We start from the raw sequence: 121,738 nt of genomic DNA on the forward strand, positions 1-121,738 counted from the left end.
GCTGAGTCTAGTGGGGTAATTTTAGGGAGGCCATTTTTGCGTACGGCTAAGACCATTATCGATGTGTTTGATGGAACAATTTGCTTGGACTATAATGGGGAAAAATATACCTTTAGCATAGATGAGGGGATGAAAAGACCTTTAGATGTTGAGAATCTCTACGCTATTGATGTTATTAACCCTTTAGTCCAAGAATATCTTGAGACAGAATTGATACAGGAACAAATCGACAACTTGGAGTTGAGCCATTCGATTGACAAAGAAGTTGTGGGATGGTGTGCAGCAGTGAACACAGAAGAATTGACAGATGAAGAGCTCACAGAGGCCATTATGGAATTCTGCAGAAGCCCGGAATCAGCTAGGTCCAAGGGATCAGCTTATGTGGCCAGCTTGGAAAAATCTCCTGGGTCGGGGAAAGAGACTTTACCGGAAATTTCAGACAAAAATCCCTTGCCCCAGGAGACGAATGGAGCGAAAAAAGAGCTGAAAACACTTCCACCAGGCCTTAAGTACGCTTACTTGGAGGAGGACGAGACATTTCCAGTAATAGTCAACAGCAACTTGACCAAGGAACAAGAGAAGGAGTTGTTGGAGGTCATCAAAAGGAACAAAAAGGCAATAGGATGGACTCTCTCAGATTTGGTGGGAATAAGTCCGGATCTTTGCATGCACCACATCCATTTAGAAGAAAGTGCAAAGGCTCATCGAGATGCACAACGGAAGCTGAACCCGAACATGCGAGAGGAGGTCCTAAAGGAGGTATTGAAGTTGCTTGCTTTAGGAATAATTTACTCCATTCCTGACAGTGAGTGGGTCAGCCCTGTCCATATGGTGCCAAAGAAGTCTGGGATACAAGTTGTCAAAAATGAGAAGAATGAATTGGTACCCACCAGATTAGTGACAGGATGGAGGATGTGCATCGACTACAGGAAGTTGAACGAAGCCACAAAGAAGGATCATTTTCCTTTACCTTTCATTGATCAGATGCTGGAGAGATTGGCAGGCAAACAGTATTTTTGTTGGAAGAGAAGACCACATTCACGTGCCCTTTTGGTACATATGCATACCGAAGAATGCCATTTGGATTGTGTAATGCACCGGGGACTTTTCAACGATGTATGATGAGCATTTTTTCGGATCTGTTGGAAGTATGCATTGAGATATTCATGGACGATTTCACCGTTTATGGGAACTCATTTGATACTTGTTTAGCCAGCCTTGATCTAGTGTTGCAGAGATGCCAGGAAAAGCATTTAGTGTTGAACTTCGAGAAGTGCCACTTCATGGTGACTGAAGGCATTGTCCTGGGTCACGTGGTTTCTGAGAGGGGTATCCAGGTAGACAAGGCAAAGGTGGATGTGATATCAAAATTACCATACCCCACGAACCAAAAAGAGGTAAGAGGATTCCTAGGCCATGCAGGGTTCTATAGGAGGTTCATAAAGGATTTTGCAAAAAACGCTCAACCACTCACTCGGTTGTTACAAAATGATGTGGAATTCGTCTTTGACGAAGGATGCGAGAGGGCGTTCCAGCTGCTTAAGGACAGGTTAGTATCAGCACCAATAATCAGGGCACCAGACTGGAACCATCCTTTCGAGATAATGTGTGATGCAAGCGATTTCGCTGTGGGAGCCGTCTTAGGACAAAAAATTGATGGAAAAAGCTATGTGATTTTCTATGCTTCCAAAACACTAAATCAAGCTCAGAAGAATTATGACACCACGGAGAAGGAAATGTTAGCCATCGTGTATTCCTTTGAAAAATTCCGACCCTACCTTCTTGGGTCAAGGGTTATAGTCTTCACAGATCACGCAGTGATAAAGTACTTACTGGCTAAGAAGGAGTCGAAGCCAAGGTTAATCCGTTGGGTGTTACTTTTACAGGAGTTTGATTGGGAAGTACGAGATAAAAGAGGAACGGAGAATAGGGTAGCAGATCATTTGAGCAGAATCTTCCAAGGAGAAACAAAAGAGGCCATACTCGATGCCTTTCCCGAGGAACATTTGTACCTTTTGGAGAAATTTCCTAGACCACCTGACTGGGAAGCAGTTTTGGCCTTGACCGGTCTAGGGGAATCGGATAAGGGGAAGCGCACGCTGAATGCAGAACCGTGGTTTGCTGATCTAGCCAACTACTTGGTCACGGGAGAGATGCCAATTTCAGAAGAAGTTTCCCGGGCCCAGAGGATGAAGATTAGAAGCGAATCCAAATTTTATTTTTGGGATGATCCTTACCTGTGGAAAATGTGCTCAGATCAAGTGATTAGGCGCTGCATTCCCGAATGGGAACAAAGAGATGTGTTAAATCATTGCCACACGTTAGCATGTGGAGGCCACTTTGGGCCAAGGAAAACAGCGAGGAAGGTTCTCGACAGCGGATTTTATTGGCCAACATTGAATAAGGATGCTTTTGAGTTCTGCCAGTGTTGTGAGAGATGCCAGCAGACGGGGGGGATTTCAAGGAGAGATGAGATGCCTCTGATCCCAGTGATCGTGTGCGAAATTTTTGATGTGTGGGGAATGGACTTTATGGGACCGTTTCCGTCATCCTGTGGGAATACTTACATATTGGTTGCAGTGGATTATGTATCTAAGTGGATAGAAGCTAAGGCCACCACAACTTGCGAATCGAAGGAGGTGGCGAAATTTTTCAAGGATAATATTTTCAATAGATACGGAGTTCCTAGAGCCATCATCTCAGACCAAGGAACACATTTCTGTAATCGCACCATCGAGGCTTTGATGAAGAAATATGATGTACACCATCGAGTGTCAACTCCTTATCATCCTCAGTCTAATGGCCAGGCAAAGATTTCTAATCGCGAGATCAAGGCGATATTGGAGAAAACAGTTAATCCGTCAAGGAAGGACTGGAGCAAAAGACTCGGGGACGCATTGTGGGCCTACAGAACTGCTTTTAAAACGCCTATTGGAATGTCACCTTACAGACTTGTGTTTGGTAAGATGTGTCACTTACCTTTGGGTATTGAACACAAGGCGTACTGGGCAGTGAAAGAAATGAACATGAAGCCGATAGCTTGCGAAGAAGAGAGGAAGTTACAATTGCAAGAGTTGGAGGAACTTCGGCTGGAGTCGTTTGAGTCTGCCATGTGGTACAAAGAAAGAACGAAGTTATGGCATGATAAAAACCTCCGGGTCAAGGAACTTCATGTGGGACAGAAGGTGCTCCTTTTTCAGTCTCGGCTTAAGCTAATGCCAGGGAAACTGAAGTCTAAGTGGATCGGCCCATACACCATCGTTGGCATCCGAGCAAATGGAGCAATGGAGATCCAGGGAAGTACTCCAAACTCTGTTCCTTTCCTTGTAAACGGTCATAGAGTGAAAGTCTATAGGGATAATTCCGAGTTGTGTGTTGTGGACGAGATTCCACTACACACACTCCCTATTATTGCCTAAAGGGACGGGGGTAATTTCCGATGAATTCCTGGGTCAAGGAGTAAGTTAATGATTTTGAAAATTCAAAACTGAACCAGGGAATCTCGGAAATACAACACGGATGTAAATAGTTTAATTGTTTTCCTTTAAATATATATATATATATATATATTTTCGAAGCACCAGACTCCACGGGGAACCGTTATTTTATGCCCTAACCTCGACCTAGGGGTCTGGAACCTTCATTTTCTTTATTGTGTAGGGCATAGTCGAGGGAATTAGCCCGGAGGAGAATCTGAAGTAAGGAGTCAAGGAGGGAAAAGATATTTCGAATTTCAAATTCTGGCCGATAATTATGGGAGACGTACGGTTGGTTACATCACGCCTGCAACCGCACCATCTTTTCACCAGAAAAGCAACCGTCGTCCTTCTCTCTCCAGTCATTCCTAATTAGACGAAATTTTTTGTTTGCTCTTCCTTCTCTCTTAATTCATTTTCTCTCTCTAAAAACGGACGAAACCCTAACTAAAAATTGCCCAGTTCTTTTCATTTTTTTTCAGATCTACACTGATGGACTCTACCAAGGGCACTGAGTATGACCCAACCTTGTTGGCCGAACTGACGCAGAAGGTGGGAAGTATAGAGAAAGCAAAGGAGGTGTATGCCCTATTCGCCGCCAGTCTAATGCCGTCTGCGCCGACTGCACCGTCACTGACAATTCCGGCAGATTCGGCTGCGAAATCGGCGAATCTCTCTGAAGAAGGATCGCGAGTCGCTACACCACTGCATACAGAAACCGCTTCGCAAGAGGCGGAAGAAGAGGATGCATTACACAAACAGTCGGAGGATGGTGAACCGACTCATGACGATACCTTGGTGGAGACAGAAGGGAAAGAAACTGAGAGCCCTAATCTTGAGGGTAGGGACATGTGTGAGGGGGAAACCCCTATTTCTGTTGAAGTTCGTGAGGGGGAAATCCCTGTGTTAGATGAAGTTGCGGAGGGGGTAACCCCTATGGTGGAGAAAGTGGCTGAGGGGGAAACCCCTGTGTTTGAAAAGACTACTGAGGGGGAAACCCCTACTTTGGAGAGAATCGCTGAGGGGGAAACCCCTATTCTGGAGACGGAGGATGGGACCCCGGTTGATTTCAGGGGTGCAACCCCTGAGTTCGTGGAGGAGGGGGCAACCCCAGGAGATGTCAGTGGGGAGAACCCCATTTATATCGAGGGGGGGCAACCCCAATGTTGGTTGAAGAGGGGGAAACCCCAGAAAAGCTTTTGGCGGAGTCAGATCTACATTCAACTGAAGTACCGGAGCCCGATGAAGGGCTGAAACTGATCATGGACCTGGTTGATGACCAGGAAGAAAGTGAGCCCAAGGTTGATGAGAGGGCAGAAAGGAGGCGCACCAGGAGAAGCCTCCTTGATGAAGTCGATGACTTAGTGCCTGACGCAATAGAGGCAGAGGCGCGCTTGGCCAAGGAAAAGGCAAGAAAAGGGAAGGCGCCGGCGACTACATCCACCCGGTCCAGGAAAGCTCCCTCCGTCCAGGAGGTCGAGGAGACCCTTTCCCCTGTGACCGAGGAAACCTCTGTCGAGGAGCACGACGAGCCCATCCCTGAGACCATCTATAACTCTGAGGAGGCTGAAGAAGAGCCGATTCTAGGACGCCCGGTAATTTGGCTGACTAAAAGTTTGCTAGAGGAGATGAGGCAGTTCGACGATCAAAAGAGGATCGCGGTATACAAGGAGAGGTGTAGCGCCGGGAAGATGGCTAAGTCAGGAAAGCAGTACAGCTCAAGGGAGCTCAAAATGATCGCATGTGACAAAGAATTCCGCGCCTGTATCCGAGCGATAGGGTTCGAGTGGCTGTTGTAGCACAGCCAGGAGAGGGTACCAGTGGATTTAGCAAGGGAGTTCTTCTCCACTTTTCGGTTGAAGAATACCACTGACCTGGACGCGGATTCTATCACATTCAGACTTTTTAATCAGGAGTACGAGTTGAGCATTAGGGAGTGGTCTTTGCGGATGGGGTTGTTCACCCAGGCAGAAGATGAAGAGGGGGCGTGGAATGACAGGATGGTCGGGATGCCAAAGAACACGCCTGGTTTCAAAGTACAGACAGCATGGGAACTGGTCACGCACCCTAAATCAGGGGCGTTTAAATCCAGCTACTCCAAAGCCTCCCACATCGAAGACCGGGTCCTCCGTTTTGCTCAAACATTTGTCAACTATAATTTGATAGGCAGTGCGAATTCAGCTCTCACTACTACCGATCTCTACTTCACATGGTGCATGGCGAAGGGTGTTAAGGTACACCTCGGATACTGGTTGGCGCAGGCGTGCCACCAAATGACGAGCAACCCGGGGCGTCATATGTACACCTGCCACCTCATCGGCGCTTACCTCCAGAGAAATATAGACATGAGAATTGCCAAGGCCGCTCCGCTAGTAGTCATGTGCGAACCCCCAGAGGTGTTTAGTGTTGATTATTTCTTCAACAAGGGGTTGCTGCAGACTCAAGGCACCAGGACTCTCTTCTATTCGTTGGGAGACAAGGTGAAGGCAGAGCCGGAGGAAGCCGAGGAAGCCATGCCGAGTGAAGAGGTTGAAGAGATGCGCAAGGAATTCCAGGATGTGAAAAAGGAGATGCAGATGATGAGGAGAGAAATGATAAAGGAGCTCGGTGGGATAAGGAAGGAATTGATGGGAAATCGGGAGGAAGTACAGACCCTGAGGGGAAATATTGCTAATTTGGCGGAGAAGTGTGCCAAACAGAATGATAGGATGACGGAAGCGGTGGAGCTTTCAATGAAAATGTTGAAGTGGATGCAGCAGACGCTCCCCTTGATCCAGTCGAGGACAACTCCTGGGTCCAGCAGTGAAGTCAGGCAGCCCACTCAGAGCAGTCCCTCCGTCAAGCGACCACAGCAGTCGCTCCAGTTGATCTCCCTGACCATTCCCGTGCAAGTTCCAGCCCCACCAAAATCAAAGTCTATCGTGAGAAAGCCAGTACCTAAACAAACAACACAGGAGGAAGAAGAGCTGGAGCAGCCAGCCAAGAAGAAAGTGAAAGTGACCCGACCCGGAATCCCACCCCAGTCTGGCTCTCGAGGGAGCCAGCCCCAGAAGTGACCAATCATCTCTTGACCAAGTAACTTTTAATATGCCGTTCTTTTCGTTTTTTTTTTCATTTACCTGTTATATATGTGTTTAATATTTGTTATATCTTCTCCCACTTAGCCCACTGCGTGGTCTAAGTGTGAGAAGTTTGTGTTTTCTGTTGTTGTGTTTGTTTTCCTATGTTTCCTGTGTTTCTTCTCCCACTTAGCCCATTGCTTGGTCTAAGTGTGAGAAGTTTTATTATTTTGTTTTCTTATTTTGCATTGATCTCTTTGTTCCCCCCTTCACGACGATGGCTTAGGGACAAGCTTGAGTGAAGTGGGAGGGGGAGAGGAGTCAATGCATTACCCGTATTGCATATTAAGAGTCTGTTAGTCTTAAGTGTTGTCATATGAGCCAGTGGATATAATACGGCATGATCCCCTTAGTGAAAGTAATTGAAGATAGGAGGCATTTCAACTTAGAAGCTTTTTCCTTAAATAAGCCTAGTTAATTTGAGTGAAGCAAGAACGACGGAGAATGCCTCTATTTACTTAGTTGTGAAGCCCTACTATATAGTGAGTTATAGACCTCGGATAACTTTGAGCTAACACATGTTTAAGGGCCACCACTGAATGCTTAGGGAGAAGAGCTATGAAGGAGAAAAAATTGAAAATTGGGTTATGAAGGTATAAGCTGGACGAAGTCCAGGGAAAGGCGTTATAAGTTGGACGAAGTTCAGAAGAAAGGAGAAATGGAGGAATAAGCTGGACAAAGTCCAGAGGAAAATTTTAAAAAAAAGAGAAGAAAAAAAAAATAAAATAAAAAATAATAGAAAAGAGGAGGAATAAGCTGGACGAAGTCCGCGGGGGAGGGAAATGGTCTAAAAACAGGAATGATAATAGCCTGACCCAGGAAGGAGAAACTCTCATAACCCAACGCTTCAGTGGTGTAGCATTAATTTAAGAGAGAATCGATCCTAACATCCCTGGTGAGGAATGAATGATCGAGTGAACCCAACAATTGGGTAAGTAGAAAACTATCTTGACAAGCTGACAGATTGGCTAGGTAAAGGAAGGGAGAGGGCCTATTTGGAGGAGTGCAAACTATTGGATTGACCTTAATCTTGTGGGGACAGATGCCTAAAATTGAAACTAGCTCATGTATATGTGTTTTACGTGTTTGTATGATTTTCATATATTTTTTTAGTTTTTTTTGTGTCTAGGTCTAGGAGTCGGTCAAGAGATAACCTTGCTTGAAATTTGCCTTATTCTTTTTCTTTTCTTGTCTTTATACTTGAGGACAAGTATGGTTCAAGTGTGAGCAGTTTGATAAGGCTAATTTCATGCATCGGTAATGTGCGAAAAATGTTATAATTTGCTGGGTCTAACATGTTTCCTAAGCCAGGTGTGTGAAGAAAATCGCTAGATCAAGGAAGTAATGAAGGAGATGGTCTAGCGAGGGAAAGGAACGAAGTGAGCAGGATTTACAAGGAAAATTGGCGTGACAGAGGAGTCTACAGCTGAGGGCAACAAAGTCTTATCTATACCTCGCTGGGCCCACTCAAACGCCTATATATATAGAAGAGCATGCAACGCAGGAGGGAGTTTTTTTGAGTTTTTTTTTACTCTTCTTAGCTCACACACTTTACACACACTTGGGAATGGATCTGGGGTGGTCGTGATCGGCAGGGTATTTCCTAGAAAATCTCGTGTTTGGCAACACCGTCCGAGTGAGGGCGAAGATACAATTACCTTTAATTTCAGTTGTTTTGCTTGTTTTCACCGTCGAACTTCACTTTTGGGAGTCGACCTTGATGTTGATGATGCTTAATTGTTTTACCGTTCGTGGATCTGCGTTTAGTGGTTAAATTTCAAGTCATTTTGCATAGATCTCTCTGCTGTTAGCTTATTTCTTCAATTGTTATGTCGATCTCTGTTTATTTTGATGTTGAGGTGTTTGATGTGGAATTTGGTGACAGATCTGTGGTTGTTTGAGTATTCGGCGCTCTTTTTTTAAAAATCTGACGTGATGGAGAGTTTCTGCTGTTTGGAGTTCATGTCGGACGCTTGGATCCGGAGTGGATTTAGCGTCTGAGGTTGTATTCGACGTGTGGAAAGATAGTAGTTCGATAGATCTTGTGTTTTTCTTCTTGGTTTCTATTTTACTTCGTCTAGGGTATGCAGATCTGTTAAGTTCTTCGTTATTATGCATAAATTTGATTTCAAGTCAGTAGCTCTGTTTTTATTTTGCTCATGCTGCTTTTCTTAAGAAGTTTTACGCAATTTTGGTTGTAGAAGACGATGTCACTGTCAGTCGGTACAAGAGTTAGTTATTCTGCCAACTTTTCAGTCGTACCTTGCTTTTTCAGACATGGTCCCCACAGTAGGTTTATTTCCTAGGTCTAGCTGTTAGTTTAAGAATTTTTTTTAAAAAAGTTCCCAAGTCAAGTTAATTTTTGATTTTCCTCAACCCAAGAAAATGGGTGGCAGCAGCCAACACCAAAAACACTCCCAAATCCTTGAACATGAGTATTACGCATCCTTCTCTGTGGGATCGATCCCTACTTCCCTATACTAGGTTTAGTAAAGTGGTTAAGGGTTTTTTTTTTGAAAGAAAAAGTGCTCTGTGTGTTCGACGACCGGGATTCCTCGCGACCCACGAGTTCCTAGACCGAGTGATCTGGTGGACTTGCTGGATCTAGGGAACCTGCTATTTCCTATTTGAACACGCGTAGAGCCAGAAAAACCTTTCAGCCGCTGCTCTCGACCATGGGCGCCGCCCATCTCGGCGTTGATCTCCGTCGATCGCTCCCACTATTCCAGCCATCGTCGCACGTTGACGCGCGGCGATCTCTGCCAGATTCTGGTGGACGTCGGACCTCCCGCCAAGGGTTAGGGTTCGGCGGCTCAGCATCTCGGTGGTTCTCGGTCGAACCACCACACCAGGCCTACCAGCGCCGATTCTCGTGTCGGGCCGCCGCCTAGGGTTTGCGGTTTTGGCCGGCGGCGCGCACAAGCCCACGCTCGTCGGCGCGTCGCCCCATCACCATCGACCCTCGGCTCCCACTGCTTCGACTACCATAATCTCGATCACGCGTAGCGCGATCCGTCTCGGCGCTAGCGCCGACGGATCGCACATCTCGTATGATCGAATAATTCAAGTTCTTTGATTCGAATTTTCTAAAGTTCATCATGCATAAAATTTAAACAATAAAATAAGAACATGCTTCAAAATCAAATAACACATGCACACATGAATTTCGCGAAATTTAAATCCAAATAATCAGAGCCAAAGACTGGCTCTGATACCAATTGAAGGAACTGGCAGCGGAAGCGTTGCGTTCGGATTATCATAATTTAACAATTATTAATCGAGCAAATAAATCACATAATAATAAGATCTATTTAGCAGATTATTTAGACAAAATCTATTAGCGTAATTCTCACATGTATCATGCTCATAACTTGAATTAATCATGCTTTAAGAATATTGAAACCTAAAACATGTTTTTCTACGGAGCAGGAATAATACCTAATTAATTCTCCAAGAATTGATGATGGCTAGCGACTTCTCCACGTGACGCTTTGAATACTAGATCACGGATCTTCTCTTTGGTTCCCGAACTGTACTCCGATATCAGTGTGGGTTGATCTCACCGGAATACTAGGACTTAAATAAAGAAGACAAAAATTCTACTCCTCAGAGGAGAGGAAAAATTCGCCCAACTCTATGGGGGGGGGGCGAAAATTTTGAGAAATAATAATAATGATTTTTGTTATATTTTTCTGTCTCATTTGTTCTCCTATTTATATTAAGTTCTTTTTGGGCCTAGACAGGGATTTATGGAAGGTTTTGGATATGGGCTCATCCAATTCACTTTTTACTAATTAAATTGAACCCACAATTTAATATAAGTTTTAATTGGAATATTACGAGCAGCCACTACAGAAGTAATATTGAACTCTCCCCATCCAAATCCGAAATTATAAGTAATTCGGGTTTCCGTTTTAACTTTCATTTCCCGCGCTTAAGATAAAAATGTCCATTAATTAATTAATGTCTGCAATGGACTTAATTAATTAACTTCTTATTAATTACAAGAGTAGACTAAGCATGAAACGCTTATTTATTATTCATAGAGTAATCAAACTCCAACTAGCTAGGTTCCGAATAATAAAACCTCGTTTCGCGCTCCTCTTGAGGACATTATCAAACGAGACTCACCTCACGCACGATTCTATATAATAGCAATCCTAGCACCACTAGATATTAATCACCACTACCCAATATATCAGGATTATTGGGTTACGAAAAACCCGCACCATTTGATAAGTCAAAGTAATGCATAATCAATACCGTATGCTCAATACTAACCTACATTGATTAAGAAACAAATATTTATCAATACCTCGCCTTTCAATAGATAGCCCAAGGACAAGTCTTGCTGTTAGATCCGTTCAGTGCTATACCACACCAATGTCATCTTATTTCAGTAAGGCTTAGATATATGCGGACTGACATTGCAACCTTCCACGATGGATAGTCTAATTCCATCTAGGTTGTGAAATTCTTCTTTTTCTTTGTTTAGGACTGACCGTGTTACCTTAAAGTGGACGCCGACCACAACCGGTCTACTAAAACAAAGAGTTAGACTTTGTTAAGTTAACTTATACATTTAAACATGCAATTAACATCCATTAAATGTAAAACATAACAACATTATGACAAAAATAATTTGTTTTATTACTTGGAAAATAAAATAAGAGTTTTACAGTATTCAATCACTCGAAACGTGATTTCTAGTATACAAACTCTAACAGACATATCCAATTATCTGAAGGCTAAATGTGTTATGTTATTAATAAGAAATTTCAGAATATGTGTCTCAATTCGCTGACTTAGAATTTGGGGTTAAATTTGATAATTTTTTTTATAATATGAGGCATGCGAACTTTTTAAGATAAGAGTTTTTATTGTCTTTTTCTTAACTTATTTTTGAGAAAATTCTTTTTTTTTCTAGGGAATTTTAATCATTTCATAAATGGGATAGTTTTTTTTTTTTTTTTAATTCCCACAAAGGGAGTGACGCATGTCTGTCATGCGTCTTTATAAGACGCGTGTGACTTATGCGTCGCTTAAAAAAACATGTTTTTTTTAAAGACGCATGAGTCTCATGCGTTTTTATAACACATGCGTCTCTTAACGAAATAAATCACCCCAATTATAACACATGCGTCTCTTAACGAAATAAATCACCCCAATACAGAACATAACAGAATGTGAGAGAGAGAGAGACGCATGAGCTACATGCGTCTCTCATAAAAACGCATGAGCTACATGCATCTTTCAAAAAACGTGTTTTTTTAAGCGTTGCATAAATCACATGCGTCTTATAGAGACGCATCACAGACATGCGTGTCAATAACAAAGACGCATGACGGACATGCGTCACTCCCTTTGTGGGAATTAAAAAAAAAAACACATCTTTTATGGAATAATTAAAGTTCCCTAGAACAAAAAAAAAGAATTTTCTCCTTATTTTCTCCGTTCCCCATTACGTGTTTCGATTTTTCATTTTGGTGAGTCTCTTATTAATCGTTTTATTTCACTTGTATTATTTTTAGTAATGAATCTCACATTCCATTATCTCATTCCACTTGATATTATATTGTAAAACTAATATATAAAAAAATAAGACTCACGTACCAAACTTTCAAACTCACCTTCCTTCACATTTCTTAAACTCAAATTTTTGCAGCTTGATTTCATTAATTGTTATCCTTTGGTTTGAGTCTGCCTGAGTTTTGTCGGAACGGTTAGTCTAATCAGATTTCAGTGTTGGCTGCTTACTGAATTGCAACAAATCCAGTGGCTAATGTTCTTAGATAACTATGAAGAAGAGAGAGAAATGTAAAATTAAGTCAATGAAATATTCATTTTGGTGCTTTAACTTGTAAGTCAAATGTGGTTAGATTTACGATCTATGTAGAACCCAAGAGTTAAATGGAAACTTTAAACTCCTCTTCAAAATTATGTATGTGGATTATTATATTTAACTATCCCATCCTTACCAAAAAGTACATGTTTATTCTCACCAAAATATACGCTCTAGCTTATATAATTAGATTTCACATAGCTTATTTTAATCATAATTCCTTTGATCCTTTGTATCTTGGTCTCATCTCAAATACAAAAGAGGTATTAGAAATTATTGAATTCGCGATGATCTAATTTCTATAATAGTGATAAGTATTTAAGTGTTACAACGCCGATAAGTTATGTTTATTAGTAGTACTCCCTCTGTTTCATAGTAATAGAGTCATTTTGCCATTTTGGTACATTCCATAGTAATAGAGTCATTTCCTTTTCTAGTAAAAGTCAACATATTTTTCCACACCTACTTTACTCTCTCTTACTTTTTTTCTCTCTTCATCTCTCTACCTTTTTTATTTTCCACTTTATTCTTCATTTACTTAACTCACCTAAAACAATTTTTCTTAATCTTCGTGCCGAAAAGAAACGCCTCCATTACTATAGAACGGAGGGAGTAATTGTTATGCTCTGAATAAAAGAATCTTGATACACGACTTCTTATAACTCAGCCAGCAAGTTGTGAGCGCACTGCGTTGGATGCACAAACAAAAACCCTTAATAAAAGGAAAGAAATTAAGTAAGAGTAGTGATGCACAATTACTAACGTTGTTTTATGGAGTAAATAACAAGGGCATTTCACTTTTAAAGAAACGTCAAGATATGAGTTTATTTATAGCATTTTATAGTGTTTGCTTTCCAATAAATCATTTGAGCAGAGCCCTTGAAATCAGGGAGAAAATTGGTCGCAAGCTGCATTGAAATATTTGCCCAGATTTGATGTGACTTTACATTTCTATCCTTACCTTTTTTGATGATGTAGCCAATTTGAGATAGAATCTTTTTGACCTTTTATCAATACCATGAATTTCTTGACCCAGAAAAATAGATCAAAACTTCAAACCTGAACACATTAGTCAATTTTCATTTCTGTGGGCCACATCACAACAATTCGGTTCTTATTTCATTTCTCAAGTTTTTTCTCAATTGAAAAAGTGAACATGTCCGAAGAATAAGTTTTGGATCAAGAGAAATAGTCGATTATTAAGCATGAATCTTACGAAAATTTGTACAAGTAAATGTACAGTAGACAAAAACCACAAGTTTATTTAATATATATATACTGACATCCAAAGAATGTCGAAATACACAGTTTCAACTCAATAGCTCACACCCAAGAAAAAATGAAGCAGAAAATGAGATTCGATATAGGGTCAATAGCCCAATGACATAAAACATACAAATTGCTTCGTGGAATTAATGGTGTTCCTTTATTCATCAAACTCCACCATCTTTACTCAACAGCCCTTGGAACAGCCTCAGCCTAAAAAACACAAACACAAACACAAACACAAACACGAACGCACGGTATCAACACAACGTCAACATTTTGTTCAGTCAAAAAATAAATTTGATTGGTTTGCATTTTCCTACTTACCAACTTGCGATACTTGAGAGCATAGAACATCTCAAGGTAACGCCTGATCTCCTGCCTATCCAGCTTCGACACGTATTTCCAGAACCCGTAGACCCCGGCCAACGTCAGCAGCCTGCTTGAATATATCTGCCACGTGTACCTGCATCACACCCAACCCCAAATCCAATCATCATCAAATTCATAAAAAACTAAAACACAAACTAAAAAAACAGTCCCTACTTCTCCTCTATTCTCTTTAGGCCCCCTTCAGATATGGCATCCCAGTGCCCCGGCTCCTTCGTGCACTTGTCGAAGAAGGCCACGAGCGTCTCTCCCACCTGCTCCCCGTTGTACGGGTCAATGTGGAACCCTGACTTCCCGTGCACGATGATCTCAGCCGGACCTCCGTGCAGGGTTGCAAAGGTCGGGAGGCCACACGTCATGGCCTCCACCACTGTCAGCCCAAAGGCCTCGTAGAAGGCGGGCTGCACAAACACACCCCTCGTGTCTGCAATGTAGCGGTACAGCTCCCCGTTCCTCACCCTGTTCATCTGGGACGAGATCCACCGGAACTGCCCATTGAGCTCGTAGGTCTCAATCAGATCATACATCTTCTTCATCTCCGCCTGCTCCTCCAAATCCTTCGATTCCTTCCTCCTGTCACCACCAACCACAACGAGATTCGCCAACTCCCTCAGCTTCGGGTTCTTGGCATACAACTCGACCAGACCGGTCAAGTTCTTCACCCGGTCCAATCTCGCCATGGTAAAGATGATTGGCTTCTTCTTGTCTTTCAACACACATCTGCAAAAAACACACAAACACGAGGTCTAGATCATTTTCAACATAGAGATAATCAAAGAGAGGTAGCGCTTCGTCTTCTCACAGATGCTCTTCGTTTTCAACTTGGCTGAAGAGAAGCTCCTCAATCTCCGGGTGGAAGGCGGTGAGCCTCCTTTTCTTGTCCGTGTACGGGAAGTAGACGCTGGTGTCAGCTCCAGGTGACACAATGTTGAACTTGGGGTCGAACACGTCAATCCCATGGACGACACGGTACAGCCCGGGCATGGTGAAGGCCATGTGACTCTCGTACTGACCAACCGTGTCCTTGCTGCAGCAGATCATCATTAAAACACACAAACTCAGCCTCATCATTCATGAAAAGGGATTATTTATCAAAAACAAACTTACTTTCCAGCAATCTCTTGGAAGGTGCTGGTGATGATGAAGTCAGTATGGTTCATTGCATAGAGATCAGCAGTGAACTGGCATGAGAAGTGGTACTTGTCATCGAAATTCTTAAGGTAGATGTCGGAATCAGGGTATTTGGTTTTCTCCAAAGCATGAGCAATTGTACACTTCACAAACACAAAAAATGTTACTACAACAAAATTGCTGATTGATTTGGCTTAGAAAATAATACTTATTGTATACTACTATATACCTGTGTGACTCCTAATTTGTGAGCCAGCAAGGACGCGGCGAGGTTGCCCTCGCTGTAGTTTCCGATGATGAGATCAGGCTTGCCTTGCAATTCGACAGCCATTTCTTTCGCGACATCCTACAAAAGCACAGATGAGCATTCCGAAAGCTTGCAAGTTGCAAAGGCGAAGCAGTTAGTCAAGTGAGTCGAACCAACCTCGGTGAAGGTCTCCATGTAGGGCCAGACCTCGAAACGAGAGATCCATTTGCGAACAATGCCCTTCTCTGTTCTGAAGGGCACTCGCAAAATATGCGAGTGCTCTGCTCCAAACACCTTCTCCAGGCGCTGTCCACATGTCGTCCCTACTGCATCCGGTAGCAGTCGAGTCACCTACAACAACAACAACAACATATGAGTGCATCCACTTCATCATCATCATAAACAACAAATGAATGATTAAAATGATAATTACAATGAGGATTCGCGGGGTGATGTCGAGGCCTTGCTCCTTGATCCTCTTCATCATCTCGCGCTCCAGGGCGGGAACTTGATCCAAGATGTAGACGACCTGGCCACCGGTGTCCGGGTAGCCTAACACGTTCTCCTGAGCAAAGTATCCGTGAGGCGAGAGAATGACAACATTGAAGACCATCGGAATCCGCCCTAGAAACTTCTCCAGAGTGCACGAATCCGGGGCCTCGAGGAGGTCCAAGAGCATGGAGATCATCTCCGAGACACGCTCTGCGGTGTCCCCCCACCCTCTCTCCAGACCGATCTCCTGAAACTTGTGCTCAAAGTCATCGAAAACGGTCTCCGGAGGAAGAGTGGAGAGATACTCCTCAGCCTTCCTCAGAACCCTTTGCAGAGCATCCAGATTCCTAATCCTATCATTCAGCATGATAGTCCTCCCCTTGTAGTTATGCATACGGAGGAAGTCAAGGAGAGGCGTCATGCTCTCCTTGTCATGGAACATCTTCGCCGACAGATGCCGGTTCAGAAACTCAACCCCGTTCCCGATCGACTTCGTCAGCGTCGGCTTCGGGAACGAGGCTGTAAACGGAGCGAAATCCAGCTCCAACACAAAGTTTCCATTAGCACTGATCACCAAAACACAATTCTAATTAATAATCTGTCAACTGCACATTAGTCTGATATTGTGTGCTTTGAGTCAAAAAAACAAAAAAACATACGTTCCGTTAACGAGCTCCTCCTTGAAGTGGAGATACTCAGGGACGGAGAGCTCCTCGACGACGAGAGCGTTGACATTGACGCGGACGTACTCCCAGACGCCCGGCCGCAGCCGGATGGCAAGAGCGACCCACGGAGGCAGCACGATGGCCTCCTGGGTGCTCTTGAGGAGCTCCTTGAAGGCGTGATCCTGCAGCTTAGCCTTGTCAGCAGGGCAGATCGCTTCGAACTCTGCCAGAAGCTGATGAGGCTTCAGAATCCCCTTCCCGTGGCCTTCGATCCTGCAACGTATAACCAATGAATAATCGGTTTGTTTCTTCCAGAATGATCATTACTATTACAGTACCTTGACAGGAACAGCAGAATCTCGTTGCGGTGAGCAGCGAGAGTGGCGTCCAAGCGCTCGCGGAGGCTGTGGACGCGAGTGAGAACACGTTCCGCCATTGCAGATTGGAAATTTCAACTGTGAGAAAAAAATGAGGAGATTAGAAACAGAGCAAAGCTTATCCGAATAGAAAAATGGATTATTAGCGCATTAAATAGGAAAGACTAAACAAGCCAACTCAGGCACTCCACCTATTAGGCTTGTAGACGAATCTAGAAGATCAACTTGTATTATTTTCTTCACCTAACACTACACAATCATCATCATCATTACACATATTGCAACTCTTAACTAGTTATATTCTTATTGGAAATAAATCACTATCCATTTTGGAAGATCATAACATAAGCAAGCTAAGTTAGAGCAGCGATGCAGTAAAAGGAAAAATGGGGAGACTTTTGTTCCTTTGTTTATTACCTAACGAAACAGAGCAAAAGGAGCCAATGAGAGGGCGTAATGGATGAACCAATGGGGTGAAAAAGGGGAAAACTATTTGGGAGAGAAAAACAAAACAACGCGAAGAAATGGGACAAGCAAATGAAAGTGTTTTAGGTGTGATGGTGGAGAATGGAAAGCCAATAAGGCTCCTTTATATATGCAAAAATTCCCAAAGGCCAAAACCACTATCAAGAAAACTGCACACGGAAATTGATGGTTTTGGAGAAGAGTGGTAAAGTCGGTGGCACTTCGCACTTGGGGAAGGAGAGAAAATTCTCCCTCACCTTCTTCTAGTTGGCTTCAACAAATTATAAAAACTAATCTTTTTTCAGCTAAAACCACTGATGATTATCGTCACCAAACCACTGCTGCTCGGAGATTTTCATTGTTTAATCATGTTTTTATCCACTTTGTTTCGGATTAATGTATTTAATTCGTCAATATGGAATTATTTATTTATATCCTTTTGTGACTCACTGCAGTCTTAATTTATTAATCACTATACAGATTACTAATATATACGATGGGCTTTGATAAAAATTCAAAGTTTTAGGTAGTGTTTGACTGCAAATGCGATCTGGTTTTGCCATCTCTATGCACGTGTATCTTAGCGCGTATTTTCGTAGACGATGAGGGTATGCCTGTAATTAACATATCTCGTTTCTATTTTTCCAGTTTCTTGCTTAAATGATGGCAAGTATAATTTTATTTTCGAAGGAACTTTCTATCTTTTCAAATAATTATTCCCAATTCACAAAAGTAGTCTTATGATATGACTCTCGATATGTAATTATTTTCTCGTTCCCACTTCAAGGAGAATATTACCCCCTCCGCGAAAAAATAGTTACAATTAAGTATAAATGACATAGTTTTATTGTGCAATTAAAATAATATATAAGGCTAGTAATTTTTCATATTAGAATTAGTGTAATTGAATTAGTGTAATTTTTATAGACGCCCAGAATCACAAAATTAATCTACTTTTTGTGTATGGAGGTAGTATTTCTAATTTGGCATGATAATTTATGTGATTATGTTTGAATTATTTGAAAAAACAAAGAAAAAATTGTGTAACATTCCAAAAAGAAAAATGTGTTACCATGTAACAAAAAGAGTATTCGATGAAAGAGAAAAAAAGTAGGCAAAATTAGAAAAAGAAAAAAAATTGATAAAATATAAAAGTGGAAACATTGTGAAAATGTTTGATTTGATTTTTACTGTACTTATTTCTAAAATTTACCAAAAAATCATGAATTTTACTATATCCGTCCCCCAAAATTTGTCTCACTTTGACTTGGCACGGATTTTAATAAATGTAATGGAAAGTGAATTGAAAAAGTTAATGAATTGTGGGTCCTACTTTTATATTAGTTTTATAATAAAATGTGAGTGGGAATGAGTTAGTGGAATATGGGATCCATTACCAAAAATAGTGAAAGTGAAATGGTGATGTCGTGCGTGGGAACCCTCCGCCATCGCGGCGGCCTCCGGTTGGCACGCGACCGCCAAACCTGTTCGTGGGGTAGGTGTCATGTCGCCCCCCCCCCCCCCCCCACGTCGATTTCCCTTTGTCGATGTTGTAACGCTTCATGATTTCTCAATGAAAGCACCAGTTGTTAGGGACCAATTCTCTAACGATGATCGGCGGTAGCTTGCTCGGTGATCAAACGATTTTCCGGCGTCCTGGTCTAGGATCGTCGGAGGTTCTAGTTTTGGCTGTGCGCGGAACTCCTCTGTCGAGCAGGGTAGAGAGAGTAATTCACGATTTTGTGGGCAAAAATAATATTTCATTCATAATTGTGAAGTATGAACAAACGCCCTATTTATAGACTAAAGACTCTAGGGTTGATTCGACCTAATCCTATTCATTTTGGGAAAGAATCAACAAAGAAAACCCAAGACGGAGGAGCTTATAGATATGCTCGACTCGTACTGCAAAAATAATTAAAAAGAATAAAAACAAATATCCAAAAATAACCTAATAACCAAAATAAAATAAAATAAAAATAGGTAACTTCCTACGGACTATTTGGGAACGAAGTCGCCCAACTTCTTGGGCGGGCGCACGTTCCTCTTGGGCTTGGTCGTCGCAATAGAAGGTTGCTGCTGACGCTCGCGGCTGGTCCGTCCTACTTCGTGCGATGCCTCCCCGGCTAAATGGGTTTCCGGCGTGGGCTGGTCTGGGTCTGTATCATTTTGGAGAACGGACGGAAATGGAAAAATGAGATAAATTTTCAGGGAAGGAGGTAGTAATAAACTTATGGCTAGTTTCGCAAGATTAAAGATTGATTGTTAATATATTACTCCCTCCGGCCCATAAAAGATGTCACACTTGTGGGACGGCACTGGATTTTAGGAGGTTTTGTTTTGTGTGTTAAATGGAGAGAAAAAAATATATTTTTTATATTTATGTGAGAGGGAACTTTTTCCAAAAATAGAAATATGACATTTTTTATGGGATAAACTAAAAACAGAGAACGTGACATCTACGAAGTGAGTGCTACTTTGACATATTATGCGATTGTCGATGAAGCTTAATTGGACGGAATTCGGTTTCAACGCAGTCAACTAAAAATATTTCGTTGAAAAAATAATCAGAAACACAAACTAACATCGTAAGTGGAATTATAAAACCACATTCGGTTTGATAAATTAATAATAGTAGAGTGTAACGTGAGGGAATTGGACCGTCAGATGTGATGCAAACGCACTGGTTTGATATGATTAATATTCCCCGACGGGTATCTTATCCTCTTTTTTTGTCTTTCTATTTTCGTTTCTGGTATACCGGATTTTCAGACACACATCCAATCATCTTTCTCTTTATTAGTTCCACGTCTTATACATATCATGGTTGTTCCATTAACACGAAATGAATTGTAGATTTAGATTTATTTTTTAAGTACTAATATAAAATACTAATAATTATTATAGACATTAATTGATACAAATACTCCCTCCGTACCATTACATATGCAACATTTGAGAATTAGCACGAGATTTTATGTACTATTGTTAGCAAAGTAAGAGAAGTCAAAAGGAGATAGAGTTGTTTTTATTCTAGGAAACGTTTCAATTTTAATAGGATAATCCAAAAATAAAACGTTCAATTTTTAATGGGATAAAGGGAGTACAATTTTAGATAGTCATAATATAAATGATCTCATATTGGTTTTTTTTAGTCGTAAAAGTATCAATTAAATAATTATTGGGAATTATTTGCAAGAATTTGATCTAATAAATAATGTTGTATAGTGGCTATCCTTTATCGATATTCTAGTGGTGTTTAATTTGAGGAAAGGAAATTAAGTCGTATACTCAATATATGTTTCGATGTTTTCAACTTACTATCGATCGTCTCTACTTTATGAATGCTGATTTCATGCAAATGGAAAACTGATTCATAAAGTCAATTGTTTGAATGTACGCAGTAGTAAATACTATAGAGTGGTTGAAATATACAACTCCTTATTCATTCTTCTTTTTATTAGAGATGCATCATTTACTAAAAAATTGTTTTTTTTGTGAATCAATTTTCTCTCAAATTGTTATTGCCTGTTTTTTATTTCATGCGACTAATTAGTAATTAGAACCCTAATTACTTTGTTTAGAAGATTATAACTATCAAAATTAATCAAATTAGTAATATCAACCTATTATATCAAGCGACGATGCATTGATATTATGTTATATGCTTTCTATAAACATGCTAAAGTTGGTTAAAGAAAAAACACCCACACTCATCCTTTTACACAATTTTACGAAATATGAACTCTTTATTTGATACATTAGATTAATTAATAATTAAAAGTATCTGCATATATAGATCTATTTTACTTAGCTAATCTTTTCGTCACACTTAATCTTTTCGTCACACTTAAGATGACACGTTTTCCTTTTTAGTTTATTCCAAATAAGATGACACATTACTTAACTAATCCTTTCGTCACACTTAAGATGATACGTTTTCCTTTTTAGTTTATCCAAAATAAGATGACGCATTTCCTTTTTTGAAAACTTTCTCTCTCCAATTAATACATCCAACCATTTTTTGTCATTCGTATTAAAATATTCATCTTTCTGTATCTCTCTAGTTTAATACTTACACTCTCACCTTCTCTCTCCAATTAAACACATTAATCAATAACTCCTAAAATCACGTGCTGGCAAATGTGTCATCTTAGCCGGGACAGAGAGAGTAATTATTTAAAGACACAATATTGACACACAATTACTTGCATAGAAAATATTTAAAAACAAAACGCAAAAGAAAAAATTAACTTAAGTAATTTTTTTAGGATGTTTCTTGGGGCTGACAAATCGTGCAGATTGGATCGTTATCAGGTCAATCTGATAACGACCCAACCCAATAAGGCCTAACCCGAACGGCCGAACCCAACCTGTTAAGGAAACTGTAAATCCGAACACGAACCCGACCTGCAACCTTCAAATCTGAACACGACCTGCATCCGATACGAACCTGTTATCGACACGATATAATATGGGTTGACACGACACGATAACGACCTGAACCTAATATTACACGATTAAACCTTATTTTCAACCTAATTTACACGATTAAAATTCGTTTTATACTAATCAAACCTAATTTACAAGAAATTAAAAAAATTAAAGTAATATTATTTTTAAAATAATAATAAAAATAATAAGATTATTTCTTAATGGTTTATCCGTATCCAACCGGAACCCAACCCAAACCCAACCCGAATTATCGGGTTCTTAATGGGTCAACCCAATAAGAGCATCCCCATCTGTGCTCTTAGCTAAGAGCACGGAGGTGGGCCCGGACCCACTTTTACTCCTTGTCCATAATATCCGAAATAATATTACAAATTATAAAATAATTAAAAATTACAAATTAAAATCCTAAAAATTAAAAATTACATAATTAAAATACTAAAAATTTAAAATTACATAATTAAAATCCGTAAATTTAAAATTACATAATTAAAATCCATAAAATTAAAAAGACCCACTACTCGCTGCCGAATTTCGCCCAAATGTGATTGATTAGATCTTTTTGTAGCTCAGTGTGGGCACTTGTATCTCGCATTGTGTGTCTTCTTTCGATCCTCTCGTTCACCGTCGTATGCACACCTCGGCGTGAGGGAGACCTCGCGGTTGAGCTTCCAGCTTCATCCTCGTCGTAAAAGTTAGCCGCCCTCGGTCCTTCGTCAGCTATAATCATGTTGTGCAAGATAATGCACGTGTACATGATGTCGGCGATATTCTTAACGTACCAAAGCCGAGAAGGGGACTTCACAATGTTGAATCGGCCTTGAAGGACCCCAAAAGCTCTTTCGACGTCTTTCCGAGCAGACTCTTGACGCTGCGCAAAAAGAATCCGTCTCGGCTCTTGTGGATTGCTGAACGACTTCACGAAAGTCGACCACCTTGGGTAGATACCATCGGCGAGATAGTAACCCATGTGGTATGCATTTCCGTTGACTGTGAAGTCGATCACCGGTGCTACACCATTCAAAACATCATCGAAGAGTGGTGAAGAATATAGCACGTTCAAGTCATTGTTGGATCCGGCAACACCGAAATATGCATGCCAAATCCATAGGCGATAGTCGGCGACCGCTTCAAGGATAAGCGTTGAGCCACCGCCTTTGTGGCCGCTTAAGAATTGCCCCCTCCAAGCAGTCGTACAATTCTTCCACTTCCAATGCATGCAGTCAATGCCGGGAAAATCGTGGATTGTTTCGTGAAGACGAAGCAACCGTTGACAATCATCGATGGTGGGTGCCCGAAGGAATTCCGCGCCGAAAGCAGAACGAACGTCGTCGCAAAAATTCTTGAGGCATAGGATTCCAGTTGACTCACCGACATGCAAATACTCGTCGAAGAGGTCAACCGTTTGCCCAGTAGCAAGTTGTCGGCACAAGTACACATTTGCAACACCGAGAGACTTTGCCGACTGGTTGCGTCTATACCTGATTGAAAGTAATCGACATGGGTGGACAATGTGTTGACAATACGCATAAACAACCGTTTTGACATGCGAAAACGGCGCCGAAAGTAATCTTCTGGATACCGCGACTGGTCGGAAAAATAGTCGGCAACGAGCCTTTCGTGGGCTCCCTCTCGATCACGAGGGATGTAGCGATGTTTTGATCTAGTTGGTTGAGGGGCGGGGGTATTGGCGGCGACATAGGCTTCGTAGGCGGCACAATATTGTTCATAATATGCTTGTTCTTCGCGTTTCGCTTCCGCAATGAGATTGGTGAAATCCATTTTTGAATTTTTTAGAGAGGGTTTGAGTGAGAGAGGAAGATGTATTTGATTTAGTTTGAATGGGAGATAATTTGATGTGAAAAGTGGATGATGAATGTGTGTATTTATAGATGATTTTGGGTTTTAAAAAAAAATCACAAAAATCCAAAAAAAGTCCAAAAACGACTCTATTTTTTTTGGAATCCAAAAATATATATTTTTTAACCAATCAGGACGTGCCACGTAGGGCTGCTCAGCGGCACGGACGTGCTCTTAGCTAAGAGCAGCGCCATGCCGCTGACACGGACGGACAGCTCGCAGCGGCGGACGGACGAGCTCGTGCTCAGCGGCACGGACGGACGGATAGATTTGCTCCACCGCTGCGGATGCTCTAAGGACACGCACCCAATAAGACTTAACCTCAACCCAATAATTTCATGCAGATTCGTGTCGGATTATCGTGTCATGTCGAAAATTGCCAACTCTATGTTTCCATTTGTGTTATTTAATTTTAGCTGAGACACCAATAATAAAGACATTTTTTGAAATATTGATGATATATTAAAAAACACAAATAAGCATCATTAGTTGCAATTAAAAACGTTCTTAACAATGGTTTTATTTTAGTGCTTGTTTTATCGTACTAACTCTTTTTTTAAGTTGTTGCGTATCAAAGAAACATACAAATAAGCAGGTTTACAGTTTGATGACAATGGTGGGAGGTGATTGATTGTGTTATTTGACTCTGATGCTCTTAATTATATTCAATTAGGTAAATTCTATAATTACCGACATTAATTATGGCTATCATAACTTAGGTGAGGGTAACGTTAATTACAATGCTGCGTGACACACTAGGTATGTTTTTAGACAGCCACAGACTCATGCTAATCTCTCTAGTGATTCCATATGTCAATATCTAGAATGCTTTACTATATACTCCTACTCCAAAAGTCAATATCTTAGTTAGAGAAAGAATGCTGAGCCAAGTGTATCGCGGGAGGAGCTTAAGCATTCAATGAATTTTTTTAAAAATTTTATTCTATTAATTGTTTATAAAAATATTTAAATTTAGTATAAATTATAATGTAAAGTCTCTGCTAATTACTTAAATTACTCAAAAATATACTTTAAAATAAAATTTAAAAAATTCAGTCCCTAATGATAAATACTTTTACATCCGTCCCTTAATATACTCCGTATTATTTCTCTGTCTCAGACTACTTGCATAGCATTCTACTCTGGACTATGTCAAGCTATTTACATTATTTTAATTTTTAACAAAAACTTCATTTTCTATTATACTCCCTACTTATGTCCCACTGAAGATGACCCACTTTTCTTTTTGGATTGTCTCAACTAAAATGACTCATTACTAAAAATATAAACACTTTTATCTCTACTTTATTTCATCCATTTAACATACAAAATAAAGTTGCATAATTCTCGTGTCGTCTAAGAAAGGGATTATCTTCCTTGAATAGGAAGAGTATTTTATTTTTTCTTTCTCTTTCCTACTTTAACGGCATGGTGTTTAAAGACCAAAATTTCATTTAGCAACATAACGAATTCATTGTCATTCTTCACAATTTAATTTCAAAAAATTTATAGATTATATTTGAAAATATACTTTAACTCAACATGATTCATTGATTATATTTTAAAATATAATATTCCCTTTCGTGTTCATTAAATGTTATTTTCTTATTTGATGAACTCCAATAAATTTTTTATTTCATTTTCAGTGGGTCTTACATAACAATAACTTATTCCACTTTTAATTATTAATATATAAAAATAGGATATACACTTCACTAAATTTTTTAATCCTTTTTTTTTACGAGAATCACTTAAATATGAGACATCTACTGAAAATATGGTCGATGCACTTTTAACAATCTTAATACTAAAAATAACTCATAGATTATATTCTAAGACAATTTTTTATTTATCGAGTTTCTTTTTCTTTATACTTGTTGGTCCTAATTTAATATATTCATAGTCACTGGTCCACATCACAAACTAATTTAGTAATGTCTATGGGACTATGTTGCATATGAATAAATGTTTAGCGTAATATTTTTACATAGTTCCTACTCTTAATTATAAATTGCGTATGTAGGATGAATTCACGTAAAGACATATCAATCAAATCACTTTATTGCGAATTTGCGATTATGTTGGGCATAGATAATTGAAAAAATAACGTAACATATGGAATCCCCTGTGCAAAGACATATCAATCAAATCACTTTATTGCGAATTTGCGATTATTCTGGGCATAGATAATTGAAAAATTAACGTAACATATGGAATCCCCTATGCAAATTGACACGTCAGAGCATATTGTGCAGATCCACGTCTTCTATTAATTTCACATACTTGTATTAATTTTTTTTTCCATTTCAGAAATAGATGGTTTGAATTTGCACAACATCCCTGGTGTGACATTTTGCACAACAAGGGATCCCATCGCAACATATGTCATAGAAAAAGCCGACAGGCTACGGAAAACATATGCCAAAAAGAACGCATACTATAGATTTAGTGATGACATAATTGAATTGAATTCATTGCAGCTAAAAAGGCAATTCCGTTGCCTTGGCGGCCCCACACTCTTGTCCGACATCATGTGAGGGGGTTCAATCAAGGTACACGGTAGCCCGTTAAGAGGGAGGCCTTAACCCACTGGCTGCCAGAAGCCCATCTCCCGAGGCCTCACACTTGTGCCTGAGAGATAAAACAACTACACGACAATAGTGGGATTTGAACCCAGACTCATTGCAGTAAGATCTGCCCCTCTGTTTCCAACTGCACTGCTCCTACTATCATAATTGAATTGAATTCATGATTTGAATAGAAGTTACTCAATATCAAAGTAATTTTCCTTTAATACATCTATGTACACTTGAATAAGAAAAATGATGAATTAATAGTATGTAGTGAAATTCATGTTTCCTCTTGTACTTAGTACATGTCTTTCATATTTGACCGGCGTGAGTTTTAATAAATTGTCTCACTTTGTAAAAAAATGAGTGAAAAAAATTAATGAAATGTGAGACCTACTTTTATATATTAATTTTATAATAATTGTGAGTATTTTGAGTTAGTGGAATGCGTAGTTTGCATACTAAAAATAGTAAAAGCGAAATGTAACATTTATAAGATACTTTCTAAATTAGAAAATACGATATATCTAATTAATTTGGCTTGGAGGAAGTATATTGTTAAACATATCAAATAGAAAAATAGTACTATGCTTTATGCTAATAGAAAATTAATGTATATGCATAAAATAGATGTTCAAGAATATAAAAATTGTAGATAATAGAGGATATGCTTTATGCTATTGGTATTTCAAAGCCATAAAGCATGGAGTACATAAACAAGTGGCACACTATATAAGAATATAGAGCGCTTACAATTAGGTACAAAATTGGCCACAATCAAACTACAGATTCTATCATCCTCAAAATAAACAAGGAAACTAGTACAACGAATAACATCTGGGTTTTATTCAAAGCATGCGATATTCCTCTTTTAGGTTTTTCTTTTCGTAAATAAAGTGTAAGAATTAATTAGTTAATTCCATTCATTTAGCGTACGAATTAATTAGTTAATTCCAATCATTTAGCGTAATCCACAAACCATAATCATATGATAATCTCGTACTCGAGAAATAACTATCACAACCTTATCCTTTAACTCTTATACTTTATCCGTACATTATCTCTTAGACCATATATCTTACTTGGTCGGTCATTATATATTTTTAGTTCGATTAAAGTCATATATGAATCTATATTTAATTAAAATTTGGAATTAGAATCTTAAATATCACAAGCCATTAATAAAGCGCCTGAAACAATTAGTGGAATGTACATATTTTATCTTTATATTTTAATTTTATAATAAAATATGAATGAAATGTGTAGTACATATTTGTGTAATAAGTATTAGTAGATGAATCATACAAAATGCTAGTAACAAATAATGAAAGACAGGAATATACGTCACTACAAAAACTTATCTTTTATGAACACAAAATTTGTGACGCAATTATTTGCATTGGAGGATTTTTAAAAATAACAATAGTTTAGGACGAAAAAGAAAGCGTCTCGATAAATTAACTTAATCTTTTGATTTTTTTAGGACGCTCATTTGTGTCCTCTAATTTTTGTTGGAACACCAACAATAATAACATTTTTGAAGTGTTGATGGTATATTTAGAAACATAAACTAGCATTCTTAATTGTAGTATTAAAAAATATCCTTGATGATTTTTTTTTAATTTAGTGTGTTTATTAAGCTCATTTGCATTCTTATTAAAAATCCCCAATTGGTTCTGGGCCCTATCTCTGCTATAAGAGGCAAATTCTATGTGGTTAACAATTTAACACTATAAAAATGATAAATTCCTCAGCATATGACTAAGTAAGGCCATGAGGGAGAAAACCAATTTATCATCAACTCATGGCTTCCACTCAAATTTTCCAGAAAGCATAAAAATTGGTATATATAAAGATATTTTGTTATTTTGCTTGTAGAGAATATTCCTCTGCGATAGGGTTTTTGTTTTTGTTAGTTTTGTCAATGGTGAATCTCGAATATAGTAGTAGTACCATTTTGGAATCAACACGAACGTTTTCTAACTTAACATTTTTCTAAAATAAAGCTTAGCTATGTCTCAAAAACAAATTTTTGAAAGGTTAATAGCTACCATCGTTTATTCATTCCACGTCATCCGATACACAATTAATATTGCATTAGTATTAGTATAATATTATCTACTTGAGATCAATTTTTTTGTGTTTATTTTTAGATAACTTCCAAAATATTTCATTCTAGTAAAGTTTTGGTGGAACACATTCTTTCTCCGCCTATGTAAATGTGAAAGATTTTCTTTTTTTGGATTGTCCCATTTAAAATTAAACATTTTCTAAAGGAACTTTGGTTGTTAAAACTATTAACTCTCTTAAATATACTAAAATTTTCCATGAACTATAAAAATGTTAAGAAAAACCACAGACGTTGGCGTTGGTTACTTTTTCCCATGACGAGTCAAAAGGCAGATCCGACTATATTAGGTGGCATTTTTAATCCTAGTTGTCACTACTCTTCACATGGCGTGATGTGTAAAGCCCTAGGACTAAAGGTAAAATATTTTAAAAATGAAATAGTAAATCATTCATTTTCTCAAATACGCAGATTGTTTTCCCCAAATACGCAGACCATTTTCATTTTCCCAATTTAAAGTATTATAATCTATAAAATTTTAAATTGTGATTTGTCAGTTAAATACTTAGATTTATAGAAAAAGTCAGGAAATGAATCGACGTCGTAAGATTTTAAAAGTTAGGAAAAGAAACAATGTTTGTGGTTTTTCGTGCTACATTAAATCCCATAGCGAAAAACAAATACTCCCTCCGTCCCATTGAAGATGATCCACTTTCCTTTTTAGTTTGTCCCAATCAAGATGACCCATTGCTTAAAATGGAAACCCTTTTATCTCTACTTTATTCCCTCTCTTACTTTACTCTCTCCACTTAATACATAAAATAAAATTGCATAAAATCTCGTGCCGTCCAAGAAAAGGGTGATCTTCCTTGGGACGGAGGGAGTACTTCATAACTAGTGGGACAGTATGATTTGCAACAACTTTTGGATTATTAGAAATTAGACACATTTATTTTGTAAATACACAAACTTTTGATATGTTTTCTTAATATTTCTTTTTTCTAATTTAAATTCATGAACTATGAGATTTTCTGATATTTTTTCCAATGATCAATTTCAGTCAAAATAAAATTATTTGTTCAATTGCTTTAGTTCTGATTTTTTTCTAAATTGTATTTTTTGGTTATTTTAGACAATAATATTTTTAATTATATTGAACTATGTCTAATGTCTTGAAAAATTAACAAATTTTAGGAGATGTAGTGAATTGAACCTTATCTTGAATTACTTTGTCTTGCCATGAAACATTTTCACTGGATTTTGTGAAACAATAATGGCTGCTTGGTTGTCCACATGTAGTATTGTTGAATTGTTCTCCTTCATGCCCAGAGTACACAGTAATTTCCTTAGCCAATTAACATGTTTAACATCTGTCGTGTTTGGATTGTGCAACTATTTCTTGCTTCTTTGTGCTCCTTGATAAGCGTCATGATTCCAAAGAGAAACAAAAATTGTTGTACTCTTCACGTCCTCTGCTGAACCACCCCAATCACTGTCCACATAGCTAACCAGGCTTATCTCTTGAACTTCAATAAATCTCATCCTCCTAAGTTCCTTTTAAGTACCTAATGGAGAAATCGACATAGGAATATGATAAGGCAAATTTCATGCATCGGTTATGTGGTGAGAAAACACTTTATTTTGCTGGGTCTAACGCAGTTTTTAAGCCAGGTGTGTGAAGGAGACGCTAGATCCAGGAACAGCTGGAGGCGATGGACTAGCAAAGGAAAATGAAGGAAAGTGAGCAGAATTGAAGAGAAAAGAATGGCTAGAAGAAGGAAGTCAATAGCTGAGGGCAACAAAGACTATTCATACCTCGCTGGACCCACTTCAACGCCTATAAATAAAGGAGCATGCAGCACACACGATAGGATTTTTTTTGCTCTTAGCTCACACACTCACACGCACACTTGGTAAATGGGAATTCTGGGATAGTTTAGGGTTTCTAAGGGGTTCATCTTCGACGAAAGTCAGTGGTAACACCGTCCTCTCGGAGGGCGAAGAAACAATCTGCTTTTCATTCAGTTTTTCGCACTTTTATTCCGTCGAACTTCATTGTTTTGGAAGTCGATTTGGTTGTTGCTACTTATCGGTTATCTATGCATTTAGTTTTTGTCATGTTGGTGTTATCTTGTGTTGATTTACGATTCTGGGTTTTTGTTTGAAGTTTTATTTCGGCAGTTGAATGTTAATCTCTGTTTTGGATGATTCTGTGCTTGATCTGAGAAAGAGGTTGTGGGTCTGAATTGTTATTGTTGATCGGTGGTTGTTTGTTGAACCTGAAGCTATGGATATACTTTTGGTCGGAGTTTGTGTCGGATGCTTGGATCCGGAGTGGATTTAGCATCCAAGGTTGGATCTGAACAGGGGAATCAAGTTGTGCATGGATTTCGAACTCTTTTGCTCTCTTTTCAATTTACTCCGTCTAGTAGCCGTAGATCTGCTTAGTTTTTAATTGTTCTTCGTTAAATTGCTTTAAATCCAGTCTGCTTTGTTTCCGATTCACGTTCCATCTCTATTTTTACTGATTTTTTTTATGCAAATTGATTGGAGAAGATGATGTCGCTGTTAGTTAGTACTTTAGTTAGTTGTTTTCCAGCTTTTCATCCGTACTTTACCTTTTCAGCAAATGTCCCCCACCGTCAGTTTATTTCCCAGATCTAGGTAATTTAGAAATAGTTTCTTAGATCTAGTGATTGTCTCGTTTTCCGATTTTCATGCATGATTTCTGTTCTGCCTAGATCTAGTTGTTAGCGTAGCAGATTTCACTCCAAGTTAGTTTAACTTCCTCAACCCAAAAATGCGTGGCAGCAGCCAACCCAAAAATAGTCCCGAATCCTTGAGCATGTTTAATTACGCATTCATCTCTGTGGGATCGATCCCTACTTCCTTGTGCTAATTTTAGTATACGTGGTTGAGGGTTTTTGAAGCGATATTCTGTGTGTCCGACGACCAAGATCTTCCAACGATCCGTGAGTTCCTAGACCTTGTGATCTAGTGGATTCACTGGACCTAGGAGACTTGTTATTCCTTTTTGTGCACACAGTTTTTAACACACATACACTCGCGTGGGCTTCAGAATACTCACAACATGTTAAATATCTGGTCTGGTAGGTGATAGGTACATCAAGCATCCCACCATTTTCCTATATTCACTTTCAAGTTCTGACTCTTGCTCGGCTAAACCATGTAAAGCTTTGTTGAGTTTGCATTCTTTGTTCTCTTGCCCTTCAACAATAAAGCCATCAGGTTGGTTTACATATATTTTCTACTTAGATCACCACTAAAGAAACATGATTTTACATCTAACAGGTAGACCGTAGGCATTCAATCGTTTCTGAGTAGCCTGATAGTATCCATTCTAGCAACTTAAAAGGAGTGAATGCAAGTCACTTTCAAGTTCTGACTCTTGCTCGGTTTTCCTGCTCAACTTGTCCTTTTGATTTGCAAGAGTTGAAACTGACTTGCATGCACTCATATTGAAACACTTCATAACTTCCTCGGTATACTTGTTTTGACATGGAAAAATGTTAATGAACTTCAATGCCTAAGAAATATACTTCCAAGATCGGTCATTTTAAAATCCTTCATTAACCCATCATTTAACTTTTGAATTTCAATCTCTTCATCTCCTATAATCAACAGATCATCCACATAAATGGACACCACAAATAGACCACTCTTATTTTGTTTAAAATATATAGTCACTTGACTTTACTCAAGCTTTTCTGAATTTCGAGATGTTGAAGATGAGTGTCAGTCTTGTTGCACCATGCTTTAGGAGCTTGCTTTAAACCATGTAAAGCTTTGTTGAGTTTGTATTCTTTGTTCTCTTGTCCTTCAACAATAAAGCCATCATGTTAACCTTGATTTGGGCTATTATTGGATTGGCTCCCAATGGAGGTACTTCGTAGTCATCCTCCATAGCCTCCCACAAGTCTGCCCCTTCCAAAAAGCATGCATCTTTATTTTCCATGAACCTTGATTTGGCTATTATTGGACTGGCTCCCAATGGAGGTACTTCGTAGTTATCCTCCACAGCCTCCCACAAGTCTGCCCCTTCTTAAAAGGTATGCATCTTTATTTGTCAGATCTTGTAGTTGCTCCCATTAAGAATGGGAGAAGATGCTCAAGGCTCTAGAAACTATTTTGTTGTTTTAAACTCACCAATCTCCCATTCTCTTCTATAATATATATGATAATATATATGCTTGAAAAAGCAGAGATTATATAATTCTAATTTGCTTTGAATAATGGAAAATAAAATGAGAAAAGATGAAGTTAGAGAGATGACAAAATGTAGAGCTTGGATTATATGATTTGTGATAATCACTCAATCTCAATCTTAAATAGACAGAAAAAATACTAACTATCCAATAAACACGTTCTACATGTAACTAATCGTCTAACACACTAACTAAACTACTAATAACACTCCTAAAAAATTGCAACTGTCTTGACTCTAGAAAGATACTCTAAAGAACAAGTCAAAGACTTACTTTTACAGATTATTTGAATAACTTGAAACAAAAAATACTAAATTTGAAATACTAAACTTGAAATTCAAAATTAAGGTATAATATACTTCACCACAATCATTAGCAAATGGAAGAACAACCCAAGACTCTCATTGTTCCGTCACACTACTTGGAGGTCTCTCTTCTTTATTGTCATGAAACATGCTCCTCGTCGGTTCTGTCTTGTACCAGGTACATGGAATTGGCGCCATGATCGTTTCTTTGGTTGCTACTGTTTCAGTATAATTGTTGGCTTAATCAGGTTTTGAGCAAGCAATTCAGGCGTAGAAATAACAATTGTATACACATCTTCTTTGTGGTCGTAGAATATTGAACAGTTTCCATCAACCAGAAAAGGGAGTCATGGTTGAGGAACTTATTTGCGACGTCAATTGTTTCGATAAAAGTGGAATCCACAAATAAATGAAAAGAATCAATAATAGCCTAGTGCTAAGAAGGTGGAGCTCCGACCATTCGTTTATGATATATATACACATATACAGAACTAAATATTAAAGCACATAAACACGAACAAAGGAAAGGAGCTCCAAAAGAATCTTGAAAACTGTAGTCTATTTACTCTTTCAAGCTAAGTTATCAAGGTACGACCCAGCTTTCCAGGTCACGTGCTGCCCATCACCATTCAACCAAACCCGTGCCGCTACACTTGTCTTTCTCCTCATTCGCCTTCACTCGAAAATAAACGCCCCCTCGACCTGGTAGCTATCTGCACCGGAGACAATACTATTACATTCAGTGGCAGATTGCTTCCCCGTAGGTCACCCAACGCACAAAACTTTCAGAGAATTCTTCGAGCACTTCATAGTTATGGACTTCACCATAGCCAAGCTCAGTACCAGCCTCGTCTCTACCCTACATTCATAAAATGCAGTACCAAGAATGTATCAAGTGTCAATGTCAGGTAATATGTACAGATAAGCAAGTAATCTGGAACCGAAAAATGCAGAGCAAGCTCTTTCATCATCAACAACGCCGTTAAGAGCTACCTAAGTTAAGGCATAACTAATATGATGCAGAAACTTTGGACTATGGGCTCGATGGACTTCAGAAAATACTACAGATTTGAGCTAAACGAAAGGTAACAAAGCACCACTAACGCCTATTTAACTATGGAATTTCCAAAATTTGTATTGAATTTCTCAGTTTGTGAAACAATATTTCAGTGCTTTCGAAAGTAATAACCTAAGGTGACCTCTTAATATCATACTCCCTCCGTCCCTTAATTTAGGGATTTAGAGACAACACGAGTTTTAATGCAAAATTGGTAAATTAGGAATAAATGATTGGAGTATTGTTAATGGAAAATGGGGCACACCTCATAATAGAGAAAATTTTGCCAAAATTAGAAGTGGAATAATTTTGTGGGATGAACCAAAACGGAAAAAGAAGACTATTGAGTAGAGATGAACGGAGTATATACTCCCTACACATTCCTCACACATGCTGCAACTTGATTTTTAAGCAAATAGATAGGCGGGTAGATGTACATTACCTTTCTGCTAGATCCACATTCACTTGTGGAAGGTGCAATTTCACTAATTTTTCCATTCATTACATTTTCTGACGATAGCACAGCTGTTGGAGATACTATCAGCATTGACCTGAGTATAAAAAAGAAAGGTATTAGCTCCTTGAAATAACATAAATTTCAGAAGGGTTGGCAGTTGATTCCTGAGACATAAATTTGACTGATCTGTCACTAATTAAAATTAACTTAGAATTTCATAAAGTTTGTTAGGAAGTCAAATATGAATAGTCCAAATAAAATGTGACTTCAAATGAAGGGAATAGAACCATTTAGATTAGAGTGGATTGATATAAATGTATACAATCTGTAGAAGAGTTACCTTTCCAATAGCTCTTCCTCACATGAATTTCCAGAGGAAGAGAGCCAATCTAAGTCAACAAAGTTTGAGCAGTCGATTGCATCCCCATTTTCATGTTCAAGGTACCTTACTCTTTGCATTTCAGCAAAAAGCTCCCTAGTAGGCATCGGAGAAGTATCACTAAAGAGCGGAGAAGATGATAAATTTTCAATAATAGAAACAAAAGGAATAGAAATTTTCTAATAGCAGAAGGAATATATTTTAAACAACCAAACCAAAATAAAAATATGGCATTTCCAAATGTAGTGAGAATACATAATAAGTCTACACATGTCCAGGGAAATGCAAAGGAACCTTAGGATGGTATTCGGGATTTAAATAACCAATAATCATATGATCTACATCACCTTTACTAAGAAATTGGGTTAAATCCCTAAATTACATCAAAGCATATTCATTCCCCACATATATTGACAAGAGCTAGACACGATATCCAAGTAAATTTGAGCATATGGCTATCACAAGAGAATTAAAAAAACTACTGCAGGGCCACACAAAGAGCTAGACAAGATTTACAAGTAAATTTGAGCCTATGGCTACCACAAGAGAATACAACAAAACTACTGGAGCGCCATGCAAAGAAAACTGCAACACCACTTTTCATCAGAGTTCCAAACAGCAGAACATATTTTTTATGAGAACCCTAGGACCTAGGTCATGTTTACAAAGCCCCTTATACTCTTAACTGAAGCCTCCTACTGGAGGGCCATGCAAAGATACAAAGGTTTGCAGCACTACTGCGTCACTTACACGAAATTACATGCTCCCCCTGTCCCATGTTACTTGCACTTTTCTATTTCGGCACATCCCAAACTACTTACACTATTTATATATTAAGTAAGAAATAGGGTATTTAATTAATATATTAGAGTTAATTAAGTATTCCATTATTAAGTGATCTCTCGTTACACTTAAAATACTAATTTAATTACACTAAAATGAAACATGCGAGTAATATGGAACGGAGGAGGTATTATACTTGATTCAAGCAATCTTGCCTGCATAAGAAACTAAATAAAGCATCAAATCACAAGGAGAGTAAAGCACCTTGAATATGCTAACTCGCTTTCTGATGTATACATATTTGGTGTAGACTCAGAAGGAATCATGCTTCTTCTATTCGATTTACCAGGGAAACCAGAGGTAGACATAACCTTATTCATGTTTGATGTAGATGAGGGTGAATGACTTTCACGAAGGATGTTCCCATCTGACCATGATCTTATGAAAAGTGACCTAGAAATGCAAAACAAGAGCAAATGTCAGCATGAACATTACTACCAGCACATCATGCATGATATAGTTACGTAAAGTACATCTTGAACGTTTCATAAGTTGTTCACATATACCATTTTGAGTGAATACGGCTCCTGACTTGGGTTCATGAAGCTGCTCGTGACTCAAACTATACCTTTCCCTACTGATTTCAATTTCAACGATTAACACACCACACCAAATGAATGGCGTGTCACACTTGAAGATCAACAAGCACACATCATATTCCCTCTTGTTACACTAAGAAACTAATTCAAATATAAATGAAAGCAGACAAAAAATTTTGATATTCACCAGCATATTGAACTAATCTAACTCTGGTCAGCAGCCTGCGGTTAATACATCTAATTGTCATGAAGAGAATATATCAGTGGACAAAAATATTAGTAAACATTCGCATACCGAACACTTGTAAGAGTTGTATTGTACAAGAACAAAATAACCACCCACATATCCATGTTTAACTTCATCTGTTTCACTGTGAAATACTACATCTTTTGGATGAAGAAACTTCAGTGTTAAACTCTGAACTGCTTAGTGAAATATCATGTGAAACAGAACTGAGTGATTTCGACAACTAATAATGTCTGGGCTCCTGATTATGTTGTTCTAAGAAGGGTAGCTTCCATTAATCATTTTTCATTCTTGGCAAAGCTCCAGCATTACTATCAGTTTGAATTCATAAAAGTGAACATACATCTGGCAATATTGCTTAGTAATTATATCCAACCTGAGTACCATGTCTAGAAGGTATAGAAGAATTTTTACCACTTGAATTGAAGAATTTTTCTAGCATATATGTAGCTAGAACTATTGATTATACCTTTCATGATTATCTGAATTTGATTGTCCATTTCTTCCCACATTGTAATGCTGATCTGAATCAAGCTCCCACAGATCCGGTTTATCTGGTTGAGGTTGAAAATGCCCCAAAAATCTGCACAGGTATCATGGGCAATCAGTTAAATAAAGTGAAATTTTGATTGAAAACTTGAAAAGCTCACAACAGATGCAAGAACACAATATTGTAAGATGAAGTTAACTCTTCACTTTTTATGGGGTATGCCAAAAACAAGAGAACTATCTCCAAGTTACTCCACCATCTCATTTCTTATATAATCTCTAAACATACATAAATATCTTGAAAGTGCATAAAAATATGACATCTGTTAACTCACACATTAATTGCATTTTGTTTCTCTGCATCCATGTATGCATTGTTATAATATCTCTGCAATGTACGGAAAAACTCCTGTGACTGTGTTGCTGCTTTCCATTGGCCTCTTCTCTGAGAGAAAATCTATGACAAAACAAAACTTAGACCTGTTAATAGGTAAATCATTGACTTCCTAACTGAAAGCAAATTCTGGCTAGAAGAAAAGAGTCGTAAGTGTTCTATTTTATCATCTTGCCCTCGCGGTGCTACCAAAATCACAGAATAATTTGTTGCATTGAACGAATAGCATGGCGACGAGGAACCCTAATTCAGTTAAGTGTGCAAGTACAGTGATAGAGCACTGTCCGGGGGCGGTTTATTGATCCAGGATGAGAACTGTTGCAGATTATCAATTACTGCATTATGTTATTTAGTATTTTATTTATTTCAGTAAATTTAGTTTCGAGTCAGTAACAAGTGTGCATGGGCTTTCAGCTTAGGTATTATTTATAGCTTCCTTACACAGTTAGGGATCTGCGTTTTATTTAGATTGGGATTTTGGGATGGTAATTCTACCATAAGCCTTGGCTTGAGGAGTTCTCTTCTCAATACAATTTATGTTTTCCAGCATCGATCACCTTTACTCTATCATACACGAATTCACAATTGGATATTCCTTTTACGAATCCAAAGTCGTATACCTAATATCAGTACTCAACCTTTTAACTGGGGTATAGGCCGATACAGAAGGTACTTTCTATAAACTATAAAGATATAGTAGTACTTAAAACATTATGACTTATATTAAATACATAGGCTTCTATCATTGAAAAACAGTAAATGAACCCTAAAATATGAAAAAATTAAATAAAACACTAACTTACCTTGTTGTGAGCAGCAGATCCACCATACTGGTGTGCTAGAGTATCACCCATTCTCTCATACCATCCCATCAATTCTTCAGCCAATGGATCATCAAGGTCCATCTTGGTCGAGGTTGTAACTCCTAAGGCACGCAGCTGATGCCCTAAAGCAGCCAAGCCATATGCATACTGTGCAACATTTGTGCGATCCAAACAATCTATGCAATTAGTTCGAAGAACTCCCTTTTGGATCATTGCTGGACTGACCGAAGGATTACTGTTTGTACTACTATTGCCCCCACTAGATTTTCTATCTGAGTTATCAGAATCCTCAGTCTCCTCATCATTATGCTTTCCATTCTCAGCATAAGCTGAGGTTGCCATGCCAGGCGCAAAAAGGTTCCTGTATAAAATGCAAGAAAGACTCCAGTTTAGCATCTATGCTAAGTTATAGTGCCAGTGATAGCTGTAAGAGTGGTCAGACTATTCTGTTAACTATCTTGGGACTTCATGTATCTTAGCATACTCTATTTTCATATATGGGTTAACCTTTAATTGCATGAAAATCTTGTTACTGGAACAAGACCATGTCGTACTGGAAAAATACCGAAACCCCTGAAATTTCGGTATGATGTGATCCTTACCGAAAGATTTCGGTAAAGTAACATATGCTTTATATACCGCGGTATGCCAAAATTTATGGTATATACCGAAAATATGTTATATATCACATACACGGTATATACCGAATTTGCGATATATACTGTACAAGAGGTGCTTTATTTTTAATTTTACTTTATTCTCTCATTTCTCCCTTGCTTTATTCTCTCTCTACTTTATTTTACTATATTTAACTCACTAAATACAACTTTCTTAAATCTCATGCCGAAAAGAAACGCCTCAAGTAACATGGAACGGAGGGAGGATAAAACTATATTCCCTCCGTTTTTTAAAAATAGCAGCTCTTTCCATTTTAGTCCGTTCTTTAAAAATAGAACTCTTTCCATTTTAGTCCATTCTTTAAAAATAGCAACTTTCAAACTTTCTATTTTAGGAAATCTTTACACCCCTATACATCATTTATTTACCACTTATACCACTACAATCAACAACTTAAAGTCAACCCCATGATCCACTAACATTAAAACCCGTGCCATTTCAAACCTCCCTATTTTTAAAAAACGGAGGGAATATAAAAGTAGGACCAACATCCCACTACTTTTTCAACTCACTTTCCATTACATTTCTTAAGCCCGTGCTCGGTCAAAATGTTACAAAATTTATGGGACGGAGGGAGTATAAAATATCAATACTCCCTCCATATCGATATTGAAATTCGCCATAGTATACTGAAAATTTTGGTAAGATAAAGGTATAGTTTTTTCTTAGAATTTTCGATGAGGTATACCGTATGATAGTTTCGGTAAGGTATACCATACAGATCCACCCTAATTGGAACTAGCTGATAGCAAATGAAACATTAACACATTACTTTCATAGTATAAGTGTTGTGTGAATATAAGAATTATATGTACTGATTATTACGTTAGGTCAAAGTAATGGCCATTATACTAATATACAACAAGCTGATAAAATAATGATATCTAAGAATAACATTGTTATAAAATTTCTTTAATAATGTACTAACTTGGTAAGTAGGAAATTAAAATGTCAAAGAGAACATATTAATTTGGTTCCATGTGGAATGTGCGACTTACTCATAGCTAGGACATTTAAGCTGCCCCTCTGATAGCATCTCTGGTGTGGCTTGACAATAGAAAAAACCAGTTAACGTCAAAGCATATGTAGCCACCTTTCCCAACAGTAGCAATACATTTGTAGCTTTGCTGGTGACAAACAGTAATAGAAACATCAAATCAGATCTCTACAAACATAAGTACATAAGCAACAGCAATATTTAAAAGAACATTAGATACCTTCGGGAATGTTTATGCAGATCCAAGTGGAGAAATTTAAGACGCCTCTCCTCAGAAAGATCTCTATTGATGACATCTATGGCATTAGCGAACTCTGTGCGAAGAATGGATTCTCGTGGTTTCTTTTCATTCGTCTGTTACCAAAAATTTGAAAATCAGGGTCATATACACACATAACTATTCCGTTTAAAGAAAGGTTTCAGCTAATACATTTCATAAGCAGTTATTAAAACTTTGGCTCCTTGCATTTTCAAAAAAAATATGTCAATCTTGTTTCTGAAAAAACCACTTGAATGCCAAAGCCGAACATATCTTGCCTTAATCAAATTCAAAATAATGATGGGATTCCCATATCGCTTAACAAGATTTTCAAAGTGAAGCTTTGTAGCCTTATATGTTTGGTCCCTCTTTGACACTGCAAAAGAGAAGTCACAGCTCAGAGGTTATATACATCTTGTATATATGAAAAATGAACAAATATAAATTAAGTAATTGTTCAAACATACATATAATATCTGGTTTGATATTTAGGCGGGAAGTCTCCTGTGACCAGAAGAGTGGTATCGACCCACGAATTTGGACCACGGAACTAATTTGCAAAGGCAGACCTTCAGGGACATCCTCAAATAAAATTTGCTCAGTCTCAACATCATTTGCCACTCTGCCCCTCTCGTTCACACCTCGCTTCAAATATCTGCATTAATAAGTTTTAGCTTCAGAAGGATGGCTGAAAAGGACAGAAATCTGACAAAAACTATACTCTGAGAAATTTAGAGGTGAAAAGGGTTAAGGGCGAAAATTTCAAAGAGAATAACAAGTAGGAACTGGAACAATCATTTAATGGGACCTACCTAAAAGGGAGAACTATACGTTGATAAACCCAAGTTATGCAACAAAACATTTGTTTGATCGGGCTTCCAGACTCAGGTCATTCATTGTATCCCACTAGTACGTCATAGTAAGTCATATAGACCTCCACAGTTAATGAGATTCTAATAACCACCAATGAGAAAATAATAATTTTGTTTTAGAATACTCTTTAGACCAGATAACCAGTTTATCAGTGTCAAACTACTAAGAATCCAAAGCTCCTTTGTCTTTGAGAGAATATGTAACTTGGACTCGACTTAAGTACTCCAAATTTTGTCACGTTTATAGGGGTAAACTTACCTAGTACCCGCATAATGTCGTGAACGCCTGGCGATTAGAGTCAGCTTGAGATCCCTCCCTGATATAGAAAGTGTATCCTGCGTTGGGTTCATCAAGATCATGCAATCAGTATCAGATCATTGCTTACTTGGAAAAGCGATGGCAAGATACAAATCATTAAATGATCAATTGTGACTAAACAGAGGTGAAAAAGTATCACCAAATTAATATATGATCTATGAAATCTGGAATTACATATATTTTAAGTCAGGTCATTGACTCGTGGAGATTATGCGACCTCACCTGCTTAAAAAAACCATAGACCAAGGCAACAGTCCAATAAGTGTTCTGAAGAATATTTCGTATTCCACGAGTCAGAAATTCATTCCACACAAACATAGTTTCATACAAGACTTGCCCTGTCTCATTATCACACATGTTCCTCTGCAGACTTCTCATCACATGGTAGGAGTAACTAAAGTAGAAATCCTTGGTAAGATCCACCATGCACAAGAGCTTCTTGTATCTAGGTAACCAATAAACTAAAAATAGTCAATAAACAATTAAGTAAAATCTAATGCAATGCATATTAGATATTCAAAGTGGGTAAGAGCAATATGTAGAACCAAGAACGACCATATTTTTTCATTTGCAACACAAGGAAGATACTGATTATAGAAAGTATATACCCAAAAACAAATTAAAGAAGGCATTAGTTTTTATTAACTGCTTGTAAGAATTTCCGTCACACATCAGGTAACAGTTCAGGCGCCACAAGTATAAGAGTGACTTCTTTTTGGATAAGAATCTTAAACAGAAATCAAGCAAACGGATTACTAATCATTTAATAGGAGTTGAACTGAGAAGTAGAAGTAGGTCACTGCTTGAGCTTGACAATTATTACACGGTAAGAAATAACATTTGAAAAATTGGGAGCAGAAATATTACGAAATATTATACTCCACATTTAAATGAGTGATCTGTTAATAAAATAAAAGTGACAAAATGGCTGTCAGATTCCCCTTAAATTAGAAAAAAAAAAAGTTTTACGAGCACATTACAAATGCAGAGAGGCTATAACCTGTTCTCATTATTATAATTGACCATGTTGGCTCTAACTGCTGAAGATGGCAAGGGAATTATCTCACTTTTTGATATAGCATACACATAGTGACCACATATTACACCGATCTGCCTCCTTTTTGTTATGAGCACCATGTAATATGGCCCGAGAAATTTAATGAATCCTGAAAATGAAAAAAAGAGAATCTAATTATCAGAATTATCGACCATAATCTGAATAGGACACTATTAGCACTAGAACGCACCAACGATGCCATAACAAGTAGTGACAAAATTAAGTCCTCCTGTAGCTCTGTTTCCTTCATGTATTCTTCTTAAGAGATCAGAGCACTGCCGCTCAGTATATGTGGCAGAGTCTTCATGAATGTTAAGCTCTGATGGTTCCGACCTATCAATTTTCAAAATTTTCCAGAAGGTTCTAGTTTTGTCCCTTCCTACCATATAAAAATTCTGCAACCGAAGTTAAAAACAATTAGATGATAAGTATTAAAAAACAATGGTTAGAAAGTTGGGTAAAGAGATCTTTCAGTATGGGAATGCTGGCGTACATCAAATTGTAGAAACTACCTGGTACAATATTTATTATGAGAAGAAGATGCACGTATCATATTTAACACAGTGTTCCAAGGGGATAAGAAATCAGCTGTATGTAACAATAATAGCATATTTCAACATCGGCACATAAATTTCGTGTTATCCAACAATGTAATCTAACAGTTTTAAACTTTTAAATATGAGCAGAGTAGGAGAAGCTAAATGTGTATGTGATAACAAAGTGCACTTCTAGTAGCCCTTTCTATTTCAACACACCTGAAGAATCGAGCAATAAGCTTGTGAATGGCAAAAAAACCAGATAGTTCAAAATGGCATCAATTGGTACTACAAATAGTGACAAAGTATGGCAAATTCCTTATATAACATGCATGCAGATAACATCTTTTAATTTATATTAAATCAAGCTCTCTACGGGGAATTTAAGCAAGAAAAAATTTGCAAGTTAAGTCATGTCAAAACCACATCCAGAAATTCAATCAATTAACATCTAGCTAGACATTTTTGATATGGCAAGCAAGCACAAGAAACAATAACAAACAAAAAGTTTCAGAGACATCTCCGATTCATTTCGAGAAATCTCACGCATAACATATATCAGTTCGGGATCAATAAAACAAAGGACAAAGTTTTTACTGGATGCCACCAAGAATCATCAACTGAAAACACAATAACTGTACCGATTGAGTCTCATATAGTCTGAATTTCTGCATAAATCCATCAGGAGGCAGCACTGGAGGTGGAGAATCAGGCTGGATTTGATGCTGTTGTAGCTGCACAATTTCCGAAACATCTTCCATTCCTTTCCAAATATTCTTCGCGATTCCCGAGCCTCGGGCTCGGGAATCAATCACTCTGGCATTCAATTGCAACCTAGAGGTCTGTCTCTACCTTCTCTCCCGGCCTCTAAACTCCATCACCACCGCCACCGTAGGTTGCTTCAGGTATAGCATTCCCCGATAAAATCAAAATCAAAATTAAGCCAGCGTTTGACTTTCTTCCCCGGATTTTCCACTATCCAAGCCCTAAATTCAGCACTGTAGATACGTGAATTACAAAAAAAAAAAACAGTAGCGAAGTTATCTATGACTGAAACTCGAAGACTTGGAAAACGTTCACGCATCATTTTGCCCAAAAAACAACTAATCTTTGCAAAACTAAAATAGTTGAATTCAAACGTGCCTGTGATAGTTGGAGCTCACAGCACCGAGGTTTCCTGAAGAAGGCTGGGACGGAGAGAGGGAAATTGGTGGACGAGATGCGAGAAGAAAATATCTGTTTGATGCAAATGATTAAGATGATGATGATACACAGATAGAGTGGTTAGAGTTTTTGATTGATTCCAAATAAGAATTGAGAGAGAGAGAGAGAGAGATGAACAGCTTGGATCTGCAGAGGCAAAATGAAATCAATCCACACAACTTATTTAGTTGATGAATAAAATAATATGCTTCTTCTTAGAACTTTTCTTACTGCAGAGTAAGTACAATTTTTTCGGAGAGAATTCGGAATAAGGGATCAATTCCGCTGACCTTTCAAAATGAAGGATTAATTTCGCTGGCCTTTCGTAATTTGGGATCTTGACATGCGTATTTTTCAGAATAAGGAATTTCTAAGTTTTTCTCTTTTTTCTATTCTATTTTAATATTATTTCCCTCCAATCATTTATCAATGACCTAAATCACCCCTCTCAAATATTTTACTCCTAATTTCTACAAAATCACCGACCTTAATCACCCCCCTCTCCGTCCGCTCCATCTCCCTTATCACGTCCTCATCTGGCAGTTGACGGCCCAGATGGTGCAGGTGTAGGTGGCGGCGCCAAGGTGGGTGGTGTTATAAGCAAAAGTAGTATTTTGAGCAACTACTTACTCCAATTGCTGAGCACCGTAATAATCAAAGTTTGGAAGAAAGCTAAAGGAAAGGAATATGCACTTGATTGGAAAGTTTTCTGATGTCCTCTATTAAAGTTACATAAACTAATTTATAGAAACGTACTGGGAAACTACCAACTACTACTAAACAAGAGAACTACCCACTAATATGCATAATTGACAGAAACTACTTCAAACATAATCCTTCAAGTATGATGGTGTGCGAGTGGAGCGGTTGGAGCGATGAGTGGTAGTCTGGTTTTGGGTGGTTACATCAGTCGTGGGTGGAGTTGTATCAGGTGGCGTCGGCAGGGGAGCCGCGGCGGTCGAGGGCGGAGGGGGAGGGGATGGAGATGGGGAGGGTGAAGAGGATGAGGAAGGTGATCCAGCCAAGGATTCGTTTCCAGCTGAGCATTTATTTTGCTGGCCGTGTTTGTACATGGCAGGAAACTGTGTCGGTGATTTTGTAGAAATTAGGAGTAAAATATTTGAGAGGGGTGATTTAGGCAATTGATAAATGATTGGAGGGAAATAATATTAAAATAGAATAGAAAAAATTGAAAAAATTAGAAATCCCTTATTCTGAAAAATACGCATGCCACGATCCCAAATTACAAAAGGCCAGCGAAATTAATCCCTCATTTCGAAAGGTCAGCGGAATTGATCCCTTATTCCGAATTCTCTCATTTTTTCATATCTATCTTCCTCATGTATTTTGGAAAATATATATAGGTTTCCACCCACTAAAATACATAAATTTATATTGGTAACATTTTTTTTAGAGCGGACTGCACTAGAGGGCCCTAACTTTTCGGCTTGTTGCACCGGAGAACTCTAACTTTAAAAAATCCCATCACAGGTATCTAACAAAATATATAATCACAAACCTTGTGTTTTTTGCCATTTTTCGGACGAAAATGTCCAAATGGGTCGAAGGGCAATTTATTCTCTTTGCCATTATTCTGTATACCTATTCTGCACACCTACTCTGCTGTGTAAGAGATGTCAAACATCCTATAGTCTATTTTTCCATTATCCTATTTTCTTTAGTATTTCTTTTTCATCTTTCTTTTATAAAGTAGTATATTATCTCTCATCTTTGTTATAAACTAGTATATTATCTCTCCCTCTCTATGGATTTCTTTACTTTCATCCCTTACTTCTTCGTTCGTCGGCTTGTGAACCCCAAGCATCACCATACCTAACTCGACCTTTTTACTTACTTCTTGTGTTAGTTTTTTTTTAAGTTGTAACGTAACGTATGCGATTTCCCCTTTCACTTGGCGCCAGCGAGTTAGGAGTTTATTTTGGGGCAAGGGTTTACGGATTCAGTGGTATCCACATTTTAGGGGATTTCATTTGAGAGAGAAATAGTGATTTATTTGTTTTTTTTTAGAATATCATTCATATTAATTTGCAATTCTTGGTTGAATTTTATTTAGGGTAGTCAAGTCAGGTTTTCTAGGGTTACAGTCGGGCATCTGAATTTTTATTTTTTCCAATTCAATTCCTAGTTGAATTTTATGGTTGTAGGGTTATAGTTGGGCACCTGGAATTATGATTTTAGGTTTTGTGCTATTTTTCGGCGAAATTGCAATGCTGATTTGAATTTTGTAATGTTGAATTGAATGTAGGTCGTGTTGCAATGTCTTCTTCTTCTCAATCTTTCGGGTCAAGCTTCAATTGGGATTGGCCTCGGCCCGAAATTGTGAATTGTAATCACGATCTTGAGGCTGAGCTTGTGACATCTAGGATGGCTGCTAACCCGGGTAGACGTTACTATCGCTGCCCAATATGGAAGGTTAAAATGATGTATTTTGTTCGTTTTTCCATTAGTTTTGTTGGATGAAAATTTAACAACAAAGTATTCTGCAGGAAGATGATTGCAAGTTTTTTCGATGGGTTGATGTGGGCCTATCCCCCAAGCCAAGACAGTTACTTTCAGAGAGTGAAACTTGAACGAGACCAATTCGAATCTGAGCTTAGAGCCAAATCGCTACTTGAAGGTGTTATTCAAGAGAAACTGCGCATGAAATGTGATGAGTTTGAAGCCTTGAAGTTACAACTGGCCATGAAAACTGCAGAGTGTGAAGATTTAACGCTAAAAATTGCTAAAACAGCAACAACTTCCCGAAAGTTAAAAATCACAATCTTGGTGCTATGCATTGTAATTTTTCTGCTTTTATAACAAAACTATGTTGTGTTGACTACTTCGTTATGTAATAATGTTGATTACGTTTTCTTTTCATACGAATGAAGTATTCAATAACTTAAATCGTGAAAGAAGTATACAACTATCACTGAAATCACATGAAGTTATTCAACAAATGAATTATATTTTACTTAAATCACGAAAGAAGTAGTCAACTATGATTTAAATCACATAAAGTTATTCAACACTATAACTTAAATCACGAATGAAGCCTAACCCTAATTGACTCTATGACTGAAATCACGAATGAAGTATTTAAACTATGACCGAAATCACGAACTATGTACACAAATGAAGAAAAAAGCAGACTTAGTTCTATATCACATTGCACCACCAAAATATATCATCATATTTGTAACATCTATATCATGCCACCAAAATATATCATATGTCATCATTGCCATCCAAATACAAAATACAAAACAGAGTAGTTTGTAACTTCACCAGGCTTAACATACAAAGCAATATCATCGCACTGCCACAAAATATTAAGCAAAAACAAGTATTTTTGTAACATACGAACACTGAACCCATTCCAAACAAACACCATGTTTTTATAGTACGTAAGGCAGTCAATCTTGATCACCGCGGCGACCACATCGCTGAGGGTGAGTCCTGGCTCTGGTCCGAGTGCTAGGTCCCGGATCAGAAACATTAGGCTGCAATAAATAGTATAGTATATATGAGAAATCACTGAGTACGAGTAGAGAATATAGTTTCAGATGCTTAATGAATACTACCTCTTGGCGTTGGCGATTGTTTGACGATTCAGGAAAAGTACTCTCACCACGCTCACGCGACCCGGTGTGTTGCGAACTCTCCCCAACCGCCGCACGAGCATCTGTCCGAGGATCATTGCTGCATGTCCTCCTATTATGACCTTCTTGACCGCACCGGCGACATCGCATCACGAACGTTCATCGCAGTGACTCACCTCCGTCCGCATGAAGGCGAATCTGGGGCTCCTCACGCCTCAATTTCTTCGGCCTACCACGCTGTCGCTTTGACCTCGGGGGTGCCAGTTCCAATGCACCATAAGAACTCTTGGGCCAATTGTCAACCCCATTGATTGGGTAAAAGACATTTTCGTACAACATGCTCATTGTTGACTTCAAATAATAGCGGGAGACGTATCTTGTCACATCCTCGCCATTCTTGTTGATTGTTGCGATAGCATGAGTGCACGGGATTCCTGTTAGCTGCCACAATCTACAGGAGCATGTAAAAAATCGCGCATGTTGACAACATATTGCCCAGACGGCCCTGTTACTTGGTACGAAGACTCTCCGTTCCAAGTAGCCCTCCACGATGAAGCCTGCGAGTACCACTTATCCACAAGCTCCTTGATAACAGGAGGGACTGCGTGATCGTAGATTTTGATCCACTGGCCCTCTGATCTGAATTCTTTCCATCTGACTGGAGCGAATGTCCTCCAACATGCTGATAATTGCTTTCTCTCGAGCCAATGCAACCTTCGAATTGAATGTCTCACATATGTTGTTGAGGAGCACATCACAACAAGTATGTGGAGAGAAAAATGCCTTGACCCACTTTTCTTTGGGAGCAACTCCAGTCAGCCACTGATGTGCCTGGGGATACTCGATCTGCAAAGCAGCCATCTTGTCCATATAATGTTCGAGGGTGGTACTCGAAGTAATTTCCCACAACCATTCTTTGAAATTTTCCCCGACGATCTCTTCTTGAAATTGTTGTATATGTGCTGAACACAGAAGCGATGCTCACTCTGTGGGAATTCCTCAACAATCACCTTAGCAAGACCCTGACCACCGAGTGGAGCACGACAAAACAAAAATTACCACAATTTCACAGTGACAGTACATACTGTATTGATATAATAACAGATAAAACTAAATCACGTCCGAAGTATATTATGTAATAGTGAATTCACATTGGCCATACCTTTTGTTGGTCAGACATAAACACATATCGTGGGTCATTTGCATGCAACTCAAGGACGTCAGACAAGTATTCCACGAACCACTTCCACTGAACATAGCTCTCGGTCTCAGTCACAGCCCAAGCAATCGGCCACCAGCCATTGTTGGGATCAATTCCCATTGTTGTCATGAGCTGTCCTTTGTACATTCCTCGCAAGAAACAAGCGTCGAAGAATATAATTGGCCGACAGAACTGCTTCCATCCCCTTTTCAATGGACCTAGACAGCAATAGAACCTCAGGAATCTCGGACCCACGGTTCCAGAATCCCTCGAATTCTCATAATGTATATGTACGCTGGAATCAGGGTGCGTCCGCTCCAGTTCGACTTTGTAGTAGAACAAGTTCTTGTATTGGGTAGCCGCAGAGCCGAATATGTCGTCCAGTGCATGCTCTCTGGCCCGATATGCCTTCATCCTACCTATCTTCAACCCAAAATCTTCATCGACACACTGCCGTATAGCTGCCAGTGGAATGTGAGGGTTGGCTTTGATCTTCTCCATGTAACGCTCACCTAGCCACTTTGCCGTCGGCCACTTCTGATCCAACACTTGGGAGCATGTGTGCGCGTGATCGCGTTGCATATTCATCACCACATAATCCCGCTCGTTGTGTGATTCGAGCTTCCTCAAGTAAACATACCATTCACAGCCTTGCCCTCTACAATCGCACAAAGTTTGTCGCCGTCATTTCTTTTCACGTGCACCCGCCTTCTGGACATTATTGCGTACTGCCTCAACACCTCATAAAAGAAATCTCTATGCTTAAAAACATGATCAGGCTTCCACAACGGTAACTCATTAGGCAGGAGCTTGAACGGAGTGTACTTTATGCCTCTCTTCTTCAAGCCCTCCAAATCTTCAAGATCATCAATATCTTGTAGCTCATCCACAAGTTTTTCCTCGAAAAGTGGGTTATCTGTCACGTTCCTCTTTTCCACATAAGGCGAATACTTCCTCCGTCTTTTCTCCCCTGACCCCCATGACCCCGGCTGGTCTTCACGTTCACCCGTCTGGTCTACAGTCTCTGCCTCCTGATTCACATGTTGTTGCTGGAAAATGGATTCGTAAAATGATGTAAACAGTTGATCATCTCGGCACATGTGTGCCAACGAGATAAAATGGTCAACCTCTTCATCTTCATCATCAGTCAGCGGTGCCTCGTTATGGAGATGGCAGCCGTCCGGAACGTAATCAAACGATGGAATGTATACGTCCTCTGGAGGTTCTACTTCCGGTTCATCACGTACTTCCGGTCCAACCTGTACTTCCGGGAACTTCTGATCCAGCTTGTACTCCTAGTCCATCATGTATTTCATGGCCAGCATGTTCCACATCACGTCCAAATCCGGACATTAGCAATTCATCCGAAATCTCCTCTATAATGGGAACTTCCGACTACGGTTGACATAGCTTCGTCTGAAAAATCCAGGGTCGGCTCGTACACAGGGTCGTCAACAGCTATGCATTCTGGTACGTCAATGGCTTCAACATGTTGCACATCTTGGCTATGAATTGATTGTCCCATCTGATTTAAACATTAAAATCACAAATTAACACCATATATACAAAGATAAATCACATATGAAAACCAAACATAAATCAAAAATCACAAACATAATTCAAACATAGTTCAAAGCTGTGTACTAACCTCTGAAATGCTCTATGGTCCAACATCTCTAACTTGTTCAACATCTTCTTCTACCACAGGTTGTATATCTGCTACGGAGGTGTGAATTGGAGGAGGCAACGATTGGCCAGTAGGAGGACCTGACATGGAATTAGCTGACGGTCTTGGGGTTGGGACATCCTGCAATATCAACATAAAACATAAATCTCAAAAAGACACAATATTTTCAATCACGATCACAAACAATACCTCAACTACGTCCTCCTGCACGCATGCATGGACTTCTCCTTGTCCAACAACTCCATCTACTGCATCATTCTCTGAAACCTCCACCACAACAGCTTCGGCTTGTACTCCTTCTACACTACATGATGCAAATGCATCCATCAAATTCTTACTTGCTGCCTCATCTTCCCTCTTCCATTCCTGACGTTTGTCTTCTAAACTTTTGGTCAAAAACTCTTCAAACTCAACATCCCTAGGGTACCACTCAAGCATCAATAATGGTGCCGATGGTTTCCTCTGTTCGTCGTGCTGATGTTTCCTCCTTTTTGGCTGTCGCTTCGGCACAATTGGTTCTTATTCGTCAATCTCTTCAATGACCACCGTGGATTTTTTACAAGCTTTGACAAATGTTAGTAACTCCTCCGCTTCTTCCTTTCGCTTCTTGAGTAAGGCGGCCGCCGCAGTCATCTCCACGACATAAATGTTAACTAGCTTTGTGCTAGTAGCCGCGACTTCGAGAAAAGAGGCCATATGCGGATCGTCAATAATGGTAAGCAATGGACCTCCTATGTCAACTCCCATACAGTCCTCACTGTACCTTGGATGAACATAATAGAACTCACAAACGGTTTTCCTATCATACCTCAACCACAACACCATGCTGGACAGATCTAACAGCTCGAATTGGTTAATATTGCAAAAATCAAAGAATGTCAAATGCCCCCCAACATACTTTTTCTGTTCATTTATTTCGAACATTGACCCTCCATGATGAAAAGCAACAGAAAACATCCACGGACGCTCCCCTGTTAGGGTTTTGTATAGAGTTAGAAAAAATCCAAAATTAAACCAAGAAATATCACAAATAGAACTACAAAATTTCCAAATTAAAACCCTCAAACAATTTCACAAACAAACAATTGTAGGATCCCTAAATCACAGTCAAAATCATTTTGTGTTTAACATAGGTGAACGATTTGTGCAATTTCAAATCTGAACTTACTATATTCCTCCTCGGGGACAAAGAATTCCAACCGAGGGTCGCGGAGGGTCCATGTTTCTGGGTCTACGTCGACTACCCTGGGTGATGTCGGAGGTGATGGTGAAGACGGTGGCGTTGGCGGCTTCTTTTTACGCCGTGACGAACGGGATGAGGACGCTCCAGCGGAACTTCGATTCCTTTTTGGAGGCATTGATGATTGATAACAATGGCGAGTCGAAATTGGCAGTCGAAAAATGTGGTGAGATGAGAGTTGTGCGAGAAAATGATGAAGTCAAATTTAGAAGTGGAGGAAAATAGGAGAGAGAAATAAAAACCAATTGTTTCAATATTGTCAAAATATCAATGCAGGTTTGATAGAGGTGGCGTCCGTCTGCATTCTGATGGAACAGAGAGGACAAACGACTTGATGTTTCTGTCAAATCAATACCATTCGCGTCAGCCACAGTACATGCAGCAGGAGATGCAGGGACAACATCGTAAAAGGTCCAGTTTTCCCTTTCAAGCCCTAAGGGTGTTATGGTCCGAGAAAACAAGGTTTGTGATTATATATTTTGTTAGATACATGTGATGGGATTTTTTAAAGTTAGGGGTCTCCGGTGCAACAAGCCGAAAAGTTAGGGTCCTCTGGTGCAGTTCGCTCTTTTTTTTATGACTACGGATCACACAATCCTTCAACTTAAAAGTTCACAAATTGGAATGCATCGAGATAAATTATCACCAATTACGAGTTAATCTGGCTATTTGCAAAAATTTGCCCCCGCGGATATAAATGAGTCGGAGAATTTGTCGATACATTGAGTGGTATATTTTGGAGCATCCGCCACGGTGCGTATTGGCACATTCTGGCGGGACGGGTTGTCGATGCGCTGTTGCGACCAGCCCGCCGTAGAGGGACGCTCGCCACGGAGATCACCCCCTTCTGGCTAGCCGACGCGCCAACACCACGTGACACGTTATGGAGGACATCGTTTTCGACCGTTTGGAGGGTAGGAAATATGTGGAAGAAAGTCCAAATGAAAATCGGTAATATTAAAAGAAAAATCTCACTTCTCCAAGTATAACGGTTTATTACTAATTATTTCTATTTTCTATTTTTCCATGTGTCATTGTGATGGTAGGAACTTTTGAATAACGATTTACATAAAATAGCAAAAAAAAAAAATTATGATGTTATACAAATAAAATAATGAGTTATGAAGTTTGTTTTGGTAAGGCTATATATTTTAAATTTTGAGATAATAATCTATTTAGATATCATTATCATTATGATAATTAAAAGACACACTGTGTATAACAATTCATGCAAATATATAAAATTATTTTGTCATTTATACATATGGCTTATATTGTCTTACTGAGCTGAAAAACTCATTAAACTATTTCCTCTCTGTTCATCAATAATTGACATCAGTTAATTTGACACGAATTTTAAGAAATATAATAGAAAGTGGGTGAAAACAATTAGTGGAATGTAGATCCGACTTTTATATATTAATTTTATACTCCCTCCATCGCATAATAGATGACATACTTGAGAAATGACACGGGATTTTAGGAGATTTTGTTTTGTGTGTTAAATGAAGAGAAAGTAATATATTTATTATATTAATGTGAGAGATAACTTCTTCTAAAAAAAGGAAATGTGACATCTTTTATGAGACAAACTAAAAAGAAAAATGTGACATCTATTATGAGACGGAAGGAGTAATAAAATGTAAGTGAATTGAGTTAGTGGAATGTGAGGTTCATTACCAAAAATAGTAAAAAAAATAAGGATGTCAATTAATTGATGACACGAAAAAGAAAATCGTGCCAATTAAGGGGGGGAGGGGGGGTGCACAGAGGGAGTATTATTTAGAGCGATGCTAAATGATCATAATATGACCGGCCATAAAATTAAAATATTAATAAAAATATGTACATCACTTAAATCAGTTCATCTTAAAAGTATAAATTTTTTAACATACCCTTATGCATAAATAGGAGTAGAGTACAATAATAAATAATTTTTGAGAATATTGAATTTTGTTCGTGTATGTTTCTTTGTGTCATATTTCTTTTCAATATTTCTTTTGAGTGAGGCTAAATAGCCATAATGTGGCCAGCTATAAAATAAAATATTAATAAAAATCTGTACATTATTTGAAATCAGTTCATCTTAAAAGTATAAATTTTTTATGACTAATATACCCTTTTGCATAAATAGGAAGTAGAGTACAATTAATAATAAATAATTTTGGAAATATTGAATTGTGTATGTGTAAGTTTTTTTTGCGCTTTTGTTTATGTTTTTTATATTATACTAGTAGGGGCATGTTAGGGTGCCACTACCCCTTAAAATAACATCATACCACCATTCCTAGCCAATCATTTGTACACGTGCCAATCATTGGTCTTTATACAACAATTTTTCTTGTCCAGCAATATCCCACACATTATACAACAATCTATAGATTGTTGTGTAGTGTTTGTAATATCGTTGTGTAACGTTTATAATATTGCTGTATAAGTGGTGTCACGGTGTCACTTTAAGAGTGATTGTCATTTTAACACAAACCTATACTAGTATATTAATCCATTAAGATACTATATTTATATATCTCTAAAACAATTGATAATGATAAAATATGGAATTACCTTAATATTATAACTTAGTATAAACGTTATTTTTTTATTTTAAACAGTACAATTGAAGTGCCTAAATAGAAATAAATTAAGTTAGAGTTAAAGTTAAAGTTAAAGTTAAAGATTAAACTCTATGACGAGATGCGATCAATGTTTAACTAATTTTAAAGAAATAACTAGAGAATAAATCTCAGCCACACAATATGTCAATCCAAAGGCTAAAAATAAAGGAAACAAATCTTTCCTATTTAATTAACAAAAATAGAATAATGGCATTATTGGAAACCAAATTTTATGGTAGAACCACACAATCTCACGCAAAAGTGCTCACACAAAATCAAACTCGGCGATGCCCTCTTCTGCTCCGCCACCGCTCGCAGCACCGGCAGACCTCCATGCCCGCGCCCTTGCCTTCTCTTGCTCCTCTTCCGCCTCCTACAACTTCTTATCCCTCACATCCATCACCGCCAGCCACTAAGAGGTCTCCGACGCCGTCGACGTGGCGCTGCGTTGCAACAACAATATAACCCCCTCTTCCTCAACTAATTTCAATGCCTCAACAAGATATAGCAAGACAGATGCTAATTTGTTGCAATCTTCATCGTTTATGCTCACGCTCAACAATCTCCATTGTCAATTGCGAAATCTTCACTACAAGAGCTGATTTCTTCATCTAACTTGTTGATTTCACGATCTACTATATCTGTATATCATTGCAAAAGATGGTTTCTCCATTGTCAATTGTTGACTTCATGATTTCCTAATTCAATATTTCATCACAAGAGTTGATTTCACCATCTCATGAATTGAATTATGTGATGATCGAAGATGGTGTACTTTAAGAAAAAATTAGTTCACTTTATTTCACTAAAATATCAAACATCATATTTACTTCACTACAAGCAATATTTACTTCACTATAAACATCATAGCATCACTATATGATCAATATGCTTCACTGAAATGAAAAAAAAATAGTACTATAAGGCATGCAGAATATACTTCACTATGTGCACAATATACATCACTATATACTTAATATACGTCACTGAAATGATAAAACAGTGCACTATAAAAAATATTCTTCACTCAAATATCAAACATCATATTTACTTCACTATATGCACTATATACATCACTATACTTTCATTATACTTCACTGGAATGAAAATCGGTACAGTATAAACAATATTATTCACTGAAATATCAAGCATCACATTTACTTCACTATAAACAACATGTTAAGTGAGTTTATTTTGTTGCAAACTTGTTTTTAGTTCACTTCTTACATACGTGTAGTTCACTGCATACTTGTTTTAGTTCACTACTATAGTTGTTCCCTTCATACCAAAACTTATTAGATCACAATTTTAAGTTGTGAACTATATTTTGTTTAATAATTAACAAGTATTCATATGTGAACTAAATAGATTGAACATAAAGTGAAGTATATTGTGCATATAGTGAAGTATATTGAGTATAAAGTGAAGTATATTGTGCATGTCTTATAGTATACTGTTTTTTTAATTTTTAGTGAAGTATATTGTGCATATAGTGAAGTAAATTGAACATGCCTTAGTTTACTATTTTTTCACTACAGTGAAGTATATTGTGCATATAGTGAACTATTATATGCTTATAGTGAAGTATAATAACTTTACAGTGAATTACAGTGAAGTAAATATGTTCTATAGTGAAACAAATATGCTCTGCAGTGAAGTAAATAGTCTAACATAATATTGAATTTTATTGAAACGGGTGAGCTTTATATTGAACTAAATGACACATATTATGAACCATATCAGTTTCATACAAATGGTGATGAACGCTTGTAGTTTACAATCATTTTTCCACATCTATATTCATGTTGTTGCTACATTCTTGATAATGTTTTGATGTTGTCGCCAAGTTATTCAATGACTAATGGTTTGCTTCCAACAACATTAATGCGCTGCAATTCTTTGCTCTTAGCCTTTGGAGTATTCCCTTGCTGCTTCTTTTAGGAAATACATTTCCAATCTTGTTCCCGCTCACCATAGAAACAATCATCATATACTTCACTCTAAGGTATATACACTTCACTGAAATCAGAAAACACAAAATACTATAAGACATATATCGTATACTTCACTCTAAGCATAAACTGGTTCACTGCAAAGGTAAAACACTTCACTCTTAACATTTATTAGTTCACTTTAACCTCTATACACTCTAACCATTGAATACTTCACTCTAACCATGTTTTACTTCACTGAGATGAAAAAATAAATCACTAAAAGCATGCATCACAAACACTTCACTCTAATTATGAAATACTTCACTCTATGCATATTTTAGTTCACTGAGATGAAAAAATAGAACACTATAAGCATGGATCACAAACACTTCACTCTAACCATGAAATACTTAACTCTAAGCACGTTTTACTTCACTGAAATGAACAAATAGTGCACTATAAGCAAGGAACACAAACACTTCACTCTAAGCATGCAATACTTCACTCTAAGCACGTTTTACTTCACTGAGATGAAAAAAACATATCACTATAAGCATGCATCACAAACACTTCACTCTAACCATGAAATACTTCATAATATGCACATTTTAGTTCACTGAGATTAAAAAGTAGAGCACTATAAACACTGATCACAAACACTTCACTCTAACCATGAAATACTTAACTCTAAACACGTTTTACTTCACTGAAATGAACAAATAGTGTACCATAAGCAAGGAACACAAACACTTCACTCTAAGCATGGAATACTTCACTCTAAGCACGTTTTACTTCACTGAAATGAAAAAATATATCACTATAAGCATGCATCACAAATACTTCACTATAACCATTGAATACTTCACTATGTGCACATTTTACTTCACTGAGATGAAAAAAAACATATCTCTATAAGCATGCATCACAAACACTTCACTCTAATTATGGAATACTTCACTCTATGCACATTTTACTTCAATGAGATGAAAAAATAGTGCACCATAAGTACGGAATACTTCACTTTAACCACAATATACTTCATTGTATGCTCAATATACTTCATCGAAATGTAAAAACAGAACACTATAAGGCATGCATCAAATACTTCACTATAACCATAATTTGGTTCACTATAAAGGTAAAATATTTCACCGTAAACATTCACTATATGCACAATATATTACTAGTTCACCATAAACAAAATATACTACTAGATCACCTCACATACTTCACTATAAATAAAATATACATTACTATAATCATATAAGCACTTCACTGTAATCATGTTATCACAATATAGGTAAAATATACTTCACTATAAACAAAATATACTTCACTATAAACAAAGAATAGGTACATCAATTACACAAAATATACTTCAGTTTCTACAGTTAAACAAAATATACATCACTATAAATAACTATGCATTTAGAATCACATTTTCTACACAGAAATATCGTAAATTAAAATTTAAAATAAAAAATAGGAATGACTCATGATCGAAGCCTTGGAGTATTCCGTCGAGACCTCCGGTTGCATTTTCTTCTAACGTTTAAAACCTACAAAAAATGAAATCTGAATCAGTTGAAGAAATAATAAAAAATGAATTCAAAATTGGTAGGACAACTTGCATTTTGAAAAAAAATTCTGATTTGAATCCGTTATTCGATGACGGAATGAGAGAATTGGATGTTGAGGAAAACGGAATGAGGCGACGACGACGACGGAGTGAATCGGCGTTCTGTGAGAATTTGAGGTTTAGACAAGAGGAGAAGAGCGATGGAGGGCAAAAGGAGAATTTGGAATTGAGAGAGGAATTCAAGTTTAACCCCAATTTCATTTGTTAAATGACTATTTTACCCCCACCTTCTTATAGTGAACCAATTCATTCTTATAGTGAAGTAAAATCTGGATCAAATACATGACTAAGTATCAGCCCTTGATTTCTTGATCTTGTGGCTGAGATTCGTTCTCTAGTTATATACTTAAGGGGTACTTGCCCTATATCACTACTCCATTAAAATATCCTATTATTGCCGGTCATAATGCCGCTATATAGCTTTACGCCTTTACCCTATTACCCTTTAATAAGTAGGCTCAATTTCCACACCCGATTATTTAAGATGCCCTCGAGTTTAATGTCATTGCCAATATACGTTAAATGGATTACCAAAAATTATAATGTTCACATTTTTTTTACTACTACTATATTAAAGGAATATTGGCATCTAATATCACGAAACTTTCAAAAAGTTGGGTTTTTCCCATGAACTTTAAAATTGGCAAATAATATCACGAACTTTACCTTGGGTTTGTTTTTTCCCACGAATGAAAATATTCATGTTATTTTAATAGATTGAAGAACAATTTTTGAGGGTGTGCTTCAAGAAAAACTATCTTCAAATATTGAAAAACTTGAAACTTTCAAAATTGTTGTCGAGTAATTACGAAAAAAATCGGTATCATAGTGTTATTTGTGGGAATTTTTTCATTCGTGGGAAAAAACAAACACGTGGTAAAGTTCATGATATTATTTGCCAATTTTAAAGTTCGTGGAAAAAACTAAACTTTTTGAAAGTTTCATGAGATTAGATGCCAATATCCCTATATTAAAAGTGTTGGATAACCAATGCCATCGATTAATTTGGTATAAAGTTAAATCTCATCCAAACATTATTTATGCCTATTTCATATATTCAACAACTTCTATACGTCTTCGCACATTATTTTTTCTTGGATAACCATGTCTGGACCTGCATTGTCTTTAGATGCATGATTGATGTTGATCAAAATGTAGGGTGATCAGCATCAACTACATCAGCAATGGTGGTGGGACCGAAGAAGAGATCGCGGAGACTATAGGGCCCGAGAGTTGCAGTTGTCTGTGGACCGTCCCAAAGAGCTTGAGCAAAGTGTTGATGAATCCTTTGAGTTGGATGAAAAGAATCCCACCAGACATAGTCGTCGGCTTCCTCGCACAGATCATAAGCCGTCGTCTCCTTCATCCCTCCGCAACTGAATATTCCCCCAAATGGGCCTGATCCGCAGCATGCATTTTTACCTTCTTTGAAACCTATCACAAAGTATATACAATTATTTAATTTTAATTTTAATTCAGATAGGTAGCTAGATTCATATAGATCAAATAAGAACTCAGTCCAAAAGACTAGTCTGATAGGAGAGAGTGTCAATTTAGTCTATATATCCTACACCAGTTATTCTCATAACTGATGTTGGAACATAGATGGTATGTTTGAATTACCGTAGGTGGATGGATCGTTGATCCGTTGAAGAAGCCAAGTGTAGAAATCGGAGTTGCTATACTTGAAATCTTTGAGAAGGTATTCGAGATTATTGAGAAGAGTTGTTAAGGCATTGTTATGTGCTAATGCAAGTGAATTAGCTTGCTCAAAACATCCTTCTTGAGCAATTGATCTCATAACTGGCAAACATCCTAGCGGGGACAGCCCCAAAAACCCGAATTTCCTTGCACCTTTCTTGTACAATTCCTGCAAATTATTTAATAATTAGTCATAGCCAACCTCGTCCAATTAAAATAATCTCACAACTTAATCCTAGATTATATCTTAGTACTATTTTATCTAGGAAAATATAAGTAGCTAGAAAGGACTTACTTGTATTGAGGATGTCAAATTTCCTAACACCATCCCGACATATTGTTCGGGATGATAGAGTTGTTGCATGTTAGGGTTCGCAAGATAACCCCCTAAATAGTCGTTGCTTCCGATGCTAAAATAGTAAACTGCATTCGATATGATTTGTTCTGCTTCCGACGCTCCCATTTTCGTCGTCAAACTCTCCGCCACTTGTTCAAAATATTTCAGTTGCGTGTTTAGATCGATCGCCTATGTATATCAATATCATCACACTTAATTTACACACACATGACATGATCAATATTATGAATATCCAATCTGTGTGTATGTTACCTGTCCCTCATTTGTAGTAGACAGAATTCCACTCCCACCGGATGCAAAGTTAGCACCATGGCTAAGATCATCAGATGTAGATGGATCCAAGAATGGTGGAATCATAGGCAGCTTAGCATATTCAGCTGCATATAATAGTAATTGTATGAAAATCAAATTAAATCAAATAAAACAACCTACTCCTCCATTGGGGCCGCGTTAAAATGCTAACTAATTTTCAATCTAGAATCTCAATTTTGTATGTTAAAATTATCAACACATAAGAATGTTGATATACTTATGTCTTTTTATTGATATTTAAATTTACATTTTGTATTGATAAAGTTACGTATGTGTTGATAATATTAATATACATAATTGAAGTTCGAAGTTCTAAATTGGCAATTAGTTAACATTCTATCACATCAATCCCCTACTCTCCATAATATAGTCTATATATATGTAATATGATGAAGGTGTATACTTACCTAAGTAATCAACGACGATGAGACCGTCGGAGAAGCGGCCTGTGGGGCCCTGAAAAGGGGCGTTCCGACCGTACGGGTCGTAGTTAGCTTTGTTTTCCGGTATGGTTTGGATGAAATTATTGTTGCCGGCATCGACAGTTGAGTCTCCGAATATGAAAAACGCAGACTGTTTCTCTGCTACTGTATAATCCGTAAATAAGACGGGCAGCAGAAGCCACACAAGAATCGCCATCTTTGAGCTGCTTTACTTTAATCAAAGTGCAACATAGTAAATACTTAAAAGGGCGAGGGCGTTTCCACCAATGGACTACTTCTTTTTTTATTCTTTCATACTTTGAAATTTTCATCACCGCGGCACTATCTTATTTGTCTATTTCTTTCTTATTACGGCTTGTTTTCCTGCTCATGCACTTTCCTAAATGTTAATACACTACTCTTGTAAATGGAATTTAACCGGCATTTATTGGACTCATGAATAGTGTGCATTGGCCTGGTGTGTTAGTGTCGGAGGCCACAGCTCTTAGGTTTAAGTCCACAATAACCTTTAAAAATTATGCTTATTGGATAAAAAGAATAAAAAAGAAACTATATTATCGGTTTGCTTTATGAATTCAGATAAGCCTCCTAGTACATTATATGCTGGCTAGATCTCATCAAGCTTGACCCCTTCTTCTCATATTTTAGGCAGTGAGATAATTTCACTATATTGTTAATGTACATGATTTTGGTAAATGCTACTCCTACTACATATTTCAATGAACTCTACTAGAATACACTAAGAAAATACCTAAACCCTTCAACTTAAGAAAATGGAAATGTTTGGATTATTGATTAGTCTTTTTGTACTACGCATTTTTGCTAATTTATTTAGTACTATCATTTTGTAAAACTAGAAAGGAAGTGTCCATCTAATTCTCTAGAACGACTTGTTGTCTTCGATGCAGTTTAAGGAGGATGATTGCATGTTTCCGGTATGTCCATTCCGTCTTCCACCATCAATGCTTTTGAGTTCAACTATTACATGGAGGAGTGGATACAAAAAGATTTTTTAGGAGTTAGGATTATAAGAAAAGTCTGCTTATTCTTTATCTGGTTTCTGTGATTTAGAGTTTCATAGGTCAGTAGCAGCCAGCAGGGCATGTCTTTTTCATTGAGGTTCAGGCAAAAAACGCAGATGAATGTAGAAAACTGATTGCTGAACTGGAGTTGATGGTTCAGAAGATACACTGTGAGTCTGTGACATAGTATGTCATATGGTTAGACTGATGGTGAATTCATTTCTAGTAACTGCTAAAAATTGAATTTATTTACTTCAAATTGCTTATAAAAGCCCGAGTGGGGCTAATTCATTGCCAAAAAAATGATCATTTTAAGGATTTGGACGTGAATAAAGGCAGTGAGTTCTTGTTTGTTTGAGATACAGAGATATGCACTAATCCTTAACATCTGTTACTCCATCTGTACTAATCTGAAATCTGGCTTCAGCCTCCGCGAGACACGGCGAGCTCACTACTTTGCATATACGCTCCTCTCCCCTTCCTTTCCTCAAAGCTAGTCTGTCACCACAAAGTCACTTATTCACTAATTAAACATTCAAATGACATAAATCCTTGACAAAAAAGACTCAAAAACTCAACCTTGTTGTTGTAGCATGTGCCATGATGTTGCCACCTATGGGTTTGCTTTGAGGACCAGCAAAAACTGCTGTGCCATCCACTTGTGCCACAACTTGGTTAGTTATAACAACAGCAATCCCAAACTGCAACAACAAAATCAAGAATTTACTAAGTATGCCTATACACGAGCTCAGTATCAGGCATATATATACAACCTCATCGGCTAGCTTCTGAAGGCTCCTCAAGAACTTTGCAAGATGCATTTGCCTAGCTGACAATTCCCCTCTTCCGGAGAAATCTGTCCTATAAAGAGCAGTAGCACTATCTACAATCATGAGGGCAAACCTGCATTATCAAAAACATTTATTTCAATATATCTCATTAAAAAAAAGATGGTTCTAACAAACACAACACATTCATTTTGAGATATGTCTGCTGCTTAGTAATCAAGGAATACTTGGAATTTGTATAAAAACGTCCAATATAGAAGTAATCACTAGGGATCAGGCTTGTATAGGGATCAGGCTTGTACGCAAGCACAGTAAGCAAATACCTTGTTTCTACCATCATTGATGCAGCTTCAAGCAGAAGCCTCGACTGATGGTCAGTGTTATAAGCTCGGGCATAGGCCACATTCTCTAAAACATCAGCACCATTCAGCCCGAACCTACATATTTGAGCACTTCAGGTGATTCAAAGCATGTATAAATAAGAGATAGCAAAGTGTTGTTCTACAGAAAGCAATACTAACCTCTCAGCTATTTGAAGTAATCTCTGTGGTCTGAATGTCCCTTCAGCGTCAATGTACATAGCTTTCCCCTCACCGCCACCTTGATCTAATGGAAGCTGAAAAACAGTTGCAGTCACAAATTAGTACGTTGTCAATCCAAAAAAATGATAGAATGGGCAAGAAGGAATCCTATAAGACACCGACAAAGGTACTTAACAAACTAGCTTCATTAATCTTATTCAAATATTTAGTTGACCATCACTTTTGACAAGTCGTAATCAATATTGCTCAAGTTGAACAATTGGCGCATGTTATCTTATAGTACTACTACAATTCAGTTCACAACTTCACATGATCTTACTTGGCAAGTCACACAGAGTGTATGACATAGTTGAGTCTTTCCAGAGCGGAACTCCCCATATAATTCAGTTATAGAACCTGTTTCAACACCACCTGTGAAAAGAATCAACATGAGGATGCGCAGTTGCAAGACAATACATTTATTTTTATGGTCAATGAAAGCTCACCTTCTAAAACTCGGTCCAGTTCTTTAGATCCAGATGTTATTTGAATTATTTCAAGCCTTTGGGCGTGTAGTTGGGTGGCACTTGTGAAGCCCAACGGAACCAATTTCGAAGCTGTTAAAATATTAACCAAACAGTGTAAATTAAAGGTGCTGATTTAGAAAGAAATTGAGACCCATCAAAGAATATCACATTATGTGCAAGAAAACGTGCCTGCCTCAATGATCTTATCAACTTTTGCATCACTAATTCCTTTTATTTGCAGAAGCTCTTTCCTTGGAGCGTATGCCACTGATTCTACAGTGCACAACCCTGCATCTTTAAGCTTTTTGATGTCGATAGCAGCAATTCCGGACGCCTAGAGAAAACAATAAAGCAACATAAAGATTCCTTGCAAGAAATGAGGAATGCTATCAATGTTCAGCCTTTGGGAGACATCACATACAAAGAAGGCCATCCTCTCTTTGTGCCTCTTAAATGTTTGATATTTTACAAGTATTTCACAAACAGATAACCTACCAATTCAATACCAAAATCCAAGATAACAATAATAATACTATGAAAATACAAGAGCCGGTCCCGGTAATTAGCATATGAACCATCATTAATTATGAAATCCCAGAAATCTCCCTTCTCCCAAATCCAATACCGGCACAAAATTAACCCATTACCAAGAAATTGCAAGAACCCCTTTGTTGATTTCAGTAAAATCTACGAATGCCGAGTTCTCGAAACTCAATTAAAAAAAAATTGGCGCCGAGGAAATGATAGGGATAAATTCTAAAAACAAAATTGAAGAGGATTAAAAGGTGGGAACTTCAAAATTATACTTGCATTTCAGTGAATTGAAGAAAGCCCACGAAAAACCCAGAAAAAGGAAAGCGGGAAAATTGGGGAAAAATGGATGACCTGAAGTTGTTCAACATGGTAAGGGCCGTTCTGAATATCTTCCGATTCCTCTGGCTGTTCTAGCTCTAAAGCCCTCTTCCTTCCTTGCTGATCCATCAATGGCGTCGGCTTCTCAAAACGAGCGAGTGAGAGAGAGGTATTTGAAAAGATTTGGGAAGGCGCGAAAAGAAGATGAAATTGGAATTGAAATGCGATGAAGAAGCTTCTCCCGTAAGCAGCCTACACTTTCCTGGGCCTTTGGATTTGGGCTTCACTAATGGGCTAAAAATTATTAGTACATGTAAACAGATTTATGGAGGCCCCAATACATGGGACAAAATTAGAAAAAATACCAAATCGAGGAGCCTAATCTAAGCTTCTTCTTTTTTATATAAAGAAAGAAGAAAAATGTGAAAGGAGTTTAACTTGTGCGTACAACGGTACAAGCATCTCATTTCTGTTAGGGTCTGTTCGGTACGGTGGAATTCGGGTCTTGAAATTGGAATTGGAACCTAGAATTTTAATTCCGTTGTTAGGTTCCACTAAAATACATAGATTTTTTATTTTAAGTTACCAAACAAAGAATTAGGAATTATAATATAATTTCATATCAATTCTTTAATTCCATCAAACAAAAAATTTGGAATTGAGTTAGAATTAGAAATAGAATTATAATTCAATTCCTTCCATAGAGTTCTAATTTCAATTCCAATTCTAATTCCGTGAACCGAACGGGTGCTCTAAGTGGAAATCGATTTAGTGTCACATGTACGCGTACGACTTAAAATTAGATACAGATTGTCGTGACATTTATGATACAACATAATTTATGTTAGTGCCGCCAAAGCTCAAACTAAAGCTCTTGCTACATAACTAGCTCTTCTAATAATAATTTGAAAGGTTCATTGAAAAGGGCACAACCCTAGGATATAGTACTTTCTCCGTTCCATAGTAGTACTAGTAGATAGGAGTGCTTAAACGGTTCTCCGGTTCTCGGTTAACCGGAACCGGAACCGGAATTGACCGGTTAATTGAGGAACCGGAACCGGAATCCGGTTCCGATTCCGGTACCGGTTCCAACTTTTTAAATAACACCGATTCCGGTTCATAACCGGAACCGACCGGTTCCTAACCGGGAACCGGATTATAATTCAATTTTATTTTTTTATAATTTAATATACTAAAAAATCTAATTTATTGAATTAAGTTTGAATTAAAGTAAAATAGTTTGAAAGATTGAGTGATTTTTAGATTTAAATGTTTAATCTGTGATACTTTGAATCTATAATTATTTCTCTAATCCATTTTTTATGAACTAACTACAATGAGTAGAACATCATAAGTTTGTTTTTAGTTTTCAAAAGAACTTATACAAATACAATATCATTTCATATGATATATTTATTACAAATTTATGTAACAATTCATTTAACATACGATTTTAACATATTTGTGAATAATTTATTAAGTGTTCCGGTATAAACCAAATAGTCACAACAATATCAATTAGTATTGGAAATTCCAATGAATACTATGTTTAGCCAAAAAAGGAAAAATGAAATTCAATTTTAAAACTCATTTTTTTAAAAAAAATTGCTAAAGTTTAGAACTCCTATTTTTGTATTAGTAAAAAATTGCTAACATAAACTAGTCCGACTCGACCTACTACACTTGGCATCACTCTTATCCATATATGAATATTATTGTATTGTTGGTTTGTATTTTGTGTTTATATTTTAATTTTTAGGTATTATTTGTTATGATTCTAGATGTTGGATTATTATTTTTTTAGTATTGAACTATTTAAAATTATAAATAAATTCGGATTAAAATTACACATCGGTTCCGGTTCGGAACCAGAATCGACCGGTTTCAAACCAGAACCGATCAGTTCCGGTTCCGGTTCTTGAATTTATGAAAATTTAAAACCGATTAACCGGTCAACCGGTCCGGTTAGAACCGGAACCGGCCGAATAAGCAGGCCTACTAGTAGAGTCATTTTTAATTTAAGTATTTCATAGTAATAGAGTTATTTCTTTTTTTGGTAAAGAATAACATTTTCTCACTCTTACTTTTCTTACTTTATTCTTTCTGTTTTTTTCTCTTTCCTATTTTATTACCTTTTTTGTTTAATTACATACATTTTTCTTATGTCCGTGTAAAAGAAAATGTTCTACTACCATGGGATGGAAGGAGTAGAATGAAAAGTCGAAAGAGGATCTCAAAGCATCTGCAGTGGTCGTCCTTGCCGACGGACGACGTCCGTGCCGCTGCTCGCCGCTGCACGTTGTCCGTCTGTGCCAATGGCAGGGCGGTGCTTTTAAATAAGAGCATGTCTGTGCCGCTGAGCAGGCTGACATGGTGGGCTGCGATTGGCCATCGGCTTAGCTCTTAGCATTTTCGTTTTTTTTTTAAATGCGAAATTTAATACTATAAAAATTTGTTTTTAAATAAAAAAAAATATTTTCCAACTTCCCAATAAATTATATCCTTTTTCTACACACTTTTAATTTGTTTTTATATTTTTTTTTCCAAAAATTCACATTTTTATCTATAAATACCCCCACTTCAACACAAAAAAATTCCCACCACACTACACAATTCTCACATCTATATTCTCTCATCAATTCTCAATCTTTCACTCTTAAAAAAGCAATGTCCGGCTCCGGCGATCACCCATTCGACTCCCGCGGTTGGAAGCACGAATGGTTCAGCTCACAACCATTCTCTATGTATTTTTATTTTTTAGGATTTTAGTTATGTAATTTTTATTTTTTAGGATTTAATTATGTAGTTTTTATATTTTAATGTAATTTTATATTGTAGAAATGTTTTTAATAATTGAAGAATTTAAATTGAATGATAGAATGGTGAGACCCTTGAGCTTGTCCTTGCATAAAAGCATGTATGTTGATGTTGTGCTCTTGACTAAGGATAGGGAGTAAAATTGAGCCTCGGCCCACCTTCATACTCTTATTTATGTGCTCTTAAATAAGAGCACGGATGAGGATGCTCTCAAATCAAGCTCGGAGTCTCAACGAAACAAGTGATTGACAAATAAGTCATCTATTTTTTTTTTTTTATGTATAGGCAATCACTATAACCACCAATGTGATTATGACAAATTGACAATTACACTAAAACCTATAGTTATTAACATGCTAGCACTTAATTTGTCCTTTTCAGATTCTTCAATGATCAAATCATCAAATGTAGGTAGCTTTCAATCAAGCTTTATCCAAGTTTATGCCTAGAGTTTGTTCACTGAAATAAAACCAGATTACACTTATATACACACTACAACCATTTCGACGAGTAACAAATCCTACAAAGGCCAAATTAAGTATTCAGCTTTTTCATCCCAAATTCAATTCAAAACCAAGTAAATAGTAATTAAGATAGGTTTTGGTGGTGGTGATGAAGCAGCTGCATCATCTCAAATTTGTGGTAAAATTTTTGGGAATCTATTATGGCTAATAAAATGCCACACCTATGCTACATTATATGGAGGTGGAATTTATGGATATTATTTGATATCTTCTCAATTAAGCAAATGAAATCACATATCCAATAATGATGATGAATAGGATATGTAGTATTCCCTCTGTCCAATTAAAAATGAAACGTATTTCTTTTTTGGTTATCCCATTAAAAATGAAACGTTTTCTAAAATATAAATAATTCTATCTCTACTTTTCATCTTTCTTATTTTACTCTCTCTTCATTAACTCACAAAACAACACTACATAAAATCTCGTGCCGATTCCCAAATGTTGCATTTTAAGTGGGACGGAGGTAGTATATGTGTAATTTAGCTAGCACTTTATTTCCCTATAAATAGCCTATTTGTGTTCACTGTGTTGCATATCAAAAAATTAGATATGAGAGTGTGCGTAAGAGAAAGAGCCGTAAGCTCATAAATAGAGAGATAAAATTTGTAGTGCTGAAGTACCTCCTTTTTTTTGTGTATTTTGTATAAACTCTTTGTGAGAAGTTTATTTCAATTATCCTCAATATTACATCCCTGAGTGTTTCTATATTTTGTGTTAAATATCCAACAAATTTGATATTATGGGGTAACGTTGAACATGGTTCAACCTCAAATTCCCAAATTAGAGAAACACAACTATGGGAATTGGGGTATTCAAATGCGAGTCGTATTGCAATCACGAGGCACGTGGGATATTGTTCAAGATGGTTATGTTGAACCCGTCTCCTCAGACAGAAGAAGCACTGACGAACAACCAGAAGAAGTGAAGAACAACCTCAAAGACGCGAGGAAATGAGACAAGAAGGCGTTGTTCAATACCTATCAAGGTCTTGATGAAACCACGTTCGAGAAAGTAAGCACATCCACTACGTCAAAACAAGCTTGGGAGATTTTGAAGAATGCTTTCACCGACGTTGATAAAGCAATATGAGTCTGACTGCAAATCCTACGTGATGAGTTCGAACGTTTGACCATGTCTGAAACAAAAGGTATTTCAGACTATTTCACAAGAACTTTGGTTATTGTGAAACAAATTAAAGGTAATGGGAGAATATTGAAGATTTTCATGTTATTGTTAAAATTCTTTGTTCATTGACATCTAAATTTGAGCACGTCATTGTGATTATTGAAGAATCCAAAGATCTCAGTACCATGTCTATTGATCAGTTGCAGACCAGCTTGCAAGTTCATGAGCAACATATGAAGAAAAAAGCTATTGCTTCTCTCGAGCATATGTTACAAGAGAAGATATCAAATACATCCAAATATTCCACCTCCATATGATGTAGTGTAGGTGTGGCATTTTCTAGCCATGATAGATTCACAAAATTTTTCCCACATATTTGAGATGATGCAGCTGCTTCATCCCCTCCAAAAGCTATCCTAATTATGAAGTATTTGACTTTGATAAAATCAACATCCTCCCTTAAACTCAAATCTCTAAAGTCTTCATTCCGAGCATGAACTTCAATCTTCTAAAAACGTCATGCTTCAATGGCTTCGTAAATATATCCGAAGTTGCTAGTCACAAGATCAAGTTGCGGGTATATTTACGAAGCCATTGAAACACGACATCTTTAAAAGATTGAAGTTCATGCTCAGAATGAAAACTTTGGAGATTTGAGTTCAAGGGGGGATGTTGATTTTATTAAACTCAAATACTTCATATTAGGATAGGTTTGGTGGAAGTGATAAAGCAACTACATCATCTCAAATTTGTGGTGAAAATTTTGTGAATCTATAGTTGCTAAGAAAATGCCAAACCTAGATTAAATCATTTGTAGGTGGAAGTCATGGATGTTATTTGATATCTTCTCTTGAATCATATGCTCAAGAGAAGCAGTAGCTTTTTTTCTTCATATGATGCTCATGAACTTGCATGATGCTATGCAACTGATCAATAGACATGGTATTGAGATTTTTGGATTCTTCAATAGTCGCAATGACGTGCTCAAATTTAGACGTCAAAGAACGAAGAATTTTATCAATAACACGAAAATCTTCAATATTCTATCATTGTCTTTCATTTGATTCACAATAACCAAAGTTCTTGTGAAATAGTTTGAAATACTTTTTGTTTCAGGCATGGTCAAACGTTCGAACTACGCCACTTGAGAAGGATTCAGAGGAACAAGGCCAAGTTGGGGAACTCCTTGCCTAAGATTCAAGTGCACTATCCTTATCTCCCTTTGATGCTCCCTTTTTAGTGATTATATAGAGAAACTCATTTGTGTTGTTGATAGATTTGTTATTGATGACTTGTTTGATAAGTGGTGCTGTGCGCTTGAATCTTTGAATGCTAAATCTATCTTTGCATCATATATTGATCCTGAGTTGACTAAAGAGTCATCTCATGTTTGCATTTTCCTACAATAAATTTAAAGAAATCTCAAATTCTCAAAGTCTTCCTTCTTACTTGTCCTGTTGTGATTGCTAATTCACTCCTTCCACTTTCTAGTGTAACCTTTTATTGTTATTTGCCTCATAATCTTTTGCAACTTTGGGTTTTGCCTCCACTTGTCGCCTTTGTTCGCATATATTGCACGTACTCTTGATCTTTATGTATTTCTTTAAGAGAACAAGGAACAAGTACAACTTTCTTTTGGCCAAATATCAAAGAGTGTTTGTTGAGGTACTTATCAATTTTTGCTTGTTGATTCACCTGTCATTGTTGACACAACAAAATATAGGTGGAACATAATGTATAATATGACACAATACCTATTCCTCATACTTACTAATGCGATTAGGTACCATTACTTGTTTTCCAACATTCACACGGATGCTTCCATGAGACGTCTGTTCAGTGTGCTTCAGGAGAGGTAAGCCTATTTTCTCAACCAAAATATCACTAACCATATTGGTTAGGGTTTCTCCATTGATGTTAAACTAAAACTTTTTCTTTGAAGAAACAATGGCAATACAAAAGGTCATCTCTTTGCCCAATATCTTACACATGGTTTTGCTCTAGCAAAGCTACTCTAGAACATACACCCTCGATGGTTCTTGGTTTGTGATCGATCCAACATGCACTTCATTGGGTCTTGAATTGTTGATCATTGGATTGCATTATGCTATTTTATAGAGTTTAAATTTGATGTTAATGATTGAAGTCTAATTATTGTTTTATATGACATTTACTTAATAATGGATTTAAGTTTTGTATACATAGTTGGTGAACTTATATCCAAAATGGATTTGAGTTTTGTATAAATAGTTAGAGACGTTATGTTCAATAATTCCATTGATATTAAGGGAAACTTCCTACAAAACTCATGAACTTTCCACTTTTCTGATTTCTCCCATGAACTTCAACTATGGTACTAAATGTCATGAACTTTCACGAACTGCACCGTTTTCTCAATGCGGGTATTCCAGTTGGGAGTGGAAGCAAATGTGTCTTTTTAATCCCACAAATTGCTAATTGGATGCATATATGTCTTTTTAACCATGCATGTTGTTGATTGGATGTACACGTGTGAAAAATAGGGGTCGCATAGCGAAAATACACTAAAAGCAAACGGATTTCAAAACGGATATATTTAGGTTATTTATGTAGTCAACTCCATTTTCGTGTTAAACAAGTAGATATATGATAAATCACATAAATTCACATAAAATGCGTAAATTAAATGTGATTTGATGAGTACATTTTTTATTCTCCAAAGAATCGACGTGACTTGCACATACTCCACATATCGTGTCGGTACTCTACCTTGAATCTTCTAATATATTCCCAAACTCACGTGCATCCATTTGTGTAGGCAAATCTTAGATGATTCGTAAAGGATTAAGATGGTAAAGTAAGAGAGAGGAGGAGAATGACATGGTAAAGGAAGAGAAAGGAGGAGAATGATAGTTAAAGTAGCGTTGATGGATAGTGTGACCTATATTATTAAATTGATATAACTTTCTATAAATGAAATGCACATATTTTTGTGGAACGGAAGAAAATGGAAAGTGCACATATTTTTAAGGGAAGAGTACATTTTTCCTTTTTCGTCCCTCCACTAATAATATGTCCAATTTCATATTTACTCTCTCCGTTCTATTCAAGATGTCCACTTTTCTTTTTTAGTTTGTACTATTCAAGATGTCCACTTTCTATATTTTGAGGAAATCTCTCTCTCCTCATTAATATATTCAATCACCTTTTACACTCTATTTTATCACACAGAACTCCTTCACCTAAAACCTCGTGCCATTCAAGATTGTGGACATCTTGAATGAGACGCAGGGAGTACTATTTTTAGTAAATGTACCTTACATTCCACTAACTCATTTAACTCATATTTTATTTTAAATTTATTCCATCCTCCGTGAAAAGTTGTCCACTTTGCTTTTTTTTTTTTTGGTAAATGAACTTCACTTTTCACTAATTTCTTACACTCACATTATACTATAAAATTAATATATAAATGCGAGACTTTCAATACATAATTTCTTAAAACCCACACCGAATCAAACTTAGATAATATTTCATAGACGGAGGGAGTATTATATAAAAGTAGGAGTCGGGTCTCTCTAACTTTTTTGATCCATTTTCCTTCTTAGTTAACCAGTCTTAAAAATCTGATTAGGCCAACTATAAGACATTTATTCACGGAAGAACCGATAGAGTACAAAAATACTTGTGTTGATGACTAGTTTGGAACATGAATGCTGAGATTAATAGCAGATCGCTTTGTACATTCATGCTTATGCTTGGCTTCACTGAAAATCGAGAAAAAGTGACGTGACAATGCAATCAGACCTGATCATCGTAAGGAAACGAAGTGGAATCAAGCCACTCCTGTCCGGTGATAAACGACGATACCGTAAATCCCGAGGCCTCTTCGTACTCCATGACATGGAACCCCGGCCACGAAACCCGGCCATCCGTGGCCGAGCCCGGCCCGTAGTTCTCATACTCCCCATAATACAAGGTATCAAGGCCCTGGTCCCCATCCCAATTAGTCCACCCCTCTGCCGCAATAAACTCATCAATATACGACTCCAGAAACACCGCCCTCGAGTAATTACGCCACGGCCGCCCAAGATAGCTCCTCACCGAGCCACGGTTCGAATACAGATCCTCCGTCGCCAAAATCGAGCAATTCTGCATCGAGATCCCGGTGTCCTCATCCGGGTTCTCGCGCGACTGGGCCGTGATGACCGTGAACTGCCCCGGCATCGGCAGCTGCGACACGATGTTGCACCCTTGGAACACCACGGCCGCGTTCCCGAACACGTAGTCGATCGTCCCGTACACGTCGCACTCGCGGTAGAACTGGCGGAACGAGTGCACGTACAGCGTGTCCTGGAAGCCCGTTATCACGCACCTGTACACCGCGGCCAGGTCCGCGCTCACGCGCAGGGCCACCGCCTGGTGCTTCTCGGGCCCCGCCGTGTTCTCGATCGTTATGCCACGTGCCAGAAATCCCTCCCCAGACACCGCTGAAAATTCAAATTACACTAATTCCAAATCAAATTCATTATAACTTAAATTGGTAAAGTATTCTGTTTTGTACCCAGGGTAGCAGATCTGAACGTAGTCCATCCATCGGCCACGCTTCTGCTGCCGGTGATGACAGTGACGTCGCTGCCGTCTCCGAGCAAGACGATGTTGGGCTTCCAGCTCGGAATCTCGACGTTCTCTTGATAAACTCCCTCTCTGACATATATGATTACTCTGTCGATGCTGTTGTTCGGAGAGAAACTGATCGCCTCGCTAATCGTGGTGAAATTCCCTGACCCGTCCGCCGCCACCGTCAGCACCTGGCCGGGATCGTACTCGTCGCCGGAGCTTTCCAGGATCCGTCTCGCCTTCCTCGAGAGCCACCGCGGGAAGGCGAGCAGCCTCCTGTTCCCGCCGCCGCTGCTCTGCTTTCCTCCCAGCATGGACAGCGAGTTTCTGACTTGCATATCGATGCTGGAGAGGGACTGGAGCAGCGGCGCCTTCAGCGGGCCGGTGGCTGAGTCCAGGCCTTCCAAGCACGTGATCTTATTGGTCATGGCGGCGCTGAGGAAGGCTCGGGCGTCGGCTAGTTTTGTGGAGTCGGCGGCGGGCAGTCGGGAGATGGACTTTTTTAGAGAGGACAATGTGATCTGGTGGAGCTCGCGGCAGTCTTGGATGGCGCCTCGCTGTTTCTCGACGAGGTTGGACGCGGCGGCGGTGGAGAGGAGGGAGGAGAGGTGGGCGCCTTGGGATAGGGCGGAGGAGAGGGATTGGAGGAGGAGGGAGAGGATGTTGGGAGAGATGTTGATGGAGAGGGAGAGCTTGAGGGATTCGAAGCAGGCATTTGGGTGTGGCGAGGATTGGCAAACCTGGTTGAGTTGTGTGGAGTTGGGGTTGAGACCGGAGATTGTCGAGATAGAGAGGAAGAGGAAGAGGATGAGAGATTTGAGAGAGGTGGAAGCCATGGAAGAAGCTTAGGGGGAGCAGTGAGAAATTCGAGATTCTGAATTTTGGAGATATAAATGTGTGGGAGTTATTAACATTTGTACATCAGATTCTGTGAAAATAAATGTGTTTTGCTTCTGTCTCATAGAGTAGTAACTATACCGTATTTAGTTCGTGTGAGAGCTTCTGTGTGATTGTAATTGTCACTTTAACGAAAATGAATTGTATGGAGATAAATTATCGAAGTCGTTTTAGTGCTTAGAAAAGACTGTCAAGATTAATTGCATCTTGCAACACGGTCCTACTCTTTTAGTAAAGCTCCAGCCGAATCTAGGACTAGATAATTGACGTAAAGGCTTTATTACGAGAATCTATGTTAACTAAGTACTTTGGAGTAACTTTTTTCGCCGTTCCTCAATAGAAGTCACATTTTTGGTATAACCCCGATTTTAAGAAACATAAAGAATAATGAATTGAAAAAGTTACTGAAATATGAGATTCATTTTTTAATATCAGTTTTATAACAAAATGTGGGTGATTTTAAGAAACATAAAGAATAATGAATTGAAAAAGTTACTGAAATATGAGATTCATTTTTTAATATCAGTTTTATAACAAAATGTGGGTGAAGTGAATTAGTGAAATGTAAGACTTACTTATGATTTACGTGAAATGTAACTTTTATTATGGAACCGACCGAATCGAAAAATGTGATTGTTGAAATCATTGCTATCTAACTCATATTTTATTATAAAATTAGAATTCATATTGTAATGACATTTTTCACTTACATCCTGTTACTAGGTACTAGGGTATGAATCTCAAATTATGATTTTGAAATATTCACTATTGGATATTCTAGGAGTATTTATTTTTACTATTTTTATAAATATTCTTAAATTTTATTAATTTTTTACTTATATTTTATAATAAAATTTTTGATTATATTTTTTGAATGAATACTTTTTTGGAAATTGAATAATGGTAACAATTTCAAAATATTGAGATTGATGATGGATTTGGGTTAATCATATTACGTAGGGTTGGCAAATTTCAACACAATATGGAAATGCAATACAAATCAACATGAAGTTACTGGGTTATGTCAAGTAATTTTGGGTTTGGGTCCTTATCTGTACGACTCAATAAGAATATGATGATTTCGGATTTTGGATTCAGATAATCTACTAAAAAATTATTAGTTTATTTATTTAAAAGAATTATTATACTTTTGTTTTCTTATCTATATATGATTTGTAATAAAGTTTTAATAATGTTATATTGTGCTTAAATTGTGTGATATTAAATTTTATTACGTAATATCAAGTTTTAATCATGTAATATTAGGCTTTGAGTGTTGTTGAGTTGTGTCAACTCGATTCGTATAGTTTTGTTTAAATAAAATTATATGATTTTTATTAATACACAAATATAATGATAAAAAGTACGTATACTTTTAAAAATATTCGAGGATGATATATTTATATTTTCCAGAAAATGAAAAATAGTAGTAGCACTTAACACAAAATTAAGTACAGTAATTAGATATCTTCATCAAAAGAAACTTGAAATCCATAATATTATTGGTAAAATTTTATTCTCTAAAGAAAAATGTACGTAATGTTGAAAACCCATGCGAGAGAGGAGTACATAAAAATCCTACACTTGCTTTGAGTTCCAAAATGTAAAATATAATTTAATAAAAAATTAAAAGAATCCAACGCGATTCGAGGTATCTTGATCTTACTCATGCTAATTTTATAATAAGTCATTTCTCTACATTATTCTCTCTATTACTTTTCTTTCTCTCCATTTTAACTATTTATTAGAGTATTATTTTTTCAAAATGAATACGAAAAAAAAAATGACTCAAATAACGTGGAACGAAAGGAGTACATATTTCTTATTGGATACGTGTTTTTTTCTAAAATATTCCACATGATACAAGGACACATTAGTAAGAACATAAAATATAACTATAAGACAAAAATTAAGGATAATATGGCATAAGATATTACCTCAATAAATCATTTTCCTTAAATGATAGGGTTAATTAGTGGTATGTAATTTAAGCTAGAAAACAAGAATCCGTGATCAATTATTCTGTATGAAGGGGGATTCTGCAGCATAGTGCGTTTAGATTGATGGACAGGAAAGACATGCACTGAGGCGGTGAAATGTGACAAGATTTAAATTATTTATTGCTACTTTTTAATAATGAAAGAGAGAGAGATATGTGTTGTTCTTTAAAATTTTGAAAATGTAAAGGGGGTAGATTTATCACATGTGAAGGTAGATTTGTTTTATTAGGTGATTGTTATGGAATTTTATACTGTCACATACATATATTTCTCAACTTAATTCGCCAATTATATTAGACTAATAGTAGGATTGCCGATTGCAATATGATCGAAGAATACTCTCTGTTTTTTTCTTGTTTGTTTTCGCCTTTTTCAGCTTTTTCTCTGGTATTTCGCTCTTCCCGATTCTCTTGTCAAGCTCTGGTTTACAACAAAATGTATTCTTTTATTTCAATCAAATTAATTAGGTGTATATTTTATCTTTTTCGAAATAAATAGATAAATAAACATTAAAAGTTTGGGGCACCAAAATCTTCAAAATTCTATTTAAGTGATTTATACTCGGACGGAGGAAATACTATATGCAACCGACTACTTGTTGGGCCATATGTCATATGTGGACCTGAATCTCGAATTTCCTTTCGCAAAGAAAATAATATATACAGACAAACCATCCTAGATCTAACATCGGTCTAACTTTTACGACTTTTATAAAAAATATTTTATGTTATGTGATTTTTCCTAAAAAATCATATACATAACGATCACTGTAATCAAATGTCCTAGTAGTCGTTGCATATAATGTTTTGAAGATTTATGATTTTAAAAATGCTGTAAAATGAAATTGTGATATTTCGTTATATTTTTAGTAGGATAAACTATCAATCTTGTCTAATTATTTGATATGTCTACTAAAAATTTATATCTCAATATTTGGATAATTAATATTCCGTCCGTTTGTGAATGAGAGTCTCATTTCTTTTCGGCACGTGTTATATGAAATGTTAAAATAAGTGGGTGAAAAAAAGTTAGCGGTATATGATCGTCCCTTGTATATATTAGTTTTAAATGACATGTGAGTCGAATGAGGTAATAGAATGTGTGGCCTAATAAAATTGTACAAAAAACTCGCTATTAAGTGACAGATAATTTTGTCGCTAATTAGCAAAATTTCTTCACTTAACAGGGTTAGTGACAGATTAAGTATCTGCAGATCCGTCATTACAAAGCTTCTCACTAAAAAAATTTAGTGACAGATTTGTTAGTCACTAATATTACTAACCGACCCAATAACAGAAAACATGGGCGGCTGTCATGGTAAGTTCGTATTAGTGACGAACAAATATGTCACTAATTCGTTTTTTTATTTTTTTTTAGTGATTAGTATAAATGAACTGGGACTCCTATTCGCATACAGACTAAAATAAAAAATGGACTCCTATTCACGGACGGAGGGAGTAGTATTTAGCATCCATCATTTTATTTTCATAAATAAATTTCTTGCAAAAAGAATTCGAAGAACGGGCTATTAATGTGGCAATTGAAGTTACACATCTTTTATCCATGCGGCAATGGACATCTAATGTGTAACCTGTAGAATTATTAGCTTACCCGTTTTTGTCTCATCGTTTGGAACAGTCACTCGCTTTTGCCACATTATTTAAGGTGTTCGGTTGATTTTATCATACAAATCAATATAGTTTATTTTGTGCATGTAAATATAAGCCCATGGTTGGATACCACGAAAGTTGGTGTTTTTACCAAAAAATCATATACACTAAAAAAATATCTTTCAGGAACATAAAAATTGAAACTCAATTACTAGTATTTTTGGAAATTTTAAAAGTAACCATAATGAACGCAAACGAAAGCGTCCCTAAGTCGAGAGCAAATTAACTTAATCATTTGCTATTTAGGACGCTTCTATTTGTGTCCCATAATTTTAATTGAGACACTAACAATAAGGGCACTTAATGAACCGTTGATGGTATAATTAGACACACAAATTAGTGTCCTTAAAAACATTAAAAAGTGTCATTATTCATTTTTTTTTTGTTGTAGTGATAAAATTAATGTTTCAACATGTTCATCTAAAGATAAAGACGTGCAGGGTTTTCAACATGACTTTCATGTGATCCTTGATTGATCCCTCATGATCCTCGAGTGCTCACACGAACGTAAACTTCTTTGCTAACTTGTTTGAAACAAGGCTCGAAGGTTTGAAAGGCGAAGGAGTTGCAACCTTTGAGGTGTCTAGTTACATAAAGGATGTCATATACTTTATGACAAAAGTTTTTGTGTCGTCACCAAACATAAATTCTAATACATTTGGCTCTTTTCTTTCTTTTCTAATTTCGATTTAGTTCAAGTATAAGAGGATTTAATACAGGATTCACCCAACAATTAAGTGTGCCTATTAGTAGATCTTTACGTGGTCGACGTCACACATTTTTTGACTTGACCAATTATTATTAGTTTATTACTATTGTTTTTGGACACTTTGATAACGACTGTTGAGCGTGGAAGGAGGGGGAGACTATAGCAAATATCTACCAAAATCAACGTGAGTGAGGTGGGTCAATAGTGGAACATATTAGCTTCCCAGAAAAATCAAAACTTATAGATCACAATTATTGTAATTATAGAATAAATATATAATTATATGTAAAGGGTGCGATCATATCATAACTCATATTTATGTAATAATATAATAACCCTATCATTTTATGGGTCAAAAGTATCATTTTTATTAAAAATAATATTTATACACGATAAAATAATATTTTTTCAACATGCATAAAATGATACTTTTATTCTATAAAATGATATTCTGTTCCAAAAATAATATTTTTCGTCCATAAAATGAGGGTTATTAGGTTATCACTATAAATATGGTTTATGGTATGATCATGTCCTCATATGCAAATGCCAATTCTAACAATTTTGCAATTACTGCATCCTAAACATTTTCCGATGACTTTTCTCCTATGCATATTTCACCCTACATTTTGGAAATTAGAATCAATTCACATAGTTAAAACTCAAACAATAGAACTATTATTCCATGGTTCCAATACAACCTATGTACACCAAATGCAGAGAACATAAAGTTAATGAAAGTTTTTTAAAATATAAAGCACATTTCAACAATCAAATAAGAACAATTAAAATCCTTTTTTATCCGTGCTTCTTCTCCAAGTTAACAAACAAAAACTAAGATTGAAACTCCATTAAACTCCATTTTTAGACTTCTAACACGAATCTCAAATTGACTACAAACTTAACCGATACACCGAACTAAATTAGGAATCCGAGCATGATGTCAACTTGGATGAACCTTACCTATACAAAGTCAAATAAAACCGAATTAGAATAATTTTGAAAAGTTTGAGCTTACTAAACTAAAATTACAAGCATACAAACTTAGAATTCTTAGATCTACGTGAAACTCAACCAACACATGTATCCAAGCTGAAATTATAAACTAAATTCAAAATAGGAAAACTATTAAAACTAAAATCCATTTTTGCTTGAAACCATAGTAAAAACAACATATATGAAATCAACAAAACACATGCAAAGTGGTGTAAGCAAACCGAATCCGAACACATATGGCCGTTTTAGAGAAGAATTCACAAGTGCGTCGAAAATAAAGTTGTTGGTATGTTTTATGCGATTTTATGAGAAGAATAAAATTCAACTACAGGAAATTAAACACCAGTATTTGATTTAAATGGAGTATATATGAAAAAACTTTATCATAAACACAAATCATCCTTATATAAAACATATTTAAAAATACTCACAAATTTGAATTGATGTAATTGTATAATTTTAGTTTTATCCATATTATGTTACATTTCAATAACGGTGCATATAAAATTTCATATATTTTCCTGTGATTATTCAATTTTGTATTCATAAAAAAAAGATAGTAGTTCAAATGTTTGAAACTAAACCAATATATACCACAATTGTGAATCAAGTTGATTGACCGATTCAGATATTTAAATTACAGTGAAATGCACGGAATGCACGGCAGGAATGCTTTATGCTAATGGAAGAGAAGAATAAAAATAATGACTACATTTATAACAAAACAAGACAAAATAAAAATGAGGCTAAAAATGAACATAAAAGTTGGAATAAATGATATATGGCCCACTTCAAATAATCCAATTTAGTATACAAGTAAAAGCGCGTGAAAATAAATATACATATCATAACTTCTTAAAATTATTTTAGAAAATAAAATGTAGTCCATAAAAGTTGTTTGTCCTTAATATATACTGCACCAAACAGTGAAAAGTAAAAATCGAAACAGGTTAATATTCTTTCACCAGACAGTGAAAATTTAAAGTAAAATCTTGAAAGCGACGTAATGAATATTCTTTTGTAATATTCAATAATGAAAATTCTTTTGGAATTTCATTAATAGGTTACGTATTAAGTAGCTCATTAATATTTGGATGACAATTTTGACTCATACTAGTATTAAAGAGTACTTCAATTTTCATCATTCATAGTTTTGATTCGTGTTAAGGAGCTAATACATCCAACTCTGTATATAAAGATAAAATGTACATTGATAATAATGAAAGTAAATACTATATTTATGATTCAATTATCTTTAATTTTAATATAAATTGATTTCTTCCCTTTATTCGAATAGGCTCTCTAACTGCAGCCTTAATAATTTCCTCCAAAGGCGGCATATATTGTCTTCAATCCAACCATTATAATATGTTGTGAAATGTGACATATACATAACATATTAATCAATGCTTCAATAATACAATGACACAAAACGAAATAGTCCATCTTTTTACTATAACAATAGAGAAGATCCAAATCAATTAATTGAAAGTGAATTAATCACAAAAAAATGATAATATTACTTAAAACATTCAATTAGTTAATCCAGCAATATACCTAACCCCAGTCGTAGGCAGCCAAGTATTCCCCACAATAAACTCCGCCACCGTGTACCTCTTCGCCTCATCCGTACCGTTCAAAACCCGATAACCGGGCCACTTAACACGGGCCCCTATTCCCGCCCCTGGCCCGTAATTCATATACTCTGCATAAAACAGAGTATCAAGCGCGAAATCGCCGTTCCACTCCAACCACCCTTCGGGCCTAATGCTGCCACCGATGTACGACTGCATCACCACTGTCCGAGAATACGATTTCCACGGCCTCCCGAGGTACGTTGGGATCGTAACCTCGGGCCCGGCTGAAATGTTGCAGAACTGGATCGAGAAGCCCGTTTCTTCGCTGGAATCCTTCCGGCCCTGTGCGGTGATAGTGTTCTTCTGATTGGGAAGGCCGTTCCGGGCCGTGATCTCGCAGTTCTGGAAAACGGCCTTCCCGTTGCCGAATATGAAGTCGACCGTGCCGCTGATCTTGCATTCGCGGTAGAATTGGCGCATCGAATGAGCGTATAATGTGTCTTGATATCCTCTGACATTGCAGCGGTATAGCACCGAGCGGTCGGAATCGGATCGATACGCCACCGCTTGGTGCTTTCCCGGGCCGGCTGTGTTCTCGAATGTAATATCGCGGGCTATGAATCCTTGCCCCTTTGCGGCTTCATTTGTTCCATGATCAAGGCTTGTTAGTAAATATGCTCATGAAATTAACTTTTAATAAAAGTAAAATATTACTCTCTCTATCCACCATTTAAAGAGTCATTTAGTCATTTTAGTTTGTCAAACATTTATAGAACTATTTATTTTATTTCACTAATATTTTACACTCATAATTCATTATAAAACTAATACTCCATATGTCCTGATATAGTCGAAGCATTTCTTTTGGCACGGAAATGAAGAAACTGAGGTGTTAAAGGTTAAAAAGGATAGTAAAATAAGAAAGAAAATGAAGTAAGTTAGAGAAAAAAAGAGTAAAGGATGAGAGAAGATATAGCTTTTGAAAAAAAAAAAGAAATAACTCAACTACGTTGAAACAATAAAAAAAATGAATACGACTCAACTACCTTTGGATGGAGGGAGTACTAAAAGTAGGTCTCACATTTCACTCACTTTCTCCCTTTATTTTTTTCTTCACAAAGTTAAACAATTTCTTAAATCTGTGCTGAGTCAAAATGACTGTTTAAATGGTGCATGGAGGGATTGAAGTATCTTATAAGGTTAGTTTATTACATCAAGTGATGTGAGTGTGTGACATGTCTACAATATTCTAAAATTTTGATTTTTGTCAAAATACAAGACTTTAGTATGTTAAAATTTATATATTCATTCCATTGTTAAAAATTCATGTGATAATATGAAATAAGACGTAACATGCATTTATATCCCTTTTTGAACATCCAAGGCGTGGAACAAAGATGTATGGGGACCATGTGAAGATGTGGAGTATTATATACAAGTGAATATGCAATATGTATACCATGTAAATTATACTACCTCCGTCCCCAAAATTTGCTACACTTTTGACCCGACATGGGTTTTAAGAAATGTAATTGAAAGTGAGTTGAAAAAGTTGGTGAGATGTGGGTCCTACTTTTAAAGTATTAGTTTTATAATAAAATGTGAGTAGGAATAAGTTAGTGGAATATAGGGTCCACTACCAAAAATGGTAAAAGTGAAGTGTATCAAATTTTCAGGGACAGACCAAAATGGTAATATGTATCAAATTTTCAGGGACAGAGGTAGTATAGTAGTATAGACATGCCACGAGACGTGTCCCAAAAATCTCTCTGTGAAACTTGGAAAAGCCAATCTTAAATGCACAGAATTAAATAGAAGTTGCAGTTAGTCAGATTAATGTAATTAATCGGTATATATAAATTAATAACTCAATCCCTTCGCCATTTATAAACTTATTTTGACTTGACACGAGTTTTAAGAAATTATTTAACTTTGTAAAAAGACATTAAAAAATGAGTTAGCGAAATATTAGTCTAACTCTATATACTAATTTTATAATAAAATATATGTGTAATGATTTAGTTGAATGGTAAAATTTATTTATATAAAATGGTAAAAAGCAGATAGGACTTCAAATCGTTGCAGTAATTAATAATAATGAGATTCTTACCAAATGTAGTAGAGCGGTAAGTAGTCCAGCCATCAACAAAGCTGCGATTACCAGAAATAACCGTCGCATCCATGCCGTCGCCGATCATCATTATGTTCCATTTCTTCTTCCCAATCTCCACATACTCCTCGTACACACCTCGCTTTATATATATAACGTATTTCCTGGTGCTATACTCTGGCGCTGCGCGGACTGCTTCCGCGACGCTGGTGAAGTTCCCAGTCCCGTCTGCAGCGACCACTGTGTCCGCAGTGGCGCTGTTGGCGGATTGGAGGAGTTTCCGGTCGTGGGATTTGATCCAGTGTGGAAATTGATCGCTGCTCGTCAATCTTCTACCGCCGCGGCCTGAATTGGACTTGACCATGGAGAGAAGATTGAGGACTAATGAGGTGACGTGGTCTAAGCTGCCGGAGACCAAGCTTTTTACGACGCCATTTGTGCCGTCAAATCCTTCTATGCAAGTGTCTTGATTCGTCAATGCTCCGCTCAGTAACGTCTTCACGTCGTCAATCACATTTCCGGTGCCGTTACTCTTCCCTATATAGTTTACAGTCACATTTTTTAAAATCAGTCACATTTATTTCACGCATATATATCATATGAGTTTACATGTCAATTGATCATCAATTTTCATGAGCAAAGATTTTTAAATTTCAAGGATCATTATATCCATGCAAATGTACTGATTCATTATCACTTTATTATTTAGTATTCCCTCCGTCCGTGAAATGTTGTCCACATTTGACTCGGCACGGTTTTTAAGAAACGTGACGAAGAGTGAGTGGAAAAAATTAGTAGAATTTAGGTTTCGCATCTATACATTAGTTGAAACGTGGGCTCCATTTACTAAAAATAGAGAAGAAGAAAAAAAGCAAAGTGGAAAACATTTCGCAGACGGACCGAAATGACAAAAAATGGACAACATTTTACGGACGGAGGGAGTATATTACAAATTTAGGGTAGCGATAATATGCAAATTGCATCTTTCCTACAAACTTCAAACTCTGATCTGGATCGTTGGATTTCAATATTTGATGTCAACAAATTATAAACAATGCCAACAGAAAAGGTCAACACAACGTCAATTAGTTGACAATGTTGATATTTTCCGTTGACGTTATTTGTCATTTGTTGACATCAAATCTTGAAATCTAACGGTACTGATCATAGTTTCGAGTTTGAACAATATAGAGAGTTTTCATTTGATTATATGTAATATGCCTAATTAAACAACTCTCATTTAAAAACAAAAAACTAAACTAAAACAACCTTACCATATGTATTAAGCGAAGCAGACAGGGCAGAGCTCAACTGGTCCATGGAAACGTCCATGAGTTCGAGGCAGTCGGAGACGGCATTGCTAAGCCGGAAGTCACCCACTTTTCCGGCAAACTTGGACACGATGGAGACCACCTTCTGCACTACACCAACAGTGGACTTCACCGTCCCAGAAAATTCCGAGACCGGAACTTTTAAACACGCCGATTCGCTCAAATCGCCACGCCCAACATCAGCCAAACACACCATTATCACCATCAACAGAGTTTTCCATAAACCAGAAGCCATTATAGTTTCTACAAGAAGAACTAATTAGCTTTTTTTTTGTTCCACTGTTTATCAAGGTATATATATAGATATATTTACGTACGTAATAGAATATTATTAATATTATACTAAATAGAAAAAGAAAAAAATGGAGTATAGGTGCCAGCGAAGGCCTCGCTTCTTTTTCTTTAAACCTTTCCAGGTTTGAGAACTAGTTTGTGAGGGCTTTTATTTCCTTCTAGTCTAAGTAGTCTATTTAAAATTGTGAGAATAACAATTTCGTTTTCCTGAATTTAATGTTTTAAATAAATTAAGCAAAAATCCAGTTAATTTAAATAACTAAAGGTTCGTGAGTAATCAAATGGAAATTAACCAAACCAGCTAGGATTTATTAAAAAGAAATAAAGAACTAGCTAAGCCAAACATCTAAGCACTAGAGTTTGTTGGCTTTTTAAACTTATCATATAGGAGTATTGAAATTATTTAATACAATAGAATTATGAAAATTTTTAAACATGAATTAGCTAGATTATAAGTCAAAAAATATGTGTTCAATTTACCTTAAGAACCATATATACCCCACTTTTATTTCCAGTGTTAATCTATGTTTTAGTTTTTCTTCGATTTGTTCTTTCTCTGGACATATTTAATTTTGCTAGGTGTTCAATTAGTATCAAATTGTGATTTATAATTGTTTTCTAGGATTTATCATTGTTGATCGTAACGGTTGGTTTTCCATAATTAAGATCTTATTGTTATTAAAATAACTAATTTGATTTGGTACACCAAAAAAAGGTGAGCAAAGGATCTTATAGGGCCGGGCTTAATCCCAATAATTCAAATTTTAATTGATATTTACGTTTAGATCTATAGTGATGTTATCCTAATAAGTTTAAACTTTTTGAAATACACTTTAGCACGGGCATTTCAACAGAGTTTCAAGAATAAATATGAAAAAATCTTGATATTTATTAACAAATGTAAATACAGTGCTTCTTAGTCTATATAAAAGTATATTTGACACGCAATTCACAAAAGTTTTGGGATCGAAAATATTTCTAAAAAATACTACTCCCTATATTACTACTATCTTTTAATAATGCAAAATGGAAAGACTCCCAAACCGAAGCATATGAATATATGATTCTAGCTCATATATAGGGAAATTTGCATCAAAATAGTGCAGAAGTAACATTAGGTGCAAAATGATTTGGACTTTTTACCACTTTTTAACTAATTTAAGTTGTAAATAATTGGGTGAACATGCATTCACGAACCTTTTTTCGATTCCTTTTCCACAATTTCTAGTTAAACGAAAGTAATTAGAAGAAAAAAAAAAGACTAGGAATGGCATGCAATTTGCAATGCGTAAACATTACAAAAAATTAGTGTTTTTCCAAAATTAATTGATTCCGAAACCTTAATCATGGATAGCAACGGTCCCCACGATTACGCGTTAACTAAAGCTAAGAGCATCCCCATCCGTGCTTTTAGCTAAGAGTATAGAGGTTGGCCCGGACCCACTTTTACTCCTTGTCCTTAGCTAAGAGCACAACACCCACATCCGTGCTCTTAGCTAAGGACAAGCTCAAGGGTCCTACCATTCTATTATTCAATTTAAATACTCCAATTATTAAAAACATTTCTACATTATAAAAATACATTAAAAAATAAAAATTACATAATTAAAATCCTAAAAAATAAAAAATTACATAATTAAAAAATAAAAAATAAAAATACATAATTAAAATCCTAGAAAATAAAAAATACATAATTAAAATCCTAGAAATTAAAAATTACACACGTGGAAGACTAGTCCTCTATCCCCAATTGCCTCTTGAGACCCCGGATCATTTGCTCATGTGTTGCAAGTTGATCCGGAGTCATCCGAGACGTATCGTTCATATAGAGTTGACTCAAGATGGCCCACAACGTGTTGTTCGGGGGTGGAGGAGGCACAAAGGGAGCGGGGGCGGCGGGGGCGGATGGAGTCGAGGCGCGACGGTGAGAGCGGTTGGCCGCCGCCTTCTTCCTTCCTTGCGGGCGGGAACTGCTCGGGCCAGCGTCGGGGCTACCCAAGTTAGCTCCGGCAAGCTGGGTAGCCACATCATCGGAGACGCCGTCGGATAGGGCAACCGACCTGGACCGTTTGCTGGAGGAGCTGGAGGAGGATGCTGCTATGCCGCCCCTATACTTCGGATGTTGGCGCCCCTCCTGCCAACAATCTAGGTACTTGAACGGTTTGAACTCCTCCCGTTGGTATGCCGCCAAGGCAGCAGTGATGATGTCAAGCTTGTTCGTGCCGCTCCCCGCCGACCCTCTTCCTGGAGGTAAATCCCCTGGAACTTCCCGATTGCCTCGTTACATCTGAAGATGCAATTGCGAACCATACAATCATTGCGATATATGGTTCCCGCCGGCCGGGTTTCATTGTAGAGGCGAGTGATGCGCCACCAATAAGTTTCTCCGGTTTGGTTCGTGCCGACGTCCGGATCTTCGGAGACTGCCAAGTAGGCTTTGAACATCACCATCATCTCACCCGGAGTGTACGCGGTGAGGGTGCCACGAACAGGAGGAGTAGGAACAGAAGTAGGAGTAGGAATAGAGCTCTGCTCCCTCCCGATCCGGGTTCGGGTGCCCACCCGAACCCGGGGGCGTTTAGGTCGTGCAACGGGTAAGGACGGTAGCCACCCGGAGCTTGCGAACCTTGAGTTTGAGGAGGGGCCGTAAATTGGGTTTCTGGACTATATCCGGCCTCGGAATCGAACCAATCGTGGTTCCAACCGCGATTGCCGGAGGGGTGATCGCCGGAGCCGGACATTGTGTAGTGTGGTGGGAATTTAGATGAGAGAGTATGAGGAAAAAAGATGAGAGAATGTAGATGAATGATGATAGAATAGATGAGAATGTGATTTTTTTTTTTGTGTTGAAGTGGGGGTATTTATAGATGAAAATGTGAATTTTGGGGAAAAAAAATTGAAAAATAAATTAAAAGTGGGTAGAAAACGGATATAATTTTTTGGGAAGTGGGAAAATATTTTTTTTTATTTAAAAACATTTTTTAAAATAAATTTTGAATTTTTAAAAAAAAAAAAAAAACGAATTTGCCACGTAGGGCTGCTCAGCGGCACGGACGGACGAGCTCCAGGGGTGGACGGACAATACCGTGCTCAGCGGCACGGACAGACGAGCAGCGTCCTTGCTACCGCTGCGGATGCTCTAATCTCTCCAGTTTTATTGAGAAAAAAAAACAAGTTTTTTCCTGCCTTTAATTCCCTACGAAGCTAGTGTATCAAATTAAAATTGAAATACTATAGTCAGTTGTTTTTCTTGTATCAGTTGCTGAAAGTCAAAGAAACTACTCCCTCCGTCAGATAATAGAGTCTTGTTTCTTGTTTTAATTTGTCCGCGAATAGTGGTTCCAGTTCATTTTTATAATAGTGATATGATCTCATATTTCGCCTACTCATTCCACTCACATATCATTTAAAATTAATACTACTATAAAGGTGGAACCCATATATCATTAATTTTTTGCCGTTCACTTTTTTTAATATTTCTTAAAATTAATATCATCGTGCAGTGACAAAGCCACATGAGGGCCAGGGGAGCCCATGGCCCCCCATCAATTTCATCGTTTACTATATTACATATACATATATCCATAATTCATGTATTAATAACTAGCATAGGTGGTTTACCATTCTGTCTTTGTCCCACCATGTTTAGAGTTAGAAGCGCCCCAAATCTTGTATATTGAATTTTTAGTTTAACAATGTTCATTTTTTATATTTATTACTCCTTAGTTTTTGCATCCATATATGTATCTTACACTAATATTGTTAGTAAGTCCAATTTTAAAGTTATTTCACACGTATTATTAATCTTTTTCATAGTCTCCACTTAGGTCCCAACGATTTTTGACGATGAAAACACAAAAAAATCTCACAACTATGAAAAGTAAATTGGGCCCCCCAATACTAAAATTTTAGCTTCACCACTGCCACTATGTAATGAGACTGCTGATATGTGAACTAAGACCTTAGAAAATCACTTAGCTAGTTTTTTAACTTATAGCATTGTGATTGAGTCCATGATTCATTGTAATCAACTCTAATACATTCAACTCTTTGTATAAAGATCAATTACACATTTATAATAATGAAAGTAAATAATATATTTATGATTCAATAATCTTTAATATTCATATATATTGAATTCTTTCCCTTTTTTATGAACAGGCTTTCTCACTGTAGCCTTAATAATTTCCTTCAAACTTCAAAGACATATATTCTATTCATTCCAACCATTATAATTTATAACATGTTATGGCATATAATCAAAGCTTCAATAATACTATGACACAAAACGAAATACTCCATGTTATTACTATAACAATAGATAAGACTCAAATCAATTAATAAAAAGTGAATTAATAAAAAAAAATGATAATTTTTCTTAAAATATTCAATTAGTCAATCCAGCATTATACTTAACCCCCGTCGCAGGCAGCCATGTATTTCCCGCAATAAACTCGGCCACCGTGTATCTCTTCGCCTCATCCTTACCGTTCAAAACCCGATAACCGGGCCACTTAACACGGGCCTCTGTTCCCGCCCCCGGCCCGTAATTCATGTACTCTGCATAAAACAGAGTATCCAGCGCGAAACTGCCGTTCCACTCCAACCACCCTTCGGGCCTAACTGCGCTGCTGATGTACGACTGCATCACCACTGTCCGAGAATGCGATTTCCACGGCCTCCCAAGGTACGTTGGAATCGTAACCTCGCGCTCGGCTGAAATGTTGCAGAACTGGATCGAGAAGCCCGTTTCTTCGCTGGAATTCCGCCGGCCATGTGCGGTGATAGTGTTCTTCTGATTGGGAAGGCCGTTCCGGGCCATGATCTCGCAGTTCTGGAAGACGGCCTCCCCGTTGCCGAATATGAAGTCGACCGTGCCGCTGATCTTGCATTCGCGGTAGAATTGGCGCATTGAATGAGCGTATAATGTATCCTGATATCCTCTGACATTGCAGCGGTATAGCACCGAGAGGTTGGAATCGGATCGATACGCCACCGCTTGGTGCTTTCGCGGGCCGGCTGTGTTCTCGAATGTTATGTCACGGGCTAAGAATCCTTGCCCATTTGCGGCTTCATTTGTTCCATTATCAAGGCTCGTTAGTAAATATATTAATGAAATTATGTGATATGTGTGTGACCTATCTATAATATTCTAAAATTTTTTATTTTCGTCAAAATACAAGATCATTTTAAAACATTTATATATTCATGCCACGGGATGGAATCAAATGAAAACTCTTTACATCGTACAAACTCCAAACTTTGATCTGGATGGTTAGATTTTAAAATTAATATCAACAAATGACAAATAACGTCAACAGAAAATGTCAACACGACGTCAACTGGTTGACAATGTATTGACATTTTATTTTGACGTTATTTGTCATCTATTGACAGCAAATCTAGAAATCTAACAGGTCTTATCATAGTGTGGAGTTTGTTGTAAAAAATACAGTATGTTGATTAACACTACCCTTCATTCTATTGTTAAAAAATCAAGACAATATGAAATACTCCATCTGTTTCCTCATTCCATTGTTGGAAAGAAGTGGCTTTTAAGAAATTATTTGACTTTAATTTATACTCCCTTCGTCCCGGCTAAGATGACACATTCCTTAGCTGGCACGGGATTTTAGGAGTAATTGGTTAATGTGTTTAATTGGAGAGAGAAAAGGTGGGTGGAAGTATTAAAATAGAGAGAGAAAGAAAGATGAATATTTTAATAGGGGTGGAAAAAAGTGGTTAAGTGTATTAATTGGAGAGAGAAAGTTTCCAAAAAAGAAAATGTGTCATCTTGGTTGGGACAAACTAAAAAGGAAAATGTGTCATCTTAAGCGGGACGGAGGGAGTAATAATTTAGTTAAATAGTGAAATCCACTTATGAAAAAAAAAACCAAATAGGACTTTAAATCGCAGAAATGAATGATGAGATTCTTACCAAATGTAGCAGAGTCGTAAGCAGTCCAGCCATCAACACAGCTGCGATTACCAGAAATAATCGTCGCATCGACGCCGTCGCCGATCATCATTATGTTCCATTTCTTCTTCCCGATCTCCACATACTCCTCGTACACACCTCGTTTGACGTATATAACGTATTTCCTGGTGCTATACTCTGGCGCTGCGCGGACCGCTTCCGCGACGCTGCTGAAGTTCCCGGTCCCGTCTGCAGCGACCACCGCGTCCGCAGTGGCGCTGCTGGCGGATTGGAGGAGTTTCCGGTCACGCGATTTGATCCAGCGTGGAAATTGATCGCTGCTCGTCAACCTTCTACCGCCGCCGCCGGAATTGGACTTGACCATGGAGAGAAGGTCGAGGACTAATGAGGTGACGTGGTCTAAGCTGCCGGAAACCAAGCTTTTTACGACGCCGTTTGTGCCGTCAAATCCTTCTATGCAAGTGTCTTGATTCGTCAATGCTCCGCTTAGTAACGTCTTCACGTCGTCAATCACATTTCCGGTGTCGTTACTCTTCCCTACATATTGTTTATAGGGAAGATTTTTAAGCAAACACGAGGGGTTATAATCAATATCGAACAAATTTCAAGTGCCGAACTGTCGAACCCGTCATTTTTAGTTTGTTTTAGGGAATTTTATAAAATCCGGATTTGAAAAATACGGATGTCATTTTTAGATCAGTTTAGGTCATGCTTACCATCATAACCTAAAAACAAGACTAGGAATGACGTCTGCATTGTCTAAAAATGACCTCCGGATGGGATTCTAGGGTTCTACAATAAGATTGAGTTTTGCATGTATCACAGCTGAATATTTTCATAAGCAAAGATTTTTAAATTTCAAGGATCATTACATCCATGCAAGTGTAGATCTGCAATCAGCATGTACTTTTTCTTACAAACTCCAAACTATGATCTGAACCGTTAGATTTCAAGATTCGATGTCAACAGATGATAAATTATGTCAAAAGAAAATGTCATCTCAATGTCAGTCGGTTGACAATGTTGACATTTTCCGTTGACGTTCTATGTTTGTTGACATCAAATCTTAAAATCTAACGGTCCACATCATAATTTGTAGTTTGTACAATATATAGAGATTTTGGATTTGATTATTGTCCCTAAAAATGTATGCCTAATTAAACAACTCTCCTTTGTAAAAAACATTACACTAAAACAACCTTACCATATGTATTAAGCGAAGCAGATAGGGCAGAGCTCAACTGGTCCATGGACACGTCCATGAGTTCGAGGCAATCGGAGATGGCATTGCTAAGCCGGAAATCACCCACTTTTCCGGCAAACATGGACACGATGGAGACCACCTTCTGCACTACACCAACGGTGGACTTCACCGTCTCAGAAAATTCCGAGACCGGAACTTTTAAACATGCTGATTCGCTCAAATCGCCACGCCCACCCTCAGCCAAACACACAACTATCACCATCAATAGAGTTTTCCATAAACCAGAAGCCATTATAGTCTCTAGAAGAAGAACTAATAAGCTTTTTTATTAGTTCCACTCTTTATCAAGGTATATATATAGATATATCTTCTGAATTTTATTAGTGTATTTACGTACGTAATAAAATATTTTTAAACTTTTCCATTTTTGAGAACTTGTTTTTGAGGGCTTTTATTTCCTTCTAGTCTAAGTAGTCTATTTAAAATTGTGAGAATAACAATTTCCATTGTTCTTGAATTTAATGTTTTAAATAAATTAAGCAAAAATCCAGTTAATTTTAACAACTAAAGATTCGTGAGAATTAGATGGAAATTAACCAACCCAGCTAGGACTTATTAAAATGAAATACAAAACTAGCTAAGCCAAACATCTAAGCACTAGAGTTTGTTGGCTTTTTACACTGATCATATATTGAAATTTTTTAATACAATAGATTATGAAAATTTTAAACATGAATTAGCTAGATTATAATAATTGTGGGTCAAAAAATATGTGTTCAATAATATCCCGTAAGAACATATACCCCACTTTTATTTCCACTGTTAATCAATGTTTTAGTTTTTCTTCGATTTGCTCTTTCTCTGGACATATTTAATTTTGCCAGGTATTGGAAATTAGGATATATAATTGTTTTTTAGATTTTATCATTATAGTTCAATGTTGTTGATCGTAACCGTTGCTTTTCCATAATTAAGATCTCATTGTTATTAAAAATAACTACTAATTTGATTTGGTACCAAAAAAAGGTAAGCAAAGGATCTTGTCTAATAAGTTTAAACTTTTTGAAATACACTTTAGCACGGGCATTTCAATAGAGTTTCATGAATAAAAATGGAAAAATCTTGATAAATCTAATAAATATAAATGTGGTGCTTCTTAGTCTATATAAAAGTATATTTGACACGCAACACTAATTTTTTGGGATAGAATATATTTCATAGAATAATAATGCAAAATGGGAAGACTCCCCTGCATTTGGATGCAAACCAAAGAATATGAATGCTATATGATTCTAGCTCATATATAGAGAAATTTGCATCAAAATAGTGCAGAAGTAACATTAGGTGCAAAATGATTTGGACTTTTTACCACTTTTTAACTAATTTAAGTCGTAAATAAATGGGTGTGAACATCCATGCACGAACCTTTTTTCGATTCCATTTCCACAATTTCCAGTTATAGACATAGAAGGCATGATAATAAAACGAAAGTAATTAGAAAAAAAAGAGAGAGAGAGAGAGAGAGACTAGGAATGGCATGCAATTTGCAATGCGTAAACATTACAAAAAATTAGTGTTTCCGAAACCTTAATCATGGATAGCAACGGTCCCCACGATTACGCGTTAACTAAAGCTAACTTTCTGATTCTCTCAATCTCTCCAGTTTTATTGAGAAAAAAACAAGTTTTTTCCTGCCTTTAATTCCCTATGAAGCTAGCGTACCAAATTAAAATTGAAATACTATAGTCAATTGTAGTATAATTTTCTTGTATCAGTTGCTAAAAGTCAAAGAAACTACATCCTCCGTCAGCTAATAGAGTCTTGTTTCATGTTTTTATTTGTCTACGAATAGTGTAGTTCCGTTTCATTTTTACTATAAATGATAAAATGGTCCCACATTTCACCAACTCATTCTATGCATATTTTATTTAAAACTAATATATATAAATGAGACTCATATACCATTAAATTTTGACCACTCACTTTTTTTAACATTTCTTAAAATATATGCCACCAAGAAATGAGAGCTAATGTGTGAACTTAGACCTTAGAAAGTCACGTAGCTATAAGTTTGTTAACTGGTACTTTTCGAGGAAGTTACACTTGTAGCATTGTGATTGAGTCCATGATACATTACTTTGAATCATTTCCGATTACATTTGGCAAGACTTTCTAACTTCTGTATATAATACTCCATCCGTACTTTAAAAATAGACAATATTTGCTATATGTTTCTTAAAGATAGAGTAGTTTTATTTATGAAAACTTTTTTTTTAATGAGATGGGTCATATTCTCCACTAATAATATTTCAATCATTTTTTTTATCTCTCTCTTACTTTACCAATCTTGTATTAAAACTCGTACATTTCAAATATTGTCTATTTTTTTTAAAATGGGGGGAGTATAATATGGCGATAGGGCATAGCAAGGATCATTCGATAAAATTGGATTTTGTACGTGTTTATAGGAATTGATTGATTTTTGTATACATTTGGCTATTAAAAGGACATTAATATCTTTTATTCTCTATAATTTGGTATTTTGACCATTTTATAAAGTTTTAAAAAAAAAGAGTTAAAAATAGGTGAAAATGAGTGAAAACGAGCGCATAGAATGAATTGGAGGCCAGCCATGTTTCAGTGACTCACTGAATGGCAAGTCAACGACTCACTAAAACCGGCAGTTTTTCAGAGAACATACAGCTACTCGGTATGACTGCACGGGATTCCGGAAGAGGCCAGCAGCGACTTGCCGAATTGCAACCGAGCGACTTGTTGCGGCCAAATTCGATTCATTTTTAGATTTCTACGTATTTAAGGCCCACAAACACGACTTCCAGGGAACCCATTCACGCCCCCAAACATCATATTTTCGTCCTAGAGCAAGAGGAAGGTATCCGGAAGGCTTTGATCACCGAAGACTTCTATCTGCACAGTTCTTCTCCGTGACATTCATCTTTTCTATCTAAACTTACGTTTTCTCCACTTTATTATTTTTTTTAATACGAGTGCAAAAAATGAAACATCTCTATTAACGTGCGGGGATCATCTCTTACATTAACGTGGAACATATAGAGTAATTCTTATTCTTATTAGAGCATACGTATTTAAAGTTGTGTGAGCTATAAAAATAAAAGAAATGTGTAATGCTATATGACGACCTAAATGATTGTCGAGCTTGAACAAAATGCAATAATAAAAATTAAACATGAGCTATTTCATGTAGTGGAACCTTCCCTACAAAATTCCTTTTTAACCTGTACAAGGAAATTTTAGATAAAAGCAAATTAAACTACTTATATATGTTTTGAGAGGATTCTCTTTCACAATTTTGAAGGAATCGCAACAAAAAAATTGTCAAATTTAGTAAATAAAATGACTAAGAAACAAGCAACGAAGATAATTGTTGTTCCACCTCTTCCCAATTGTGGACCTTGGTTACAAGAGGATGTTGATGAGCAGCATGCTCTGTTTTGCACCATGGATATGAATTCTCATAATCGAAAAGCAGAACCTTTATCCCTACTGCTGCACATTCTACCGCATACCTCGGGTTATCATCGATCAACACCTTTGCTCCCAACGACCTGCACGACATACATAGTTCTATTCAGCTAGATATACATAACGCAACACATTGGAAAAATGTTGAAACACAAAGGAAAAAGGACAAATGTGTTGATTTGTACTTGCAAATGTCAGATTTCGGTCTTGATTTGCCATCCAAAGCAAAATGGTTCCCGAAATGGATTTCTCGGAAAAGACCTGGGTAATGTTTCTCGATCCATTCGATTGTGTGGTCCTTGATAGCATTCTGGCGAGACCTGTACATAATATACTAAATCAGATAATGATCCTGAGGGGAAATATCAAAACGTCAGTATACATACGTCACAATGGACAAGTTATAAACTTCAGATAGCTTTTCAAGTGCTTCTCGAGCTCCTGGAATTGGATTTATCCCTTTCTTGAAGTAAGGTGTCTTGAAAAACTCATGTACACGATGATCAGCTGCCACAAGAAGAGAAACAGCATACATTCATTCAAATTCCAAATAAATAGAGTCATGAAATACAAGAAAACACGCACACAATTTTTATTCTTTCCTTTTTAAGGAAGTAAATGATTCATTCAACTCGACTGAGAGCAGATATATCAAGCTCTTGGTAGGAAATTTATCGGACCAAACCATCAGGTCCATATAAATATATAAACTCATCCAAACAAGATTTGAAAAACAGTACTCCCTCTGTCCCCAAAGAATATGCACTTTGGGTTCGGCATGAGTTTTAATCTAAACTTGGTAAAGTAGGAGAGAGGTAAAGAGAAAAAGTAATTAAAGTATTTTTAGTGGTGAATGGGTCCCACCTCATTAGAGAGAAAAGACTTCCAAAACTAGAAAGTGCATATTCTTGTGAGACAGACAAAAAAAGGAAAGAGTGCATATTCTTGTGGGACGGAGGGAGTATATTTCAGCCAATGCAGCAATTAGAAACCTCTGACATCTAAAACATTTATAACTAAAGGACTGGACATAAGAGTGCGTCAATATTGTAGTCGAAGCCAATATTACACTATTCAGAAACAACAGAATACATATTGTATCATGATACTATGATAAAATCTATATAAAAAATGTATTTTCTTTCAAGAAAAGGGAGGAAATAAAATCATGGATTTATCCTAAAAATAGCAGCAGGGATGAAAAAGGAAGATAGAACAGCATGCTTAAAATGAACTTCAAATCATTGAAATCACATATAAGCCCAAAAATAAAGGAAAACGTGATTAAAGTGTATGAGTGTGACAACAAGCCAAGTTGAGCATATTCTGTAATACCTTCACCGCGTGAACAGTTCCATATCTGCAAGAAAAATAAGTATGGGTCAGGAAGGATACAGATGATTAGCAATTGTCTCTGGAGATAATATAGGAGGCAGAATAACCAAACCACCCTACTTGCAGTTTCTCAATTAACGGACGCGAAGTAATCATATAGCAAACTATGACATTATTGTCCACCCAATCCCATGCCTGTGTAGCTCACTTGTTGAAGCGTAAAATTATTTTTCAAGTTTCAGCAGAATCACTTTCTCAAACCCCCTCAATTTTATTTTACATCTCAAATGCTATTACATTTATTTGGTGTTTGTAGCAGACGAAAGTGGAACTCAAGTCTATAGATAGAAGCCAGAACAACATATTTAAAACGGCGGAATATGCATATATACATCACTAGCCACTCAATGCTTAAAACACTTCCACAGAATGATTCAAAACAAAAATGAAAAGAGATGCCACAGTGAGGGGCAAAGAGATAAGGAAGCAATTGTTTTCTTCTCTATACTTGTTTGCTGTATAGCAGAATAAAATCCTCTATACAGAAACAAGGTGCAAGTAACAGAAAAAAAAAACGATAAGCAAATTTTACTTATATAAATCACAATAGGATCAAAATAGATATATCTAGAGACATTTCACTTTGAGGAGACTATAAAAGAGTTATCCTGTCTTACACAGTACCTTGAAGAACTCATAGACGTGGTATTCAGAAACCGAGTGGTTTAGAGAGTAGCGATCCGCTATGAATCGATTAAGAGCAGACACGAAGTTCCCTAGAACTGCCAACAAACCAATAAATGGATTTCAACATTTCACGAAGATAACAAATGCTTCTAGACTTTCAATGATAGAATCAGGAAGTCAAGTAGAATCAAAATGATACTAAACAAGATTAGACTCTAATAGAATCCTAAATTATGCCAATAGCACAAGGCACTTTTTCAATTTACTAATCACCAGCTAATATATTATTCGATACAATACCAAAAGATGCAACAAATTGTTCTATCAAAACAAAAGCGAAATTCAAAATCTGTGAATATTAGATACCTTCATCAACATCAACGGCAATCATGATTTTCTCGGAGGAAGAATGGTCCCTAGCTCCAGCGGAATTCCCCCAATTTGCAGAGGCGTCACCGTTAAAAACCCTAGGATCAACAGTCCGCCGCTGATCCTCCGCCCTAACAACCTCTTCAGAAAGATCCAGCAGCTGCGGAATCGACGGGCCATACGCCCGCGCTTTCAGCGCCTCATTCACACCAACACGGTCGCTATTCGGATCAATACAATTCCGCAAAACATTATTGCATTTATCAGAGGCGCGGCTGAATCCATACGCAAAAAATTTCCCCCTACTCGAATCAATTGCTGACGATGCAGCGGAAGAAAGCCTTCGGAAAGACATACTCCTATTAAAATCTCTTTGGCTCAACAAGGAATTCGAGGCCGCCGCCGCCATAAAACAACGAACCAAACGGCGGAATCGGGGAAAGCAATTAGCGTTCGACAAAATTGCTTGCCAAGAAGGCGTCTTTATCATGCCGACCTCTCATACATTCATAAATTGAGGGTTGCGCAGTAGAAGAAACAGAGGAATCAATGGCGGATTCTGGTGTGGGATAATATTTAGGACAACAAAAGATCTAATGGAAACCGAGCCCTATTAATAGAGGAGAAGAGATTATCCATGGCCAAATATATCAAATTCCATAGTTTCCTCGAATTCAAGAATAAATATTTATCAAAATTTATGAAGCCAGAGAATCATAGATCGATCCATAAAAAAAATTCCATAATTCTTTATGTATTAGTACTACATTAAAGTTTAATTTGCGCATTTAATTTAATAATGATATAAGTAATAAATTAATAATAGAATAACTAACTAGGCAATCATAAAATGCAAACTTGTATATTATACAAACTCAAAACTACTCAACACAGCTTCAACACAGTTTCAATACAATATCAACACAGTGTAAAATTTCAAGATTTTAATATCAATATAGTATTAACACAATATCAGCAAATCATTAACTACCGTTGAAATTCTATTGACATTTTCCTATTGATGTTTTTTTGTGATCTGTTGACATTTTTCAATGGTCCAGATCATAGTTTTGAGTTTGTACAATATTTAAAGTTTTCATTTGATCACATCTCATAACTAAATAGTGTTTAAATATTTAGGGCTATTCGATTTGTAAGATTGTATCATAATTAAATATATAGTTAGGGGTATTCGATTTGCAAGATTGTATCCGGATTAAATATATAGTATGTTTGGTTCGTGAGATTCAATCTCACAATTCAATCCTAGATGGATAATCATGAGATAATTAGTCATAGACTCATAGTTAAACCTCCTATGACTAAAATAATCTCACAACTCAATTCTAGATTATATCTTGATATTATTTTATCTAGCAAACCGAACACCATCTTAAAGGATATATATCAAATATTTTAAAATTTTCATATTTGTTTTTTAGACTTACGCATGGAGCCAAAAATCAAATAAGGTGGACACTCTCTCCCATCGCCGGCCCTTCACACTCAGTTTGTCCTCGCCGCGGCTTGTCGCCACCGTGCAATAGGAGCCCCGTCCACCGCCGCCCCCCTTCGCACTCAGCCGCGTCCCCGCCCAATACTCGGCGTGCCCGTGGCTCCATCCACCACCCTATCCGCCCTCGTCCTCCACTATAGAGAGGCGCGACCCAGCCACCTTCCTCGGCGGACGCCGTGTCATCCCACTGTGGACACTCTTAGTTCAATTTATATTGACATCTTATATACTCCCTCCATCCCAGCCTAAGTGTGACATTTTCCTTTCTTGTACGTCCCAACCTAAGTGAGACGTTTCCTTTTTTGGCAATAATCAACCCATTCCTCTCTCCTACCTTTTCCTCTTATCTCTCCTACTTTTTCATCCGTCTTACTTTATTCTCTATTTCTCTTTCTTACTTTTTCCTCCCTCTTACTTTATTCTTTCTTACTTTATCTTCTCTCTTACTTTTTTCTTTGTTTCCCTTTCTTATTTACTCTTTCTCTTACTTTATTATTAACAGTTTAATTCATAAAACACTACTACCTAAATTCATGTACCAAAATAGAAACATCTCGCTTAGGTCGGGACGAAGGGAGTATTTTTTATTTGAATGTGATTTATTTTAAGAAAATGCTTCGTCCATAAAAATAAGGGCATTTTCCAATTTCGCCCGTCATATAAAATCTCGTTTCTAATTATGCATAAATTCTGTTGCCGTCCTAAACGTTGTTTTTTTTTTAGACAGATGGAGTATAAATATAAGGGCAAACTTCCTTAAAAGTCATAACTTTTTTCGATTTCTGGTATTCCTCACGAACTAAAAAATTGCATATAATGTCATGAACTTTAAATTCGGTCACCGTTTTCTCATGACGGGTTTTCCGGCCATGAAGCAAGTTGACGTGGTTGCTGAGTGTATAAGTTGACGTGGCTGCAGACGCGTCAAACTGCCCTAAAAGTCACAAACTATCCAGCTGACGTGTCCTTTTAAGCTGACGCGGTTACTGAGTGTATACAAACGTGCTTACTCGTATTTTAACCCACAAAATCTCCAAATTTACCCTATTCACTCATAATTCACTCTCCATTTTTTTACCATAAATTCACACCCCAAAATTCCATCCACTTCACTTTTACATCGTTGTCGACAACGATGAGCATGGCAGTGGCGAGGAGTTTCTGTGTGGAGGCGGAGGGTCACTTTCCTGTTTCTTAAATGCCGCCACGGCGACTGACTGCTACTTCTTCCCGCTCCGCTTCCTACACAGGATAAATAATAGTAAAAGCAAGAGAAACCACCCCAAAACAGAAGCAATGGTGTCGTCACAAAGCTTCTTCTTCCCTCCGCCACCGCCACTCACGGCTCCACCGGCGGCAATAGCTAGAGTTTCGGGGCACATGATGTCAAGAGGCTTCCCACAAAGAGAAGTGTCGAGAAATGATTCCTTCGATTTTCCCACAAGGCCTTTCGGAATGGAGTCGTTTAAATTGTTGAAAGAAACGTTGAATTGATCAAGATTTAGGAGCTAAAGTGATTATTCTAAAAGGACGAAATTAAAATCAAAACCGCACATTCAAACAAGAAAATTGGCTGAATTCGAACAAGTTGAAAAGTTGCACATTCAATTGAAATTGAGCAAAATCGATTGTTTGAAATAGGAAAAATCAAAATTGAATTGCGGTAGAAATCTCGACTGGAGGGAGAAGAAATTGCGATGAAAGAATGGGAAAAGTTAATGGGAAAAACCGAAAAATGGGAAAAGTTTGTGACTGTTAGGGTTAATGACTATCTGCCTTTTTCCATGTCAGATTCAAGCTTGCCATGTGCACAAGATTTCGATCGGAAAACTCCAGGGTCGGGTCAAATGGAAAATTTCAATAACCTGGTAAAGTTCATGACATTATACTTCAATTTTTTATTAGTTCGTGAGAAAAACCGAAAAATGGAAAAAGTCTGTGACTTTTAGGACAATTTGCCCTAAATATAATATCTCGTTAGAATAATAGACAATCTATTCATCCATATGTAATGTATCTCATTTTGACTTGATTATACACATTTGGTTTCTGTCTTGTAGAGATGACACAAGGAAGGGCGTGTTGCAAGCATCTTGTCTCCCGTGTGTTGCTCGACCAATGGACGGAGGGGGGGTTGTCTCACCACGCGTCCACCTTGTAAACACAGGATTAAGAAAACACAATTGTCATGAATAAATATACTCTCTTCGTCCATGAAAATTATGAATATTTGGTTTGGCACGAGTTTATAATGTATATTGATAGAGTAAGAGAGAGGAAGATAAAGAGTAGTTTAAATAGTATTAGTAGAGAGTGAACTCCACATCTTTAGTAGTTAGTGTAATAATATAAGTTGTAAATAAAATAGTGTGTAGGAGTATTGTGTTAAAATATTACAAAATCAGAAAGTTCATATTTTTCGAAGACGGACTAATAAGAAAATAGTTTATACTCTTCAGGACAGATTGAGTATGTTTTATTCAAACCGAAACCAATGCAATACTTGCCTGTACAATTGAATAAACCAAGAAAATAAATCATGATTCCAAAAATTCCCTCCGTCCCACAAGAATATGCACTCTTTCATTTTTAGTCCGTCCCACAAGAATATGTACTTTCTAATTTTGGAAACTCTTTTCACTCTAATGAGTTGGGACTTGTTCTTCACTAACAATACTTTAATTACTTTTTCTTTCTACCCCTCTATTCCTTTACAAATTTTGCATTAAAACTCGTGTCTAACCCAAAGTGCATATTGGGACAGAGGGAGTATGAAAATTTAGCTAAAGTCAAGTTCAAATGAGATGTAGGTAGGGGTGGGGAAAATACCAAAATGCCGAAAATACCGGTTATTTGGTATACAACAATTTTCGGCACGGTATGATACTGTACCGTAATTTTTCAGTGCGCAACAGTATCAATTTTCCTATACCGCTGTATACTATAGAATACCGAATATTTGGTATATACCGTAGATTCGGTATAACGAATCTTTGCCGCATACGAAAAAATCGGTAAACGTTGAAATATTATATTATATTTAATATATCTATATATAAAATAGAATTAAAAAGAAAAAATCTCTTAAAATCCTACATTTAAATATTTTGTATATAAAATAGATATTTTTTGCATAACGGTATTACGGTATACTGTACCGTACTTTGGTATACTGCAATAATAGTAAGATAACAGTATCAAAAATTAATCATGCCGAATTTTCAATATAACAAAAAAATCAGTTTGGTATTGTATGATATTTTGTCATACCACACTTTCCGATATGGTATGCGGTATGACGTTCCATCTCCAAGATATAGGCATTTGGAAATGAAATCCCTTAATACAAAAGGTTGTCAAAAACCATAGTTTGTTTTTCTGAATTTAGAGAGTACGGTTGAAAAATAAAGAAGGTGCAAGTAAGGGCTGCATTTGCTCGTATAGGCCCCTCACTGTTAGAAATTTGGGCTTCCACATGACTAATTTAATGTGTATGGCTATCTTTCAGTTGCCCAATTAAAGTGATCCAATAAAGATTAAAGTTTGGGCTAAAATGTATTTATTTTGTTATGGAAATAAGTGTAGATACCATAAAGTGATTTTCTATTTGATGAGGGACCGAATAGAAAATAAAGGGGTTTATATTCAATATAAATATAAGCTAGGGTTATGGTCCCCAGACGTCAGAAGAACATTCGATATCTCTGTATTCTCTCGGCAGACTATCGCGAAGAACGTCTCTGATCGTTTGGAAGATCCATAGCCGCTGCAAAGCAATTCAGCCGTTCTATACGATATGGATCAAGGTACGCTTCCGCTTTACAGTTTGTGCTCCTTCTCCGTTGTTCTCGGTTAATCATCATAGAGAGCTTTAAGTAATTGTTCACTCAATTATTCTAATAAGTGGTATCAGAGCCACTCTATTGATGATTCTCTGAGAATTGGGAAAAGGAGAATTAGGGTTTTGGTTTTATGAATTAATTCGTGCGATTGAATTAATTGTGTTATGCGGCGAGAGTTTATCGTGATTTTTCATCTATATACGTGGTTTATTTGGTTTGCTATTTTTGAATTTTACTGTGGTGAATCAATTTGGACATATATTATGAATTCAATCTCGTGTTTACTCTGTTATTTAATTTGACGGCCGCATCATAAGTTTTCAATTCAATATTATGAGTACAGTGATTGATATTCTGGATTCCATTATTGATGTTTAATTGTTGCCATACATAATTGTTGCTGTAATTCATATATATATTAGGTTTTGATAATGGAATAACCATAATTAAGGAATATATATGTATATGGAATCAATTCTCGATGAATTGCCTTTTCTGTTTACCAATTAATCTAATGTTTAATGTATCCATTTTTTGATACTTTCTGGCGAAAATTATTTTGGTCAACAGATTGGTTGTTAACTAATGGTTTTATTTGGTTAACTAATTTGGGACGAATTCTTGTGAGAGTTCGATTAAGTTTTAAATTCAATAATTTTGGTACATCTCATGTTCCTTCATGTTTTACTAATGTTCAAAATAGATTAGTCGAAATAAGACGTTGCAACAGTAACCTCTCTTGTATAGACTTCTTTACTGCGAATGTTAGGACGGTAAGTGTGTGTGTATTTTAATGCGGATACTAGTCGGCCCACAGGAAGATTAATATTTGGCACGAAATGCACACATACTTGTGGTAATAAATACGTGATGATTATTCAGTTTTCGTGTAAGTAAATGTGATGCCCACAGGTGGACATTACTTGACATGATTTTATTGTCAGTGTTTGATTACTACAAAGAGGTTGCCACTTACAAATTCATATTATTGTCCACAGACTTGATTTGAATGTTGTGCCGGTACCTCGAGATGTTACTTTCTTATTTGAATTTTATGATGTGAGCATTAATTTGGTTTTGTTTCTCTGTAGTTATGACGTCTTCTGCTACTGTGTCAACCAACGTGCAAAACATACCTATGTTAAATGGGTCTAATTTCAAGGATTGGAAGGAAACCCTTCTAATCACTTTGGGCTGCATGGATCTTGACCTCGCGTTAAGAACCGAGAAACCCGCCCCTCTTACGGATGTAAGTACCGCTGATCTTAAGTGGGACTTTGAGAGGTGGGAGCGCTCGAATCGCGTGAGTCTTATGATCATTAAGCGCAGCATCCCAGAGGCCTTTCGGGGCACGGCTTCTGAGGATATTGCTAATGCTAGTGAATACCTTGCCAAAATTGAGGAGCGTTTTGCTAAAAACGAAAAGTCCGAGACAAGCACGCTTCTGGCTAGCTTGATCTCAATGAAGTATAAGGGCAAGGGCAACATAAGGGAGTACATCATGCAGATGTCTCACATTGCTTCAAACTTGAAGGCGCACAAACTTGAAGTCCCTGAGAACTTACTTGTGCATTTGGTGTTACTCTCTCTTCCTACACAATTCAGTCAATTTAAGGTCAGTTATAACTGCCAAAAGGAGAAGTGGTCTCTTAATGAGCTCATTTCATACTGTGTACAAGAAGAGGAGAGATTGAAGCACGATAGAGTTGAGGTTGCTCAACTGGCTACTAGCTCAAGCAATAAGGGAAAGGGCTTGAAGAGAAAGCCTATTGAGAATGCTGTTGTGGACAAGGGACCATCGCAAAAGAAGCAACATAAGGAAAATGGTTGCTACTTCTGTGGTAAGTCCGATCATATGAAGAAGAATTGTGCCAAATATAGCGCATGGCGTGCTAAGAAAGGTATGATTCTTGCTTTGGTCTATTCTGAAGTTAATTTAGCTTCAGTCCCTAGTGATATTTGGTGGGTAGATTCTGGTGCTACTACTCACATAAGTTTATCAATGCAGGGCTGTCTGAGCTGCCGAAAGCCAATTGATGGTGAAAGATACATCTATGTGGGAGATGGCAAATCGGTAGAAGTTGAAGCTATTGGGCATTTTAGATTGTTGTTAAAGACTGGAATTTTTCTGGATTTGAAAGATACTTTTATTGTACCGTCATTTAGACGGAATTTGGTTTCTATTTCTGCATTGGACAAATTTGGTTTTTCTTGTTCATTTGGAAATAATAAGTTTACTCTTTCAAATAATTCCGGTATTGTGGGCACTGGTTCTTTAAGTGCATATGATAATCTTTACATGCTTGATTCTGTTACTTCATATTCAGAAGCTTTACATGTTGAATCAAAGGGGACTAAGCGAAAATTAAATAATGAAAATTCAGCAAACTTATGGCACAAGCGTTTAGGTCATATCTCAAAATCAAGAATTGAGAGACTTGTGTCAGATGGTATATTAAACACACTTAATTTTTCAGATCTTGATGTGTGTGTTCAATGTATCAAAGGAAAACAGACCAAACAAAAGAAATTAGGTGCCAATAGAGCTACATGCGTCTTAGAATTGATACATATGGACATTTGTGGTCCATTCCCTACGGCTTCTTGGAATGGGCAACAATATTTTATATCATTCATAGACGACTATTCTCGTTTTGGGTACCTATATTTAATCCATGAAAAGTCTGAGGCTCTAGACAAGTTCAAAATATTCAAGGCTGAAGTTGAGCTCCAACTCAACAAAAGCATTAAGAAAGTCAAATCTGACCGTGGTGGCGAATACTACGGCAGAAATGACGGCTCGGGTGAACAACGTCAAGGACCTTTTGCCCTCTATCTGGAAGAGTGTGGAATCGTCCCTCAGTACACAATGCCGGGGTCGCCTAGCATGAATGGTGTAGCTGAAAGACGAAATAGAACTCTTAAAGATATGGTGAGGAGTATGATTTCTCACTCCTCCTTACCACAATCACTTTGGGGAGAGGCATTAAAGACTGCAGCATATATTCTCAATAGGGTACCAACTAAAGCAGCTGCTAAAACACCTTATGAGCTTTGGAATGGGCGAAAGCCTATTCTAAATCACATTCACATTTGGGGATGTCCAGCTGAAGCTAGGCCTTATAAGCCAAATGAAAAGAAATTGGACTCCAAAACAGTGAGCAGCTACTTTATTGGTTATCTAGAAAAGTCAAGGGGTTACAAATTTTATGATCCCACCACAAGAACAATTTTCGAGACGGGAAATGCGGTGTTCTTTGAGGATGTTGAGTTTGGGGGGAAGAATGCAATAAGGGACATCACTTTTGAGGAGGAGTCTATAATGATTCCTACTACTGCTTCTGACAATGCTCAGATTTCTATTCCTGACATTGAAGAAGAAGCAGATCAAGAACCTCAAGCAAATGATGTCATAAATGCACAACTACAAGTTGATGATCTCATTGAGGACCAACATCATGTTGATGAGATTATTCAAGTTCAACCTCAACAACCTCAAGAACCAATGCCAATAAGGAGGTCCACTAGAGAAAGGAGAAATGTCATTTCGGATGATTATGTGGTTTTTCTCGCTGAAAATGAGGATAATATTGGTTTGAAAAACAATGACCCTGTCACTGTTGATCAAGCAATGAAGGATCCTCAGTTTGAGAAGTGGACTCAAGCCTTAGATGAGGAATATAAGTCAATGCTATTTAATGACGTTTGTGATATTTACCCGTTACCTGAAGATGTGAAACCCATTGGTTGCAAATGGATTTTTAAGACCAAAAGGGATTCAAAAGGTAACGTGGATAAATATAAGGCACGTCTTGTAGCTAAGGGCTTTACTCAGAAGGAAGGCATCGATTATAAAGAGACTTTCTCTCCGGTTTCTTCGAAAGACTCATTTAGAATAATCATGGCATTAGTAGCACATTTTAATCTTAAGCTACATCGGATGGATGTTAAGACAGCGTTCCTCAACGGTGAACTTGAGGAAACGATTTATATGGAGCAACCAGAAGGTTTTGTGGTCGGAGACCCAAAGAAAATGGTTTGCAGACTTAAGAAATCCATCTATGGGCGTAAGCAGGCCTCTCGTCAATGGTACCACAAATTTCATGAAGCAGTTCTCTCATTCGGTTTCGGGAAGAATGTTATTGATGATTGTGTATATCACATGTTCAGTGGGAGTAGATGCATCTTCTTGGTATTATATGTCGATGACATATTGATTGCCACAAATGATAAGGAAATGTTGCACGATACCAAGAATTTTCTCTCAAAGAAATTTGAGATGAAAGATCTTGGGGAAGCCTCTTTTGTATTAGGGATCGAGATTCACCGAGATCGCTCTCGTGATATTCTACGATTGTCTCAAAAGGGATATATTGAAAAAGTGCTAAAAAGGTTTGAGATGCATGGCTGCAAGCCTCTAGACACCCCTGTGGCTAAAGGAGACAAGTTTAGTCTTGCTCAATGCCCTAGAACAAGTCTTGAGATTAATGAGATGCAAAAGTTTCCATATGCTTCGGCTATTGGAAGTCTCATGTATGCACAAGTATGTACTAGACCCGATTTGGCTTTTATTGTTAACATGTTGGGAAGGTATCTCAGTAACCCCGGAATGGATCACTGGAAAGCAGCAAAACGGGTTATGAGATATTTGCAGAGAACAAAAGATTACATGCTCACATACAGAAAATCAGATCATTTGGAGATCATTGGGTATTCTGATTCTGATTTTGCTGGATGCCAAGATAGTAGGAGATCCACCTCTGGTTATGTATTTCTGCTGGCTGGAGGAGCCATATCGTGGAGAAGTGCTAAGCAGACACTTGTGGCACCTTCCACCATGGCAGCAGAATTCGTAGCTTGTTATGAGGCATCTTGTCATGGGTTATTGCTGCGAAATTTTATCACTGGGCTGCATATTCAAGGAGTTGAAAGACCACTTAAGTTGTATTGTGACAATAACTCTGCAGTGCAATACTCCAACAACAATAGGAGCTCTGCTAAGTCAAAGCATATTGAGATAAAGTTCCTAGTTGTAAAAGAAAGGGTTCAGAGTGGACAAATTTCTATAGAGCATATAGGAACGGATTTGATGATTGCAGATTCGCTTACTAAGGGACTACCACCTAAGGTCTTTCATGGGCACGTGGCCCATATGGGTGTTTTGTCATTTGAGGACACTTCCGTTTAGTGGGAGTAGTTAATTTTGTTAATGCTCTATATTGTGTTTAAACATGTTATAAACTCATGTTATTTTCTGCAGAAATAAAGTATTATATTGTCCATTACTTGTGTAATTTGGTTTTGGTTTGATCTCAATTTGGGAGGACCAGTTGGATATGATCACCTTGCATGAAATTTCCATGCTACACTCCATAATTGATCTGTTGTTGATTATATTTGCATATGTGATTACTGATGGGTTTAATCATGAAAAAAAATATGGTGACTGCCCCTTTAGTCCTATGTCGATATGGTTGATGATAAGATTGTTCGGAAATACACTATGTGATAGCACTTTTGAGCGCTCATTCGGTTTGTACACATTTATTTGGTGTCATGTGTTGCCCAAGTGGGAGATTGTTAGAAATTTGGGCTTTCACATGACTAATTTAATGTGTATGGCTATCTTTCAGTTGCCCAATTAAAGTGATCCAATAAAGATTAAAGTTTGGGCTAAAGTGTATTTATTTTGTTATGGAAATAAGTGTAGATACCATAAAGTGATTTTCTATTTGATGAGGGACCGAATAGAAAATAAATGGGTTTATATTTAATATAAATATAAGCTAGGGTTATGGTCCCCAGACGTCAGAAGAACATTCGATATCTCTGTATTCTCTCGGCAGACTATCGCGAAGAACGTCTCTGATCGTTTGGAAGATCCATAGCCGCTGCAAAGCAATTCAGCCGTTCTATTCGCCGTTCTATACGATATGGATCAAGGTACGCTTCCGCTTTACAGTTTGTGCTCCTTCTCCGTTGTTCTCGGTTAATCATCATAGAGAGCTTTAAGTAATTGTTCACTCAATTATTCTAACACTCACACCATGCGCTTGAATTCCCTCGCATAACTGAGGGTGTGGTTGATCAGTTGTAATGACAGAATCTCCTTGCAAAGTACTTCCTTAGTTATTTGTAAAAGCACCAACTCATTGTTGATCTCACACTCAGGATGCTCCTACGATTTTCGAATGCCAAAGTACTGTCAATTTTGATTAAGCCAACACATGTAAATATAGTGCAATCGGAAACACCTAACCAGCAAGTTGTTTTTAAACTAAACTAGCATGTGGCTCTTTTAGTCAACAAACTTGCAGAAAAAAGAAGGAAGAAGAGAGAATAGTATAGAGATGGCAAGAGAATTGAAAAAAGCATTATAAATGGAAAAGACTAAAATGCTCTCGAGTGGCATAATGGTTAAAACATAATAAAAAAATGACATTACAGACTCAAAATAGTGAAAAAGTATATGAAATGTGTTATTATCCATAAGTAGATTCTTATGATGATATTATCTAAACTGTAAGTGTCTGTGGCATTCGAAACATTCGAAATAGCATACATAGATTATTAATTTATAGTTAACTCTATTTTGAAAGAATAAGGACTGCAAATAATATGAAAGCAAAATTCAGGGACTAAAAATGTAGTTTTCTGTAATATTGAAAATACAAAAATGTCAATTTAATCAAAAAATATCAAAAGGGTAAAAAGTCACAAAATAGTGCATGCAAGAGTCATTCTAGCATATAAGACCATACTTTATTAAATGACCGGTAAACTATGATAGACAACTACTCCCTCCATCATTTGGGACAATTTGACCAGGCACGGATTTTAAGAAATGTAATGGAAAGTGAGTTGAAAGGTTTGGTGCGATATGGGTCCTACTTTTAAAGTATTAGTTTTATAATAAAATGTGAGTAGGAATGAGTTAGTGGAATATGGAGTCCACTACCAAAAATGATAAAAGTGAAGTGGGTCAAATTATTTGGGACGGACCAAAATAAAATACTGAGTCAAATTATCTGGGACGGAGGGAGTAACTTTTATCCAACTTATCACATGTCAATGTATCTATGATTATATGCTAATGTAAATATGATATGTCGTGATTTTACCCACATACATCTCTCAAATTCTAAACATATTACGATGTTATTGTAATTTTAACATAGTTGATCAGTTTGATAGAAAAGATATTACTCGCTGAATTTAGTGGTAATAACCAATCTGATCAATCCAAGATGTGCATGCATAACCAATCTGAATCCAATCGACCAAATCGAATTCAAGAAACATCAAAACTTGATAGGTGAAGTGGGAAAAGAATTGCTTTTCATATTAATATTTCCTCAATGTTTCAAATGCAGTACTTCCCAAATGTTGAAAACTAACACTATGTACTAACATGGGTTGGCTAATGTGCAAAACCCAAAACAACCATCTATTTACAAAACTAAAATATCCACAAATAAATATAGTAAGAACTAGTAATAATAAAATAATAGTACTAATGATCATCATCATTTACACTAAATTGGAGTGAGGCTGCCAATAAAAAGTGCCTCCCATGATTAAGAAGAAGCAGGAAATCAAGGAAGCAGATCATCTCCAAACAGGTAAAGCATCCGCTCCACCGCCCAGCTAGGCTGCTCCGGCTGCAGCGGCCTCACATCAGCCCGGCAGACAGGGCAAGTCAGCTTGTTGTCATAAGCCAGCCACCTCTCCAGGCAGTGCTTGTGGAAGACATGGCAGCAGTTGCGGAGCTCCCACACGTGGCTGCTCTTCCTTAGGCTGTTCAAGCAGACCGCACACGACTCATCGTGGCCATCTGGCAGCCGCTGCTCCATCTCACCGTACGTGGTGAGGGTGAGCCTCCCCTTCAGCAGCCTCAGGTTGGCCGCGGGAGACGAGGAGATGGAGCAGCAAGACGAAGGCATCAGCAGATTGAGAGCCAAGGAGAAGAGCCATCTTGTCACTGCAAATAGCAGAAATTGATCACTCACAGCCATTAGAACTGAAACTGATTAGCAAGTTAGAAAATGGAGGTATCAACTGCCAGAACAAGTATATATAGATAGAGAAGGGTAGGTGGGAGTGAAGCTACTTTGTGCTTTCCAACAGCCAGTAAGAAGAAATAGAGGGGCATGCCCACATTCTCACAGCTAAAGATGACAACTTTACAACCAAATCTTCATCATATGCTAATGACATCCACAATACCAAATGCGTCAAAAAGAAGGCATTTGCAGATTATACTTTTTCAAAAGCCTACACAGCAAAATTAGGGGAAAGCATAATCTTATCCAACAATTTTTGAAAGTATCTTTAAACGCCAGGATTGCTTTTATAGAAGAAAATGGAGGGGAATAATACTCTTTGATACGAGGAGACTTGTATAGGAGATAACTGCGAGAGATAACTGAGAAGATATTGGTTCGTTCGCGGGGGAGATTCCCGTCGAGCAGCCAACTATCGTAAAACTAGGGTTTTTGAATGATAATCTTGCAGGGAAAGTAAATAGCGTAAAAGTAAAAGACAAATAAATTGAAGGTAATTCTGATATATTGATTAATTGAAGAAAATAACAATGCCAATAACAATGTCTCATATTTATAATAGGAGTATTCTAACTTAATGAACAAGAATTAAACCTAACTTACCGAACAAGAAGTAAATATGCTAGAAAGATATGATAACGAAATACTCCCCTTGTCCCTTAAATTTTGTCACACTTTGACCGGGCACGAATTTAAGAAATATAATGAAAAGTGAGCTGAAAAAGTTAGTGGAGAGTGAGTTCTACTTTTATATATTAGTTTTATAATAAAATGTGAGTTGGAATGAGTTAGTGGAATATGAGGTCCATTACTAAAAATAGTAAAAAGTGAAATGTGACAAAATTTAAGAGACAAAAGGAGTAATTGATAAGATACGAGGGATATTCTTGAAGATATGCCTGTATTCCAAACTTTAGGATTCAATCTCATCAACCTGAAAACGCATTTGACGTTGCATCAAAGCATCAGATAAAGTTGCATGAATTCACCTTAATTGCCACTCCCTCCGTCTGCAAAATGTTGTCCACATTTGACTCGTCGCGGGTTTTAAAAAATGTGAAGAAAAATGAGTTAAAAATAATAATGAATGTGGGTCACCTCTTTATATAATCCCTTCGTCTGCCATTAAATATCTCATAGTTGATCGGCACGAGTTTTAAAAAATTGTTTGACTTTTTGAAGTAAAGTGGGAAGAAAAGTTGGTGGAATGTGGGGTGTACTTTTACATATTGGTTTTATAATAAAATGTGAGTGAAATGAGTTAGTGGAATGTAGGGTCCACTTACCAAATATGATAAAAGTGAAATGCGACATTTATTGGCAGATGGAAGAAAAAAGAAAAATGTGACATTTAATGGCGGACGGAGGAAGTATTAGTTTTATAATAAAATGTGAGGATAATAAGTTAGTGGAAAGTGAGGTGTATTTACCTGAAATGAAAAAAAGCAAAGTGGACAATATTTCGCAGACGTACCGAAGCGACAAAAGTGAACGAGGGTTTTATTACCGAAGTGACAAAAGTGGACAATATGATGCCCAGGGGCGGATCTAGTGTATATATATACAAGGGGAAATTGCCTCACCTGAATTATTCATTTATACAAAGATATATAGATAACATCATTATAATAGGATAGTGATAAAATGCAAACTTATATATTGTACAAACTCAAAACACCTCAACACAGCTTCAACACAGCTTCAACACAGTATCAACACAGTGTAAAATTTTAAGATTTTAATGTAACATAATATCAACACAACATCAATCATTGACTACCGTTGAAATTCTGTTGACATTTTCCTGATGTTTTTTTGTGATCTGTTGACATTTTTCAATGATCCAGATCATATTTTTGAGTTTGTATAATATTTAGAGTTTTCATTTGTTCACATTCCTATTATAATATGTGTATTTTGTATTACCTTTGCCCCCTTAGTATTTTAATAGAAAAACCTTTTGTTGCCCCATTTGGAAAAGAAATGAAAAGTCAGACATGTAATTAGGAGTAGTATTTAATAAAACCTAGTTATTTTTTGAAAAAAAACACAAAAGTTATTGAGTGTTAAAGATCCAAACGTGAGTCTCAACTCTGGAACTTGTAGACAAAAAGCAAAATAGTTAGGAAAGTATACAAAGTTCTTTGGCCCCTATTGTACAATTTCATGGCTCTGCCCCTGATGATGCCACTAATTATAGAAATTGAATATTTTAATTGTCAAATTATTATTGACTTAATTTTTTGTACGTCGTTACATAATGATTTATGTGACTTTATAAAGCATTAACCCCATCAATTAATTTTCTCATATTTAAAATGCAGATTTAAAGGTTTTGAATTTGAGAAGTTAAAAAGGTATTGTATTTGTTTTCTTTTAAAGTGAGAGGTTTTGGATGAGCCTTTAATTTTTATTATAAATATATGACATTTGGTAGTTTACAATCCATATTATCCTACCTTTTTTCCTTTATATTCTTCGTTAAATTTTCTACAGACATCGAATCCGATTTTAGGTTAGAACAATAAATGTACAGTCATGAGCATTATAGAAAAAAAAACGTATATAGTGGTTTTTGAATGAATTTCCAACGTGATTAGATTATCAATGCCATTAATTTATAGTTGTCAACTCATTGATTATGCTATGTATTAGAGCATCCGCAATAGCGGACGCACGCATGCCCTAGCCACCGGCGAGCGGCTCGGGCATAGCGGACGTCCACTATTGGATGCGGCGAACGGGACAGATGAGAGTGGGGCGGATGAGTGCACGGGCGAGGTCGACGGGAGTTAGCCGATCGCTCGTCCACTATTATGTGGCGTCGATCGGTGAGCGATCGGCTAACCGTATATTTTTTTTTATTTCAACTCTATATATACGGTCCGTTGCATTTCATTTCATCCGCACCACTTGTGTTAACGAGTTTCTCTTTCTCCTCTTTTCATTTTTCATCTATGGATACAAAATGGCTCATGATGGTGATATTGATCCGTCGCGGCGAATTGACGAAGAGTTGTGGGCCTATACGTCCGCGGAGATAAATCGGTTGGTGCAAGAGCACTTGCACCAACCGGAGCAGCCGGCGGTCCCCCACCCCATCCATCATCGAGTTGTAGTCCCCCGGGACCACCAAAGGTTGTTTGACGACTACTTCGCTGAGGAGCCGTGGATTGGGGAGTCCTTTTTATGGCGGCGTTTTAGGATGCAACGACCGCTATTTCTGCGTATCGTGTCAGCTTTAGAGGCTCGGTACAAATATTTCCGGTTCAGGGAGGATGCGAGTGGTAGACTCGGTCACTCGCCGATACAGAAGTGCACCGCCGCAATCAGGCAGTTGGCTTACGGAGGCGCGATCGACATGTTAGACGAATACCTTCACATAGGCGAGACGACTGTCCGCTAGTGTCTGCAGCATTTCTGTCGGAGCGTCATTCACATATTCGGGGAGAGGTATCTACGAAAGCCTACCCCTGACGACTGCCAAGGTCTGATGGATATGCACAGGAGGGTGCACGATTTTTCGATATGTTGGGCAACATAGATTGTATGCATTGGGAGTGGAAGAACTGTTTACCGCTTGGAAAGGGATGTACACAATCGGGTTCAAAGGCTATGGTTTTGGCATGCACATTTTTGGGGTAGTCGGGTTGAACAACGACGTCAACGTCCTCCAGTCGTCGCCTGGGTGTTGGTCCGGCCATCAGTTTCGTCGCCAACAACAACCAGCACGATGTTGGCTACTATTTGCCGGATGGGATATACCCTAAGTGGCCCGTCTTTGTGAAGAAGATCAGAGGCCCAACAGATCCAGTGAAAATTTACTTTGCGCAACGACAGGAGACGGCGCGCAAGGATGTGGAGCGAGCATTTAGTGTGCTCTAGTCTCGAGAGCAGCGGTAAAGGGTCCAACACGTTTGTGGTATACTAACTGCATTGTTGATGTCATGCACGCATGTATTATCATGTACAACATAATCGTAAAAAATGAAGGTCCAGAATGCACTGATTGAGCCGCTAAAGATGTTGCCGGTCCAAGCCACATATGGCCACCGCCAATGTACGAATGGGGATACCCCGAGGGGACGCCGAAAGGGTCCAAACATTTACTGATATGCGCTAACAAGAAGCTCATATTCGACTCCAACATGATATAATTGAAGAGTTATGAGCGCGTAGGATTGCACGTTGATATCTAATGTAATTTGTTTGAATCGTTGTTTTTTTTAAACTGTATTAGACTTTTTTTTAATTGTACTAGGTAAATTTTTTATATTTAATGAAATTATTATTGCACTTTTTCATAAATATTTTAAAATAAGATTAAAATTTATTTTTTTATATGTTATAGATTGTCTTAAAAATCAAATAAGTGGTACTCCCTCCGTCCCGGCTAAGATGACACATTCCTTAGCCAGCACGGGATTTTAGGAGTTATTGGTTAATGTGTTTAATTGGAGAAAGAAAAGGTGGGTAGAAATATTAAAATAGAGAGAGAAAGAAAGATGAATATTTTAACAGGGTAGGAAAAAGTGGTTGGGTGTATTAATTGGAGAGAAAAAGTTTCTAAAAAAAGAAAATGTGTCATCTTAATTAGGACAAACTAAAAAGGAAAACGTGTCTTTTTAAGTGGACGGAGGGAGTACAACTTTGACTCATCTTAAGGCAAACTAAAAAAGAAAACGTGTCTTCTTAAGTGGGACGGAGGGAGTACAACTTTGACCGGAAAGTGGCAATGCAGTGGACATTTGACTGCTTTTGGTTGGGCTCTCAATACACTGATTTTAATGGATTAGATGTTGATATGTTAACATCTATTGGCCTCAGTTCTCACTGCCATCGATAATCGCAACTCAATCAAATAAATACAGTTCTACAAAAGTAGTTAAAACTGAATCTATTTGAAATTATCAAAATTAGTGCAAAAGATTGGATCAAATAGTTGTTCAGTATATACAGCTCCCTTGCCAGAGTACTCAGTTGGAAAATAATTCGATCAATCAAGCTAATGAACCAGAGCCCATCATGAACTCTCAGGTAATAATTCCATAGGAGTATTTCAATTGATCTGAATGAAATTAGCAGGAAGAACTCAAATTGGATTTTCGGGTACTTGTATTTGAAAAGGGCATTTGATTTCGTCCTTTAAATTTCATCAATTTGATCAGGTGGTGGATAGTGGGCCAGTTTACACTCTGGATGAAGCTCTTTCTGGTGTGGGTTTTGGGAAATTTCAAGCTCTGGTGCTGGCTTATGCCGGCCTCGGAGCCATGGCTGAGGCAATGGAGGTGATGATTCTCTCTTTTATTGGCCCTTTTGTTAAAGCAGAATGGGGGCTTTCTTCAGCGCAGGAGAGCTTAACCACCACTATGGTTTTTGCTGGTATGCTCATTGGGGCTTATTTCTGGGGTATCTTGTCTGATAATTATGGTAGAAGGCAAGTTTTCTTCATTACTTATTCCTCAACTATAATGCTATTCATTCTTCAAACTTGTGTTCAGTTTGCAAGATATCTCGAGATTAAATATGTAGTGTGTTTGGTTCATGAGATTTAATCCTGCAACTCAATCTTAGATGGATAGTCATAGGATAATTAGTCATAGCTAACCCCCTTCAACTAAAATAATCTCACAACTCAATCCTAGATTATAGCTTGGTACTTTTTTATCTAGGAAACCGAACACCACCATAGTATATGGATTTCAATTGGTTCCCAATCAAGAGCACCTCAACCTGGAGATTACTTATCCTAACACTCCCTCCGTCCGATAAAAATAGAGACTTTGAGATTGAGAATGACAGAGTTTTAATGCAAAATTGGTAAAGTAACTGAGATGTGGAAAGAAAAAGTTATTGGAATATTGTTAGTGGAAAATGGTACCCACCTCATAAGAGAGAAAAACTTACCAAAAAAAAGAAGATGACTATTTTTGTGGGATGACCCAAAATGGAATAAGAAGATTATTTTTATGGGACTGAGGGAGTATTGTTTCGAAGAGTATGTGGCCTCTGTCAGCCTACTTCAGTTACAAGTGCTTATTGAATAATCTAAAATTTGATCATAACTTACTTCTTTAATTTAACCAGCTTTTTTCTATGGACTCTCTTAGAAGAGCTTTATGGCCATTGGAGAATCAAGTACAAACTTTAGTTACTTTGATTTTTTGTTGCAATGTTTTTTAAGTACCGGAACCGTCACTGACACTTGAATAATGTTTTCTTGGTCATCGATCAGGGTAGGCCTTCTAAGTGTTGCTGTGGTAACTAGCATATTTGCTTTCCTGAGTGCCCTCTCCCCGAATTATGTTTTGTTGATCCTCTTCCGAATGGTCGTTGGCATTGGTTTGGGTGGCGGACCTGTGTACTCGACCTGGTTTCTTGAGTTTGTGCCTGTGCAAAATAGGGGCATCTGGATGGTCATCTTCTCCACTTTCTGGACAATTGGAACAATACTTGAGGCTTCATTGGCATGGGTATGTTGTTGATTCCCTTGTAACACCCTATGCCTCTGTTGTTTCTTCGCATTTACCGTAGCTTCTGCAAGTGACACTATTGTTAAGTCGTGAAATTATCAGCTGTTTATGTGTTTTTGAGGCAGTATCTATTCATCCTGAAGTGAAGAGTCAAACACTAACTAGCAATCTCTCTCTTCACAATTTAAACAGATCGTCATTCCTAGATTGGGATGGAGATGGCTTCTTGCAGTATCATCAGCACCCTGTTTTGCAGCACTTGTCTTATATTTCTTCACAATAGAGACTCCAAGGTACCTATACATGCATGGAAAGATCGGTGATGCGCATGATGTCTTGAAGAAAATGGCAACGATCAACAAAACTGAGCTTCCGTCTGGCGAACTTGCTTCTGCGAAGATGAGTAACCTGAACGAGGATTTCACTCCTTCAGAAGGCACCCTATTACTTCATAACAGGGAACACGAGACCAAACCGGGATACTCCTCGATTTTCACTCTCTTTTCGCCAAGTTTAGTCAAAACAACCCTTCTCTTATGGGTGGTTTATTTTGGCAATTCATTTTCCTATTATGGTCTTGTGTTGATGACCTCGGAGTTAAGCAGTGGAGAAAGTAAATGCCACACGAGTTCGTATCCAGGCCTCTCGACAGATTCCAGCCTCTATATAAATGTATTCATCACCAGCCTTGCAGGTATCGTTGTATTGTCCTCGTTCGTTCCACCTCTCTTCTTCTTTACATGCATCGTCTAACTTGAGAAATTAATATGCAAATCACAGAGCTTCCCGGCCTTGTTTTATCAGCAATACTAGTGGACAAAATCGGTCGCAAGATGTCAATGGTGGTGATGTACTCATGTGGATTCATATGCCTTTTACCATTGATGTTCCAACAGCAACAAGTTGTGGTCATATCTCTACTGTTTGGAGCTCGATTGTTCATCATCGGAAACTATACCGTGGCTGGTATCTACTGTCCAGAGGTTAGTTGCCCCATTTTTTCCCTTGCGGGCTTGCAGCTCACTTTTCCTCAGAATAACATTGCTTTCGTGTTTTCAGTTATATCCGACATCGGTGAGGACAACGGGAGCTGGTGTTGCGAATGCTGTGGGGAGAATTGCAGGGATGATATGTCCTCTTGTAGCTGTGGAGCTTGTTTCTGGTTGCCATCAAATGGCAGCAATAACTTTATTTGAAATTTCCATACTTCTTTCTGGAATTAGTGTGCTTTTCTTCCCAATTGAAACCAAAGGAAGAAAGCTGAGCGACTCTGTCACACAAAATATATAGACTTGGTATATATCAACCCAAATATTATTCACATATTTACCACGATATCAAACATTCATGTTATAAAGTTGTAAGTAGAATCTGAGTTGTAGCCGATAGACTCTAGCAGCCGGAAGGTTCGAATACGTCCGGTTTTTCTCATATCTTTACTAAAGAAGGCGGTTGGAAACTCATCGGTCGAGATGCAATTGCCAGTGGCATCTCGCCAATTCCACCAGAAGTTGTTCTCGACCAGCTTTAAAATAGGCGCAATGGTCAACCAATAACTCAGGTTTTGGTCAAGCCGGAAGGGTTAGCCGCAGAGGAAGCTACGTGGATGGATGTCAAGGATGTATGCGGGCAGTTTCCGAATTTCAGCCTTGTGGACAAGCTCTTTCTGGCAGGGAAGCAATTGATGCCACTCAAACCGCCCAGCCGAAGCCTTGGCTGTGTACCGTCGCAGTAGTAGAAAGGTAGCAGAGTTTAATGGCTTGAATGGGGATAATTGGAGATGCTAGCTGTGATCATTCGCAGTAAAAGGCTGAGAGGATTGGAGGAGATGAAAGAAGAAGAGTTGGCTGTTAGATTTTCCATAGCAATAAAAGATGGTAGAGGAGGAGTTGGTTGTTATGCAGTTACACTTTATTTCCTTTCCCATTTAAAGATTCATTTTAACTCGGCATGGATGATAGGAAATTGTTCAACTTTGTGAATTAAAGTGAATAGAAAAAATTAGTGGAATATAGATTATACTTTTAGCATTAATTTTATAATAGAATGTGAGTGGAAAACTTAGTAGGAGCAGGGCCGGCATATCAAAAATGGAAAAAAAAATGTATCTTTAAATCGAAGACGGGAAGAACATCACATCCTTCTTACGCGTACCAGAAACAATCATTTGATCCTCAACGTTTTTTCCACTCTAAGATATACTCCCTTTGTCCATAAAAAATAGACCACATTGTGAATGACACGTCTTTTAATAAGAGATAAGGGAGAAAAAGTAAGAGAGAAGTAGCGATAGTGGAATGTGGGGTCCTGCCAGTGTTTAATTGTGTTATGTAGCAAATGTGGGGTCCTTTTTCAAACTTGGTCTATTTTTCGTAGATAACCAAAAATAGCAAACGTAGTTTATTTTTCGTGGATGGATGGAGTATATACAAACTCAAATATATTTAAATAATTCACCATACTATGGATGTGGGCCCCACAAAGATAAAACCAAATCAGATGTTCATTGTATCAGATATACTCCAAGTTTTGGGTTCTAAAAAAAGTAATCATTAATTTAGTTTCTCAATTATGGAATGACTAGAAAGCCCCTCTTATGTTCAGTAATTCCTAACGTTACTGCAGGAATTGAAAATGATGAGGGTAGGGGCGTAATCTTCCTCCAATTTCTTGATCCGAATTTCAATGCCTAGTTAATAAACCACCACCTTCGCCTGGTTTCATTTCCTGCAATCTCACTCTACAATAGTGCGGGCCGATCTAGGGTGGATAAGATTTGAAACAAACACACTGAACTTTGATAAATACCAAGAAGTGAATACAAATCGTACTATATCTAAAAAGGTGAACATGCCAAGAACATAGTATTACACAACATTGACCAAACTTAGGTAATTATGCTCATATAATTGACATATTAACAACTAAGGCAATGTCCAATCATTTACGCATACTAAAATCCATCTTAATTAATTAACCAAATTCATTTAACTAAATTGACATACAACAAAAATTGACCATACAACAAAAATTGACCAAACTTATGTAATTAACTCAGATGATTGACGCATGAACAACTAGATAATGTCTAGTGATTTTTTAGACAAACTCGAGGTTGTTTAAATCAGAGCTGTGATCGATTGTTAACTTTCTTAATTTGCTAACTTATACGCAATGCATTAAAAATATTAACATAATGACATTAAAATGTCAACACATAATTTAGTTGACATTTCAATATACTGTGTTGACATTATGTGTTGACATTTTAATGTCATCGTGTTAATATCGTTAATGCACTGCGTTGATAAGTCATCAGAGTTAACAACTTAAACATTAGCAATATAATGCACCCCATTTAAATCAAGTAATTAAACTTAAGTAATTAAATTGACTAAACTACACGAAATTAAACTCATACTTCCTTCAACCCACAAGAATATGCATCTTTCTTTTTTTAGTCTGTCCCACAAGAATATGCAATTTCCAATTTCAGAAACTTTTTCTCTCTATTGAGATGAGACTCATTCTCCACTAATACTCCTCCGTCCGCGAATAGGAGTCCAGTTTTTCCATTTTAGTCCGTCCGCGAATAAGAGTCCCGGTTCACTT

The 121,738-nt window shown here is 37.2% G+C and overlaps 11 protein-coding genes and 1 pseudogene across 15 annotated transcripts; 2 read left to right on the plus strand and 10 right to left on the minus strand.

Annotated features, from left to right (window-relative positions):
- Positions 1-13,674: 13,674 nt before the first annotated feature.
- Positions 13,675-17,642, minus strand: LOC125188776 (sucrose synthase). Of its 2 annotated transcripts, none has more exons than XM_048085827.2 (11): positions 17,423-17,642; positions 16,967-17,083; positions 16,623-16,901; positions 15,905-16,529; positions 15,649-15,822; positions 15,454-15,570; positions 15,201-15,367; positions 14,896-15,120; positions 14,250-14,813; positions 14,031-14,169; positions 13,675-13,916 (listed from the first exon to the last, which is right to left on the minus strand). In XM_048085827.2, exons 2-11 carry the CDS (start codon positions 17,062-17,064, stop codon positions 13,887-13,889), a joined length of 2,418 nt encoding a protein of 805 aa, XP_047941784.1. In that variant the 5' UTR covers positions 17,065-17,083; positions 17,423-17,642; the 3' UTR covers positions 13,675-13,886. The 2 variants fall into 2 exon arrangements, with proteins under 2 accessions (XP_047941784.1, XP_047941785.1); XM_048085828.2 differs by lacking the exon at positions 17,423-17,642 and adding an exon at positions 17,197-17,343.
- A 15,623-nt stretch (positions 17,643-33,265) lies between these two features.
- On the minus strand, positions 33,266-44,268 carry LOC125187910 (phosphoinositide phosphatase SAC2-like). Of its 4 annotated transcripts, none has more exons than XM_089058463.1 (17): positions 44,042-44,267; positions 43,540-43,884; positions 42,553-42,757; positions 42,306-42,471; positions 41,528-41,750; positions 41,246-41,322; positions 40,582-40,769; positions 40,393-40,490; positions 40,076-40,209; positions 39,857-39,985; positions 38,160-38,541; positions 37,298-37,419; positions 36,943-37,056; positions 35,892-36,080; positions 34,806-34,964; positions 34,451-34,559; positions 33,266-33,810 (listed from the first exon to the last, which is right to left on the minus strand). In XM_089058463.1, exons 2-17 carry the CDS (start codon positions 43,657-43,659, stop codon positions 33,691-33,693), a joined length of 2,535 nt encoding a protein of 844 aa, XP_088914589.1. In that variant the 5' UTR covers positions 43,660-43,884; positions 44,042-44,267; the 3' UTR covers positions 33,266-33,690. The 4 variants fall into 4 exon arrangements, with proteins under 4 accessions (XP_088914589.1, XP_047940521.1, XP_047940520.1 ...); XM_048084564.2 differs by having other exon boundaries at positions 34,806-34,940; positions 43,540-43,896; XM_048084563.2 differs by having other exon boundaries at positions 43,540-43,896.
- A 3,249-nt stretch (positions 44,269-47,517) lies between these two features.
- On the minus strand, positions 47,518-49,405 carry LOC125189552 (uncharacterized). The gene is made up of 7 exons (XM_048086819.2): positions 48,866-49,405; positions 48,594-48,725; positions 48,497-48,549; positions 48,199-48,417; positions 47,880-48,154; positions 47,686-47,786; positions 47,518-47,604 (listed from the first exon to the last, which is right to left on the minus strand). The coding sequence occupies exons 1-7, from the start codon at positions 49,403-49,405 to the stop codon at positions 47,518-47,520; spliced, it is 1,407 nt and encodes a 468-aa protein (XP_047942776.2).
- Positions 49,406-59,040: 9,635 nt separating this feature from the next.
- Positions 59,041-61,144, minus strand: LOC125189551 (GDSL esterase/lipase 1-like). The gene is made up of 6 exons (XM_048086817.2): positions 61,131-61,144; positions 60,798-61,036; positions 60,331-60,455; positions 60,016-60,246; positions 59,643-59,889; positions 59,041-59,453 (listed from the first exon to the last, which is right to left on the minus strand). The coding sequence occupies exons 1-6, from the start codon at positions 61,142-61,144 to the stop codon at positions 59,167-59,169; spliced, it is 1,143 nt and encodes a 380-aa protein (XP_047942774.2). The 3' UTR covers positions 59,041-59,166.
- Positions 61,145-62,118: 974 nt separating this feature from the next.
- RAD51 (RAS associated with diabetes protein 51) lies at positions 62,119-64,741 on the minus strand. The gene is made up of 9 exons (XM_048088058.2): positions 64,577-64,741; positions 63,881-64,025; positions 63,671-63,781; positions 63,505-63,596; positions 63,165-63,259; positions 62,967-63,080; positions 62,629-62,758; positions 62,435-62,556; positions 62,119-62,353 (listed from the first exon to the last, which is right to left on the minus strand). Exons 1-9 carry the CDS (start codon positions 64,670-64,672, stop codon positions 62,230-62,232), a joined length of 1,029 nt encoding a protein of 342 aa, XP_047944015.1. The 5' UTR covers positions 64,673-64,741; the 3' UTR covers positions 62,119-62,229.
- A 7,880-nt stretch (positions 64,742-72,621) lies between these two features.
- Positions 72,622-74,619, minus strand: LOC125191209 (putative pectinesterase/pectinesterase inhibitor 12). The gene is made up of 2 exons (XM_048088719.2): positions 73,556-74,619; positions 72,622-73,481 (listed from the first exon to the last, which is right to left on the minus strand). Exons 1-2 carry the CDS (start codon positions 74,445-74,447, stop codon positions 72,793-72,795), a joined length of 1,581 nt encoding a protein of 526 aa, XP_047944676.1. The 5' UTR covers positions 74,448-74,619; the 3' UTR covers positions 72,622-72,792.
- A 6,694-nt stretch (positions 74,620-81,313) lies between these two features.
- Positions 81,314-85,155, minus strand: LOC125187681 (pectinesterase/pectinesterase inhibitor PPE8B-like). Its single transcript, XM_048084306.2, has 3 exons — positions 84,845-85,155; positions 83,571-84,107; positions 81,314-82,098 (listed from the first exon to the last, which is right to left on the minus strand). The coding sequence occupies exons 1-3, from the start codon at positions 85,134-85,136 to the stop codon at positions 81,416-81,418; spliced, it is 1,512 nt and encodes a 503-aa protein (XP_047940263.1). The 5' UTR covers positions 85,137-85,155; the 3' UTR covers positions 81,314-81,415.
- Positions 85,156-89,479: 4,324 nt separating this feature from the next.
- LOC125190779 (pectinesterase/pectinesterase inhibitor PPE8B-like) lies at positions 89,480-92,648 on the minus strand. Its single transcript, XM_048088179.2, has 3 exons — positions 92,338-92,648; positions 91,134-91,670; positions 89,480-90,265 (listed from the first exon to the last, which is right to left on the minus strand). The coding sequence occupies exons 1-3, from the start codon at positions 92,627-92,629 to the stop codon at positions 89,583-89,585; spliced, it is 1,512 nt and encodes a 503-aa protein (XP_047944136.1). The 5' UTR covers positions 92,630-92,648; the 3' UTR covers positions 89,480-89,582.
- Positions 92,649-95,515: 2,867 nt separating this feature from the next.
- LOC125186343 (uncharacterized) lies at positions 95,516-98,920 on the minus strand. The gene is made up of 6 exons (XM_048082693.2): positions 98,230-98,920; positions 97,861-97,958; positions 97,177-97,201; positions 96,228-96,348; positions 96,027-96,161; positions 95,516-95,924 (listed from the first exon to the last, which is right to left on the minus strand). Exons 1-6 carry the CDS (start codon positions 98,720-98,722, stop codon positions 95,717-95,719), a joined length of 1,080 nt encoding a protein of 359 aa, XP_047938650.1. The 5' UTR covers positions 98,723-98,920; the 3' UTR covers positions 95,516-95,716.
- Positions 98,921-104,685: 5,765 nt separating this feature from the next.
- Positions 104,686-105,829, plus strand: LOC148926609 (uncharacterized). Its single transcript, XM_089058167.1, has 2 exons — positions 104,686-105,491; positions 105,599-105,829. Exons 1-2 carry the CDS (start codon positions 104,729-104,731, stop codon positions 105,625-105,627), a joined length of 792 nt encoding a protein of 263 aa, XP_088914293.1. The 5' UTR covers positions 104,686-104,728; the 3' UTR covers positions 105,628-105,829.
- Positions 105,830-110,906: 5,077 nt separating this feature from the next.
- LOC125191199 (uncharacterized) lies at positions 110,907-111,846 on the minus strand (annotated as a pseudogene).
- A 4,622-nt stretch (positions 111,847-116,468) lies between these two features.
- On the plus strand, positions 116,469-119,451 carry LOC125191366 (organic cation/carnitine transporter 7-like). Its single transcript, XM_048088912.2, has 6 exons — positions 116,469-116,690; positions 116,822-117,090; positions 117,889-118,126; positions 118,319-118,820; positions 118,907-119,109; positions 119,186-119,451. The coding sequence occupies exons 1-6, from the start codon at positions 116,679-116,681 to the stop codon at positions 119,414-119,416; spliced, it is 1,455 nt and encodes a 484-aa protein (XP_047944869.1). The 5' UTR covers positions 116,469-116,678; the 3' UTR covers positions 119,417-119,451.
- The last annotated feature ends 2,287 nt before the right edge of the window (positions 119,452-121,738 follow it).

This window comes from Salvia hispanica, chromosome 5 (genome assembly GCF_029641045.1).
Source record: "Salvia hispanica isolate PSC_SH4W2 chromosome 5, Shi_PSC_v1, whole genome shotgun sequence".
NCBI lineage: Eukaryota > Viridiplantae > Streptophyta > Magnoliopsida > Lamiales > Lamiaceae > Salvia > Salvia hispanica.

What these genes read in the sequence shown, in the direction of transcription:
- LOC125188776 (XM_048085827.2), bottom strand. Translation starts at nt 17,064, where the DNA reads ATGGCGGAACGTGTTCTCACTCGCGTCCACAGCCTCCGCGAGCGCTTG. An exon ending in GAGGAGCTCGTTAACGGAAC is followed by an intron (nt 16,530 to 16,622) that starts GTATGTTTTTTT and finishes TTTGGTGATCAG; the next exon opens with TGCTAATGGAAACTTTGTGT. An exon ending in TCACCCCGCGAATCCTCATT is followed by an intron (nt 15,823 to 15,904) that starts GTAATTATCATT and finishes TTGTTGTTGTAG; the next exon opens with GTGACTCGACTGCTACCGGA.
- LOC125187910 (XM_089058463.1), bottom strand. Translation starts at nt 43,659, where the DNA reads ATGGAAGATGTTTCGGAAATTGTGCAGCTACAACAGCATCAAATCCAG. An exon ending in CTGCATAAACATTCCCGAAG is followed by an intron (nt 39,986 to 40,075) that starts GTATCTAATGTT and finishes GTTTGTCACCAG; the next exon opens with CAAAGCTACAAATGTATTGC. An exon ending in GAGGAAGAGCTATTGGAAAG is followed by an intron (nt 34,560 to 34,805) that starts GTAACTCTTCTA and finishes TTTTATACTCAG; the next exon opens with GTCAATGCTGATAGTATCTC.
- LOC125189552 (XM_048086819.2), bottom strand. Translation starts at nt 49,405, where the DNA reads ATGGAGAAGATCAAAGCCAACCCTCACATTCCACTGGCAGCTATACGG. An exon ending in TTATGTCTGACCAACAAAAG is followed by an intron (nt 48,726 to 48,865) that starts GTATGGCCAATG and finishes CTCGGTGGTCAG; the next exon opens with GGTCTTGCTAAGGTGATTGT. An exon ending in ACAATCGCCAACGCCAAGAG is followed by an intron (nt 47,605 to 47,685) that starts GTAGTATTCATT and finishes TATTTATTGCAG; the next exon opens with CCTAATGTTTCTGATCCGGG.
- LOC125189551 (XM_048086817.2), bottom strand. An exon ending in CTACTACAAATGAGGGACAG is followed by an intron (nt 60,247 to 60,330) that starts GTAACATACACA and finishes TGATATACATAG; the next exon opens with GCGATCGATCTAAACACGCA. An exon ending in CAACGATCCATCCACCTACG is followed by an intron (nt 59,454 to 59,642) that starts GTAATTCAAACA and finishes ACTTTGTGATAG; the next exon opens with GTTTCAAAGAAGGTAAAAAT.
- RAD51 (XM_048088058.2), bottom strand. Translation starts at nt 64,672, where the DNA reads ATGGATCAGCAAGGAAGGAAGAGGGCTTTAGAGCTAGAACAGCCAGAG. An exon ending in TCAATGATGGTAGAAACAAG is followed by an intron (nt 62,759 to 62,966) that starts GTATTTGCTTAC and finishes TTGATAATGCAG; the next exon opens with GTTTGCCCTCATGATTGTAG. An exon ending in TTCAGAAGCTAGCCGATGAG is followed by an intron (nt 62,557 to 62,628) that starts GTTGTATATATA and finishes TTGTTGTTGCAG; the next exon opens with TTTGGGATTGCTGTTGTTAT.
- LOC125191209 (XM_048088719.2), bottom strand. Translation starts at nt 74,447, where the DNA reads ATGGCTTCCACCTCTCTCAAATCTCTCATCCTCTTCCTCTTCCTCTCT. An exon ending in GTTCAGATCTGCTACCCTGG is followed by an intron (nt 73,482 to 73,555) that starts GTACAAAACAGA and finishes TTGAATTTTCAG; the next exon opens with CGGTGTCTGGGGAGGGATTT.
- LOC125187681 (XM_048084306.2), bottom strand. Translation starts at nt 85,136, where the DNA reads ATGGCTTCTGGTTTATGGAAAACTCTGTTGATGGTGATAATGGTGTGT. An exon ending in TGCTTCGCTTAATACATATG is followed by an intron (nt 84,108 to 84,844) that starts GTAAGGTTGTTT and finishes TAAACTATATAG; the next exon opens with GGAAGAGTAACGGCACCGGA. An exon ending in TTACCGCTCTACTACATTTG is followed by an intron (nt 82,099 to 83,570) that starts GTAAGAATCTCA and finishes GAACAAATGAAG; the next exon opens with CCGCAAAGGGGCAAGGATTC.
- LOC125190779 (XM_048088179.2), bottom strand. Translation starts at nt 92,629, where the DNA reads ATGGCTTCTGGTTTATGGAAAACTCTATTGATGGTGATAGTTGTGTGT. An exon ending in TGCTTCGCTTAATACATATG is followed by an intron (nt 91,671 to 92,337) that starts GTAAGGTTGTTT and finishes AACAATATGTAG; the next exon opens with GGAAGAGTAACGACACCGGA. An exon ending in TTACGACTCTGCTACATTTG is followed by an intron (nt 90,266 to 91,133) that starts GTAAGAATCTCA and finishes GAACAAATGAAG; the next exon opens with CCGCAAATGGGCAAGGATTC.
- LOC125186343 (XM_048082693.2), bottom strand. Translation starts at nt 98,722, where the DNA reads ATGATAAAGACGCCTTCTTGGCAAGCAATTTTGTCGAACGCTAATTGC. An exon ending in TGCCGTTGATGTTGATGAAG is followed by an intron (nt 97,959 to 98,229) that starts GTATCTAATATT and finishes GTTTGTTGGCAG; the next exon opens with TTCTAGGGAACTTCGTGTCT. An exon ending in CCGAAATCTGACATTTGCAA is followed by an intron (nt 95,925 to 96,026) that starts GTACAAATCAAC and finishes TATGTCGTGCAG; the next exon opens with GTCGTTGGGAGCAAAGGTGT.
- LOC148926609 (XM_089058167.1), top strand. Translation starts at nt 104,729, where the DNA reads ATGTTAAATGGGTCTAATTTCAAGGATTGGAAGGAAACCCTTCTAATC. An exon ending in CGCATGGCGTGCTAAGAAAG is followed by an intron (nt 105,492 to 105,598) that starts GTATGATTCTTG and finishes TTATCAATGCAG; the next exon opens with GGCTGTCTGAGCTGCCGAAA.
- LOC125191366 (XM_048088912.2), top strand. An exon ending in TTGAGGCTTCATTGGCATGG is followed by an intron (nt 118,127 to 118,318) that starts GTATGTTGTTGA and finishes CAATTTAAACAG; the next exon opens with ATCGTCATTCCTAGATTGGG. An exon ending in ATTCATCACCAGCCTTGCAG is followed by an intron (nt 118,821 to 118,906) that starts GTATCGTTGTAT and finishes TGCAAATCACAG; the next exon opens with AGCTTCCCGGCCTTGTTTTA.